This window comes from Cervus canadensis, chromosome 22 (genome assembly GCF_019320065.1).
Source record: "Cervus canadensis isolate Bull #8, Minnesota chromosome 22, ASM1932006v1, whole genome shotgun sequence".
Taxonomy (NCBI): domain Eukaryota; kingdom Metazoa; phylum Chordata; class Mammalia; order Artiodactyla; family Cervidae; genus Cervus; species Cervus canadensis.
The window spans coordinates 4,729,342-4,831,841 of record NC_057407.1 but is presented as its reverse complement, the minus strand read 5'-3'; the positions used below and the strand labels follow the sequence as shown (position 1 = coordinate 4,831,841).

Here is a 102,500-nt window from a genome sequence, read left to right as displayed (position 1 = left end):
GAAACCCCTCACCTCTTAGCTGTCACTCCCAAATCCCCTCCCTCCCCAAAGATCCTCCCTCCCCAAAGACCCACCTCCAGCCCCAGATAACTCACCAACTTCCGTCTCTATACATTTCTTTATTTTCAGTTCAGTTCAGTTGCTCAGTCGTGTCCAACTCTTTGCGACCCCATGAACTGCAGCACGCCAGGCCTCCCTGTCCATTACCAACTCCTGGAGTTTACTTAAACCCATGTCCATTGAGTCAGTGATGCCATCCAACCATCTCATCCTCTTGTCGTCCCCTTCTCCTCCTGTCCTCAATCTTTCCCAGCATCAGGATCTTTTCCAATGAGTCAACTCTTCTCATCAGGTAGCCAAAGTATTGGAGTTTCAGCTTCAACATCAGTCCTTCCAATGAACACCCAGGACTGATCTCCTCTAGGATGGACTAGCTGGATCTCCTTGCAGTCCAAGGGACTCTCAAGAGTCTTCTCCAACACCACAGTTCAAAAGCATCAATTCTTCGGCACTCAGCTTTTGTTATCTTCCAACTCTCACATCCATACATGACTACTGGAAAAACCATAGCCTTGACTAGACGGATCTTTGTTGACAAAGTAACGTCTCTGCTTTTTAATATGCTGTCTAGGTTGGTCACAACTTTCCTTCCAAGGAGTAAACATCTTTTATATAGTATATATATTATACATATAATTATTACATTATATATTTATATATATTTATAAATTATTATATATTATAAAATAATGTACTATTTTATATTTATAACATTATATTATATATTACTATATATTATATTATATTATAATTTATATTATTATATATTATCTTATATATAACATATTATATATTATAATATATAAATTATTATATATTATATGTAATTATACTATTATATATAAATATTATATAAAATTAATTTTTTTCATTTATTTTTATTAGTTGGAGGCTAATTACTTTACGCTATTGTAGTGGTTTGGTCATACTTTTTTAATTTTTATTAGTTGGAGGCTAATTTTTTATTTATTTTTATTAGTTGGAGGCTAATTACTTTACACTATGTAGTGGTTTTGTCATACATTTTTTTTTCATATATTTTTATTAGTTGGAGGCTAATACTTTACACTATTGTAGTGGTTTTGTCATACATTGACATGAATATATATTCTATATTAATATTAATAATTAATATTATTAATAAATCATTATTTATTTAAAATTTATTTCTAATTTATTATTAATTATTATTAATTATAATAATTAATAAAATTAATGATATCAAACATATATATTCTATATTAATGTAGAGATATCAATATATAATATATTGATATATTAAAATGTAACTATAATTATATGATATTATATTACATATAATTATATATATCACATATAATTATATGATATATTATACTATATGTTATATATTATATTATAAATTATATTTATATATTATATATTTATAAATTAGACTATATATTTATATTATATTTATAAATATATTTATAATATACTATATATTTATATATTTATATTTTTGTTTATATTTATACATATTATAAATATATATAATATATATAATAAATATATAGTATATTATAAATATATTTATAAATGTATAATATATAAATATCATAATATAAAATACATAAATTATATAATATATAATATGCATATTATATAAAATTATAATTATATAAATTATATATATTATATAAATTTAATTTATATATGAATTATATAAAATATATATTACATAATTTGCAAATTATATATAATATATATTACATATATTTATATAATTTATAAATTATATAAATATGTTATATATGAATACATTTATATATAAATTATATAAATTAAAATTTATAATATATATAATTTATATATTACATATTATAATGTGATATATGATATAGAATAAGCTGAACCACACAACGCGTGGTCTTTTGTGTGTGGCCTCTCACTGAGGGCAATGTGCTCAAGGCTTACCCATATCGTAGTCTGTCTCAGCCCTTCATTTTTTCTTATCGCTGAAGCAGCCTCCATGCTTAGGGATGTACCATGTTCTATGTCCCCCCTCATCATGATGGACACGGGGATGTCTGCACTTTCTTGGCTACTGTGGATCATGGTGCTGTGATTACTCATGTGCACGTTTGTGTGGGCATATGTTTTCATTTCTCCTGGGTGTGTAGTTCCAAGTGTAGTTGTGAGATGCGGTGGTAACTCTATGTTTAACCATTTGAGGAACCGCCGCCTGGTTTTGCACAGCAGCTTCACCCTTACGTTCCCACAAGCAGTGCATGAGGGTTCCGACTTCTCCACATCTTCACAGTGCTTGGTATTTTCTTTTTTGATTAAAGCCAGCTTGGTGGTGGTGGTTTAATTGCCAAGTCGTGTCTGACTCTTGCGACCCCATGGACTGCAGCCCGCCAGGCTCCTCTGTCCATGGGATTCTCCAGGCAAGAAACTAGATGGATAGCCATGCCATCCTCCAGCCTCACTTTTGCATGGAATCTGCCTGGCATTTTATTGCTCTTCAGCTAACTTTAGTTCCCCAAAGGCATGGTGATGATTTCACTCAGGACTTTTATCCCCATGTGTGGGTTACTGTTCCTCCTCTTCTGGTTAACTCATACTTGTTCTTAAAGTAACAGACTGGATATCACTTGCTCCCTCCTTCAGACGAGGTGATCACTAAGTGATGCGGAGATGGTTTGGCTAAGAGGTTAAGAGGGAGGGTTCTGGAACCTGACAAACCAGTTTTGAACCCTGGCTATGATCTGCAAGCTGTGAAATAGGGTGAGGCATCACTTCACTGGGCCTGCATGTCCACGGGCATAAAACAGGGGATAATAAGAGTCTCTATTACATAAGGCTATAATGAATAAATGCAGAGTGCTGAGAACAGCACCTGACATACTGTGAGGACTCAACCAAAACTTGCCTTTACTTTTATGTATCTTCAGAGCAGCCTATAGTGACTCCTATAACTTAGCATTTATCAGACAAATGTAATTCCCAATTTACTGACCTGACTACTTCTCTGCATTGTACGATCCTAAGAGTTGGGACAACGCCTTACTGTTCTGTCAGTTCAATTCAGTCGCTCAGTTATGTTTCACTCTTTGCCACCCCATGGACCACAGCATTCTAGGCTTCCCTGTCCATCACCAACTCCCAGAGATTGCTCAAACTCATGTCCATCGAATCAGTGATGCCATCCAACCATCTTACCCTCTGTTGTTCCCTTCCCCTCCTGTCTTCAATCTTTCCCAGCATCAGGGTCTTTTCCAATGAGTCAGCTCTTCACATCAGGTGGCCGAAGTATTGGAGCCTCAGCTTCAGCATCACTCCTTCCAGTGAATATTCAGGGTTGACTTCCTTTAGGCTTGACTGGTTTCATCTCCTTGCAGTCCAAGGGACTCTCAAGAGTCTTCTCTGACACCACAGTTCAAAAGCATCAATTCTTCGGCACTCAACTTTCTTTATAGCCCAACTCTCAAATCCATACATGACTACTGGGAAAACCATAGCCTTGACTAGATGGACCTTTGTCAGCAAAGTAATGTCTCTGCTTTTTAATAAGCTGTCTAGGTTGGTCATAGCTTTTCTTCCAAGGAGCAAGTCTTTTAATTTCATGGCTGCAGTCACCATCTGCAGTGATTTTGGAGCACCCCCAAAAAAAAATCTGTCACTGTTTCCATCTTTTCCTCATCTGTTTGCCATGAAGTGATGGGACCAGATGCCATAATCTTAGGTTTTGAATGTTGAGTTTTAAGCCAGCTTTTTCATTCTCCTTTCACTTTCATCAAGGGGCTCTTTAGTTCCTCTTCACTTTCTACCATAAGGGTAGTGTCATCTGCATATCTGAGGTTATTGATATTTCTCCCAGCCAATCTTGATTTCAGCTTGTGCTTCATCCAGCCTGGCATTTCATATGATGTACTCTGCATATAAGTTAAATAAGCAGGGTGACAATATACAGCCTTGATGTACTCCTTTCCCAATTTGGAACCAGTCTGTTGTTCCATGTCTGGTTGTTTCTTAACCTGCATACAGATTTCTCAAGAGGCAGGTCAGGAGGTCTGGTATTCCCATCTCTTGAAGAATTTTCCATAGTTTTTGTGATCCACACAGTCAAAAGCTTTGGCATAGTCAATAAAGCAGAAGTAGATGGTTTCCTGGAATTTGCTTGCCTTTTCTATGATCCAACAGATGTTGGCAATTTGATCTCTGGTTCCTCTGCCTTTTCTAAATCCAGCTTGAACATCTGAAGTTCTCGATTCACATACTGTTGAAGCCTCACTTGGAGAATTTTCAACAATACTTTGCTAGCGTGTGAAAAAAAGTACAATTGTGTGGTAGTTTGAACATTCTTTGGCATTGCCTTTCTTTGGGATTGGAATGAAAACTGACCTTCTCTAGTCCTGTGACCACCGCTGCGTTTTCCAAATTTGCTGTCATATTGAGTGCAACACTTTTAACAGCATCATCTTTTAGGATTTGAAATAGCTCAACTGGAATTCCATCACCTCCACTAGCTTTGTTTGTAGTGATGTTTCCTAAGACTTACCTCACCTCAGACTCCAGGGTGTCTGGCTCTAGGTGAGTGATCACACCATTGTGGTTATCTGGGTCATGAAGATCTTTTTTGTATAGTTTTTCTGTGTATTCTTGCCATCTCTTCTTAATATCTTCTGCTTCTGTTAGGTCCACACCATTTCTGTCTTTTATGGAGCCCATCTTTGCATGAAATGTTCCCTTGGTATCTCTCATTTTCTTGAAGAGATCTCTAGTCTTTCCCATTCTATTGTTTTTCTCTATTTCTTTGCATTGATCACCTCGGAAGGCTTTCAAATAGCAATCTCTCCTTGCTATTCTTTGGAACTCTGCATTCAGATGGGTATATCTTTCCTCTTCTCCTTTGCCTTTCACTTCTCTTCTCAGCTACTTATAAGGCCTCTTCACACAACCATTTTGCCTTTTTGCATTTCTTTTTCTTGGGAATGGTCTTCATCACCACCTCCTGTACAATGTCACGAACCTCCGACCATAGTTCTTCAGGCACTCTATCAAATCTAGTTCCTTGAATCTATTTGTCACTTCTACTGTATAATCAAAGGGATTTGATTTAGATCATTCCTGAATGGTCTAGTGGTTTGCCCCACTTTCTTCAAGTCTGAATTTTGCATTAAGCAGTTCATGATCTGAGCCACAGGCAGCCGTATTATTGTCCTGTAGTAAGCATTTATTAAATATTTAAGTACTAAATCAATGGTCCTTCCTCATCTTGTATTATGATATGGGGAAGAACTCTGTCCTCCCTACTTGCTAACCTCATGGAGGGCAGGGTCCCATCTCCCCCACAAAGCCACCTCGATAAGCAACACTGAATTCCTACCAATTGAGTTTCATTCTCCTGAGAGTCTTTAGCCTTTTCCTGCTTGTTCACATACTATAGCGCCTGAGGTACTTCCACACAACCCATGGGAACCTGGAATCTCAGGAACTTTCTTTTACCTGTAGCCTGTTGTCACAGTAGCTCAGTCATATAAGAAGGGGTTAAGGATAATGAAACTCAAGTCAAGAGTTAGAAGTTTTATTTCGGTGGGGTGTCCTGTAATTTTCATAAAGAATATGAGCCTAGAGATTTTCTTCATTGTGTAAAAGCTACTGAAATCCTAGACACTGTTACAATGAACCTACTTCCTACCCGCTGGGTGGGCAGGATAACAGGCTGGAGGATTAATAAAAGGAGGATTAAGCAGGATGTAAAAGCTTCAGTCTTTATAAACTGGGAGATTGGGATTGACATATGCATACTACTATATATGTAAGAGATAATGAAGACCTACTATATAGCACAGGGAACTCTACTCAAGACTGCAATGGCCTATATGGGCAAAGAATGAAAAAAAGGAGTACATATGTGTATATGTACAACTGATTCACTTTGCCGTACACCTGAAACTAACACAACACTGAGGATTGCGTTTACACCATTATACTTCAGTAAAAATTAAAAAAAAAAAAAAAAGCTGCAGGCTTTAGCTTAGGCTGTCAACAAATACACATTACCCTGGAAGTCACAACCTGTCTGTGATCTCCTCATCCTACCTGGAGAGTGAAGGAGGGTAAACGGTGTCTGGGCTTCCCAGAGAGTCTGACATTTCCTGAATCATCTCAGCAGAAGGAGCTCATTCTGGGAAGGAATGTTTTTATCATTCCACTTGATGTCACAAGAAACAGAAATAGCGGAGGAGAAACCACACCAGCGGACTTTAGGCCCATGACTAGTCACGGCTGATAATGACCGCAGGAGGGCTCATCTGGATGAATGTGGGATTATCCAACTCTTATAGGCAAGGATCAGAGTGGGGTGTGATTCTGGACAACGGGTGGACTGTTGAGTCACACAGACCAGAATTCAAACCCCAGGCTTGCCGTGTACTAGTTGTCAGGGGGGGGGACCTGCTATGGAGCCTCTTTAATCCTGAGTTTCCTCGGTTATCAGAAAAAAAAAACAACCCAGGGATCATATTGATGCTGCAGAAGCAGGAGGATTAAAAGGAGTGGTTTATGGATGACCTCTGGCGTTCACTGGCCTTCTGTAACTGCTGGGTCACTTCCCCGGCTCCGTTCTATCCTCCACTAGTTAAAGGACCTGAGATGCTCGCCAGTGTCTGTGACACTCGACGTGTTGGCTCCTCAGCACAGGTTGGCGGTGGGCATTTCTGTGGGTTAGAGGAGCTTGGGGGCTTTTTGGTCAGGACCAGACAGAGTGCCTGGGTGGACGAGCATCTTGCCTTAGTCGGAATACAGCACGTCTGATCAAATTCACACTCCTGCTTCTCACTGTTCGCTGGGGGTGTCTGGTAGTTGAGGGGACTGGAGGGCAAGGCTCGGGGCCGGGGCAGACACAGGGCCACGCAGACCCCCAAACGAGTAGGAACCCATGCTTCAGCGGGAGCCGAAATTCAGGACGGTGGTCATGGAGACGTCTTAGAACGACAGGACTACCTCTGACTTCCAGCAAGTTCTGCTCACGTGACAGATTACAAAAGGCCTGTCTCAGCGCCCGGCTCTTCTGCCGCTCACCTGGGGATCACGTGGACACCTGCGCCTGGGCAATATACCGCCCTCCAGCACTGCGCTGTCTTGTATTTTGTCTTCTTGCCATTTTTCTTTGGTCCCATCTCCTGAAGACTGCTTGTCCTGGAGCCACGTAAGGGAACTTGGCCAACACCTCCCTCGGGTAGGCCCAACGTCTCCCGGCTGGTCTGGGGCAGAGCTGACCTGCGATCTGCTCATCAGCCTTTAGTCACCAACACCAAAGCTTTCTCCCAGGTCGCCCAGCTGATGCAGAGAGGTGTTATGACTGGAAGCCATGACTCAACCATAGCGAATCAGGCTTTGCCTTAGACAGTTGTGAATTCTCAAACACCGGTCTAAGGAATTCTGGCCAGGAACCAGGGAGATTTCTTTACTGAGGCTTTCTTCAGTCGCCTGGTCATTTTCACAGGGCAGTGAGTCAAAGATTCTCCAAGTATCAGTCAAATGGAAGCAACATCAACAGTAACAGTTAGCGCTGACCGTGTGTGTTCCATGTCCCGAGCTGTGGATGAACACAGTGGTTACAGACGCTGAGACTTGGTTCAGACCACTCAAACCATGTGTGTGGGGGGCGGCGCGCATCTTGGCTCTACCACTAAACTAGCTATGTGACTTTGGGCAAATCACTTAACCTCTCTGAGCCTCAATTTCCTCATTTGTACGACAATTACAGTACCTACCTTATACGGCTGCTGTGAGGGTGAGATGAGTTAATACGTGACACATTCCTTAGCACAGTAAGCGCTATCAAATTCTCACTACTTGACACACAAAGCCTGGAACCGTATTCAATAGTGAAAGTTAATAAGAGACTAGATCGACCCAGTGAAGACAGGTCCACTAAGGATGCGGGTCCCAGAGAAATGAAGATCTGGGTCACCCCAGCAGGTAAGGAGCTCTGACCAGCTGAAGCGCCGGCTCAGGACAGCAGAAACGCAGAATGAGTGATGGAAGGGAGATGCCGGATGTGTCTACTGGTTCAGAAAAATGAGGTGGGTCTCCTTCCTTCCTTGCTTGATAACGTGTATGTACACACACTTGCAGACACACAGACTCACACACCCAGTCACTCAATCACTGACAGGCACGTATGTATTTTTCACCCCTTTCACTGTCCTCTACGATTTTCTGTAAGAAGTGGTAAGAAACTTCACAGGTTAGTTTCTAGGTTACATGGTAGCCAGGTGAAACTGTGATTACAAGAGGAATTATCATCACCCGGAGATGGTGTGCTGGCAGTCCATGGGGTCACACAGAGTCGGACACAACTTACCAAATGAACAACAAAACAAGAGATGGATGTAAAGCTCTTTTCTGCCAGAAAGCAAGGGCATTTTCTTCTATACCAAGGACAGTGCCTGGTGCTGCAGGGAGCTGGAGGTGCTGATGCTGGAAGGTCGTGTATGGGTTAAAGGGTACACTTGGATGCCCGGTCACCAGAGCAGACCTGGCAGATATTATCTTGTGGGCCTCAGCCACAAGATGAACGCGGCTTTACACTCCACTCTGGACTGTAACTACCTTTCGCAGGCCTTTTAACCTGGTGACTTTCTATCAGGTTTTGCCAGCTGGGGATAGTGGCGGGAGGTCAGAGGGTGAGGAAGGTTCTGGCTTTGCCTCCAAAAGCAGTGGCCGTGATGTCTGTGGCATCTGGGCAGTGGTGGCACCGTTTCAGCAGCTCCCCCAGTGGCAGGGGCATCGGGCCAATTATCTAATGCTGCAACCCCCTCCCAACCTAGTGGCCTTTAACAACGATCATCGTTTTGTGATTCCCCCTCAGAGTTCTGGGGGTCGACTGGGGTCCCACGCCTGGTTGTGGTCACTCACTCACTCGTCTGGCGGCTGGTGCTGTCTGCTGGGGCGGCTACACGTCCTCTCCATGGGGTTGGCCTGTGCTTCCTCACAACCTGGCAGCTGGCCCCTAGGAGCCAGTGTCCTGAGAGCTGGGGGACGGTGTGGCACGATTCAGGACCTCATCGCGTAAGTGAGGCTGTCTTGTTCGCTGCATCCTGTTCAAAATGCAGATAGGCCACTGAAGCTGGTCCATATTCAAGGAGGAGGAGTTAAGAGTCCGCCTTGATTGGGAAGACGCCCACAGAATTTGCAAACATATTCTGGAACCACCACAGGCAGCATCTCTGGTCACACAAAACAGGTCAGCTTGGAGATTCTATTCCAGGGATGTCAGCCACTTCCTGATTCCGGGAGTCATCCCTTCTGCCTTCTTTCTTTTATAACTAATTCCCTCGGTTAAATCCCCTCTACTTGATATACCAAAGACTGTTTCTCTTTCCCTGATGCTTTCTGGGGGCTATTCCCTAGCTATCCAAACTCACCATCTGAATAGCAAAGAGACTTACAGAAAGCATGAACTACTGTCATCTACCAAGAGCCATGCTAGGCGCTGTGCATGCGTCCTCGTTAAAATTTAATGCCGGCCCTGCCAGAGAGGTATGAGTGAGTGACTGCCCTCACAGCACACACACTGAAGCTCAGAAAGGCTAAATAGCTTGCCCAAAAACACAGCTGGGAGGAAGTCTGACTCTCAAGTACATTTATTTTTTGGGTCTTCTAGTGTATGAAAAGAGCTACTTCCTGCCAAAGAATTCCTTTTCCTCAGAGGAAGTCTCACGCTTTCATCCTAAGATACCTGTTTGATGAATCCCAACTTAGATACTTCAAAATGCATGGAGGAAAAGGAAGATAAGACTCCGTCTTGAGGAAGTGGGACACAAAGACTCAAGTATTCATCAATTACGAAAGCTATGGGGTGTGTGGGAAAAGGCACCAGACCAGTTTGCAGGCCTGGGTTGGTCTCAGTCACGATGCTCCTGTGTGTTCTGACCCTCAGCCGTCACTGCCTCTCCTAGGGAGTCAGATATCCTCACTGGAACAGAACTCTGACATTAACTACTGAGTATCTACCGTGCAAACTAGTTCAGGACATTTTGTTGCTGCTGTTTAGTCGCTAAATCATATCCAACTCTTTTGCGACCCCATGGACGGTAGCCCACCAGGCTCCTCTGTCCATGGGACTTCCCAGGCAAGAATACTGGGCTGGGTAGCCATTTCTTTCTCCAGGGGGCTTCCCCGACCCAGGGGTTGAACCTGTTTCTCTGCATTGGCAGAAGGATTCTTTTAACGCTGAGCCACCGGGAAAGCGTGGTCTAATGAAAAGCTCTATAAGATACAGGGGGCACAAATTACAGTCAAAATAAAGCCGGCTTACAGGCTCTGAACAGGCTTGTTATGGATGGAATGCTTGTGTCCCCATAACAGTCTCTCAGTCCTCCATGTGATGATGGTTCAGAGGTGGGGCCTTTGGGAGGTAATATCACGAGGGTGGAGCTCTCACGAATGGGATTAGCATCTTTATAAGAAGAGAGCTTTGCTGCCAGCTCCTGCGTGAGAAGAGACGCTGGGCAAACAGCCCTCTGTCACCAGGAAGCTCGCGCTACAAACCCGCCATACCAGCACCCTGGTCTCAGACTTCCCGGCTCCAGAACTGTGAACAGTCAACTTCTGCTGTTTATAATAAGTCAACTGTGGTATCTGACCAAGGCCGGTGAGAAATATTTTATCCGATAAACAACAGGAAATCATGTTAGCTTCTTGAGGAACCTGACCCAAAGAAACAAAGGTGTGCAGAAGAAAATCGTAACAAAGGCAGAGTGACGATGGCTGAATGCTACCAGGCAGTGTCCTAGTATGCAGGACAGGCAGCCTGCCGGATCTTCACTACGGTGACCGTATTCCCTCTTCAGACATGGCCAAACTGTTCAGAGACGCTAAGTCACTTCCCAAAGCCACAGAGCTGGTCAGCAATGGCATGGAGATTCCACCCAGCTTACTCATGTCCCAAGCCTGAGAGCTCTTTGGGGTTGGAAGGAGCAAAACCCAAAGGTAAAAAAAAAAAAAAGCAGAAAGCTATTGTTCTGATTCTCAAAGGAACCTAAGTGTCTGCGATGGGGCACTGGATGATGGAAACAGCATGAGGTGGGGACAGTGTGAGAAGAGAAAGACAAAACCAGAGTCTGGACTGAAGCGACGACGTGCCGGGTGAGGGGACAGACCCTGCCTCCCAGCACCCTCTCCTTTCCCAGTTTCCAGCGGGCTGCCCGGTCCTGCTCCTCCCGCGTAAGCGCGAGGGGAGGTGACTCTTCAGGGCTTCCGCCTGGCTCCCCCTCGGTACAAGCAGAGGGACCAGGTTACCGTTTAGGGCCCAGGAGCCCAGACAGAGGCTCGCTGGAGTTTCCCTGCTTTTGTAAGAGGGCTTCTGAAGGGAACCCCCGCCCCTCACCATCTCCCCAAACCGGGATAGGGGCACACACAGCCTTTGAGGTTGTTGTCAGGGGTCTGAGTTAAGAGGCTCAGGAGTTGGTCTTTGTGGGATGTCAGCACGGCAAAGGGCAGGGAGAGGCTGGAAGCTGGTCTGTCAACCTGCTGATTCAAACCGACACTGATGCCCACCAGCCTCTGACCTCCCAGTTCGCTGACCTAACGAGTCCTGTTGTTTCCTCCTCCCCAAACACGGCCGTTACACGGGGAAAGCTCTGAACCAGTCTGTTGCAGGCTCCTCGCTCGAGTCACCTCCACGCACCCTCGTGGAGAACCAGGAGAAATGTAAGACACCCGGCTCCAGGAAGAAGCTGATGGGGACTCTCACCGGAGAAAACCGAGTGGGCGAGATGGAGCTGAGGCAGACAGAGCCAAACCCCCCACCCTGATGAGGGGTCGCCGGCCCGCAGCGCACGCACCACCTCTCAGGCCTCCGAGCCTCGGGGAGCGAACAGACCGCGGCTGAAGCTCTCAAGACAGCAGGGCCCAGAGGCTCTTCTCATGCTGGGTCCTCAAACGTACTGGGTCCCCCTGGATAAACATGCGGCACATACATCTCCAAAATCTGGGAAATTGCATCCTACAAACCGAGGTATCTTCAAATTCAAGCAACGGGTCAAAGTAAAAGAAACTGTTCTGTCAAAAAGGACCATTTTATTCAGCTAAACATAAAATAGATAAAAGCCAGCAAAGTCAGGACGTTTTTCTCAGCCATCCTTTCCACATTTTATGCAGTTTGAGTGAGCTATAAACCACTGATTTCTTCAGACCTAAAAGAGAAAAGAAGAGAGGGTGAGAACACCGAGGCTCACTGAGCGGACGCTCACTGGAGCTGCCAGGACGCTGGGACCGGAGAGGTGTCTTCTGAGTGGAGACCAGTGGCGCTGACTGAGGGGTCTAGGAGACCCCAGCGACTGCCCTGATTTCGACATCTGCTGAAGCGGAGATGCAGAGGCAAAGGCCCCCGAGCCCGGGGCTGAGGGAGTGCTTTCAGTTGAGCGTGTGTTGCAGCCTGAGTTTAGCATCATGTTCCCATCACACTCTGCCTGGAGATGCTGGGTCCCCAGGCCTGACTCCCCAGCGGTTAAGACGCTGCTCCTCCTGGTCTCACGGTGCCTGTGCTGACGCCCAGCCCAGCACTCGTCACGCTGCGCAGTGCTCACCTGTCCTTCTGCCCAGCCCTGGAGCTCCCGGAGGACAGGGACCTGTCCTAGTCACCGGTGTCCCCATCGCCTAGTGCGGCCCCAGCACAGGGCAAGTGCTCAGCAAGGTCTTGCCGTGATGGTGCAGATGCGCCTGGATCAGCCGTCTGCCCCCAGCTACGGAGTCACAAGCGCCTGAGGAAACCGGAGGAAGGCGCTCGGAGTCACAAGCTCCTGAGGAAACCGGAGGAAGGCGCTCTGGGGTTTGCAGCCGACCATGCGGGGCGCTCTTGCCCATCAGCCCTCACAGGATCCTATCTGCAGACAGTGAGATCATGCAGTCTGTGTTTCAGGGCATGGCCCAGAGATCCCAACGGTCTTTCTCACCCTGAGATGCAGACCGTGTGTGTGCGACCGGTGTGACACGCCACGTGGGCACTGCTGACGAGGTCACAGGACTGGATCCCCAGACTCTGCGCCCTGGGGTGTGAGCGCTCTAGAAACACCCGGCCATGTTAGCTGGAGGCGGTTGAGTGCTCTCAGGATCTTTTACGAGGCGACTGCAGGCAGGGGCAGGTAAAAAGGCAGGGTACCGGTAAAATCATTACTGAACGCTTCTAGAAACCCTGGACTCACTGTGCACTGAGCAATGACTGCAGAACACCAGCCTCTTCAAGGAACTCGCAGCCCCTCTCCCGGCCTCCACCCCTTCTCCCCGCAGCAGACGCTCTGGTAAACCTCACCCACTCGAGCGCCAGGACAGGAAACACATTATGTAAGGTCGTTTCAGAATTCCAGCCAGAGCGGATCAAGACAGCCCCGCAGCTGCACAAAGGCTCGAGGCAGCACCCGAGGCAGGCCGGACAAGGAGACGTCGACACGAGGGTCCCGGCTCAGCTTCGCCAGCCTTCCGCGCAGACTCCCGGGAGCCTCACATCTAACTAAGGTGAACGCACCACCGCCCACGAGCGGCACCAGGCAGCCGCTGTCTGCTGCTAGTGGAGAGAAACCTCCCTTAATTACAGAGTCCCCCCCTTCGACGGTTCTGCCAGAGACGTTCTCAGGGAATGGCTGGAAAGAACCCTGCAATGGGAGTGGAGAGAACGGGGTGCTAGTCCCAGCTGAGCATGGTGACTCCCCCTCTCCAGGGGTCGACTTCCTGGTGGTCTGCCAAGTGACAGGGCTGGACTCCGTGGGGGTTCTCCAGCAAGGCGCCCACGGACAGGCTTCGAGGCCAGTCTGAGAACTCTCTGAAGTCACAGGGAGGTGTCTCTGTATGCCTGTCTGTGCAGACAGCCTGGAGTTTTAGTCAGATTCTCCCAGGGAGCCAGGCTGTGCAGATGGGTAAGATCCAAGAGATCAGAGTGAGGGATCTTTTTCACCTTAATATTCCAGTTGCCACCAAGGTGAGGGACTAAACTTCATGAACCTGGAGGGGCAACATTTCCTAAACAAGATGTGAAAGGCTGCCAACCTTAAAGGACAAAACTGAAAAACTGGACCGAGTAAGATTAAGGGCTGCTCATCAAAGGACACCAGTGAGACAGTGAGATGACAGGCCCCAGAGTGGGCCAGTCTAGCATTCCACGTGTCCAGGGAAGGACCTGTACCCAGACTATGCAGAGAATTCAGTGCAGAGAAGGAAAGGCAGACAACTCGACAGAAAAATGCACAAAAGCAGAACAGATACTTCACAAAAGAGGACACCCATGTAAGCATGCGAACACACACCCAGACTTACTGGTCATCAGGAAAGTGTAAGTGAAAACTCCAACGCGACCCACCCACTCACCTCCCAGAGGGCTGAGCATGAACAGGGCACACCACCAAGCCTGGCCCCCGGGGCTCTGAGGCAGGACTCCGCAGCGGGCCCCCGGGGCTCTGAGGCAGGGCTCCGCAGCGGGCCCCCGGGGCTCTGAGGCAGGGCTCCGCAGCGGGCCCCAGGGGCTCTGAGGCAGGGCTCAGCAGCGGGCCCCCGGGGCTCTGAGGCAGGGCTCCGCAGCGGGCCCCCGGGGCTCTGAGGCAGGGCTCCGCAGCGGGCCCCAGGGGCTCTGAGGCAGGACTCTGCAGCGGGAGGGGCCCGGGACACTGGTTAGTCAGTGTCTACCACCGACATGCTCACACTTTATGACCCAGTAATTCCACCTCTGGTGGCCCACACGGTGAGGAATCTGCCTGCAATGCAGGAGACCTGGGTTCGATCCCTAGGTCGGGAAGACCCTCTGGAGAAGGAAGCAGCAACCCACTGCAGTGTTCTGGCCTGGAGAATCCCGTTGCCAGAGGAGCCTGACAGGCTACAGTCCATGGGGCCACAAGAGGCAGACACGACTGAGCGACTGACACTTTCATTTTTTCAATTCCACCCCTAAGAAGAAAGCTAACAGAAAAGCACACCTTTGCTCACCCAAAGACAGGTGCCAAAACATGCCGAGCAGGACTCCTTGAAAACAGCCCCAAACTGGAAACACCCCGACTCTGCTCCCTCCCCAGGGGATAGAGATGCAGGTCTCCTCAGTCACCTCCTCTAAATCAGGCAGCTCCTTATTCACCTAAAGCTGGTCATAATAAACTTGGATTAGGATCCGAAGTCAGGATTTAGTTTTGAAAGCCAACGGAAATCTACCCCAACATATGGCTCCTAAGGTTTTCCTTCTATTGACTTCCAGCCTGCTTCATGTGACCTACAGCAAAATCACCACAGGTGTAAGACCATGAATTTCCTACACAACCTTAAACTGACGAGTCCAGTGACCAACAAAATTCTCCAGGAAACAATGTGAGGCAGAGATGAGACCAGGTTGTGAGAGGGGTCACCTTCCTATAATTCTGTATTTCAGATCTACAGGAGAGAAAATCAACAGGCCCTCAACATTCTTGCAATTAATTTCCAAACACAGTCACCTACTTCTACCAAAAAAATAAAATCTCTTCTGAGGTGGTTTTATTTTTAAAACGTTCAGGTTTAAATGATAAATACATCACCAGAACAACCTTCATTCTTATTCTTTTTATTGAAATAATAAGTTCTTCTTACTGAGATATGGAGGCACCAAAATATGGGGATAAAATGTTTAGTTATAAGACATGAGAAGGAGAGTAGAGTCAGTGATCCTTCCATCACGTTCAGGAAAGGGCTGGTGAGGACAAACGCGAGGCATGTTGGATTCCTTTTATGAACAAGACTAAACCTGTTTTGTGAAATCTGAATCTTTTGAAGCTACAGAGGTTAAGTAGGTATTTGACCCGCAAATGAGTTCTAATAGATCAGAAAATCAGACGGGGGGGAAAAATAAAGCAAGAGATTTTGAAAATTAAACTTGCCATGCTCTCCTGTGTTCCCTGACCTCCAGGAAGGGCGCCTCCATCTCCCACTTCGCCAGTCGTAAGCCCAGGAGCTGGGCCCCCTCCCGATGCCGTCTAGGCCCTGCCTGCCCCTCTGCCTCTCCCCGCAGCCCCGGGTCAGGGCCTGCCTCCTCGCCGGGCTGGCTGCGGCTGGGCTGACCGCTTTCCCAAGCCACAGCGGCACATCCCTCGGAGCTGCTCTCCAGTCTCCTGCTGCAGCAGTCTTCCGACGATCCTTCAGCGGCCTCCCTCCGCCTTCACTGAAACTCTCGATTCCCTTTCAGACTTTTAAGGGATTTCCGCTGTCTGGCTCCAGCTTGTTTCTCAGTCAAAACTACTAACCCCAGACCCATTTCTCTCCAAGCCCCCAGCTCCAGCCCAAACAGTTCCACCTCCCTCTACGCAGGTTAGAAACATGAGCGGCTGCGGCTCCTGTTAGCAGGTTGAGCTGCGATACCATCTGTTGCTGCAGTGAAGGGAGGAGCCGGCCAGGAGCGGGGGACTCAACAGTGTCCACTGCCCCGAGCTACTGCCCTGAGACCTTTAAGAGAATCGGGCCACTCCACTAACAGCACAGTCCAAGAAGTCAGCGTTACTTCCCCAGTAACCAACTCCCAGGCTAAAGGGGAAGAAAGTGTGTGGTTTTGTAAGTAGTTCTGTGCTCACCCTGGAGCATGGAGGTATCTGATGGTAGGGGAATTTCAGAGCACTAACACAGACGGAGGGCCAGACGACACGGGACACCTGCCACGTCACCCATCACAGCCCACTGGAAAGGGTGCCCTCCCTGCTGCCATGGACTCCTGGCTTTTTTCCACCTTGTCTAGGAAGAAAGTGATACTCAGATCCAGACTCACTCAAGTTTATACAGCACCTACTAACGCTTTATAAAGGACATACTGGGTGCTCCCAGAAAACCATAAGCTGCATATTAGCATCTCCTCCATTTCAAGGAAGAAGGGCTGGTTGATATCCCAAGGTTACAGAGCAAAGGCATGAACCACAACTTCAAGCCAATGTCTTCTGAGCAACCGTAGCTTAGCTCTCCTTGACTTTAACAGTACCGGAATATAGAAGTTCTTCATGAGCTAGGGAGACCCTTCCTTCTTACTTGCAGAGGGGAGGAGTGGTAATGGCTACAAAGGAAGGTGACAGGTCCACTGGCTGAAGACTGCACAGAGGCAGGACTCCAGAGGGTTCCAGAAGAGGGACCCAGAAAAGCCAGGAGGAATGACAGCCGTGATGATGACAGCAAGAAGACTTCTAAGAGCAGCGCTGGGGCTGGGGGTTCTGCAGCTTGCTGTGAAGTCAGAGGACAGGGAAAGAGCAAATCAGCCATTTGGGGCCTAAGGCTGCTAGTTTGCTCCAACTGGGGACCTGGGAAGGGACAAATGCTAGCTGAACGTGACAGTGCGATGGGGCTCGTTCTAAACAGAGCTCAGGGAACTTCTTGGTAATGAGACCAAAGGGGAAAGCCCAGCAGCCATGATAGACACTTTTATGTCCTAAGAGTTTTCACAACCCAGTGAGACAAGAATAATTGTCCCTATGAAATGAAAACTCAGAAAAATGAGCAACTTACCCAAGACACAGCAGTTAAGCTGGGATTTGAACCCGAGTCTCTGGGGCTCACAAAGCCCTGCCCTTGGCCTGGGCCGCCTTCAGCACGGCCCTCCACCATCATAAACCAGATGAGCAGGGCCCAGGGGACGCAAACCCGGAGAGTGTGAAGGAGCGCACACCACGTCTCACAGTGCCGGCGGCCTCAGTGCAGGCTGCAGACGTGCTGTCACTCTGCTTCCACAACCCAAGCAGGCGCCTTCAGAGGGAGAGGCGGGCAAGCAGCGAGCCCAGGGAGCTGTCGGGGAGCAGCACTGAGCACGCAGCCAGTGGCCATCTGGGCTCGGGAGCCGTGAGGGGATATCTACTGCCCTCTGCTGGCGACCAGGAAGAACAGGCAGAAAGAGGACCCAAGAGTCATTTCAGGCTCAAGGGTCTAGAGATGATGAGGATGGATTTTTAAAAACCTTTTATTAGAGATAAATTCAAGATAGCATAATAAGCTCGCAAGTATCTTCACCCAACTTCAACAACGTATCAACTCATAGCCAATCTCGAGTTACCAGCCCACCCATGCTCACTTCCTTCCAACGTGTTTTCTTTCCTTTTTTCACCTTTTCATTTTATAGTTGAGCACAGCCGATTAATTAACAAGGCTGTGAGAGTTTCAGGTGGACAGCAATGGGACTCAGCCCAAACATGTTTTCTTCTGAAGCGAATCTCAGACATTGTCATTTTATCTGCAAATATTTTAGTATGCATTTCTTTTCTTAAGAAAGATTTATTTATTTGGCTGCACAGGAGCCTCAGTTGTGGCATGCAGAATCTTTAGTTGCAGCATGTGGGATCTAGTTCCCTAAGAAGCGAACCTGGGCCTCTGGCATTGGGAGCACAGAGTCTCAGCCACTTGACCACCAGGGAAGTCCCTTAGTATGTATTTCTAAAGAAAATGATTGTTTAACCCCATAACACCACCATTATCATGACTAAAAAAAAAAAAAAAAAGAGTAAATCCAGTAGTTCCTTATAGCACAGGAAGCCAAAAATAAAAAGCCAAAGCACCCAGTGTCACCCAAGGAGGACCACAGTGAGGGAGCTGCAACCACGCAAAACACAGAGTGAGAGCCGGAGCCACCCACACAAAGGGAAGCACCTCAACTCCAGCCCGGCCAGGATGAATCAGCAAGAAAACAGATCAAATAAATATTCTGATTGGAAACGCAAAGCCACGCACCCCTGCGTGGCAGGAAGGTCTTCAGCTGAGTGGATCTGGCACCTGAGATACTAAACCTCTGCTGACGGGCTGAACCTTCCCGAAGATTCAGGAGGATGGAGCTTGGCTGTGTCCCCAGGCTGCTGGGGTGAGGCGTGAGGCGGCGCGAGCGTGCCCGCCTGGCAACCCCCACCCAGGGGTGAGACTCAGGCTGGACGGTCACGCCCCCTGCAGGCTCCCTGTGCACTTCTCCCCTGCACTGTGGGCCCCGACGCGTGTCTGTCTCCTCTTGGAGGGCGAAGCCCCTGAAGGCAGGACACTGTCTGTTCACCTTGTAGCATCCTGCGTGGTGAGCCCCTGAGGGACGCTAGGTGGATGGCTGCATAAAGAGTGAGAAAAGTCTGGCATCTGACAACACAAAGTGTCAGAAAGAATGGGGAAGAAGAATTTTCATTTACCGCAGTGTGAAGGTTAACTGGTAAACCACTTTGGCAATCTGACAATATCCAAAGATACGTTCAAATACTTAAGCCCATAAAGCAAAAACAGGATGTTTTAAATTTTAAAAAAAGGAATATTCAGAGAACAAAAAAAAAGTAGAGATACTAGAAATTAAAATAGCAAAAATAAAACAAGAATAGAAAAGCTGGAAACTATAGTTGAGAAAGCAAAGCAAAAGAACAAACAGATTAAAAAAAGAAAAAAACCAAAGGACTCGTCTCAGAAGTCCAATATTTGAGTAAAAGGAGTTCCAGCAAGAGAAGAGAGAAAACAGATGGGAAGAAAGAATACAATACATTTTTTCCTATATTCTTATACTCTGAGTTTCCAAAGTGGGCAAGAAGTATCCAGTATAACAGATAAAAACAGACTCACATCAAAATATACCACTGAGAAACCTCAGAGCCCTGGGGGAAAAAGAAGACCTAAAAGGCTTCAAGAAAGAGCACACACAAAGGATTAAGAATCAGAATGGCTGTGGACCTCAACAGCAATCGGAGAAGTGAGAAGATAGCCAGAGCAGTGATACCAGAATTCTAAAGGACAATCACTTCTAATCACCTGCCAGCCTAAGTCTCAGTCAGGTGGGAGGGTGACTAAAGACAGACCTGGCCACACATGGGCTCCAAATCTGCCTGCCAGGCACCCCGTCCCAGAAAGTGCCTGCGCGGTGTGCTTCACCAAAGTGAGGCTGTGCACCACGAGAATCAGGGACGTGAGACACAAGGGTCTCTCCCACGAGACAGGTGATGACAACTCCATGGGAAAAGAAAGTTGTGCAGGGAAGGAAAAGTCTATCAGGCAGCTCAGCGATGAGTCACAGTAACACAGCCAACAATGGCAACAGGAAGACTTGGTCAAAGCTACGACACGACCACTGAGCACAGAGAGAGGGATGGATGGATGGATGGACGGACGTACTGATGTACAGACGTGTACGTGTGTCTGTGTGTGTGTGTGGTGGGGTAGCTGAATTCATAGATGCTGCCTAAAATTAAAAAGGAGAAGCAGCAATACCAGCTCATTATCCAGAGAACCAGCAGTGAAAACATAAATAAACCAGCAGGAGAGTCGCAGGGGTTGTCTTTGGAGAGGAACAGCTGGGGCAGGGCAAAGTACTGCTGTTCGTGCAACAACGGCATGAGTAACTTTCAGAGACAAAACAACTCCAGGGAAACCCTGCACTGTGGAGTACCTGGGCAGCCAAGGCTTCCCGCAGCACCTCAGGCCCCTAGGTTACAGCAGCGTCTGCCTGTCTGTATGTCACTGCCGGGTCCTAGGCTAGGACCAGCAAAATTCAGCGTCTGACAAGTGCTTGAAGGATGCAGATAAAGCGTTACACTTTGGCCCGGAGCACAGGCCAGCAGGTGTGAGGTGTGCATTTAAAATCCTTACCGGCTGTGAGAACGCCTTTGGTGCTCTGTCTGATGCTGGAAGGTCTCACGATGGCTGCAAGCCCTGTGAGGAAAAACCAGCAACGATGCCAAAAAGGCCAGATGTTAGTCATCTTAACACTGTGAAAACTTGAAACTCAATATTCATTCCAGCTATCCAGTAACACCAGCAACTCGACCTCTGTCCCGGTGTCAGAGCGGCTAAGGAGAAGGGTTATCAGGACGGACAGCCAGGAGGCCCGAGCTGCCGGCTGTGTGAACCCAAGCAAATGAGCGCCCCTCTGGGTCTGGACCGCCTCATCCTACAACCCACAGGGAGGAGGGCTTAGGTGACCCTCGAAGGGCATTTTTTCACTTTAAACCTGCTTAAGCCTGCTGGCTCTCAATTCCAAGATGTGAGAAGATTGGAGGGAGAAAACAAACACCAAACACCACACGTTTCCGCGTAGCAGGCAGCTCATCCTGCAACCACGAGCACTCCCCGGTGAGGACAGCGAGGGGTCCTTCAGGCCCTCAGAAAGGCAGGAGAGTCCACTCTGTGACCAGCACCACATCAGAAAGAAAAACAACTGGAGTCGGGCCTCCACGTGTATCTTCAGGAGAGGTGCCTGGCGCCCTAAGCACATTCTGCCCGCCGGGCGGGCCTCGCCTCGCAGCACCACCATGGTGACCCGCGTCCTTCCAGGGCCGGCTGCTCCCTGAGGAAGCTCAGTGGAAAAGGGTGAGCCAATTCCCATGACCATTTCCTTACTGTCTGAACCTGTAAATACCTGTAACACCTCAAACACCTCAAAAGTCAGTGAACCTCTGAGGCTCAGGCTCAGATCTGGGGTTCACCCTCGGGAGGATTTGGGGACATACTGGGGATAACGTGTGAAAAGTTTTGGGTGCTGGATCGAGTGCATGCACACGAGACACACCAAGGGGGCATGGGCCCAGGAGAGCGGTGTTCTTGATGTCACAAGAGCATTAAAAACGTCACCAGTCTCCTCCTTCCTCAGACCACCATGGAGAACAAAGCCACGTCTTTGCAGTAACTCCTGAAAGTTATGCTTTTGGACCAAAAGAATCATTATTTTCCTCTCTGACAGTGATTTAGGACCCAGGGATCTGAAAATAGAAGGAATTTCAGCACCCTACTTCAAACGAATGAGAATTTAGGCTGGGAAAACCCCCAGACTGTCAGCGCTTTCTTTTTCCTAGAGGCAGTCTCTCTCTCCATCTCTAGGCTAGAAAGAAGAAAGAACCCATCTCAGCCACAAAGTTTGCGTCCCTCCTCCCCCTACCCCCGGTCAGCACTTCCTCCCTGTCAGATTCATGCACGTACCTAGACGCACCACATCGCCACAGTCGGGGTCATGAGCAACTTGGAATAAAGTCTCTTCCACATCTCTGTTTTTTCCAGGAGGGTCCATAATATGATTTATTTGCTGCTGTAAGGTTTTGGGCAATGTCATTAGCTGAGTGAATTGTCCTTCTGGGCTTTTATCGATCTAAGGGAAAAAAAAAAGTTGATGTCTATGGAAGTGCTTTGACTGCTATAAATATTCAAAAGACACAAGGCTTCTCCTTAAAACCACACAAGCGAATGTGAACTCACGTTCCAGACTAGCCAGTGTGCTAAGGAGACTTTCTCCTTTCTGAAACCGAATGCCTACATGTTTAGGAGTCTCAGTTCCTTCAAACAAGCCAATTCTTTTCCTATAATATTCTGTTTGTACCTAAGAATAGAAATTTCTTTCAAGAATCGATTTGTGACTCTCAGTTCAAAAAATTTTTTTATTTGCCCTAAATCCAGTAGTTAAGGAAAATGAAGATTCAGGTAAAACTGACACCCCAGCAAATCAGGCACTCATTTTAAACATAGGGACACAGAGTAACATGGCCAGGATCACACAGCCAGTCAGAGAGTGGGATCTGAACTTGTGTTTCCTGTCTGAACTGGAGGAATAAACTGATGACAGAGACCAACCTTTATTTTCTTCACCTTTAATCCCTTGGCACATAGTAGGTACTGAAAAAACAGTGGCTGAATAAGGGAATGAATAACTGTACCAATAAATCTTAGTTGTCATTATTTCTTAAACAACAGTAAGTTACACCAATGGTTTTTGTTCCTAATGTATTCTAAAATATATCAAGTTTAAAGATAAACACAGAAATAAAACATAAGTAAAACTATGCATTAGACTTTACTTGGACACCTTCAGATCAAAATTTAGCCACAAAGCTGGGTCCACACCCAGCTTCCCTAACTCCTAGTCTAACATACTTCATGGAACTAAATTTTTCCAAAATCGCATAAACATCGACTGCCTGCAAGGTGAGAAGCCGTATCAGTGCCCTCAACAGCTCATCACGTTGTTCTCCCAGTAACAATGTCCTATGTTCTTTTAACAAGTGTTTAGGTTTCAACTTGAAGAGAATGGTAAGAAACAAAATTAGACAAAAGAATGTATTCAATTTTAGATTCAGATTTTTCAGATATAACCATCCTTCTTAATAATCAGAATTCATGCATTCTACCATTTTTTTCATTAAATAAATATTTATTGAGCACATGTCTAATGTCTGGATTTTCTAGTTTTATCTATAAAGTCTTTGCAGAAAAGAACAAAATGCTATTAATTAGAGGCTCCGCTAAGGTGAAGGGTTTCTTTAACCTAAATGTTTCATCTTAATCATTGAGATGTTCCTAAATTCACAGGGTTCAATCTCCACTTATCTTTCGCTAGATAAATGACCCCAAAATGTGAATATTCTGTAAAATATGCTAGAAATGACATTTATAGACTCATATTTTGGGGCCGACTATTGAGATTAGTCAATAGGATCTTATATTTCTGTAAGTCTTTACCTATGAAACTTCCAGGAATTTTAGAGATGCCAAAATGGCTTGAGTAATATGAGGAATCAGGAAATAGTATTTGCCACTGCTTTCTCTTGAAGAAACAAATGCACTGAAGTTTCTGTTTGAAAGTATGTTTAAAAACAAAATATTAGGTGACATGTTCAAAGAAGCTGCAAAATTCTAATCACCCTTACTCTTCAGTTCGCATTAAAACACGAATGTGAAAGCATTCAGTTAAATTATGAGTCACATTGCATTTTAACAGCAGATATGGAACAGACCACCTGTTGTATCACTCCATGTACAGAAGTGTCTGGAACAGGCAAATCCATGGAGCAGAAAGTAGCTCAGTGGCTGCCTGGGGGAGGGAAGCTAGGGACTGCTAGTGGCAATGGAGTTTCTTTACGGAGTGATGAAAATATCCTAAAATCAGATAGTAGTGGTGGTTGCACACCTCTGTGAAGAAACTAAAAACCACCAAATTTTATGCCATGTAAATTATATCTCAACAAGGCTGATGTTTTTAAAAAGCAGATACCGTCATATAACAGCGACTGCTGTGTTGCACCAATCAGATCCTGCTTCAGGGCCAAGGTACTCATTCCACTACCTGCTGGTTTGGCTGACTCCCTCTCTCAGAGTCCCTCCCAGGACTGGCTTCAGGAGCTGTAGCCAGGGGAGCTGTCTGTTTCCAAAGACTGGAAAATGCAGGGATATGAAGGCCTGGCCTCCTTCCTCCGAGTAGGGACAGCTCAGAAGGGCCATCAAGTTCCACAGTGCCAGCACCTGATCAGTCAGATGATGTCTTTGTTTCAAAACTCCCCAATCCTGATCCTACACAATTGGTACCAAGAGCAGTCCTAGAAAGCATACTCTTCAGATGGCATATTGGAGCGTAGTCCTGATGGAGAAGGCCAGGTGGAAGCCTCTGAAGCTGCCATTCTCACCCTCTGGCCAAAAGAGCAATGAAGAAAGAAAACCATGCCCCAGGAGAAATGGCAGAGACTGATGTCACATGTAGACCTAAAGGATGCAGGGCGTGATGTTTCACTGTATACGTCAACTTGGCTGGGCTATAGGGCCCAGTTGCTTGGTCAAACTTTAGTCCAGATGTAACTGTAAAGGCATCTTTTTAGATGTAATTCACATTTAAGTCAGTAGACACTGAATAGCAGAAGACCCCTTTTAATGCGGACACAGCTCATCCTGTCAGTTGAAGACCTTGTGAAGAAAGACTAAAGTTTCCTGAGGCAGAAGAAGGTCTGCCTCCAGACTGCCCTTGGACTCAAGAGAACAGCAGACTCCTCCCTGGGTCTCCGGCTTGACCTGCAAATTTCAAAGCTGCCGACCCTCGCAATGGAGTGAGCTCATTATTTTGTGTGACCTCATGTTGGTCCACTGCATCAACGACATGCTGCTACTGTCAGCTGGAGAGCAGTAAGGGGCAAGGACACGGGCAGCCTTGGTAGACGTATGCACTCCAGAGGGTAAAAGATAAACTCCATGAAGTCTGAAGAGCCCAACGCAGCAGGGAAGTTTTTAGGGATCAAGAGATCTGGAGCATGCTGGGACATCCTCTCCAAAGTAAAGATCAACTGAGGAAATCTCTACCTCTCACCACGAAGAAAGAATTGTGCTGACAGGCCTCTTCAGGTTTCGAGGAAAGATAATGCAGACATACAACAAGAATAGGATGCGCGCGCACGCACGTGCGCTCTTTTTTTTTTTTTTGCGCTCTCTCTCTATATATATATATGAAAAAACATTTAGAGGGAAATAAAAATTCCACAGGTGTGTTGGAAGATCAATTCAAAAAATTATTCTGGAAAGCAGAACAAAAAAACTAAAGAAACAGGAATGAGGGGGAAAAACAACCAAACAAGGAGGTCCAACAACTAATAGGAATTCTAGAATAAAATGAAGACAATGGATATGAAGGAATGGTAGAAGAGAATTTCATTACAGAAATGAAAAAATGATTTCCTAGAACTGAACACCGTGTGTGTCCAGAACAGAGTCATGAAGTGCCAGAATAATATATAAAAACCATGGGAATTTCCTGATGGCTCAGTGGTGAGTACACTTCCACTGCAGGGGGCACAGGTTCCATCCCTGGTCAGGGAACACACCCGTAAGATGCATGGTGTGACCGGGCAAAACACAATGATAGCAATAATGATGAAAAAACATACACAAGGCAAAGGCAAATCATCATGAAATTTAAGAATACTGGGAAAAAAGGAAAAAATACTAAGTATTATCAGAGAGATAAAAAAGATTACAACAAAAGGATAGGGAATCTGAAGACTGTTGGACCTTTCTTTCTTTTTTTAATATTTTGGCTGTGCCCCACAGCATGTGGGACCCTAGTTCCCCAACCAGGGGCCAAATCCATGTAGTGTCAAATCTCTGCATTGCAAGGTGATTTTTAACCAGGGGACCACTAAGGAAGTCCCTGTTGGATTTTTTAGTGCAACAGAAGAAACCAGAAGAAATAAAGCCATAACTTAAAAAAACTTCTGAGGGAAAATTACTTCCAGCCTAGAATTTGATGTCTAACCTAAACCCAACCATCAGTTAAAGGGTAGAATTTGCAGATGTACAGAATCTCAAAAAATTTACCTCCTTCACCAAGTACACATTTTAGTACTTATAAGTATACACTGTGAAAGAGGAAAAGTTCAAGAAAACCAAAAATTAGCCAAAGGAGAGGGGAAGAAATTCCCAGGTGACAATGAAACAAAGCTCTGGAGAAGAGCTGTGCAGCTTGTCTAGAAAACAGCCCGTCACGGAAGGAACAGGGCACACAGGTCTCCAGGAAGAATGCCCCCAGGAAAAGTAAGAAACAGAGAGAGCACCCGATCTGTTTGTCTACAACGTAAGGTGTTTCATAGATTTGTAGGAGAGTTTGGGGGTGAATTAGTTACAGGTATGTACAAAATACAAGACCTTCTAGAACCAACACCAAAAGAAAATGCCCTTTCCATCACAGGGGACTGGAATGCAAAGGTAGGAAGGCAGGAGACAGCTGGAGTAACAGCAAGTGTGGCCTTGGAGCACAGAATGGAGCAGGGCAAAGGCTAACAGAGTTCTGCCAAAGAACGCACTGGTCATGGCAAACACCCTCTTCCAGCAAACAAGAGACGACTCTACACATGGACATCACCAGACCGTCAATACTGAAGTCAGATGGATTATATTCTTTGTAGCCAAAGATGAAGAAGCTCTATACAGTCAGCAAAAACAAGACCTGGAGCTGACTATGGCTCAGATTATCAGCTCGTTAATGCAAAATTCAGATTTAAATTGAAGAAAGTAGAGAAAACCACTAGGCCATTCAGGCATGACCTAAATCAAATCATTTTATGATTATACAGTGGAAGTAAGAAATGGATTTAAGGGACTACATCTGACAGACAGAGTGCCTGAAGAACCAAAACTATCCCCAAGAAAAATAAATGCAACAGAGCAAGATGGTTGTCTGAGGAGGGCTTACAAATAGCTGAGAAAAGAAGAGAAGCGAAAGGCAAAAGATAAAGGGAAAGATACACCCATCTGAACGCACAGTTCCAAAGAATAGCAAGGAGAGGTAAGAAAGCCTTTCGCAGTGATCAATGCAAAGAAACAGGAAAACAACAGAATGGGAAAGACCAGGAATCTCTCCAAGAAAATTAGAGATACCAAGGGAACATTTCATGCAAAAATGGGCACAATAAAGGAAAGAAATGGTAAGGAACTAGAAGAAGCAGAAGAGATTAAGAAGAGGTGGCCAAGATTACATGGAAGAACTGTACAAGAAAGGCTTTAATGACCAAGATAACCCAGATAACCCAGACCATGTTGTGGTCACTCACCTAGAGTCAGACATCCTGGATGTGAAGTCAAGTGGGCCTTAGGACGCATTATAACAAAGCTAGTGAAGGTGATGAAATTCCAGCTGAGCTATTTCAAATCCTAAAAGGTGATGCTCATAAAGTGCTACACTCAATATGCCAGCAAATTTGGAAAACTCAGAAGTGGCCACAGGACTGGAAAAGGTCAGTTATCATTCCAATCCCAAAGAAAGGCAATGTCAAAGAATGCTCAAACTATCACACAATTGTATTCATTTCACACAATAGCAAAGTAATGCTCAAAATTCTCCAAGTGAGGCTTCAACAGTACCTGAACCAAGAACTCCCAGATGTCCAAGCTGCATTTAGAAAAGGCAGAAGAACCAGATATCAAATTGTCAACATCTATTGGAGCACAGAAAAAGCAAGAGTTCCAGAAAAACATCTACTTCTGCTCCATTGACTACACTAAAGCCTCTGTATGGATCACAACAAACTGTGGAAAATTCTTAAACATGGAAATACCAGACCACCTTACCTGCTTCCTGAGAAATCTGTATGCAGGTCAAGAAGCAACAGTTAGAACCAGACATGGACCAATGGATTGGTTCAAAACTGGGAAAGGAGTACATCAAGGCTGTATATTGTCACCCTGCTTATTTAACTTATATGCAGAATACATCATGCGAATTGCCGGGCTGGATTAATCATAGCTGGAATCAAGATTTCGGGGAGAAATATTACTAACCTCAGATATGCAGATGACACCACCCTTATGGCAGAAAGCAAAAAGGAACTAAAGAGTCTTTTGATGAAAGTCAAAGAGGAGAGTGAAAAAAGCTGGGTTAAAATTCAACATTCAAAGCACTAACATCATGGCATCCCATCTCATCACTTTCTGGTAAATAGGGAAACAATGGAAACAGTGACAGATTTTTATTTTCTTGGGCTCCAAAATCACTGCAGATGGTGACGGTAGCCATGAGATTAAAAGACGCTTGCTCCTTGGAAGAAAAGCTATGACAAAACCTAGACAGCATATTAAAAAGCAGAGACGTTACTTTGCCAACAAAGGTTCATCTAGTCAAAGCTATGACTTTTTCAGTAGTCATGTAGAGATGTGAGAGTTTGACCATAAAGAAGGCTGAGCACCAAAGAACTGATGCTTTTGAGCTGTGGTGCTGGCAAAGACTCTTGAGAGTCCCTTGGACTACCAGGAGATCAAACTAGTCCATCCTAAAGGAAATTAGTCCTGAATATTCATTGGAAGGACTGATGCTGAAGCTAGAGCTTTAATACTTTCATCATGTGATGCGAAGAGCCGGCTCATTGGAATAGACTCTGATGCTGGGAAAGAGTGAGGGCAGGAGGAGAAAGGGGTCAGCAGAGGATGAGATGGTTGGACGGCATCACTGACTCAATGCATGTGAGTTTGAGTACACTCACGGAAACTCACAGTGAAGGGCAGGGAAGCCTGGAGTGCTGCGGTCCGTGGAGTTGCAAAGAGTCAGACATGACTTAGCGACTGAACAACAACAACGCAGAAACCAAGGAAGTCGGAAAAAATGGGCTGATTAACTCCAAGAAAAACAAAGTTGTACTGGAAACTAAATTTCACAGTAGTGTATCTCAGCAATGAAGAAAGCCAGTTGTCCTAATAAATATTGACTATTAATTTAAAATTATATAATAATTATGCATACATGCATGCTCAGTCACTTCAGTTGTGTCCAACTCTTTTCAATTCCATGGACTAGAGCTGTCTAGGATCCTCTGTCCATGGGACTCTGCAGGGAAGAGTGCTGGAGTGGGCTGCCATGCCCTCCTCCAGGGGATCTTCCTGATCCAGGGCTCGAACTTGGGTCTCCTGTATTGCAGGCGGATGGATTCATTTTCCCAGATGAACCATCTGGGAAGCCCATGTAATAACTATGTATGGAGCATAGGTGAGTGGTGGTGGGGAGAGACAGGGAGAAAAAGAGAGCATGAAAGAGTGTGTGTGTGTGGGTGGAATGCATGAGAGTAAAAAATCCTCATGTTCCATAAAACAGTAACAAAAAAAAAGTACAAAACTTTTTAAAAAATCAAGAAGCAACAGTCAAATCATGTTACTTGTAAATACGGAAGAAAACCCCAGGAGAATCAGGGAAGGGGGTGAAAGCAGTCGCTCTGGGAGTAGCGCAGACAAGCAGGGAGGCGTGCAGCACAGACGCTGCCTTTTGTTCAAAACCTTGGGGCATCAGCTGGTTTCTAAAGTGTGCAGGCATCACTTTGAGAAAAGTAAAAATTAAAAACAAAAAACCTCAATCTAAAGGAAACACGGCAAAAGCTGTTAAACTGAGTGGTGGGTTTTCTGGGCATTCATGGTATTCTCCAATGCTACATTTAAAATAATTCCTATTTTTTAAAGTCTCCTTTCACGCTGCTGGGCATACACACTGAGGAAACCAGATCTGAAAGAGACACGTGTACCCCAGTGTTCATCGCAGCACTGTTTATAACAGCCAGGACATGGAAGCAACCTAGATGTCCATCGGCAGATGAATGGATAAGAAAGCTGTGGTACATATACACAATGGAATGTTACTCAGCCATTAAAAAGAATACATTTCAATCAGTTCTAATGAGGTGGATGAAACTGGAGCCCATTATACAGACTGAAGTAAGCCAGAAAGAAAAACACCAATACAGTATACTAACGCATATATATGGAATTAAGAAAGATGGTAACGATAACCCTGAATGCGAGACAGCAAGATAGACAGATGTATTGAACAGTCTTTTGGACTCTGGGGGAGAGGGTGAGGGTGGGATGATCTGGGAGAATGGCATTGAAACATGTAAATTATCATATGTGAAACGAATCGCCAGTCCAGGTTTGATGCATGAGGCAGGGTGCTCGGGGCTGGTGCACTGGGATGACCCAGAGGGACGGGATGGGGAGGGAGGTGGGAGGGGAGTTCAGGATGGGGAACACATGTACACCCATGGTGGATTCAAGTCAATGTATGGCAAAACCAATACAATGTTGTAAAGTAAAATAAATTAATTAACAAAAAGATACACAGTTGGTCAAATGGCACATAAAAAAATAAAGTTTCCTTTCAGTTCTAGAAATACCATTAATTTATTATTCAACATGGTATTAATTGCCCATATTATCTGGAAAAGAGCATTAAAAAAGTAGAATGGGGTTATCTTAAAGATAAAAAGCCATGAATCTTATAGTTTAAAAAGTCTTAAATCCAAGTTACATTTCTCAAAGGAGGGGCTCTTTTTTATTTTCAAAAAACTTAGTATTTTTTTGAAAAGTGCCTTGAAAGAAAGTTTTGTCTGCTATGTCAAAAGTGCCAAGACACAATACATTTAACAAGTGGGGGAAAAACAAGCTTCAGAATAACATATATGAATACATTTAAGTAAAATAAAACCAAATGAAAAAGACCAAACTGCTTCATACATGTGTATACATGTACAAATACACATAGAAGTACATGCAATGAGATCTGGAAGCAAACACACCAACCTGTTAATAAGACTACCTCTAGGAGGCAGATGGGTTTGGAGGCAAAAAGAAGGTAATTTCAGAGTTTGTTTTCATTTGTGTTTGATTAATAATTAATATACATAGCAAGAAGTTCAAATGGCACAAAAGACACACATGGTGAAGACAGGTCCCCACCCCCGGCCTCATGTCAGCCCCAGTCCCCTTCTCCAGAGGCAGCCTCCTGTCACCAGTTTCTTATGTTACCTTTTAGCCTTATTTCAAATACACAGAGAACATGTTTACACACAAAACGCACTTTCTATGAATACATCACTTCACTGGTCATACTGCTCACCCTACTTTCCCCCTAAACGGGCTCCTGCCTCAGGACGGACCATCCTGTCCCTCCGACCGCTCACCTCCAGGCTGCCCTGCTGGGCCTTATACACCACCTGGGGGCTCTCCTGCAGAATGCTGCCGTACAGCTCCCGGAAGTGGGCCATGTTGGGCTTCACGATATTCAACACTTTTGCCTTATCCTCTCCAACCACCATCCGAAAGTCACCTGGTTAAAACAAATACAAAACCAGTTTTGCACTGCGACTTCAGACTCTGCCCTGTGGACTGCAGGCCTCCAAATGACCTGTGAACCAAAGCCCCCCAGCTGACACCGCACCAGCTTAACCTGGCAGGATCTCGCACTCGAAACACTGGCTTTTTCACCTTCAGGACATGAACATAGCATCCAGGAATGCAGGCACTTGCTTGGGGGAAAATAGAGCCTCTCAAATCACAAAGCCCGTCAGCCAGTTAAAATATACTGAAGTACAGAAGGAAGTCACCCTGAGAGTTAATATGCACTTGTTTTTCCAACGCAGAAGCTTCTCTATTATAAACTTTCATCTTGTTAACAAAACTCCGCCTGTGACCAATCAGAGACGGGAGTCGTGTGTATCTCGTCCTTGGTGCTGCTCACTCAGCTTGGCCCTGCCTGCTGCGTTTGTACGAGGGCTTTTGAGGTGCTCTGTGAATATAAATAACCTTATTATACTTGATAAGGCAAAGTTTACACTTAGGATAAACTGTAAAGCTGATATAACTTAAAAAAGTTGCAAGTGGTAAACTGCCGATCTAGAGAAGCTAGAGGCAGCAAGGGCTCCTCCTGGGGACAGAGGCGCTGATGGCCGCCCTCCTGAGGAGCTCACTCCGCCCACGACTACTCCGCTGCTGGCCAGGGCATCTTGGCGTCGTCTGTCCAGCCCGTCAGCACCAGCCTGCTATCCAGTGGTCCGGAACCGCCGCAGGCCCTGCAGTCAGTCATCCGTGGACAAGCCCGACCATTGGGAGGCCAGCAGCCACCGCACAGGCAGCTGCGCATGCCCAGAAGCCAGTCCCGCTTATGCGCATGCCCACAGCCAGCCACGCCTACGCGCATGCCCAGAAGCGAGCGCCACCCCAACAGAAGGGCCCACGTCGCCCATACAGGGGACCCCCCTGGAGCAGGGAGTTCTGGTGAGCGAAGGGGCGTGCCGCTGGGCCCACAGGGCAGCTCCGACATTAGGCCATAATTGTTGGAAAAATTAACAGATACCCAACAGTAAGTATGTACCTCAGTGAGGAATAAAATACACTGGATTTTTAAGCTTCAAAGCACCAACACGCACTGCAATTCAGTAGAAAGCGTGTGGGGACTACAAGCTTTGGAAAAGATTCACAGGCAGCCCCTGGAACCTGACCTCTGTGAGATGAGGTGGGGACTGGTTAGGGCAGCGAGCTCGAGTGAGTCCTGTCCTGACAAGCTGCTCAAACACAGACGACAGCGTTTTCTCACTGTTTGTTTCCACAATCACACACAAGGATGACTGCTAGTGAGAGGGTGGAGAAACTGGTTCTCTCACGTAATGCTCTTGACTTTGTACACTGCTGCAGGCCTTCTGGAAGCTGTGACTGACGAAGCCTCATCTCTGGAGAGTGAGCCCCAAGCCCCAAACCCAAACCGAGGCCAGGAGGTGAGCTCACTGAGGGTCTGGGTTATCGTCCTACCTCGTCTGTCCACACGGCCGTCCCCTCAGGTGGGCACTGCCCCCTCCCCATATGGCAGGAAGGGGACAGGGACACGGGGACGACGGAACCAGCCTGAGGTCTCCCAGGAAGCCAGTGAACACCCTCCACACACACACGACTGTTCACTGAAGCATGATTTACAACACCGATATCGTGGCAGCAACCAAATGTCCCTCAGCAGGGAAGCAGTGCACCCACACCAACCACGGACCACGGACCACCCACACCAACCACGGACCACCCACACCAACCACAAACCAGGGCGTGCCGACACTGACCATGGAGCACCCACACCAACCACGGAGCACCCACACCGAACACAGACCACCCACACCAACCACAGACCGGGGGCACACCCACACTGACCATGGATCAGGGCTCACCCACTAAGTGTTACAGGAACCACACACCAAGATGGAAAATGACCATGGAATAATGTGCAGCTGAGAAGCCAGGACACAAAAGTACCAGAAGGAAACAACTTTATAAAAAAAAATGAGACAAAAGACTGTTTTTAAATGGCTATGTTTGCTCTAATAAGAGACACATTTACTGCGGGCTCTTTAAAGGCATGTGCTCCGCACCTGCTGTCTCGTTTAAGGCTGCCAAGCCTCACGAGGAAGGTGCAGATTATCCTCAGTCTCACGGACGAGGACAAGGAGCGACAACCTGCCCAGGGCCCGGCCACCTCTCAGATCAGGGCAGTGACATTTCAGGTGCTAACTTCACTTCACTCTGCAATTCTCCCCTGTAATTTCCCCCCTCTCCCTCACTTCTGTAACGCTGGCTCACTACCTCTAGCGTTCTGAAGTAAGTTCATGGATGCACAGACATGCTGTCCCAGCAAATGTGAATGGAGAGGCAGCTGGGTTGACTTTCAATTGTGTATATACCCTCATGCTTTCATTCAGAGCCTATAAATGTTTTCTGTTTCTCCCTGAAGGGATGAACTGTCATCAAACTCTGAGTCTCACACAGCTGGCTCAGAACTGAAGGATCAGTCTGCACCACTGTCGAGTTCTAAATGTTTATGCCACCTCCTCACCTCCTGTCCGTTTAACAAACAAAAGCTCTTACATTTTAGACAGTAACTTTCTGAGAGGGAGTATATTTTACCAAAATTTAAAGGCAAATGATCCAAACCCTCCCCAAACAACAACTGCCGGCCACGATGGAAGGAGCTGGGAAACATTAAGGAATTTCTGGGGACAGGGACCAAGGCGTGTTCGTCCCTGTGACCCCAGCTCTTCGCCCGCTGCCTGGCACATGAAGGCAGATCCATAAATGTCTGCCGAACCGGATTTCTCCAACTGCTGTGCAGCAGAACCAGCTCAGCCACGGGGAACAGCAAGCAAGTGGGCTTATCGCCCGCTGCTTCAGAACAAAGTGAATAAAATTGTGGGCACAGCATGAACCAGCATCTGATCCTAAGAATCAATTTTTCTTACCTCCGCAGATGCACTTGCAACAAAACACAGAGATTGAGAAAAACCGATTGCTGACTCATATTTTATGGGAGTTTAACTCTTAAAAGCCCAAGCCAGAGAACAGCCTGTCTAATGCAATGGCTAGACAAAAGGGTAATCTCTCCTTGACCTGGAATAAAACAAACTCAGAGGCTCTGTCTGGAGCTGGCCTGCTCTATGATTCCAGCACGTCCCCAGCGGTCAGGGCCCTTATTACGAACATAGGGGTGTGAGTGGAAAGGCCCTGGCTCTCCGGTCTGGCCATATCCCTGGGTGGCTGGGGGGTGAGTTACTTAACCTTTCTAAGCTAATCAGTTTCCTTCTCTGCAAAATGATTGTAACAGTCACGCTAACCTCCCAAGACTGCCTTTAGGCTTCCGTGATTAAGGTTTTAGAGCATGCTCTGTCCACAGTGAGGGAGACATCACTGCTGTCATGATGCGTGTATGGGAGGGGCAGGGCAGAGGGTGCAGGAAGCCCTGGGTCTCTATGACACTGGCGGGCTAACTTTCCCTCCTAGACTAACTGCCATACTCCTGTCATCTCAGTTCAATAAATACCTGGGTGGCTTCTAAGTGCCAGGAGCTGTGTGGGAATCAGGGCATACAAAGATACAGACTCTGCCTCAAGCAGCAAGGGACATGAAAACAGGGCATTTCAGAGCAGGTTACTGCCCGGGACTCCTGATGTGGAAGTGGTCAGGAATAGCAGCTCAAACTGGAAGTTGATATGTGCAATGTAATATTCATTTTAAACAGGTTTTCCTTTTTTTTTGACATGTAATTCACATACCATATAATTCTTATGTAAAGCACATAATTCTATCTTTTTTAAGTGTATTTACAGGGTTATGCAACCATCTAACTTTAGACCATTTCAGCCTCCCTAAAAGAAACCCTCTACCATCAGCAGTCACTTTCCTTCCCTGTTTCCACCCTCAGCCCCACACAAAGACTAATCCACTTTCTCTCTATATATAGATTTTCCTACCCTGAACACTTATGAGTGTAACTGCACAATACAGGGTCTCTTTTGATTAGCATGTTTTCAGAGTTCATCATGTTGGAGCACCTATCAGTCTTATTCCTGTTTATGGCTAAATAATATTCCACTGGGTGGATGTACCACATTTTATATACCCATCTCTCAGTTGATGGGCATTTGGGTCGCTCTTACTTTGGGGCCTTTCTTTTTTTTTAAATGAATAACCTTGCCCTGAACATTTGCATATGAGTTTTTGTGTGGATATATATTTTCATTTCTCTTGAGTAGATACCCAGGAGTAGAACTGTTGGGTCACATAGTTGCTTTAAGTTTAATATTCTGAGGAACCGCCAGACTGTTTTTTCCAAAGTGGCTGTATTATTTACATTCCTTCAGCAACATATGCAGGTCAGTTTCTCCACAGCCTCAGCAACACCTGTTCTCGTCTGTATTCTGATCATAGGCTTTGGGTGTGAACTGGGGTCTCATGACGAATGCTGCTGAGCACCTTTTCGTGTGCTTATCTGCTATTTGTATGTAAAGTGGGCTTCCCTGGTAGCTCAGATGGTAAAGAATCTGCCTGCAATGCAGGAGACCCTAGTTCGATTCCTGGGTCAGGAAGATGCACTGGAGAAGGGATGGGCTACCCACTCCAGTATTCTTGGGCTTCCCTTGTGGCTCAGCTGGTAAAGAATCCACCTGCAATGCGGGAGACCTGGGTTCATTTGATCCCTGGGTTGGGATGATCCTCTGGAGAAGAGAAAGGCTACCCACTCCGGTATTCTGGCCTGGAGAATTCCATTGACGGAAGAGTCCATAGGGTCGCAAAGAAATGACGAATTATGTTAAGCACCTTTTCATGTGCTTATTTGTATACTTCCTCTCAAAAAACTGTCTATTCAAATCCTTTGCCCATTTCTATATTGGGTTACTTGTCTTTTTACTGTGTTCTAAAAATTCTTTAAATATTCCAGACACAAGTTCCTTATCAGATAAATGGTTTGCAAGTATTTCTTTTCATTTCATAGGCTGTCTTTTCACTTTCTTAACAGTTTTGTTTGCAGCATAGAAGTTTTACTTTTTATGTAGTCCCATCTATTTCTTCTTTTGTTGCTTTTGCTTTGTATTTAAGAAAACACTGCATAACTCAAACTGACTCTTCTAAAAGTCTTATGGTTTTAGCTCTTACATCCATGATCTGTGTGTGTGCTCAGTCACTCAGTTGTGTCTGACTCTTTGCAGCCCCACAGACTGTAGCCTGCCAGGCTCCTCTGCCCATGGGATTATCCAGGCAAGAGTACTGGAGTGTGGTGCCATCTCCTGCTCCAGGGGACCTTCCTGACCCAGGATCAAACCCGTGTCTCTTGCATCTCCTGCACTGGCAGGCAGATTCTTTACCACTAGTGACTCCTGGAAAGACCCATCCATGATCTATTTTGAGTTAATTTTGTGTAGGGTGTGTTAGGGGTCCAACTTCATTCTTCTGCATGTGGAAAAATAATTATTATTTCAACAGAGATGACTAAGGCAGTATTTCTAGGAGGGAGCCTAACAGACCATTCAAAATACATCCTCAAAAATATCTCCGTGGCTGCAGAAACTATACCATCACTGCACTAACTCACACATGGAAGAGAATGAGGTAAGAACAAATAGCTGATGCACTGGTGATATACATTTGAATCATATATAAATTATTCTCTCGCACACTTTAGAGAACACAAAATGGAGAGGTGTAGGAAGCATCAGGTTTACGATACTGATTCAGGAAGGAACCAATACCACCACCACCAACCAACCATCCATCCATCCATCCATCCATCCATCCATCCATCCGTCCGTCCCCTAAGTATTTATTGAGCACCTGGTGTGTGTCAGGCACCACCGTAATCACTGAAGGAAGGAACAAAGCAAGAAAACACTCCTGCCTTCCGCGTCCTAGCGGTGGGACAGAGACCAGAGACGAGAAACCCGACAGATACACTGTCCCTCAGAAGGTGGAGAGTGCAAAGAAGGAAACACAAGCAGAGGAAGATGGCCAGGAATGGGGAGGAGACCCACGGGGCCCTACAGTCCCTCCCCTAGTCCCCGGGTGAGCTCTGCAGGACAGGGAGGGGAGGAGCGAGCATCCTGGACCAGAGCGCCCGCGTGCATCCACACTCCGGACCTGAAGCCACAGGGACGAGCTCCCTCCTGCTCTGGGCTTCGGGAGCTTCACACATGTTACAGTATGGAGCAGCAGGACAGCGAGCCCATGAGTTCCCAGGATTAAATGAGTTAATCCACGTAAAGCACTTACAACACTCCCAGACACACGGTAAGTAACCTGGAGACATTAGACATGGTTGGTGACTGAAACCCTCTCAGGAGTGCGGCAGGCTCAGAAATCAGCTAGTGACCGAGTAAAGCAGCGTTCCGAGCGAGGCTTCAGCAGGAGCGCAAGCGGGCCAAGCCTGCGGAAATCTGTGTCCAAATGACTGCGAGAGTCAAGGCCAACACCCACGTCACCCAGGGACACTGCTGGCGCGGGCACAGAGGTGTGACTGTCATGGGAGAAATCGCAGGAGCTCTCAGCCCAGAGGAAACGTCTCTACTGGCTTTTACCAGGATCCAGAAATGGGGATGTTCACTCGCGCTGGAGAGGGCTGGCGCTCACTCCTGATTTTTTTCTCTAAGAATCACTCAGCTGGCGCTTCCTCACTGTTTGTCTTGTTCCTAGAAGTAGCTGAGCCTGCGATCAGACAATCTGGCATCAAAAAGAAACCCATTCTCTCTCTCGCACATGTCAGCGGTTGAAGGTATTTTTCCTTCCTCAAGGACTGTGAAGGGCCAAGTGACTCTACCTGACTTAAGTCCTCTGCTAACTCTGACAGGCATCATTTGTCAACATGCACCAGTTTAGTGGTTAGTATATCAGACGACATAATCCCAGTTTGGCGAACGTGTCCAAGGAAGCCAGTGCCCCCTTTGCCCTCTTCCCTACCAAACAGATTTGGCGGAAGTGAACCATAGTCACGTCGTTAGTAAAACAATGGCAGATGAAGGCGGCCTGAGCACCCGCCAATCACTGAATCACTGGGCGGATCAGGGTGTCTCAGCCTGAGGAAAACCTCTGCAGCCAGAATGATACACGGTAACAGTGATAAATAATGATAGGAGTCATTTTCTGAGCACCAACCATCAGTGAGCTGTGATACTGGGGGCTTTTATACATATTATCTCATGGAAAATCTTTTTAGGAAATAGTTATTTCCACTTTACAAAGGAGAAAACAGGCTCAGAAAGGTTCCAGCACCTCCATGAGGCTGGTGTTCAAACTCAGGTCTGACTGCGCTGTGTTGTGTGTGTATGTGTTAGTCAGTCATGTCCAACTCTTTGTGACCCCAAGGACTGTAGCCTGACAGGCTCCTCTGTCCATGGAATTCTCCAGGCAAGAATACTAGAGTAGATTGCCATTTCCTCCTCCAGGGGATCTTCCCGACCCCAGGATCAAACCCAGGTTTCCCACATTGCAGGCAGATTCTTTACTGTCTGAGCCACCAGGGAAGCCCTCTGTTAATACAAGCCAACATGGATCTAGAATAGTGCAGGCTAACATTTACTGAGCATTTATGATGTGCCAGGCACATACGATTTAATCTAAATGTATGATTTAATTTCATCTGTATAAAAACCTCCTTTAGAGAGAAAGAAACTGAGTCACAAGGAGATAAGAAACTTGCCCAAAGACAGAAAGCTAATTAAGGTTAGAGCTAAGAGGTGAACCCAGGAGTCTGACTGCAGAGCCCCAGCTTGTAAACACTTTAGTAATGCTGCCTTCCATGAAGTAATATGATTAAAAAAGCAAAGTACTAAATAGAATGGGCTTCCTGGGTGGCTCAGTGGTGAAGAATCCACCTGCCAATGCAGGAGTTGTGGGTTTGACCCCCGGGTCAGGAAGATCTCCTGGAGAAGGAAATGGAACCCACTCCAGTATTCTTGCCTGGGAAATCCCATGGACAGAGGAGCCTGGTGGGCCACAGTCCACGGGATCGCAGAAGAGCTGGACACGACTTAGCGACTAAACAGAACAAGCAGCCATTTCCACGTGAGGCTGTCCACGGTCCTGAGGCCCTGCTTGAGCCCTCATCGTGGTTCAGACTGGCTGTGCTCTGTCCATCCACCCACACGCATGCTGAGGGGCCTGCCACGCGCCACGGGGGGTTCTGGAGGCGACCCAACACAGGCCGGGTCCCAACCGTCCTCCCTGCAGGGCCTCTCTGCCTGGTCAGCTCTCCGGTTCTCTTCACGGGTGCTCAGACGCTGGTGCTCAGCTCCCACCCCGGGGGAGGCCGTCTCTGGCTGCACTAAAGTGACGCCTGCCCCCCACCCCGTTCTGTGCTGCCACGTGTCTGCTGGCTGACTTTCCAACCGCAGAGAGAGCCCCACGAGGGCCGCGGCTGTGCCCGCCTCATCCCCAGAGCTTAGATGGCGTCCAGCAGAGGAAACCCTCGTGACCATGTGCTAAGAGAAAAAACATTCTCATTCTCAGTCTTTCTCCCTCCTGCACACTGCTGGCAAAATTATCTTTCCACAACCACAAATCCTGGACCAACCTGCAATGCCTGAAAACTTCTGTGGCTCTTAGCTGTCAAATTCCCATCTGCTCACTTTGTCTTCAACACCCTGCCCAATCCAGGTCTAACCTCTTCCCTGAAACACCAGAGAGGCAGTGAATTTCAGTGGTTAAGAATGAGGGCTAACATGGAACTCCGCTCAATGTTATGGGACAGCCTGGATGTGTGGGGAGTCTGGGGGAGGATGGATACATGCATATGGCTGAGTTGCTCTGCTGTGTACCTGAAACTATTGCAACATGTTAATCAGCCGTGCACTGACACAAAACAAAAAATTTAAAAAAGAGTGTGGGCTAAGACTCCAGCTCTACCACCTACTAATCTACCAGACAACTGGCCTGAGACAGATCTGGGCCTTGGTGTTCTCATCTGTTAAATGGTGTGATAATTTAGCACCCTATCAAAGGGCTGTGTGTGAGGATGAAACGAGTTATTGGATCAAAAGTCCCGAGAGTCATTCCTGACATACGACAAAGAATGCGACCTTCTCCTGCCACCAGCATGGACCTCCATCACATCTGTCTGTTGCTCCCTCCCCGAACGGGACGTGCACTTACACACGCCTACCTTTTCCACACGGGCTGCTCTTAAGTCTGCCACTGACTCACTGTGACTGCGTGTTTATGAATGTGAAGCTCCTCAGAGCAGACACTGCATCCTTAATTCATTATAAGGTATGGGACGGTGATTCACTTGATAAATGTTAAACCAGGGATCATTACCTAAAACGAGTCATTTTATAGTCTGTACTTTCACGAGAATGTGGAAGGTGGCCCTTTAAAGTCCATTCCGTTTCCTTTCCTGTTTACTTAAATGCTGAGCTCTAAGAATAACTGAAGGATTAGAAGGCTTTCTCCTCCCCAGTTCTGTAGGCTCCCATCTTCCACCCACTCCTTTCTCACCATCACTTATGACAATAATACCATAAATACTGACCCTGGGGCAGTTAAAGTGATCCTCAAATACTACACAGAATACAGGGATTATTATTATTATTATTGCTAGTAATACTGACGGATCTTGCCTCCATCAGCAATTACTGGCAAGAACTTGTCCAATGACACGGATACCACTGTTTTCTCCACGTCCCCCAGACTCCGCCAGGGAGAAGCGGGACTTCGCAGGTTAGGGAAGACATATCAACTCTCTCAACTGAAAATAGGTGTAAAATAGATGTCCAAGTTGTAAATAAAAATGAGGTTGGTGGGTAATTTGAAATCTGGAATATTCTAAGGGCTTGGGAGGTTTGGGTGGTTTCCAGAAGGGATTAGAATCTGATCAATTCAAGGATACTGGGTTCTCAGAAGCCTATGAAAGGCAGGTAGAAAAGCTGGTCTTTCAACACATCACCTGGGGCAAGTCTCACATCTACAGAAGACACCTGCCTGCAGGGTCTAGATCCTTCCCATCCGCACCATCCCAGTCTAGTTCCATCATATCACGGGCTAGTTAACCATTAATTACACTGTGTCCTGGCTTACCAACAACCATCATATATTATGCTGTTTCAATGGGAAAATATATTCCCAATCTAAACAACTGACTTACAGAAGACTTTGGAAAAGGTCTTATTCACAAGATAGGGGTCACACAGAGTGGGAATCAGCCCCCTCTGGGGAGGATTTGTAAAGCACTGTGTCCTAAGTGTTGCAGGAAAAAGAAGCCAACCTCTTTGAAATGAGTAATGTAGGCTACTTGGCCAGAGTCACAGACCCTAGGCTGATTAAGCAATGACAGATATAACTGCAAGAAAACAGGACGAGGCGAGATGAGGTATGGGAGTGACCAGAGGCCGAGGGGCTGGGGTCAGACACAGCAAGCTGTGAGACCAGGCTCCGGGGAGCAACCCACTCGTCGGTCGTTTCTTCCCCAGCAGCCCCAGGCCGGCTTGTAGACACCGTTCCCTGCCTCAGAGGGCCTTCGTGAACCACCCCCTGAGAAACAGCCCACCCTCAACCTGAAGCATTTTCTTCTCCTCACGGCACCCACCACTGTCTGAAACCGCCCACTGCTGCTTCACTGTCTGTCTCTCCCTGAAAGAACATGACCTCCACGAGGAGTTTCATTTGTATCTCGCTTGTGAGCGGGTGCCCGGCCTAGTGCAGTGTGTGGCCAAGGGAGACACAGGACACACACACGTTTGCTGAACGGACAGGGCTGCACTAAGAGGATTCTGTGACGGAATAAAGGAGTAATGCTCCATCCACCTACCCACGCATCCACCCACCTACCTACTCACTGACCTACTGATTATGGAACAGCATCGCTATACAGCAGCTCCTAAGGAACATTCTAAAAGAAGCGGAACAGAGGATGATACTGCTGTGAGTCAGCAAGTGTTTACTGAACAACAGGAGAAACCAGGAGCATGTGACATGGTCCTTTCAGGAGGCGGAACAAAAATCAGCTCAAGATAGAGAGCAGCTTGAATGCTTACTTAAAGTCTGTAAGTAAATGTCTTCAGTCAATGTTTGGAATTTACAGACTCCTAGTGTCATGAAATTAAAAGAGTCTGCTCCTTGGAACGAAAGCTATGATGAACCTAGACAGCACATTAAAAAGCAGAGACATCATTTTGCAAACGAAGGTCTGTATAGTCAAAGCTGTGGTTTTTCCAGTAGTCATGTATGGATGTGAGAGTTGGACCATAAAGAAACCTGAGCACTTAAGAATTGATGCTTTCGAACTGTGGTGTTGGAGAAGACTCTTGAGAGTCCCTTGGACTGCAACGAGATCAAACCAGTCAATCCTAAAGGAAATCAGTCCTGAATATTCACTGGATGGACTGATGCTAAAGCTGAAATTCCAATACTTTGGCCACTTGATGAGAAGAGCTGACTTACTGGAAAAGACCCTGATGCTGGGAAAGACTGAAGGCAGAAGGGGGCAACAAAAGGATGAGATGGTTGGATGGCATCACCGACTCAATGGACATGAGTCTGAGCAAGCTCCGGGAGATGGGGAAGGACAGAGGAGCCTGGCGTGCTGCAGTCCCTGGGGCCACAGAGTCGGACACGACCGAGCAACTGAACAGCAACAGCAACCTGGCGTCCGCCTGACACTAAGCAGACGCTGACGCCGCGGTCAGAGCAGAGGACGCTCTGCATCTTCTCCCACAAAGTCAACCAGAGGTTCAGGTCCACCTTTCCTCACAGGGGAGCGGGGTGGGGGAGGTACCCAGACAGAGGCCCCGTCCCCACACGTGCCTCCTGGATGCAGCCCCACCATGCTGGCCCCTTGGCCTTTGCTGACAGGCAGGGAGGCTGCCGTGAGATGCTGGAAGCAACCAAGACCAAGGCGACTTCACCTGCCTTCTCACCCATGCTGCCATGACAGCTGGGCTCACAGCACACACATTGTGGGAACAAGACTGAAGAGCGAGATCCTTCGTGTCTCTGTGAGCGCAGCGTCTCCATGCAGTCTTATCTGTGCAGGGATTCAGAGGATGAGTCAGCTGCTTCTGCAGCATTTGAGCATAGAGTTCTCTGACTCATACTTAAAAGCTGGGAAAGAGGGATATTTAAGATAGTGGTTTTCAAACTATGGTTTAAAAGACAGACTACTTTTCTGAAAATGGAGTTATACACAAATCCTTAACACGTTAAACAGATCTCTGGGGGACTCTTGGGCTGAGGCTACGGGGAGGGGCCGGGCTCTGCCCTCTCGGCCTCCCCCTCCCCGATACCTCTGAGGAGCACAGCTGGCTTAAGGGGAAAGGAAGTTAGTATTTAGATAAATCAATAGATGAATGGAGGAGGAGGGAGAAAGGTTTCCTTAATACGAGGAAAGGTGGAGTGGCCAAGTCACCACTTTGCACCCATCACAGTAAAGACTATTCCAGCAAGAATCGCCAGTGGAAACTCACCCTTGGAGGGAAAGTTTGGTAAGAAGCAGGACACTGGCCTGATATTCAGATGTCTCCCCCCTAGTTTGTTTAGATGGGAGAAAACACTGCTTATCAGGGCACCAACATCACTGGTCTGCAGACTGCAAATATGTGAGTGTCATACGAGACAAAGAAAGGCTGAGGAAACGTTACAAATTAAAAGATAAAAGAGATGGCATCTAAATACATTATGTAATCCCTGACAGGATCATGTACTTGAGGGTAAAATATTAGAAAGGAGATTATTGGGACAACCGGCAACATTAGAAATGAAAATCACCAGTTTGATAGAAGTGATGTATCGCTGTTATTTGGTGCCTGCACTGTGGTTCTGTGAGAGGATGCCCTCTTCTCAGGAAACACGTCCTGAAGCAATGGGCCTAAACGGGACGTGACACGTGTGCCCTGCTCCCCAACAGCTCAGAAGAACATACATCATACGGTGTATTTACACGCAGAGAGGGAACAGTGGTTCTCAAAGTGGGCTCCCTGGAGGAGCATCAGCATCACCAGGAACGGGAGAGAAACACAGACGTTGGGGACCCGCCCCAGACCTCCCAAATCGGCGGTCTTGTCTGTTCTGACAGGCTCTCCAGGGGGTCTGCTGCCAACTTCTGAACATCACTGATACAGACAGAATGATAAAAGAAGTGTGGTGAGATGTTTCTGGGGACAGGGCATATATGGTAGCTTCCTGGATGATTACTGAAACTTACCTGTACTCTGAAACTGTTTCAAAATAAAAATGAACAATAACAACAACAGAGGGGTTACCCTATGTAGAGATGTGAAAAGGAAGAGACCCTGGGGAAGGAGGCAGATCGCTGGGTTCCTGCAGAGACCCTGACAGAGGTGCTGGGACCGGAACCTCAGTTGCCAGCGAGGGGCGGGGGTCGGGCCTGCCGGGTCTCCCCGCAGCGAGGGGCGGGGGTCGGGCCTGCTCCGTCTCCCAGCAGCGAATCTCCTTCCGGCAGGAAGCGCAGCATGAAGCCCACTAACCTGAGTAGGAGAGCCCGGCGATCTCTGTAAACAGGTCTTCCTCAGAAAAGCTTTCCGGGAGCATGAGGAAAGCCGCGGTCACAGCGCTCTGCAGGTTTTGATCCAGGGCTGAGCGCAGAGCCATATCCTCCTTCATCGCCACGATCTTCACCTGGAAAAGCAGGACGTTCAGGGGAAGACGTCCTGAAGTGGAGCAGGGCCCAACCTGGGTGTTACTACGCGCACCCTCAGCCCTGAAGATGCTGCAGCATTAGGCAGGTTGACATGAAATAGTTACTAATCTAATAAGCAACTCTGGAGTCTCCTGTTTTAAGCCCAAACCAGACAACTCATGACATAGGAAAGAAAACAAAATAAACATTTTTCTTAAGTGAGGAAACTCCACATGAATTTTGAGAAAGTTAGTACAAAATGGAATAAATGACCTTTGAGAAATTGAGAACTTTATTTTTTAATCTCTTTGTTCTTCACTTAATTTTATGGTGGACAAAGGCATTTTACTTCTTTATTCAGAACTCATCTCTGTTCTTATCTAACCTGGGCAGGCCATGCTCCATTTTGAACTGATTTTGAACCCGACTAAGGAAGAAGAAGGGAAACCTAGCTGGTAGGAGCTACCATCTTTGACGCCCCCTCCCATCAAGATACAAACTGCTCCGGTGTGTTTGGCTGGTTGTACAGACTGCACTGCAGTCAACAGGATGAGCCCAAGTCCCATCTCTGTCTCTTACTACCTCTGTGACGGGGTTAATAACTGAACCAGGCTTCTGAGGCTGCTGGGAAGATTAAGTGAGAGCCCACATCCGAACCCACAGCTGAAGGCAGCTTCCCCGTGTGTCTCCTGGTGCACAGTGCACGTGTTTCTCTGAGCCGGGATTCTTCCCTTCAGTGAGATCAGAGTCTCCTGCGGGCTTGTTAAAACACCCAGTATCGGGCCCATCCCCAGAGATTCTGGCTCAGCAGGCCTGGGTACATTTCTGCCAGGCTCCCAGGTAACGCTGACGCCGCTCCAGGGACCGCGCGGGAGCCCCACTGCCCTGAGGCGCGCGCTCGGAGCCCGAACGGCCAAGGTGCTCTCTGTGCGGCTGTGGCAGTGTGCGCTCCCGACACGACTGTGGACCATCGTGCTGCTTCTGACGGATTTTCTAAACAAGCGGTGAGTCTAGAACTCCCTACTGAGGACACTCATGTATCTGAAATGCAGCCACTGTCTCTAAACCACTTAGTGCTGTAACCAAACTCTTCTCCTGTTCCAGAAAGTAGGGTTTAAACTGCCTTTTATTTATCAAACAAGGATAATTTCTGGCAAAATTCAGAAGACACATAAAAGACACATACAGTATGAGAAACTCCAAATTAAAACTGTTTTAGATAGCAAGGAAAGACAGGGGTGATGTACATCCCAGAGTATAGTTTCTTCTCTGTTTTTTCATTAGTTGTGAAAAGCAGTATCAGAAAACAACCATTTTATAAATCAGGCTTAAGAACCTGAGTGAAGAAAGATTGAAGGTAGGAGGAGAAAAGGACAACAGAGGATGAGATGGTTGGATGGCATCACTGACCGACTCGATGGACGTGAGTTTGAGCAAGCTCCAGGAGTCAGTGATGGACAGGGAAGCCTGGCATGCTGCAGTCCATGGGATGCAAAGAATCGGACACAACTGAGCAACTGAACTGAAGAACCTGAATTCTACCTTTTACCTTTTGTCCCTTTTTAAAATGGAATATTTACAACATACAAAGTTTCATATGGTATGTAAGCTACTTAATTCCATACTGTCTCCTCCTTCCTCATAATTACAAGGACTTAATGGCCCTGAATTAAGCCTTGGAGCACTTGGGTGAGTTTGGAATTACTGCAAACATCTGCAGAAATCAAAGCAAGGAGCAGCCCAGGAGCATGGCCTGCCCAAGGTTGCATAATAAGCTGATGGCAAAGACCAGGGTAACACCCTTGTCCTTGGCCGAGCCAGCTCTGAATATTCAGACGTACCCTCACGCATTCTGTCCTGCTTAACTTTCAATCTTGGGAGATGATTAAGGCAAAACTGAAGGCCCTACAATAACCCCTCTGTCTGGTCCCTGAATAACTTTCCCAAGCCTTACACTCCACATGGAATCGAGGATCTAGGAGGGCAGCCTCCTCACCTCACTAATGGGGAGACTGGGACCCAGAGGGTTAAAAGAGCTCCCCTCGAGGAGCAGGCAGCACCCTAGACCAGGACCTGTCCAGAGAGCCTGTGAAGCCTCTTTATTATTTCCTATTCTTCATCCTCATTCACCACATCCTGCTCAATAATTCTTCACCCTCTTTTTTTTTTTTTTTGCAGGGGGGTGGGGAGGTGAACTTTCACAGAAACTCAATGAAAATAGAAGCTATTTTGAGATACTAACAAATAAAAGGTGCAAAAGAAAGAGTAAGTTTGGGGAAATTTTTCCTATTCAATGAAAAATACTCCTGTTCTCTAAGAAAGTTTCTACTTAGGTGTTTGCTACTTAAGGTTCAGTTCAGTCGCTCAGTCGTGTACGACTCTTTGCGACCCCAGGAATCGCAGCACGCCAGGCCTCCCTGTCCATCACCAACTCCCAGAGTCCACTCAAACCCATGTCCATCGAGTCGGTGATACCATCCAACCATCTCATTCTCTGTTGCCCCGTTCTCCTCCTGCCCCCAATCCATCCCAGCATCAGGGTCTTTTCCAATGAGTCAACTCTTCGCATGAGGTGGCCAAAGTACTGGAGTTTCAGCTTTAGCATCAGTCCTTCCAGTGAACACCCAGGACTTATCTCCTTTAGGATGGACTGGTTGGATCTCCTCGCAGTCCAAGGGACTCTCAAGAGTCTTCTCCAACACCATAGTTCAAAAGCATCAATTTTTCGACACTCAGCTTTCTTCACAGTCCAACTCTCACATCCACACAAGACCACTGGAAAAACTATAGCCTTGACCAGACAGACCTTTGTTGGCAAAGTAATGTCTCTGCTTTAAGAGAATGAAAATAAAAACATCCTAACTCAAAGGAAAAACGTGAGTTCAGGAGACTCTGCTCATCTGGTTCCCCAGAGGAAGGTGAACCAGGAACTTGTCTTGGCAGCACTGTTCCTTGCCATTCAGAGTGAAAAGCCAGGGAACTCTTGGGACACTGCCAGAGAGGCCCCGGAAGAAAAGGGAAGTCCTCAGATTTGTGAATAGCTGTCTGTATCTTACTGGGAATGCCCCGACCTGAACCACAGATCGAGCATCAGCACGACTGCCAAGGGGAATATCCTCATTGGAGAGAGAGAGGAAGGCCTAACACTCGAAGGGACTTTCAAAAGCCCAACTGGAGAGATTTGTGGGTACCTTTCAAGACAGAAAAAAGGACAAAGTCACGCATGGTCTCCTCTATAAGAGTCACATGGAGACAGAGCTTGAATTGCAAAGAGTGAAGTTATAGTCACAAAGGACACAGCCCTCCCTCCTGTTCAAACACTCGACCATTAACCCAGTGACACTTCCCATAGCAGCTTTCCAAATGAACAGAAAGGCCGATTTTTCTAAATGGACTCGCTTGAGGACCAAAAAGAAACAGTGGACATTTGAGCTGGATTCAAAAAAAACCTTATTATCTACCTACTGGACTGTAGGTGCTTGAGACTAGAAATGTGGTTGTCTTTTTTTTAAATTCTTCTGGCATACACAGAGAAAAAACTTAAGTCTTTTGAATAAGTAAATGAATGGCTCAATCTTTCATTTCAAAGGCTACAGGCCCAAAGATTTGCTCTCAGCCAGGCAGAGCCAAGACTAGTGAGCCAGGCCTTCCAAGTCTCATTCAGGGACCTTTTCTACCACTGGGGGAGGTTTTCTACTACAAAAAAGTCAGTGAGTGAAGTTACAATATGGTGACGCCTGCAAACTGTGACTATACTAAAAAACCACTGAGTCATACACTTTTTTAAAGGGTTGAAGTGTGTGTGATTATATCTCAATAAATCTATTATAAAAAAAAGCTATGACTAGCGAATAAAAGAAAAAAAATATTGAAATGAATACATTAAATTAAAATTCTCTTAACAAGGTGGCAAAATATCATTGTTTGTCCATGTGAATGCTTTAACTATTTAAGCCAAATTATCCATACACTAAAAAAAACATGAAATACAAAAATTGAACTTACATTAAATAAATTAGAGGAATAAATACTAATATAACTTTAGACTTCTTGGACCTGAAGACTGGCCACAATGAGATTCTATTAAATACTTTACATGGAAAATGGCTTGGTTGACAACGCAAACTTACAGTTGCACTAGAAGTAAAACCGGGTTGTCTCCTCAATGATGAGGTAAGGTAACCGTAAAGTATAATAGAAATCCAAGTTGTACTCAATTTTTTCCAGAAATGTCCATCTTTTTAAGGAATGTACTCCTCTATATTCTTTCCTATTTTCTTAATAATAAACTTTATTTTTTTTTAAACTTTATCTTTTAAGGTAGGTTTAGGTTCACAGCAAAGCCAAATGAGAAGCACAGAGAGTTCCCATATGCCCTCTGCGTATTCCTTTTAAAGACTCAAACTGCTAGTGATTGAGAAATCCTATTCCATTTGTAACATGGAGAATAATTTTAGAGCTTCAGACAACATAATTTAATGTAATTCCTTTTAAGACACATAAAAACAAAAAGTCCACACTCATTCTCACAATTCTTTCTTAAGATATTCACTCATTATTTTCATCCAAAGGCTTCCAACTCTATCAGGTTTGTTCCTTTGGTTAATATTTGCTGCCACCTAGAGGTACTCTTGTCTGGAAAATCCCAGGCTGTGGTCCATGGGGTTGCTAAGAGTCAGACATGACTGAGCAACTTCACTTTCACGCATTGGAGAAGGAAATGGCAACCCACTCCAGTGTTCTTGCCTGGAGAATCCCAGGGACGGGGGAGCCTAATGGGCTGCCGTTTATGGGGTCGCATAGAGTCGGACACGACTGAAATGACTTAGCAGCAGCAGCAGAGGTAAAAAACAAACAAACAAACTGTATTTGGCTCAGATGGCAACAAAGCCACCTGCAAGAGTCCCAGGTTTGATCCCTGGGCTGGGAAGATCTCCTGGAGATGGGAATGACTATCCACTCCAGTATTCTTGCCAGGATAATTCCATGAACAGAGGAGTCCGGCGGGCTACTGATCATGGGGTTGCAAAGAGTTGGACACGACTGAGCAACTAACACTTTCAGGGGTAAAAATAGTTTAAAGATAGTTATCCTAAGAATTCTCCAGTTAACAGTGATCTACTTCTGCAGAAAAGAGAAATTGGAGACAGGTGTAGGTAGAAGAGTTGAATTATCCATTTACGATTTTTAATTTCATGTGATACGTTCAAAACCTCAACTGGTTCTTAAGATAGCTTAATTTTCTTGTGCTAGAAGCTTCTTTCCTGATGCTGGGAAGATTGAAGGCAGGAGGAGAAGGGGACAACAGAGGATGAGATGGTTGGATGGCATCATCAACTCAATGGACATGAGTTTGAGCAAACTCCGGGAGTTGGTAATGGACAGGGAAGTCTGGCGTGCTGCAGTCCATGGGGTTGCAAAGAATCGGACACGGCTGAGCAACTGAACTCAACTGAGAAGCTTCTTAATAAGCCTGTGCACATGTGCTAAGTCACTTCAGTCACATCCGACTCTTTGCAACCCAGGCTCCTCTGCCCATGGTATTCTCCAGGCAAGAATACTGGAGTGAGTCACCATGCCCTCCTCCAGGGGATGTTCCCAACACGGGGTTCAAATCCGAGTCTCTTATGTCTCCTGCATTGGCAGGCGGGCTCTTTACCACTAGCGCCACCTGGAAAGCCCACTAAGCCTGAGGGACTGTCATTGTTATCAATAACATTGTCTTCTCCAAGTAAGCTGAGAAATGCAGTTTTAAATGAACTAAGTGTATCTGAGTGTTGCTTGGAACTGATGTTTTTGTCAGGATACTTGACATTTAGATGAAATCTGAGGTCATTTCCAGTGTTTACATTCTGAGATTTCATGGCACATATATTTTCTGCAGTCTATTTGTACAAGCTGGATTTAGAAAAGGCAGAGGAACCAGAGATCAAGTTGCCAACATCTGTTGGATCATACAAAAAGCAAGGGAATTCCAAAAAAATATCCACTTCTGCTTCACTGACTATGCTAAAGCCTTCAACTGTGTGGATCACAACAAATTGTGGAAAGTTCTTAAAGTGATGGGAATACCAGACCACCTTACCATCTCCTGAGAAACCTGTATGCAGGACAAGAAGCAACAGTTAGAACTGGACATGGAACAACGGACTGGTTCCAAATAGGGAAAGAAGTACTTCAACGCTATATATTGTCACCCTGCTCATTTAACTTATATGCAGAGTACATCATGTGAAATGCTGGGCTGGATGAATCATAGCTGGAATTAAGATTTTGGGGAGAAATATCACTAACCTCAGATATGCAGATGATACCACTTTAATGGCAGAAAGTGAAGAGTAACTAAAGAGTCTCTTGATTGGGGTGAAAGAGGAGAGTGATAAAAACTGGCTTAAAATTCAACATTCAAAAAACTAAGATCACAGCATCCAGTCCCATCACTTCATGGCAAATAGATGAGGAAAAAGTAGAAACAGTAACAGATTTTATTTTCTTGGGCTCCAAAATCACTGCAGATGGTGACTGCAGCCATGAAATTGAGATGCTCCTTGGAAGAAAAGCTAAGACAAACCTAGACAGCATATTAAAAAGCAGAGATGTTACCTTGCTGACAAAGGTCCGTCCAGTCAAAGCTATGGGTTTTCCCAGTAGTCATGTGTGGATGTGAGAGTTGAATCATAAAGCAGGCTGAGCACTGAAGAATTGATGCTTTTGAACTGTGGTGTTGTAGAAGACTCTTGAGAGACACTTGGGCTGCAAGGAGATCAAACCAGTCACTCCTAAAGGAAATCAACCCTGAATATTCACTGGAAGGACTGAGGCTGAAGCTGCAGCTCCAATACTTTGGCCACCTGATATGAAGAGCCAACTCATTGGAAAAGACCCTGATGATGGGAAAGATTGAGGGCAGGAAGAGAAGGGGATGACAGAGGACAAGATGGTCACATGGCATCATCGACTCAATAGACACGAGTTTGAGCAAACTCTGAAAGATAGTGAAGGACAGGGAAGCCTGGCATGCCACAGTTCATGAGGTTGCAAAGAGTTGGACATGACTTAGTGACTGAACAATAACAACAAAACCAAGCTGTGCTGGGTAGACTGTTTTTAAAAAAAAACAAACAAAACTTGAAACATTGCAAGAACAAAACATAGTACAGAGAATACATTTTCACATTCAACGCCTCATTTTACCTCAAAATGACTGAGACAGGTAAAGACACAAAGAAGGGAAAGATGGCTTCCTGAACGTCTGCTAGGTGCCAGGCACCTTAGATCCAGGCATTTCTCAAATGCCTTTTGAGGACAGCGTCATCACTCTCAGCTACAGGTGAGTGAGTCCCAAGGCCCAGGCAGATTCAGTCCCTGGTGCCAGTTTACACGGCTGGGGGTGTCAGAGCTGAACTCAAACCCTAGAACTGCCTGACTTGAAAACACCTGTGTTCTTTCCAGTATTAGCATCCTGCTTCCACTTTTCACCACTTTTGTGAAGAGGGCAGGGCAAGGATTGCTATTCCCATTCTACATGGCACTAGTGGTCATCAGCCTGCCAATGCAGGAGACGCAAGAGACTGGGGTTCAATCTCTGGGTCGGGAAGATACCCTGGAGAAGCAAATGGCGACCCGCTTCTGTATTCTTGCCTGGGAAAATCCATGGACAGAAGAGCCCGGTGGGGTATGGTCTCTGGGGTTGGACACAACTGAGCACAGAGAAGTATACAACAAGCTGCCTAACATCACATAGACAGTTAATAAGTAGCAGGAATGAGTAAGACCCAAGGATTCTAATTCGACATTCATTAATCTTCCTATCAAGCTACATATTTTATGTATTTAAAAAGAAATTTGGAAAGAAAAGGAATATTTACAAATATACAATTACATTTATTTCCTCAATTATGAGGAGGGCATGGTAACCCATTCCAGTATTCTTGCCTGGAGAATCCCACGGAGAGAGAAGCCTGGTAGGCTACAGTCCACAGGGTCACACAGAGTTGGACATGACTGAAGCAACTTAGCAGGAACACAAGCATTGTTTCTGGACTTAAAAGTTTTTACTTAAGTAAAACCATATACAGTAAAGCAGAGTAATCTATCCAGCACAGCTTGGCAGATTGTTACATATGGATGTACCCACGCTTTTTGGCTAAGATCAGGTATAGTATGGGGGATTCCCAGATGGCACAGTGGTAAAGAATCCACCTCCTGATGGACACAGGTTCAATCCCTGGGCTGGAAAGATCCCCAGGAGCAGGAAATGGCAACCCACTCCAGTATTCTTGCCTGAAAAATTCCATGGACAGGGGAGCCTGCTAGGCTACAGTCCACGGGGTCGCACAGAGTTGGACGTGACCGAGCAACTGAGTGCAGAACCCTGTATCCATGTAACTGTCGCCCTGATCAAATGTTTCTGCATGTTTTAATGAGCTACACTGTTAAATTTTAAGCCTAAATGCAAGGAAAGAGAATCTGGTCCTCCCACACATATCAGTAGAGATTTTATCACACAACCAAGTGAGCTCAGACTGTATAAAACTCTCTAAACTCTTGCCAAAGCTGACAAAGAATGAGCAGCACAGTCACCCATGAGAGGTGTCTGAGAACACTCTGTGAGCCCTCTTTGGGGCTGAAGACCCTCTGACAGTTCGAGAAAAATTAATCCTTGTTGGGAGATTAGCAATTGTGACAACTTCGTCTAGATCTTAAACTATGAAGATGTCCTTCTCAGATACAGACTCCACGTCTGCAAAAAGAAGCAAGCTGGTATTTGTGAACGCGTGCCAGAGGTTGAGGCCCTCTGCACTCTTTTGTTTGCTTCCACTTCTAGTGAAGTCCGGGGAGAAGCCTGCCCCGGTGGCTTCCTCCAACAACCTTCCAAACAAGGAGGGCGCTGAGACAGGATCCCAGGCACTGTCGGGACAGACTGCTGGACCAGCAGTCCCTGTGGCACTGGCACTCTAGAAGAAGCGGTGATCTGGGGGGCGGGGGAGGATGTGGTTTGCTGACAGAGGCTCTAGGCGGCCTGGGCACCTCCCCTGTCATCCTCCCGACTCAAACGGACTGACTCTGAGTCTGATCCATTCAGACACCTGGAGAATCTTGAGAGAGGGAAGCAGCAGTGTGAGTAATACCTGGATACTTCTGTACACAGGAAAAGGAGTGTGAAGCTCATTTCTATGCCAATGCAATCACAAAGGTCAAAGTAAGGTCAAGTTTGGAGAGAAGAGACATCCCTAACAGAACACTCACTCACTGGTTTTTGGAGTCGACCAGCAATGTATAGGTTATTCCAGTTGACGAGATCTTCAATCAAAACACTGGTGCTAATAACTCCGTATTTGATAAGCTGGAAAAGAAAAGAAATGTGCATGAAAAAGAGCAAAATACCATCCTGACCCTTGTGCAAGTGCAAAATATAAAGAACTAAATTTCTGACCAGGGCAGAAGCTTGATTTCCAAAGCCACTCAAAAAACCACCAGCTTGTAAAAACACACATCTCCACGAAATCTTTTGCAAAGGGTTAGTTTCCAAGACTGTCTGTTGCCTAAGGTATTCATGGTGCGATGACCACAGTTTTAACTCTGGCACTTGTAATGTCAGAGGCAGAATGGCTCTTAAAGGCTGTCTGGTCTCGGTCCTCAATGGACTGGAAATATCAATAAAAACACTGGTCCTGACAGACCCGTGGTACAGTTCATTCTCCTCACGTGAGAAATAGAAACCTGACACTCAGAGAGAATAAACGATGTGCCCGAGGTGGCACCCGGAGGAGCAGAGCTAAACCAGGTCCCTGAATTTCAGGCTGGGCTTCCAGTGTTTGTTTCATCGCAGAGAATGAGAAATTTTCCTCAAAGTTTTCACTGACATCCTTGACATGGTGAATTTCTCTTTCACGGTTGACTATTTGAAACACTTCTGTAATTACAATGCAACATGCAAACATAAAACCTCTTTATCAGCCCTAAACACATGGAATTATGGTCAAGTTCATTTCAGTAACAATTTGCACAAAACCCTGAATGCCGTTGTTTCCGGTTACAAAATCCCATTTGCTTCAACAGCTATCTTCAGACTCATTTCACTGAACAGTATCCAAGCAGTCTTCTCAGGCTGCAAATATCTAAAAAGTAGCTAAAGAATTTAAATTAAAAAGTACAGTCCCTTTGGCACACAATTATGCCCAAACATTTGGTTACTGGAGCCTGCAATGGTGTTTGAAACTACTAATTAGAGGTCGGCTCAGCATAACATTAACCCTGGAGAAAGCACAGAGCTCCGAGCTCCATGACTAGTGCGGATGTGCGGGGCTGGGCTGAGTGACCGCCTTCCCCCCACTCCGGCCACCACAGCGCAGAGCCCTTCTTGCTGCAGGCGCCTAACAGACAGGAGGCAGGATGGACAGCAACCAGAAAAGTAAATGCCCGGCCCAAAGGCAATGCAGACATCACCCTCAGTGCTCATCCCTGCCTCGCTCAGATAGGCCTGCAAAATCCTTCTCAGGTCAGTACTCCAGCCTCCTGCCTTTCAAAGTGTGGTCCACCGCCCAGCAGCATCAGCGTCACAGACCAAGTGAATCAGAATCTGCGTGCCAACAAGATCCTCAGGCGACTCGTCTGCCCGCAGAAGGGTGACAGCCCTGAACCGTCGGGAGCCTGGCGCAGCGCAGGCGCGGCCGACACCCTCCGCCCGGCCGACTCTAGGAGGCCCCTGACTCAGCTCCCACTGGTCCTCTCACACTGGGGTCACGCTGGGTTCCTGGCCGTCCTCTTAGAGCCTGGACCCCTCATCGGAATGACCACTGGGCAGGGTCCCCGCAGTCAGACAGCCCTCCACCGGGATCCGGGGTGCTCACCTGCCCTCCAACGCCAGTCATCAAATTCCGCCCAACCGAGGGAAGGTACCGAGGGGTTCCTCCCACCGGGCACCACACGCTCCCAATGACCTACGACCCCTCTTCACTTCCAACTTCTCCCTGGGCGTGTGCGCCTCTCCGTACAGACAAGATAAACTTCCACCCTGATCCAAAATGGTCTGCCCGTTCCTCCCACTGACTAAACCAGTGGTTCTCAAGGTGTGTTCCAGACGGGCAGCATCAGCATCGTTTGAAAGCTCGTTAGAAATGCAAATCCAGGGGGCAGGAGAAGGCGGGACAAACAGAGAGAGAAGCACTGAAATATACACCACCATGTGTGCAAGAGACAAATAACGGGTCTGTACAACACAGGGAGCTCACCTGATGCTCGGCGACAGCTTAGGGGGTGGGATGGGGTGGGAGGTATGTTCAAGATGGAGGGGACGTATGTCCACCTCTGGCTAATTCATGCTGATGCATGGCAGAATCCAATACACTGGTGTAAAGCAATTATCCTCCAATTAAAAATAAATAAATTTTTAAAAAAGAAATGTAAATCCTTGTGGCTGAGAGAGTAAACCTTAAAAGTTCTCATCACCAGAAAAAGAAAACCAACTATGTATGGTGATGGATGTTAATTAGACTTACTGTGCTAATCAACCCGCGGTAAGATCAATCGTTACACTACACACCTAAAACTAGCACAGTGTTATAGGATAATTACCTCTCAATGTGTAAAAAGTGCAAACCCTCAAACCCTATCCCTGACTTTCTGATTCTGGAACTCTGGGGGTGGGACACACCATTCATGCTCCCGAAAGGCACTCCGGGTGCCGCTAAGTTGACACCAAGAAACATTTGTTGTTGTTCAGTCTCTAAGTTATGTCCAACTCTTTGCCACCCCACGGACCACAGCACATCAGGCTTCCCTGTCCTTCACCATCTTCTGGAGTCAAACTCATCTCCCGGAGTCAAACTCATGTCCATCAAATCGGAGATGCTATCTAACCATCTCATCCTTTGCCACCCCCTGCTCCTCTTGCCCTCAATCTTTCCCAGCCAAAAAACATTTGGCCAGAGGCAAAAAAAAAAGTCGTATTCACCACCTTCATCCAGCAAAGGTGTGAACATTTCCTGACCGTAAGAACACATGTATTTAGCTGGGATTCTAAGAACAAAGGTTAATATCCACCCAAGTTAAGACAGAGGCCCGAAGTCACTCACCCTCCCGTCACATGTGATCAGCGGGTTGTAGTAAACCCCAGCACCGTAGTTATCCTGGACAGCAGTGATAATCCTGGGCCCCAGCACTCTTAGGAAAGAGTAGTGGTTCCGGTTTTTCTTCAGGTTCTTTGAATGCCATGCGACGGGGTCATCAACTGTGAACACAAAGTCCAGCATTGCATTCTGGGAGGTGAAGAAAAGAGATGGATTTTAGTTTTAACTCCTAGAAAGACACCGAGACAGAGTGGAAAGCTCTAAGATTCCATGTAGCTTTGATTGACAGCAGACCCGGGGTCAGAAACTTAAGCAAACCTCTGGAACCAGGCTGAGCTTTGTTTTTTGTCCACTCACATAACAGTAATGTTTACTGAAGTAATGTTTTAGCCCTCTTTTAAACACTTTCTGTATTATACAGAACTTCTTATCCTCAAAACAATCCTACAAGGTAGACACCATTATTATCATATTTCTGTAGGAAAGGAAACCACGGCACAGAGTAAGCTCCGACAGACACAGTCTGGTTCCAGATTCTGGGCAAGACCACTTTGCTACACTGTCTTCCACCTAAATCTAGTTAAATGTGTTTCACTTTTCTTCCAGATCAGATAACACCATGTGGACAAGCTCTATAAAGCATTATGCAAAGGGAAATAAGTTATTTTAATTTCACCATTCACCAACCTCCTCTGACCATCTATGAGGCGTTCTGATGGGTCCTGAGATAAAGAGCTCAAAGTCACCTGGGGAGAATAGACAGATTATTACAAAAGGACTTGCTAGGGGAATTTCACTCAGAATGGGGTCACAGAAAAAGGAGGAATTTTCCTATAAGATGACACTCTTCAAGACTCTGGTAAGTCTGAGTGTTCCAGAATGCACAAGAGTTAAGCAGATTTGGTGAAGTGTTAGGAGAAGCCTGAGGAAGTGGGTCGGGGGAGTCCTGTTGGATGAAAACGCTCTTGAGGAGGAGATGAGACTGGGCAAGTTCTGGGTGCTGTGCCTAGGTTAGTAGGGCTGGGATGGGATGCAGGTATAGAGTGGTGGGAGATGGGACCAAAGAGAGACGCTGGCTGCCATGGTAAGAGATGTTCCTGCAGCAGAAAGGGAGGGCGGACTAAAGGAGGCACCACCACACACGAGGCTGCCTGCCAGTAACCAGGGCACCGAGGCAGGGGCTCATCCGGGACAGACTCAGGTGCTGGAATCAATTTTTGAACTTGTAGGGAACGAGGGTGAGGGAAAAAACCTTTTCTTGGAGGGAATTCCAGGTCTGTTCAAAGGAAAATCTTCACAGGAAAATGAAGAGATGACTACAGGATCAGGACGCTCTGAGTTTCCTACAAACTAGTGGTGATAGTTAAGATTTTGAGTGGACATGTCTTTAACAATTTTATGTTAACATATGTTGGGGAAAAAATAGCCTATTATAATCTATAATTTCCTGTATGCCCCAAATTTATCATTTCTCATATCCTGCCAAATTAAAGTACTATTTAAATTAGGGGGCTTTGCAGGTGGCTCAGTGGTAAAGAATCCACCTGCCAAGGCAGGAGACGCGGGAACAAGGCTTCAATCCCTACATCAGGAAGATCACCTGGAGGAAGAAATGGCAACCCACTCTAGTACCCTTGCATGGAGAATCCAATGGATAGAGGAGCCTGGTGGGCTACAGTCCATGGAGGTGCAGAGTTGGAAAAGACTGAGTGACTGAGCACAATAAAATACAAAATAAGCACATTACTTAAGTACTAGTACAGGTGGGAACCAGGAAATTCAAGCCACAGTATAGATGGCCTAACCAGGAAGTGAACAGGCAAAGATTAACTGAAAGATTACAGCCAGATAATCTAGTGAGGCCCTAGTGCAGACTGCAACAGACCATTTAAAGAAACCCAGTCCAGAACACAAGCTGCACATAGAGAAAACATCTCTATCTAGACTCCTGCTCCTTCAACCTTAATTCAGCAAGGGCACAAAAGCCCCTGTCAGTCAAAGCCAATTAAAAGCCTCATTAAATGGAAAATAACTGCCTGCCCCTCTTGGATGTCTTGAGCCTTGTCGCCAACTTGGAAGCAAACTTGCCGCCCCCCCCCCGTCCCCCCCCTCCCACCGCCATCTACAGAAGAAAAAAAAAAAAACTACAATCATAAGGAAACCTATACCCTCACTGCTGTGGTGCTCCGCCAACTTTGAAGAGTAACAATGCTTAGCCCTAAACAGACACTTGGTAAATGTCCTGGGCAGGAGCAAATATACTGCTCACCCGCTAACTCCCTTCCTGCAAATGCGGAACCCTACCACCCGTCCGTCCGTCAGCTTCCCAGTCAGAAGAATCACTTTGTTTTTTCTCCTACAGCCAGAGACGTAATTCTCAAGCTTGGCTGCGTAGTAGAATCACCTGGGAAGTTTTTTAAATTCCTAATGCCCAGACCAATTAAACCTGAATCTCTGCAATTGGGACCCAGATTATCAGTATTTTTTTAAAGCTTTCCAGAAACCTCCCATGTTCAGACAAGGCTGAGAAGACTGAACGAGGACCTGGCAAGTTTTTTAGTTTTTGTTTTTTTTTTTTCCCCCGTCTTGTCCCGGCACCAGCTCTTCCCTCCACATAATTGCATCTCCCGCTCTTAGATCCAAGCGGACTCCTACGTGTCCTGGAAGCGCAGCTCACGCTGACGCTCTGCTAAGAGCCCTTTCACAGAGTTTATCATCAGGTCTTCGCGAGTTGATACGGGGATGCGCAGAGCGGCCCGGCAGCTCCAGGGCTCGGGAGGGACCGAGGGCAAAGCGACCTCGGAAGCACGTTCCCGGCGCGGGGCTGGCCCGGGCTCACCTTCTGGTCTGAGCTGGGCCCCGCCTGGCGGTACACCCCCGAGCCGTAGGCGAAAGCCAGACTCAGCTCCTCGGGGAAGTGAGACAGGATCTTGCGGAAGGCCACCCCCGAGCTCTGCAACGCCTGCAGCGCCATGGGGCCGGGGCTCACCCAGGGCCCCCCGGAGGACGGCGGGCGGGGAACGCGAACCCGCCGGTGGGAGATGGAAGCCGGGGACCCGCCCAGACGGAAGAGGGCTGGGGCCGGGGGGCGAGGAGAGGGGGGCCCGCAAGGACTCGGGGCGGCAGGTCAGTCAGACACGAAGTCTGTCAGACATGAAGTCAGTCACGCGGGAGGTACCCGGGACACAACCGAGTGGGCGACGTCTGCCGCTCAGGCGGCCACGCGGGCCACGCCCCCCGCGCGCACACGTGCTCCGAAGGCGCAAGAGCAAGAGCAGGCGTCCTCCCGCGAGTGGGGACGCCAGGCCTCCGCAGAGCCCCCTGGTGGTCGGAGGAGCGCGCTGCAGGCTGGCCGCCTGGGATTAAGACTTGGACATGGGAGGGGGAGTGTGACTGCTGATTGAACTGCCTTTGAGCCGTAAAAGTCCTTGCTGGTTCTCGCCTCAAAGCTCATTTTCATAAATGACTGTGAAATCACGTGTGTAGCATTGCAGGAGATCTTTTGGATGAGGTGAAATTGTACACTAATTGTACACTTTACAATTTAGTGCATTTATTGCATTCACAATATTATGCAACCATTGTTTCTATTCAGCTCCAAAACTATGGAAGATTTTGAAGGTTTAGGAAAACACAAGTAAGGTTAAAATCACCCCAAATCCCACCATCCAGAGACTATCACTGTTAAGATTTGGCTGTGCTTTCTTGTCATTAAAATCCTCTCCAAATTCTATGATGGGCAGGAAAGCGCTTCATAAATGGTGAAAAAAAAAAGGAAGAAGAATGCACCAAGGTTATCTGATAATTGTATTTAATTTTAAGGATGGGAAAGAGTCTTTTCCCTTTTCCCTTATGGATTGGGCTCACAAAGGAGCACATGAAATGCAGTTTCTGATGGAAATGGGACCCCAGGTAAGAGCTCACCTCTTCGTGAATAACTAGATAAACTTGTGGGGCTTCCCTAATGGCTCAGTGGTAAAGAATCCACCTGCCAACGCAAGAGACGCAAGAGAGGCAGATTCGACCTCTGGGTCAGGAAGATCCCCTAGAGAAGGAAATGGCAACCTGCTCCAGTATTCTTGCCTGGAAAATTCCATGGACAGAGGAGCCTGGTGAGCTACAGTCCACAGGGTCTCAAAGAGTCGGACACGACTGAGCAACTGAATAACACACACACACAGAAACTTGCTCCGGGTCACCGGGCCCTTCAGGATGTAGTCTGAATTCCTGGACAGGGACTTTTCAGCTATGCTTCCCTTCTTCCCCAATGAGCCTGGCCTCTCAAGGATAACAGAAGTAGCAATAGCTAAATTTGTGTTTGGCTAAATGCCGTTGATGCATTTCACATGCATTTTTCATTGCATTCCTTCTACAGGCTTGTGGGAGGAGGTGATGCCTTCATTTCCCAGATGAAGCCGCCAAGCGTTGGAGAGAGCAATGTGCTGGGCATCACGTCAGCCTTAGCAAACCGGAATAAAAATCCGACTCCGTGTCCTCCAGTCCTACTCTGCCCTTGAAGGGCTTTGGGCGGGGACCGTCAGGCTCAAACGTCAGCCTGGACCAGAATGGAGGGAGAAGAGGCAGGGAGGCCCCTTAGGAAGCTGTTACCAGAGCTCCGCTGTGCATTAAGTTGCCTGGCCTGGGGTGAGAGAGGCAGGAATAGGGTGAATTCAATTAGGAAAAAGGTGACTGGGATTCAAACACAGCCTCAGGCCCTGGGGTGAGTGCTGGGGCTGTGAGGTGACCGAACAGGGCTGCCGCCTTGCAGGGACTCAGGGGGGTGGAGGAGACGGAGGAGCAAACCCGGGCTAGACCTAGACCGTGCAGGGGCGAGGCTGGGTGCCCAGGGCCCGCCGGACCGTCAGTTCTGCCTGCGCCACAGAGACCAGGGAGACCGTCGGCGATGGCCGGTGAGCCGGGTCCAGAAGGATGGGAAGGAGTTCATCCTGAAGACGACGGGAGGGAGACTCTACCAAGGAAGGACCCACAGGACAGTAATAATTGGTGACCTCGTTTCTGGTCTGTTCTTAGGCTCTCTCTGATTTTCTCTTCCTTACAAAGACCCCTGGGGCAGGTTCTCTTAGACCATCGTTGCTCACAAGAGGAGCCAGGCCACCTGAGAGGAGAAGCAAAGCTCCCCAAGCCCACGGCGAGGCGTGCGGCCACGCCAGGATCTGAACCCAGGGCTCCCGAACGCCAAAGGCTGAGCTCTTTACCACCGTGAGCCAGTGGCTTCTGGAGGGGGCAGTCTGGGAGGCAATGGACACGGGAAGCCAGAGGTTTTCCTCCATCAACCAAGGCTGAGGCGCAGCGGCCGTGGCACCCAGAGGCCAGAGAGAGGGCACTGAGGAAGCCCCCGCGCCTCAGTCCCGCTGTCGGCACATGGGCGCTGGGCTTCCTTCTGCCGACACTGCCCCTGCCCTCACGGCCAGGCTGGGAGACCACTCACCGCGGGATCACCCCGAAACGCAAAGTGGGAGTCGCTCAGGCGTGTCCCTCTCTTTGCGACCCCACAGACTGTAGCCCGCCAGCTGCTCTGTCAGTGGGATTCTCCAAGCAAGAACATTGGAGTGGGTTGCGGCTCCCTTCTCCAGGGGATCTTCCCGACCCAGGGATGGAACCTGGGTCTCCTGCATTGGCAGGTGGATTCTTTACCATCTGAGCCACCTTTCACCAAAGCACAGTGAATAAATCTCTGCCAGCAAATTTCCTTTTTTCTCCTTTCTTCCCTTGAAGGAACAATTCAGCTATTTTCCCCTTCTCTTTGCCAAAGCAATCTATACTCTATAATAATATATAATCTGTACATAATCTATATATGAAAATGTCAACATTACAAAAATATTATACCAACCCCCAGAGATCGCCACTGGCAATCTTTGGTACATACTCCTCCACATATTTTTCTATGAATATATTAACATGAAAAGGTGGCACAGTGGTAAAGAATCTGCCTGCCAATGAAGAAGACGCAGGAGATGAGGGTTCGATCCCAGGGTCAGGAAGATCCCCTGGAGTAAGAAATGGTAACCCACTCCAGTATTCTTGCCTGGAGAATCCCACGGACAGAAGAGCCTGGTGGGCTACAGTCCACGGGGTCGCACAGAGTTGGAAAAGACAGCACACACACATTCCATTATTAACATTAAAAACACTTTAAAATGAAAGCATACAATAGATACTCTTTTGCAATTTGCTTTGTTTTTCACTGAAAACATCAGGGACAACTTTCCATGTCGAAATATCTAGATCTCTCTCATTCCATTTATTAGGAAAATTTTCTAAAATATGGATATGCCACCATTTGTTTAAACATTTTCATGTTGATGACAATAGATTATTTCTATTTTTTGTACGTGCAAACTACACTACAGTGAATATCCTTGTACACAGACCTTTGGTATGTGTTAAGTCTTGCTAAAAAGTAGATTTTCAGACGGGACCTTGCCAGGTCAAAGTGTCAGGACATTAACAAGTCCCTTCCAAAAAATTGGACCAATTCACACTCCCACCAAACAGGCTTCAGCTCTGGATGTAAATAAAGATTCTGAAATGTTTTTGCATTTTTCTCCCTTGCGGGCTTTCACACATAATTATCAGTAATTTTCATTTTCATAAACGCTTTCCTTCCTGATAATGCAAAATCACCAGCTGGAAAGGTCCATCACATTCCTGTGTGCATTTCGCCTCTCTCCAGAAAGAGGCAGAAGCAGTGGGCCCAGAACACCTTCGTTTTCTTCAGCAGAAATCTCCCTCCTCCTAGCAGCTCCTCCACTTCTCTTTAAATGACCATGGCTTGCTAAGTTAAAAGCTATTAAAAAGCCCCAATTGCTTTAGGGTTCTATTGGAACTCTTATACCAAGGAAATAAAAGCATTAGAGAGCCATTTTAAAATACAGATAAATACCACTTGATTTGGCTGAATGTTGGGCCTCATTTTTTCTGATTCACCCAGGCTGTTGGCTTTGGGCTCCTTAACGGTGACCTTGTCAGGCTGGGTTTCACCAGGAGGATGTTCGCCTATTTCATTTTCTAAAAAGCCCTGTGAAATCTCTATAACTTTTATGCCTTGGTTTTTCTTGTAATCAGCGTTTAAGTAAAGGACATAAAATGTTTGGGAAAAGAAAAAACGAGTTATGTGATCCTTATAATTAATCCTACTTTCAGCTGATCTACTGATGGAACTGGAGGAGAGGGGTCTTGATGACTGTGTCCTCAGAGGTGGTCACCCTGCCACATCCATCCCTCTCAGCTGGCTGATGTGTCCTAAGTGGGCCAGACTAACGTCATCTTTAACGCATCTTTAGTCTCTGATCAGGGGTGCTGAGGTGCTATCTGGGGCCCCAGTAGTTAAGAGCTGTGTGACCTGAGCAAGGCAGCTGAAGCTCTCTATGCCTTCTTTTCCTCATCTGGAGAATGGGCATATGGATACGACCCACCTTATAGGATTGTTGGGACGGCCAATGAAACAGTATCCAGGAAGTACAGAGAATGGTGTCTGCCTCTGAACAAGCACTCAGTAATGTTCTGCATTGTATTGAGTTCTTAAGAGACGAAGTACAAGAGAAATTAAGAAGCATAATTATACCTAATATCTTTATGGCACTTAGCATTTCAAGCAAAGAACTTTTCCAGACATAGCTTTATTTAAGTCTTAAAAGAAATCCTGGGAAATCAGTGGTTACTAGTCCAATTTTACAGATGGATAAACTGCTGTGCAGAAAAATGATTTGCTTGAAGTTGCAGGACTAAGGCCAGGCCCTGTGAATACAGCGCCAAGTCTAATTCTTTTCATTTTTGTACCATAAAAATAACACAAACCATTTCTTTTCCTAAGGAATTCACTCATTCATTCTCCTATTGAAATCTTCCTTTACCCTCAGCTCAAATATCACCCTCTTCTGATCAGAAGTAATTGTTCTGTCCTCTGTGCTCACATATAACCCTTTGCTCTTAGAGCTTTAAGCTTGTAGCTCTCAAGCCCTGGTATTAAATTTCAAATGTGTCTATCAGAAAGAGTTACAGAAGCCTCGGGGACTCTCCGAGCTCTGGGACCATATCTCATTCACATGCCGGTCATTTAATGCGCAGCACAGTGCCTGAAACAAAGTTTCTGCAATTGAGAATGTCATAGATGCGTATGCAAAGCGATTACAGCAAAACGCGAGGTGGTCTGGACCATACCTGTGTTAAGACAGCTCTTCACGATTTCTGGGAAAGCTTCTTGGCCCTGAGTTTTTCCAATGAAGTTCTGGAAGAGCACAGTCTCCTATAATACTGAAGAAATGAATGAATAATAGAATTTCAGGGAACCAAAGCAACTGTCTCATCTGAGAGGGAGTATAATATGGTGGTCAAGAGTCTGGACCCTGGATCCAGATCGCCTGGTTTGAATCCTAGCTCAGCCACTATCTGTGTGACCTCGAACAAGTGGCTCTGTGCCTCAGTTTCCATGTTTATAAAATGGGCATAATAGCAGTGCTTACCTCACAGGGTAGTCATGATGACTAAACTGGTTAATGTACAAAAACTTCTTAGAAAAATACTTGACATGTAGTGATGACTGTGTATGCATTTGTCGATATCATCATCTACTGTTCCTGAATTTCAAGCGAATCAGCAACTGTCTACTTTAACTCCTGTAAAACCAGCCCTGAATTTTGGGAGAAATTAAATGGGCAATGAAGATCACATCTGGTCCTATCACTTCATGGCAAATAAATGGGGAAACAATGGAAACAGTGAGAGGCTTTATTTTGGGGGGCTCCAAAATCACTGCAGGTGGTGACTGCAGTCATGAAATTAAAAGACGTTTGCTCCTTGGAAAAAAAGCTATGACCAACATAGACAGCATGTTAAAAAGCAGAGACATTACTTTAACAACAAAGGTCTATCTAGTCAAAGCTATGGTTTTTCCAGTAGTCACATATGGATGTGAGAGTTGGACCGTAAAGAAAGCTGAGTGCCGAAGAATTGTTGCTTTTGAACTGTGGTGTTGGAGAAGACTCTTTTATTGCAAGGAGATCAAATCAGTCCATCCTAAAGGAAATCCATTCTGAATATTCATTGGAAAGACTGATGCTGAAGCTGAAACTCCAATACTTTGGCCACCTGATACGAAGAACCGACTCATTGGAAAAGATCCTAATGCTGGGAAAGATTGAAGGCAGGAGGAGAAGGGGATGACAGAGGATGAGATGGTTGGATGGCATCACCAACTCAATGGACATGAGTTTGAGTAAGCTCTGGGAGTTGGTGATGAACAGGGAAGCCTGGCATGCTGCAGTCCATGGGGATACAAAGAGTCAGACATGACTGAGTGACTGAACTGAACTGAACTGAAATGGGCAAAGAACTCAGTAGGAGAAGAAAGCATTAATTAGAGCATTCCTAGACTATTTTCAGGCACCAGAATCTGCAGTCTAGACTTGGTGTAGAGCAGGATGTCTCAAAGTGGGTTTCATTGAATTATCATTTGGAGTGATATGAAAAAAAATTCCATGGGCACCCACGTTTGGGAAATCAGATTAAGCAGATGCAAACAGATTGCTTTGCTGTGGGATTTCTCAGAGCATTAGTATATTAATATGCCTTGTGCAGCCAAGACGGGGAAGCAACCTAAATGGTCATTGACAGATGAATGGATAAAGGTGTGCTACAGATATACAATGGAATATTACTCAGCCATAAAAAGGATGAAATAATGCCATGTGCAGCAACACGGATGGACCTAGAGATGATTATACCAAGTGTAGTCAGTCAGAGACGGACAGACAGCCTGCGATACCGCTTACGAGTGGAGTCGAAGTATCCATACACATGCACCCATTTACAAAACAGACTCACAGACTTAGAAAACAAACTCCTGGTTCCCAAAGGGGAAAGGCAGGGGAGGGGGCAGGAATAAACTAGGAGGTTGGGATTAATGTAAACATAGTAATATGCATGAAATCGATAATCAACAAGCACCTACTGCATAGCAAAGGGAACTCTACTCAGCACTCCATAATAACCTATATGGGAGAAGAATCTGAAAAGATAGCTATGTGTGTATGTATAAGTGAGTCAGGTTCTTGTACACTCAAAAGAAATACAGCATGATAAAGTACTATATTCCAACTTAAAAAGACAAATTAAATCTAAAAAGAAAAGAAATGAACATATATTACAAGGACTCCTCAATGACCAGGCTTTTGTGACATTCCTGGGGCCTGAGCAGCCTGGGGCTCCCCAGCCTGGACTCTGGGCCAGCTGAGAGAGCTGGGGAGGACGGGTCAGTAAATGAGCCCCCCTGAGTCCTGGAGTGTCTGGTCTCCTGTGACCGTGACCACTACCTCCTGATCCAGGCGCACCTCCTGAAGGCTCCATGAAACCTCCTGCATCCAAAGACCAGCGCACGCTCTGGGCTGAAAGAGATTGGGGAAGTCACCTGGTGTGCAACTCTCACGCTGGTGGAATCCCGGCTGCAGCCTCCTTGCACGGAGCCGTCGCCCCACCTAGGAGCCACAGTGTCCTCAGCGGAGCCGTCTGCCAGGGCTTGGCATGGGTCGGGGGTGGGAAACGTCCCGGGAAACAGCAAGGAGCACAAGCCCTCGGCTGTGTCTTCTCGCCCTGCCCACCCTCCTCTCCCGCCCAGGAAGGCCTCTCTTAAGGCTCGGCTTGCCGCCCACCCAGCCTGGAAACGGAAACGTGCTGCCGCCTTGTGGACACGGCCTGTAACAACACCTTGAAAACTACCGCTTTTGGGCACTGGATACTCATAGAGGCTGGAGCCCTGGAAATGACCCCCTGCCTCCAGAAATGTCCAGAGCTGGTCATCAGAAACAGTTCAGTAAAGAACCCCCGTTCACGAAGCAAATTTAAAGAGGTGTAAGGTTGAAAGAAGTGTTGCTGAGATGGTGATTTTGCTTAAGCACAAGAAAAGCAGTCATTAGGGAGAGGCAGATGGAAATCTCAACCAGATACCATTTCATGGCCATTAGAGAGAAGATCAGGAAAAACGGGGACAGAGAATCAAAGCAGGATAGGACCCGGGGGAAAGGGACCTATCCAAGGGTCGTTTGGGGAAGGTAAGTGCAGGAGCCACGATGGAGAAAGGCCTGAAGGTCGCTTCCGCGAGAGAAAGTAAAATACAAATACAAATCGATCTCTACCAATGGGCCTGGCAATGACACTCCTGAAACTATACGCAAAGAAAAACCTGGATTGCCAAACCAAAGGCTCAACCAACGGTCGCTGCAGAATCATTTGCAATCACCAAGACTGGCAGGCAACAAAAATGCCCAGGGACAGATGAATGCGTCAAAAAGACATGGCACCTGGATGCAATGGACTCTCAGTCAGCCAAAAAGAGAAATAAAACACTGCCTTCTGCAACAAGACGGATGAACCTGACTTTGATCATACTCAGTGAAGGACCTCAGTCACAGAACAACAAATAACCTGTGATGTCGCTTAGACAGGCCGTGGAAAATGGATACAAATGGATCAGTTGACTGAGGAGAAACCAAAGTCCAGGCCCAGGAAAAAAACCCACCAACAACAAAAACTAACAGTTACAGAAGGAAACAGCTGGTAGGAGAGATGAATTAGGAGTTTGGGGCTGACAAATCTCCACCAGCATATATAAAGTAGTCAGGAGGACCAACTGTCCAGCATCAGGGACTCCGATCAACCGTCTCTAACGACCTGTATGGAAAAAGAAACCTGAAATGCAATGCATCTAGGTACATGGGTAACAGAATGAGGGTGCCTGACATCCCAAAGAAGCACAATATTGGAAACGAACTCTATTCCCACCGGAAAATATGTAAACTTCAAATGAAGAGGGGAAATTACAAAGAAAAGAGATGTCACAGCTCTTCCCCTGAGTCCTCGGTGACCTGGGCTTCTGTCACAGCCCTGGAGCCTGACCAGACTTGAGCCCCGAGGCCTGGGGAACAGTACAAGTCCCCAGAGACCCAGTTGCAGTTAAATCTGGGTATACAGATTTTAACTATATCCGGGGATGTAGTTAAAAACAATTCAGGACTTCCCTTGTGGTCTAGTGGCTGAGACTCTGAACTCCCAATGTAGGGGACCCTGGTTCGGTCCCCGGTCAGGGAACTAGATCCCTAAGACCCAGCGCAATCAAATAAATAACTAAAATTAAAAAAAAAAAAAAAAAAAACAATTCAAAACACAGCCGCTTTGCATAAAGCAAAGGTGAAGAGGCGATTGGACGCCCACTGTGTGTTTTCAATTTTTGCATGAAAACCACTGGCTTGCCCTTATCAACTACTGTGAAAGGGAAATCAAATCACCACCAGGTATCAACTCACACCAGTCAGGAAGCAGATCAACCAAGGTCGACAAAGAATACATTCCAGGGAGGGCACGGAGGAGAGGGAACCCCCCTTCACCATTTTCTCCAACGTCAATTGCTAAGAGCCACGATGGAGAACGGGAGGAAGGGCCCCTTCAAAATTAAAAAGGCACCTACCAGTGAAGCCCGCGATCACACTCCTGGGCCTCTACACGAAAAAATAACAATTAAAAAGAAACCTTCATTCAAAAAGACACACTCACCCAACCAGTATGCAGCATCATTTACAAGGTAAGACCTGGAAGCAACAAAAAAGTCTGTCAGCATATAGATGCTTCAAGAAAATCTGGTTCATCCACACACTGGGATATTACTCTGCCAAAATCAGGAAAGAAACATGCCTTCTGCAGAAAACACAGAAAAATGCATGGACCTGGAGGGGGTCACATAAAGTGAAGGGCCGCTGGCATAGAACCACAAACACCTTCTGATGTCACTTAGAGACAGAATCCAAAGACTGACACAAATGAACTCATTTAGGAAAGAAAAACCGACTCCAGGGCCCAGAACCCAAAGGGATGTCTACGGAAGCACAAAGGGCGGGGAGAAGCATACAAGAGGTGTCTGAGGGTAAGAGGTGTGCACTAAGAGACCCATAGACGATCAGAAAGGACCCCCTCCACTGCAGAGGCTGCTCTAGCCCACACACTCCAGTAACCCGAAGGGAGAAAGAAATCAACAAGGAATACACCCATGTTTAGGTGTCACGGAATCGGGTGGCTGGAAGCCCCAAAGAAACGCATTGTTGTAAAAGAACTCCATTCCAATCTAACATAAACCCTTCAGACTAGAAAGAAGTGGGGTTAAAAAGAAAACAAAACAACCCAAAACAAAACCAACAGAAATGTCGTTATCTCCCTGAAGCCCCTTTGAGCAGGCTTGTGTCACCTCTCTGGGGCCTGAGCAGCCTGGGGCCCCCCAGCCTGGACTCTGGGCCAGCTGAGAGAGCTGGGGAGGACCGGCCAGCAAACGAGCCCCCCTGAGTCCTGGAGTGTCTGGTCCCCTGTGACCGTGACCACCATCTCCGGATCCAGGCGCACCTCCTGAAAGCTCCATGAAACCTCCTGCATCCAAAGACCAGCGCACGCTCTGGGCTGGAAGAGATTGGGGAAGTCACCTGGTGTGCAACTCTCACACCGGTGGAATCCCGGCTGCAGCCTCCTTGCTCGGAGCCGTCGCCCCACCTAGGAGCCACAGCGTCCTCAGCGGAGCCGTCTGCCAGGGCTTGGCATGGATCGGGGGTGGGACACGTCCGGGGAAACAGCAAGGAGCACAAGCCCTCGGCTGTGTCTTCTCGCCCTGTCCACCCTCCTCTCCCGCCCAGTAAAGTCTTCTTTTAAGGCTCTGCTTGCCGCCCACCCAGACCTGGAAACAGAAACGTGCTGCCGCCTTGTGGACACGTCCTGTAACAACACCTTGAAAACCACCGCTTCTGGGCACTGGGTACTCATAGACGCTGGGGCCCTGGAAATGACCCCCTGCCTCCAGAAATGTCCAGAGCTGGTCATCAGAAACAGTTCAGTAAAGAACCCCCATTCACGAAGCAAATTTCACGAGCTGAGCGTAGGCAGAATGTGTTGCTGCGTTGATGATTTTGCTGAAACATAAGAAAAGCAATCATTAGTGAGAGGCAATTCAAAATAATTTGCGATAGGGGAATGAGATATGGAAAGATAGACCCATCTGAACACAGAGTTCCAAGGAATAACAAGGAGAAATAACAATGCCTTCTTAAATAAACAATCCGTAGAAATAGAGGAAAACAAAGGTGTGGAAAGACTAGAGTTCTCTTTAAGAAAATTAGGCTTCCGGTGGCAGGGTCTGGGGAAGGGGCGGCAGGCGCCATGTCAGGCCATGAAGGTGGCAAGAAGAAGCCCCTGAAGCAGCCGAAGAAGCAAGCCAAGGAGATGGACGAGATAAGGCATTCAAGCAGAAGCAGAAGGAGGAGCAGAAGAAACTCCAGGAGCTAAAAGCAAAGGCTGCGGGGAAAGGCCCCCTGGCCACTGGTGGAATTAAGAAATCTGGCAAAAAGTAAGCTGTTCCCTTGCACCTGAGGCAGTGATGACCCTTAGTTCCATTCCTGTTTAAACACCTGGATTCCCTGCCATGATATCTGTTGCTGCCTATAGCTAGAATGATGTGTTGTCTTGGAACCTATTGTACATTTAAGAATAAACTTTTGTAAAAAAAAAAAAAAAGAAGAAGAAGAAAGAAAGAAAATTAGATACCATGGGCACATTTCGGGCAAAGAGGGGCACAGTATAGTTGTTTTCATTCCCATCTCAAAGAAGGGCATTGCCAAAGAATGTTCAAACTACCTCACAATTGTGTTCATTTCACATGGTAGCAAAGTCATGCTCAAAATCCTTTAAGCTCGGCTTTAACAGTACATAAACCAAGAACTTCCAGATGTAGAAGCTAGATTTAGCAAAAGCAGAGGAACCAGAGATCAAATTGCTAACATCTGTTCAATCATAGAAAAAGGAAGGGAATTCCAATAAAACATCTACTTCTGCTTCATTGACTACACTAAAGCCATTGACTGGGTGGATCACAGCAAACTGTTGAAATTTCTTAAAGAGATGGGAATACCAGACCACCTGACCTGCCTCCTGAGAAATCCATATGCAGACAAAGAAGTAACAGTTAGAACCGGAGATGGAACAACAGACTGGTTCAAAATTGGGAAAGGAGTACGTCAAGGCTGTATATTGTCACCCTGTTTATTTAACTTAGATGCAGAGTACCTCACGTGAAATGCCAAACTGGATAAATCACCAGCTGGAAACAAGATTGCCGGGAGAGATATCAACAACCTCAGATATGCAGATAATACCACGCTAATAGCAGAAAACAAAGAGGAACTAAAGAGCCTCTTGAAGGTAAAAAGAGGAAAGTGAAAAAGCTGGCTTAAAACTTAGCATTCAAAAAAATAAGATCATGGTATCTGGTCCTATAACTTCATGGCAAATAGATGTGGAAACAGTTTCAGACTTTATTTTCTTGAGCTCCAAAATCACTGCAGATGGTGACTGCAGCCATGAAATTAAAAGACATTTGCTCCCTGGAAGAAAAGTTATGACGAACCTAAACAGTGTATTCTGAAGCAGAGACATCACTTTACTGACAAAGGTCCATGTGGTCAAAACCATGGTTTTCCCAGTGGTCATGTATGGATGTGAGAGTTGCCCCAAAAAGAAGGCTGCAGGGCTCAGCCGCTCAGTCGTGTCCGACTCTTTGCGACCCCAGAGACTGTAGCTCGCCAGGCTCCTCTGCCATGGGGATTCTCCAGGCAAGAACACTATGGGTTGGCATTCCCTTCTCCAGGGGATCTTCCCAAATCAGGGTTCAAACCCAGGTCTCAGACATTGCAGGCGGATTCTTTACCATCTGAGCCACCAGGGAAGGCCGAATGCGGAAGAACTGATGCTTTCAAACTGTGGTGCTAGAGAAGACTCTTCAGAGTCTGTTGAAGAGCAAGGAGATCAAACCAGTCCATCCTAAATGAATTCAACCCTGAAGATTCGTTAGAAGGACTGATGCTGAAGCTGAAGCTGCAATATTTTGGCTACATGATGAGAAGAGCCGACTCACTGGAAAAGACCCTGATGCTGGGAAAGACTGAGGGCAGGAGGAGAAGGGGATGACAGAGGATGACATGGTTGGATGGCATCACTGACTCAAAGGATATGAGTCTGAGCAAACTCAGTGAGATAGTGAAGGACAGATGAAGCCTGGCGTGCGGCAATCCATGGGGTCGCAAAGTGTCGACATGACTTAGCGACTGAATACCACCACCCAGTGAAAGCGCAGTAAGCTAGGTGTCTAGAGACCTGGGAACTAGCCCTGACTGCATGTTACTCTGTGACTTGGAGCGAGTTCCATCCCCTTTCTTGGTCTCGGTTTTCCCATCTGTACAGATAAAAAGGGTTCCAAACCTCTTTTATGTTTTCAACCTGAAGGCCACGTTTTTTTTTTTGCACGAGGCATGGACAGGGACTGCCCCTCCTGTACCCACACAGACTGGGAAGAGACTTGCCAGGGGATCAGAAGCAGAGCAAGAGACCCAGATCTGCCCGTGTCACTGGCCTCTCCCTTAGATCCTGGCAGCCAGCACTGGGGAAGGAAAATACCTCCTTTCATGTCCAGCGGTCACGGGAGTCCCAGCACAAGCTATGCCCCCAGGCAGGATTGTGTCTGGGGTCAGGCGATGAACCTGTTTTTCAACCATCGTGATTTTTGCAGGCCATTCTATCTTTTAGACAGGGTGATACTCACAAGAGCGGCGGGGTCCCTACTGTCAAGCGCCTCCCCGGGAGCAGAGGCTGACTTGGCGTCACAGTGAAGCCGCTGAGCGGGGCACGGAGCTCACGAGGCGGGCATCGGACGTCAGGGGCGGGTGTGGGCACGTCACGCAGCTCCCCACAGGCCTGGCTTCCCTCCAGGCTGGCCCCGGCCCCGGCTCCGGGCCTCTGCCACCTGCCGCTTCGAGGCGGAGCGGGCGGGAGGCGGGGTGGAGGCTGGCACTCCCTGTCCGGGGGCACCGGGAACCAGCCGTGATGACGGAGGAACTGGCAGAGACTGTGCCAGGCTGGGTGGTGTCCAGGGGAGGCAGATGGCAGCTGCTCGGGGTCAGGAAGGAAGGAAACAGAGGCAAGAAAGGGGCAGAAAGGGAGGGAAGCAAATAAAAGAAAGACAGGAAAAAACTGGCACTTCCGGGGTGGCCTGTGGCTAAGACTCTGCACTCCCAACGCCGGGGGCCGGGTTCACTTCCCGGTCAGGGAACTAGACCCCACGTGCTGCCACTGAGATCCGCGCAGCCAAATAAATAAGTTTAATTAAATTAAAAAAAAATTTTTTTAAGTAAAGGCAGAGTGAAGCATTGTGGTTACCCACTGCCAGAACCAGGGGACCCAGGTTTGAATCCCAGTCCAGGAGCTGTTTGATCTCAGGTGGGTCGCGTAGATTCTCCGGACTTTTAAGTTTTTCTCATCATTAAAATGGGACCATGGTCGTACCTCCCTTCTAGGTTGGAGGATTAAAGAGGTCAGCATTTGGAAAGTGCTGGAAGAGTGCCCAGCGCTTAGGAAGGACTGAGTAAATGTTTGTTCAATAAAGAGGAAGGGAAGCTGCCATTCAAATGCCTTGGCAGTTGGCGTCAGGCTGAGTCAGATCCTGCCACGGGCGGTATGAGTCCAAGCTGGTTCATGGAAATATTGTTGGGTGTCGCGGCCCTGCCAGGCGGGAGCTCAGGACTGAATCAGATAGGAACCACACTTCGGTGAATGTGATGGGGGTGCAGGTGGGGTGGGGGGTGGGGGTGGGGAGCAGCAGCCTCTGCGGTCCTGAAGAATAGAAAATAAGGAATTGACCTGAGGGCAGGTGAGCTGCAAGGCTGCCCGATTTGCAGGTCACGGACTGGCATCGCCTTTGACCAGGCAAGGCTACCACCCGCCCAGAGGCCAGAGGGACCTTCAGTGAATGAGAAAGACCCCCCGCAACCCCCGCTCACTCAGCAGATGGAACCCTGTGCCAGCACTCAAGCCCTGGATTTGGCCAAAGGGGCTGGCCGCCCACTCAACCCCTGTTCCCACTCGACCCCTCGACGGTGATATACACAGCCCGAGCTGTGTTCCCAGGGACAGAGGAGAGAATCAAAGTCAACACACTGCTCGGGTTCGGAGAAAAATTCACACCGGTCATCTGCAGATTCAGAGCTCACTCCTCTGACCTGCTTCTCCAGAGATACGTGTGCTCGGCCAGTTGAGAAGTTAATCCTCATTTCAGCCCAGAATTGAAGCAATCCGTATAACATGTGGTACCTGAAGTATGTGAGGCATTTAAGAGAGTTTGGAGTGCAAAGAATCTAACAAGACTTGTGTCTCCAGTTTAAAATGTGTAACTCAGAATTGACTTCGGGTTGCAATTTTAAGTTCATTCAATAAACTGTGTATGCGTGTATTGCCCGAGATACACCAAACTGACCCTGATTCTCGCCCTCCTGGAGCTGGAGAGACATAGACTCTAGACAATACGTATATACTAAGTAAGTATATTATGTGATATGTTGGAAAGTGGTGAATGCTATAGAAAAAAGCTAAAGGAGATGGGGAGGGCCAGGTCACAGGATTTAGTAGGGGGCTGGGAGTAGGCTGACTATAGGCACAGTTTGAAGAAAGACCTGAAGGCAGTGAGGAATGAGCTATGTGGATCCCCTGGGGTAAAACAGTCCAGGCAAAGGGAACAGTCCGTGCCAAGTCCTTAAGGCTGGGGATGCCTGGCAGGTGGGAAAAAGTGTGATGAGGCCAACACCTGTGTTCATAGCAGCACTGCGCCCAGAAACCAGAAAAGTGGGAAGTACCCAAGTGTCCATCAGTGGTTGTCTGGACAAAGTGTGTTCTAGGCATGTGGTGGAATATTATTCGGTCATGAAAAGGAACGGAATTTTGACATATGCCGTAACATGGGTGGACCATTTTCATCATGCTAAATGAAGTAAGCCGGACACGAAAGGACAAATACTCTATGATTGCACTTTCAAGCAAATTTACAGAGAGAAAGTTGAATAGACGTTACCAGAGAAGGAGGGGGGAGTTTCATGAAGGCAGATTTGTGGAGGGATGGTGAAAAAGTTTGGGCATAGGTAGTGGTGCTAGTTACCCTAAATTGTGATTGTATTTAATGCCACCGAATTGTACACTTAAAAAGGGTCAAAACAATAAATATAATGTATATGCTTACCATAGTTTAAAAAATCTAAAGAGGCTGGTCCCTGGAGAAGGAAATAGTAACCCACTCCAATTTTCTTGCCGGGGAAATCCCATGGACAGAGGAGCCTGGAGGGCTACGGTCCATGGAGTCGCAGAGTCAGACACGACTTAGCAACTAAACACCACACAACAAGGAGGCCAGTGGGGCTGAAACGGGGAGCGAGGGAGTTATAGGAATTAGATCCTCGGGCCCAAGGGAAGAGGGCACATCATGGCTGTTACGGCGGCTTCTGCCTTTACTCTGAGTGAGGTGGGGGGAAGGGGGAAGGATTGCAGTACGAGAGGAACAGGATTTGACTTTCGGCTTCTGTGTTGGGAAGAGAGGCAGAGGACAAAGACACCGCGTGTGCTTGGCACAGAGGGAACCCTTGGTAAGGGTCGCTGTAAGGGATGCAGGCCGAGTCTCTGGAAGGAAACAAATTCCAGCTGCAGTTGCCTCTGGGGAGGGGGAGCTGGGTTGAAGGGAGGTCTTTTCACAGTGTATACTCTTTTTGTTGCGAGAACTGGACCATAATGAAGGCTGAGCACCAAAGAATGGATGCTTTTGAACTGTGGTGTTGGAGAAGACTCTTGAGAGTCCCTTGGACTGCAAGGAGATCCAACCAGTCCATCCTAAAGGAAATCACTCCTGAATATTCATTGGAAGGACTGATGCTGAAGCTGAAACTCCAATACTTTGGCCACCTGATGCGAAGAACTTGACTCATTGGAAAAGACCCTGAGGATGGGAAAGATCAAGGATAGCGGGAGAAGGGGACGACAGAGGATGAGATGGTTGGATGGCATCACCGATTCAATGGACATGAATCTGAGCAAACTCTGGGACACAGTAAAGGACAGACGAGCCCGGCGTGCTGCAGTCTGTGGGGTCGCAAAAAGTAGGACAGGACTTTTGAGACTGAACAACTCTTTTTGTGGGCTGTGCGCGCAGGGTGAGGAGAGGGGTGCGAGGAGCCTATCCAGTCACCAGGAGGCGCCATACGACCATATAAGAGCCTTGCAGCCCTCCTGCCTTGCCAGTGAGGCTCCGCGGGTCCCCATCCTTTGCTTTCCGAGGCCGCCCCTTGCTGTCCATCAGAGGCGGGTGAGCACCCCAGCGACCTGGGGCGGGAGAGTCAGCCCCCTTCGCGCTCCCCGGACCAAGCCCCTGCACTGCTGAACGTGAGCCCCGTTTCTCTCGCGGGGGCTCAGCTGAGCAGCTGATGAGCGCAGACGGCAGGACGCACAGCGCCTTCTGGACCAGCCCTGCGCCTTCAGCAGAGCTCGCGGGTTCTGTTCTCTCGGAGACCCTCACCCCCAAACCGGCTCTGACCGCAGCCTGTCCGTGGCGGTCCATGGTACTTCCATTCACCAGGTGTTCCAGCCCAAAGCCTTGAGGTCGTGATCCCTCTCTCTGACACCTCACTCCCAAACCACCAGTAAGTCCAGCTGGCTTTTGCCGCCCAGTGGATCTCGAATGTGCCCGCTTCTCCCCTCCGCTGCCGGAAGGGGTTGGGGGGGCGGGGGTGCCGCAGCTCCTGCCCTCACAGGGGGAGGGTGCTCCCCCGCCCCCCCGCCCCAGGAAGCTGCCCTTGCTGGTCCCAGTTGGGAAACACTCCTCTCCCGGATTCCTAAACGCCTGGCCCTCACCTCCTTCACACCCGGCACTAACATCGCCTCACCCTGACCACCCCATCACAGCAGCACTTCCCAGACCTTGGCCAGGAGCCGGCTTGGCGGGGGAGGGAGGGGGGTGGGAGCACCCACACGGTGCAGAGTTGAAGGGGGTGCTCACCCCAGACCGGGCCCCGCTGGCCTCCTCTCTGCACTCAGGGAGCCTCGTCGGTCTCCCCTGTTGCTGGCTGTTCACGCGCACCCTGACCCCCTGGCCGCTGCCTGTGCCCGGCGCTCACTTCCTTCATCTCCTCTGAATATGCGCGTGTTTACTGCCGGCCTCCCTCCCTCTCGGATGCCAGCCACGCGCGGTAGCAACTCGGCCTTGTTTGCTGCCGCATCCCAGCCCCCAACCATGCTCAAAGCGGGCCTCAGTAAGTGTTTGTTGCAGGACTCAGCGATTGAATGCGTGGCCTGAAGTGGCCCTTCCCTTTTCTCCCACCCGCCGTCAACCTAGCTGACTCCTACTCAGACCTCCCAGGTGGCGCAGTGGGAAAGAACCCACCTGCCAATGCAGGAGATGCAAGAGACGCAGGTTCAATCCCTGCGTGGGGAAGATCCCCTGCAGTAGGAAACTGCAGTTCACTCCAGTATTCTTGCCTGGAGAATCCCATGGACAGGGCAGCCTGGCGGGCTACAGGTCACAGAGAGTCAGAGACAACTGAACAACTAGCACTTTCACGTAGGATTGATTGTACGAGGATCAAATGAGTTAACATGTGCAAAGCGCATAGAACAGCTCCTGACACAAAGTAAGCGCTCAATATGTGTGGCTATTATTATATTTGCAAAGGGCCTGGCCCAGGAGACATTTGTAGAATGGATGAATCGCTGAATTATGCGTGACCTTCAACTTCATAAGCAGAAATGCCAGAGCACAGGAATGGGTAAGCTTTTTAGCCGGGAGAAAAATTAACTATCATCAAGTATATTAAGCACTTTAATTAGAGCCTCCTCCACGCCCCCGTGCTGTCTGGCCTCTGCCTTCCGCTCCTATTTTTGTTTGGCCTTTGTGGCACTTTGAGGATCAGAATTTGGGGCATGTCTTTTGCCTGCGTCCTGAGCCCATGCACCAGACCTAGTGGCCTCCCACGTGCCTCCCAGCCTCCTGCTTTAAATAGCATCCTCTAGCTAACTGTGAAAAGGCAGCCCGGAGCACAGCTTACATAAACGGGACCAATCTCTCCCCCACGTAGCTGAGACCCCAGTCTCCCAGCAAATCCCACCGGGGTGGGAGAATGCAGCTCCTCCCGCCAGCAGGGGGCGCCCAACACCCTCTTCTCCTGAGAGGCTCAGGGAAGCTCTAGGAACCGCACACCTGTCCCTGGTGCGGCTTAAAGAATTCTAACGCTGGGTCTGCACCCTCAGGTTGATCTGGAACGCAGCCTGGACACTGGGGTTTTTAACGCTTCCCATGCGATTCCGATGTTCAACCAAGATTGAGACTCGTAGCTCAGGAACCCAGCCTTCCTCTACCAGCCTCTGGGTGGGCTCATTCTAGGCTCAAACACGGGTCTCACTGTCTTGATCCGCCTATTAATCAGTTCAGTTCAGTTCAGTTGCTCAGTCTTGTCCAACTCTTTGGGACCCCATGGCCTGCAGCTCGCCAGGCCTCGCTGTCCACCAACTCCCGGAGCTTGCTCAAACTCACGTCCATCGAGTCAGTGATGCCATCCAACCATCTCGTCTTCTGTCATCCCCTTCTCCTCCTGCCTTCAGTCTTCCCCAGCATCAGGGTCTTTTCAAATGATTCAGTTCTTCGCATCAGGTGGTCAAGGTATTGGAGTTTCAGCTTCAGCATCAGTCCTTCCACTAAATATTCATGACTGATCTCCTTTAGGATGGACTGGTTGGATCTCCTTGCAGTCTAAGGAACTCTCAAGAGTCTTCTAACACCACAGTTCAAAAGCATCAATTCTTTGACATTCAGCTTTCTTTATAGTTCAAGTCTCACATCCATACATGACTACTGGAAAAATCATAGCTTTGGCTAGACGGCCCTTTGTTGGCAAAGTAATGTCTCTGCTTTTTAATATGCTGTCTAGGTTGGTCGTGTTAACAGCCACAAGTATTTCCAAGCTTCCAAGCTGTCCCTCCGCCTCCTGTACAGTTTCACCCTTTTTACAGATTGCCCATTATTTACCTTGAACACAGCACACTTTAAAATTTTAATCTCATTTTAGGCAGATGGGAAATTCTATGTGGGATGTACTGGTCTGTTTTTTTTAGGACACATTTAAATAGAAGATGAACTATTAAAACTTCAAGCCATGCTCCACTCCAGATTGTTTTGTGCAGACCCCTGCACTCACCACACCTGGGAGGGAGAAGACACTCGCTACACCTGGGAGGTCACGTGGGATCTGGGGTTAGAGGCTGCCTTTCAGGGTTGCAGAGAATAGGAATGGAAGGGGTTAATTCTAAGTCAAGAACAGCACATGAATGCTGAAAATGCTTAAAATATCTCTAGAGGGACTCACAAGAACCTAGTAAAAGTAGCTACCTCTAGGTCTTCTGGACTTTTTTTTTTCCCTTTCACTTTTAAAAATAAATCTCCTTCTTTGTCTTTTTTTTCTATTTTGGCTGCACTGCCAGGCAGTTGGGATGTTAGTTCCCCGACTAGGGATCGAACTTGTGTCCCCTTGCACTGGCAGCCTGGAGTTTTAACCCCTGGACCTGACAGGGAAGGCCCCAAAATAAATCAATTTTGAAAAGAGACAGAACAGGTTAACAGAAGGAAGGGTCCGAGATGGAGGCGCCAGTGCCAGAGCCCCAGCTGTGGCTGAGAATGCCCAGCCTGGTCCAGGCAGGAGAGGCAGAGAATCAGGGCGGGGGCTCCTGGTGTCGTGGTCCCCAGACACCCTCTGCCCTCTGTGTGGGCAGTTAGCCTTCCTCACACCTCAGCCAGGGCACGACTGTACCCACGAAGGGACGGGGGACAGTACTAGTCACCAGACTGAAGCAACAAAAAGTACGGGACACTGAGTCGAATTTGAATGTCAGAATGTCAGATGAACAATGAATCATTTTATAGTATAAGTTCTATGTGCTAGGTCCCATGCATTTGTCTATTTAAAAATGGTTCAGTGTACCCGACATTTAACAGAGCACCCTCTACTTCATCTGGAGGCACCTGGGAGAGGCATCCAACCACGGCTCCCACGGGCAGGAGAGGAAAAGAGGGAAGGTGGGCAGTCCGCTAGGCTGATAATGGCCCCCCAAGATGCACAGAACCTGTTACTGTTACCGTGCCTGTCAGAAGGACTTTGCCGATGGGATTCAGTTAAGGATCTCGAGATGGGGAGATGATGCTTGATTATCCAGATGGGCCCTAAGTGTAATCAAAAGTGTCCTTGTAGAAGGGAGGCCAGAGAGTCAGAGAAGGAAGTCAAAGGTGTGACTTCCAGGCCCAGGGGGTATCCTGTCCCTGGGGAAGGGCTGGTGCTCTTGGTCACCACTGGGAGCAGCCCACGGGAGCCTGGTCTCCACGGGAATGTCATGTGTTCTTCTGTACAGACGGCTGAGGCAGTCAGTGACGCTGCCCATCCTTGGAGACCTCAGAGGGGCATCTTTATGGCTGCCGTATGCCACAGCCTTCTTTGTCTCGTCCCATGGCAAAGAAACCAACGCTCAGAGAAGCTAAGAAACTTGCCAAGGTCACACAGCCTTGGAATTTGAACCAAATTGGTCTGACTCTAGAGTCTACACCACTTACATACAATTCTAGAATCCTTCCTTCACATATCTTTGAGTAATAGCTATCTCGAACCACATGGGGGAATCAAGTAGAATATATATTATAAATATTAATAGGTTAATTTCAGGACTCCCCTGGCAGTACAGTGACTAAGACTGTGAGCTTCCACTGCGGGGGGGTCGGGGAGGGGGCGGGGTGCAGGTTCAATTCCTGGTCAGGGAACTAAGATTCTGCAGGCTGCAAGGTGTGTCCAAAAAAAAAAAGAAATAGGTTAATTTCAAAAATATTACAAACTGATAATATCCAGTGTTGGGAATGGCATGGGGAAATGAGCACGCACAAATCTCATTCACTCTGGTGGGAGTATAAATTGCATACAGACTTTTGTAGAACAACTGGCAAGATTTACAAAAATTGTGTCTCTCCATTTTTTGTCCTAGCAGTTTCACTTCTGGGGCTTCCCTTATGGCTCAGCTAGTGAAGAATCCACCAGCAAGGCAGGATACCTGGGTTCGATCCCTGGGTTGGGAAGATCCCCTGGAGAAGGGAAAGGCTACCCACTCCAGTATTCTGGCCTGGAGAATTCCATGGACTGTATAGTCCATGGGGTCACAAAGAGTCGGACATGACTGAACGACTTTCACTTTCATTTCACTTTCAATTTCACTTCTGGGGCTTTCCTTGTGGCTCAGTCGGTAAAGAATCTGCCTGCAATGCAGGAGATTTGGGTTCAATTCCCGGGGCGGGACGATCCCCTGGAGAAGGAAATGGTAACCCACTCGTTTTCTTGCCTGGAGAATCCCCATGGACAGAGGAGCCTGGCAGGCTAGAGTCTGTGGGGTCACAAGAGTCGGACATGACTTAGCGACTAAATCACCACCACCAATTTCACCTCTAGGGGTTCTATCCCACAGAATGTCTCATGTCTGCACAAGGCCACTCATCACGGCACGGTTTGTAATGGAGAAGCACTGAAAATAACCTAGATATCCAGCACCAGGGAACCTAGGTGTGAAAGTGAATGATGGCGCTCTAACGGCACAGTCTTGTGACGCTAAAGCGGCTTAGGACAAGGAGTAGAGGGATAATGGCATTTATGTCAAATAACAGGAGACAAGGCGTCAGCATGTGTGTGCGCCCCCACGACGCATGAAGATATGCAGAAGCAGAGACCACCCTTGCTAGCATGTATGCTTCCTTCTGGAGACTCAGCCTGCATCCTCTCAGCTGACACCAAGGCTTCACCATGCGCCCAGCACATCGGGCATTTTTGCCCTCGGCCGTCTCTCCTCAACACGCAGCCAGAGGTCAGGTCCTGTCCCTTCCCCCCCTCTCATGAGATCACAGACAGCAGATCCTGGTGTGGGACCCTCCCCCTTGGCCTGCCAGCCCCAGACCCAGATTTTCTGGCTCCTCCTTGTTTTAACTGAATCTTTTACCTTTTTTTTTTTTTTAAACAATGCCGGGTGGCACGTGGGAATCTTAGCTCCCCAACCAGGGATCAAACCCATGCCCTCTGCATTGGAAGCACGGATTCCTAACCACTGGACCATCAGGAAAGTCCCCTACCTTCCTTTATTTCTGATGCCACCAACTGTGAGGGCTTGCAGACTCCGGAGAGGCTGTCCTTCCAGGGTAGGCAGTTCCTAGGGACAGAAAGGATTTCCTGGGAGAGTGTCTCTTAGACGCAAACTAAGCCATCCAGAGGAGCTCTTACACCCTGGACCACCCCCCCACCCCCCACCCCCCAGGGCCAGGCCCCAGCCGGCTAGGGACAGCCCCTGCTCCCCAGAGCCCACTGGAATTATTCAGCTCCGCTTACCTTCTTCCCTCGCCCGTTCCTTCCTACAGACCCCACAGTAAAGGCTCCAGCCCATGTTTTCTACCTCCCTGCCTCCCAGCAACCCTGGTGCTTCCCCCCTACCACGCCCGCCCGCTCTCCTCTGGAGTGTGGGACCCTCTCCTCACAGAAACTGAGACACAAAGTGTCTTTTCTTTCTCTCTCTCTCTCTCTCTATCTCCGTCTCTCTCTCTATCTCGGAACCTTAGCTTCACACCCTCGGCAGTGAAAAGCTCAGAGTCCTAGCCACTGGACCGCCCAGGAATTCCTAAGCTGCCTTTTCAATGGCAGTCATCTCCAGGCAGAATAACAAACTCTACACTGAAAATGTAGGATACTGGAGTGGGTTGCCATTTCCTTCTCCAGGGGGCCTTCCGGATCCAGGGATCGAACTCAGGTCTCCCAAATCGCAGGCAGTCTCTTTACCATCTGAGCCACCAGGAAATCCACACTGAAAAACCCTCCCACACCTCCCTGCCTGAACGGCCACCCCTCAGGGGCGTGTGCGCTTTGCTGACCCCCAGACTCCTCCGGACCCTTCCGGTTCCTAGTCTGTCTGGAGATGTTCCACGTGAAATGGACGCACCTGTGAGCCGTGTGCAAGGATTACCACGAGGCCACACGGTAACATGCCCTCCTCCTTACCTCCCTGGGCTCCACCCCTTCCTGGGAGCAAGGCCCCTGGGGCCAGCTACCTCCAAACCCTGGGGAAGCAGGAGGTGGCGAGTTACAAAAGGAGGCTCTGAGTTTTGCTCTGCAGATCCGTGTATACACACATTTTTAAACAATAATGTATTACTTCATGCCCGCTGAAGAATGGCGCTTGCCCTCCGGGTCTGCAAGGGTTAGGTCACAAGGCACTGCAGTTCCTGACCTTCAGGACAGCCTGCGGGGGTTCAGGGTGGAGATCAGGAATTGAGGCACTATGTGCTCCGGGAGAACTGGCAGAACAGGCCTTCAGACAGTTAGATACTGGCAGGAGAGACTTTCATGAAGCCAAACTCTTGCATCTTCCCATATTCTGAAAAAGCATGGGGACTTACCTTGGTGGTCCAGTGGCTAAGACTCTGATCTCCCAATGCAGGGACCCTGGGTTTGATCCCTGGTCAGGGAACTAGATCCCACATGCCACAACTAAGATCCTGCGCGGCGAAATAAATATTTCATTAAAAAAAAAAAAAGGAAAGAAAGCAGTAAAACCATTTTCTAAGCTGTCTGTTCCTCGTACCAAGGCGGGGGCTTGGTGGCCGGTACCCACTTCCCCAAAATCACACACACACTGACCTCCCCTCTTACCTCTCTGGAACAGTTCCTCAGCCTGAGAGACTGCTCCCTGGGCTGTGGTCCTCGGTGAAATAGTGAATAAACTCGACTCAGCAGCTTTCACGTTGCGCGGTGTTTCTTTACAACGACATCTGTTACTTGAGTGAATGAGGGTGGGTTTGGGGGCAAATAAAGGAGGCACTTTACGTCAACAGCTGTGTTCCTCGGCAGGGTGTGTGTGGGGGAGTGTTAGGGGAGGCTTGCTCTGTCTTTGCTGCTTGTCACTGGTCCTGAAGGTTTGCTCTATTAGAAGCCCCAGCCGGGTGTGAGGAAAGGGGTGTCTTACTCAGATCTGTTGGCACTTGCTGTCTCTGTGGCAGCCTCTCCACCACACCCGGCTCCTGACAGCATCTTCCACCGCCTCCTCCTGCCAGCTTCAGAAGCCCTTCATCGGAGGACATGAACGGGCCTCATTTATTTCTGCCTCGGGCCTTGCTTCCACACATCTGATATCTCCAGGGGCTGTGTGCTTCTCAAGACAGCTGCCCCCTACACCCCAGCAACACTCCTGGGACCATCCAGGAAGTGATCCCCCAATGTTCTCCTGGGTTCACATACCAGATCGGTCGCAAAATTGCCGTGTGACCTCACACACATTGCTTCATCTCTCCAAGCCTCAGTTTCCTCACATGTAAAAGATACTATCTACCTTGTAAAGTTGTTGGCTCTTTGAATGGATCTGAGACATTTAATGTCATGCTCAGAGTAAATGTTCATTTTCGATTGTCAAAGTTTATTCTTAATCCCCCCATTTCCTAGCCTCCCCGCACCCCCCCCCCCCACTATTTCTAAGTGAATAAACCATTTCCTGAGTGCCTGCTGTGTGCCTGGCCCTTTTTTTGGCTAGTTTTCAGAGAAAAAGTGGAAGTGGTGATAGATTTTGTTTCCTTGGGCTCCAAAATCACTGAGGACAGTGACAGCAACCGTGAATTCAAAAAGGTGCTCGCTTCTTGGAAGGAAAGCTGTGACAAACATAGACAGTGTATCAAAAAGCAGAGACATCACTTTGCCGACAAAGGTCTGTATAGTCAAAGCTATGGTTTTTCCACTACTCATGTACAGATATGAGAGTTGGACCATAAAGAAGGCTGAGGACTGAAGAATTGATGCCTTAGAACTGTGGTGATGGAGAAGACCCTTGAGAGTTCTTTGGACGGCAAGGAGATCAAACCAGGCAATGCTAAAGGAAATCAGACCTGAATATTCTTTGGAAGGACTGATGCTGAAGCTCCAATACTTCGACCGCCTGATGCGAAGCGCCAACTCATTGGAAAAAGACTCTGATGCTAGGAAAGATGGAAGGCAAAAGAAGGGGACAACAGAGGATGAGATGGTTGGATGGCATCACTGACTCAATGGACATGAGTTTGAGCAAACTCCAGAAAATAGTGAGGGACAGAGAGGTCTGGCGTGTTGTAGTCCATGGAGTTACAGAGTCAGACACGAATTAGCTACTGAACAACAACAAAAAACAGAGATAAAACCACTTGTTTCTTATAAATCACAGACTGGTTTGCAGCCAGTGACAGCAAGAAAGAGTGCAGTTAGACACCAAGAAGAACTTCCTGGTACAAGAGGTTCGCAGATTCCAGGAGTGCAGGGAGGGGATTAGACTGGGGGAAGTGACTCTTCTGAAAACATTTGAGACCTTCCCAGCTTTCTGAGCCACATTGGCGAGGTGCTGGGCAAGAGAAGAGGAGAAAAGAAGTATTTTTCCAGACAACATTTGGTGTGTCTGAGGGGAGCCACACGAAATTGACAACGTTTTCCTGAAGAGGCAGCTGACTGGCGTTTTGATTCTCAAACTCAGCAGGTCCCAGCCTGGCAGGATTGGGATGGAAGAGAGGCTGATGAGAAATAAATGAGACTGTTGCTGAAATTTCTTCTTTGCCAATAAAGGAAAGTTACAATTCAGAATTGGTTGAGTGTCTCCAGGAAGTGGGAGAAGGGGACGTGCTGGAGACAGTTCTCGTCTGTAACAACTCTGTTAGCGGTTGGCACCCAGGGGAGGCAACCCCCCACGGCCGGATCCCTCCCTCTTGCAGCAGCTGCTGAAGTGGGACCAGGTTATTAGGCAGTTCAAATGCAGAAAATGCATCTGCTTGCAGAGGCCTGCATTAGACTGGCGATTCTCAAACTTGAACTTCAGAATCCCATGGGGGGCTTTTTACAACACGGATTGCTAGGCCGTGCTCCCAGTTTTTAATTCAGAAGGTCCGGGGTGGAGGCTGAGAAGTCACGTTTCTCACAAGTTTCTGGATGATGCTGGACCATGCTTTGAGATGGGCCGTTCTAGACGGATCCCCTGGATCCTGGGCCCAGACCTGTCTAGCTCCAGCAGGTGGGATCCCTGAGGAGTTGCCTGATGCAACGCTAGGAGGAGGTCACGGAAGGCTTCCTGGAGGAGGAGGTGCCTGAGTTGCGCCTGAAGTCGGGATTTTCCAACTTCCAAAAGAGAGGCTGGAAGAATTCCAGGCCAAGTGGTAGTATTGCGTGGGTGAAGGAGAGAAATCGTCTCGTCTGTTCAGAGTGATCGGGTAAGGTGGGTGACTGGGTGCTTGCTGACCCAGGAGCAGTGGGCAGGGTCTGGCTCACGAAGGACCTTGAACCCGCCTGTGTCTGAGGACGGGGGTCAGCGCGTCCTGAGGAGGGCAGGACAGAAATGCAAGCAGAGCTGACTTGTGAAACGAGATCTCTGCAGGGTAGCGGTTCAGGTACCATTCTTCTTCCCCTCCTTACAGGTGAGGACACTGGGGTGCAGACAGCAGAAATGGCTTGCCTATCACCAAGGCTGGAGAGTGGCACAGCAGAGGACCCCCCAACTGCCGTCTGTCCCCACTCGACCCCCCAACTCTCCGCTGCAAGGGTTTGGAGCAGGGACAAGGCATCTGAACCCTGGCTCTGTCTCCCTCACTGAGCCCTCGCGTTCTGATTCAGCCTCTCTTGGCCAAACCAGGAGGACCAAGGAGTAAATACCTAGTTTATCCCATCAGTAAATGCCAGCTCCAGTGCTGGGCCCTGGGGCTGGAGAATCGTGGGAGTGGGCGTGAGGCTCAGTGCCACGGCTCCGTGCCGCTTTCCCTGAGTCATCGGGCCCAGACACAAAGGGGCCGCTGGCCCTGGCCGCCCCGCTGTCAGATGAGGCGCTTCCTTCTGCTCTAATGAGGGGCATGCTCCACGGAGGCCAGAGGCAGCCCCACTTGCTGGCTCTGCTCTCTCCAGGCACTAATGAGGCGTTTTGAGAGCTTTGAGGTCCCAGGGACTCGGGGCCAGGGGGAGGGATGAGAAGCCGGGGTGGTGGGGGGCTCATCCTGGCTAGGGCGAGCGTCCTGACCCCCACAGAGGCAATCACAGGGCGCCATCCTGGCAGACTTTGCAAAGGCAAGACGTGATCATTTACCGTAATATCCGACCTACGCTCCTCGGATTCCCAAACCAACGGTTCTTGACCTTCCGGGATCGTAGACCCCTTTGAGAATTGCATGACAGCTCAAAACTCTTCCCCCAACAAAAATTAAAAGCAAACGAATAAAGTGATCGTCTCAAGAGCCGGCGTTTGTAGATAATTTACAATGAGTCAGTTCCCAAATTAAATGATTCACATGCCGCATCTCATTCAATATTCACAACACCCAAGACTGAGTTCGATCCCTGGTCAGGGAATTAGATCCCACATGCCGCAACTAAGAGTTCACATGCTGCAACTATGAGCTGGCACAGCTAAAGAAATAAATAAGAGGGTGACATGTACAGAGATGTTAAACTTGTGTTTTATTTAAAGAAACACACAAGACTTGAGAGAGAACGGAATTCATTGGCTCATGTCACTGAAAAGGCCAAGGGTATAAGGCAGCGCTAGATCTGGATCTCAGAGGCGCTGGACATCTGTCTGTCTCTCCATCGCTTGTCTGTCTTCTGATCGGTGAGCATTCTCAGCCAGGTTCTTGCTTTGCACTGGCCAAGTGGCCCCCAGCAGCTCCAGGGTAACCTTCTACCAGTTCAGCAACCTGTGAGAGGAAAAAGAGCCTCCGGACAAATGTCCCCACTGAAGCTCTGAAGCCGGCTCTCATCAGCTGGGCATGGCCCATCCCTGAGTCAGTCGGTCACTGTTGAGGGCGGTGAGAAGGTGGTCCCTGGGGTCTGGCTCAGAACTGAGTAGAAAGGAGACCTCTCCTGGCTGTGTGATCCAGCAAAAGCGCTGTATCTGTGCAGAAGTGTACTGGGAAACTTACACTGTTGCCATTAAACCCGGTAAGCCCTAAGCCCTGTGCAGCCCGACCCCACCTCCCCTCCTCTGCCCCGCACCAGGGTGCATGCGGCTTGGAAGCAGAGCGCAGAGGCCTGGCCAAGAGCTCAGAGCCGGAGCCTGGAGGCCTGGGTTGGCAGTGGGGCTCCGCCCTGTTCTAAATGTGTGGCCTTGGGTAAGAGACTGAGCCGCTCTGTGCCTCAGTTTCCCCGGGTGGATAATTGTAATAGTTACCTCCTGGGTATGAAGACTAACGAGTTCAAAACACACAAAGTCCTTACAATAGAATGGAACACACGGGACTGCTAAGTCCAGCTCTTTTTACGATAGTGTGTGTATTTGTCTCAATCAAGTTTCTCTCAGCACCCCTTTATGCACTTAAAAATTATTGAGACCCCCTCAGAACTTTGGGTTATATCTATTGATGTTTCCGGTATGAGAAATCCAAGTCAGAATATTTTGAAACAACTAATGCATGGTGAGTTAACCAAAATATTTTTAAGGAAATAATAGAGCTTCCAAAACAAAATAAAAATTCATGAGAGAAGTGGCATTGGTGTACAATTTTACAAATTTTTTAATTGTCCGACTTAATGGAAGGCAACTGGATTCTCTTGTCTGCTTTTGTGTTACTCACCAGATTACATTTTGATGGAAACACATGAAGACAACCTGGCCTCACACAGATGCACAGTTAGGAAAATGAAAACTCTGTGGACCCCCTTAAAGGGTTTTAGGACCTGAGGGGTCGTCTGAGCCCCATCGCTAAGAGCCAGCACTCCACCCACGGCTGTTCAACTGGGAAACAGACTGGCTGGTTGGAAAAAGATGTGAGGCAAATCGCTTCACCTCTCTGAGCGTCAGTTTTCTCTTTGAGAGGGTTGAATGTCCTGCTTCCTGTGAGGTGGTTAGAGCAGGGCCAGGCACACAGGTCAGCTCAGGTCAGTCGCTCAGTTGTGTCCGACTCTTTGTGACCCCATGGACTGCAGCACGCCATGCCTCCGTGTCCATCACCAGCTCCTGGAGCCTACTCGAACTCACGTCCGTTGCGTCGGTGATGCCATCCAACCATCTTATCCTCTGTTGTCCTCTTCTCCTTCCGCCTTCAATCTTTCCCAGCTTCAGGGTCTTTTTCAATGAGTTGGTTCTTTGCATCAGATAACTTAAGTACTGGAGTTTCAGCTTCAGCATCAGTCTTTCCGATGAATATTCAGGACTGATTCCCTTTAGGATTGGTTGGATCTCCTTGCAGTCCAAGGGACTCTCAAGAGTCTTCTTCAACACCACAGTTCAAAAGCATCAATTTTTCGGCACTCAATTAAAGAGTTCAGTTAACACTGACTATTATGATTATTAAACTGTGGTGATGGGAAGACTCTTGAGAGTCCCTTGGACAGCAAGGAGATCAAACCAGTCAATCCTCAAGGAAATCAATGCTGAATATTCATCGGAAGGACTGATGCTGAAGCTGAAGCTCCAATACTTTGGCCACCTGATGCCAAGAGCTGACTCAGGAAAGGATCCTGATGCTGGGAAAGATTTAGGGCAGGAGAAGAGGGTGCTAGAAAAAGAGCTGGTTGGATGGCATCACCGACTTAATGGACTTGAGTTTGAGCAAACTCAGAGAGATGGTGAAGGACAGGGAAACCTGGCATGCTGCAGTCCGTGGGGTCCCAAAGAGTCGGACATGATTTAGCGACTGAACATCAATAACAGTTATGATTATCAGCTCAGAGCCTGGCATTAGCAGGGGCTCTCTTTTTTCTTTAGGTTGGGTGTCTCCTTGGAGACAATGTTTATCCTCCCAAGGATGGCCTGGGCCTCCGTGTTCTCCAGGGTCACCCCGAGACCCCACACTCCTCCCAGGGGAGACCAGGCTGAGCCCGGCATGAGTTCTGTGTCGTCTCTCTGGCCACTGGCGTAATGTGGCCGCCCCCTGACGTGCGCCTGCCTGCCTCTGTCTGGCGCGTTGGACGGGGTGTACCTGCGTCTGTGCCGGGAAGCTCGCCTCCTCAGCAGCTGGCAATTAGGAATTCACTCTCCTCCATGGACAGGGTCTAATCAGCCTGCCGATAATCAACAGCCCCAGAACATGGCCGCAATTCAGGAAAGATGATCCCCGAAGACTAGAGCCACTTAAATCCTGGCATTGAGCACAGGTCCCCTTGGAAACCCGTAACTCTCAGCGCAGTTTAGCCACTGAGCTAATTGATGTTCTCCAAGGCAGTCAGCTCATACCCGGGTGATCGAAATGGGCTCTAATTGCCAACATCCTTCAGGTTAGAAGCCCCACGTGTTCCCCCACCTCACCCCACCCCCCGAGAGGCCCGAGCAGGAACTGAGTCTCATGGCAAAGCGGTCCTCTGATTGCATCTAATTAATCGAAATAAGGTTCGCAGAAGGAATTAATTCAAGAACATATATCAGAGGAAGTCGTGACATGGGGATGGCTCACAGCAAAGCAGGTCAGGCGGCCTTGCTGGATTCTGTGAGAGGCAGCTCCTTGAAGGGATGCTCCCCAGCTTTGTAAAAAATATATATATATTATTTATTTATTTTTGGCTGTGCTGGTTCTTCGCTGCCGTGTGGGCTTTTCTCTAGTTGTGGAGAGCAGGGGCTACTCCTGTGGGCAGGCTTCTCACTGCAGTGGCATCTCTTGCTGCGGAGCACAGGTGGGCTCTGGGGCATACAGGCTTCAATAGTTGCGGACTTTAGAGCTCCCGGACTTTAGAGCTCCCGGACTTTAGAGCACAGACTCAGGAGTGCAGCGTATGGACTTAGCTACGTGTGGGATCTTCCCGGATCAGGGATCGAACCCGCGTCTCCTGAATTGGCAGGTGGATATTTTACCACTGAGCCACCAAGGAAGTCCCGTTCCTCTCCTTTTAAAAGCTGCGTGCATGAGGATGGCAGGGGTAGAAAGGAAAAACCACGGGCCTTGAAGTCTTTAGAACTGGAGTGAGCCTGGTGGTACCACCCATAGGAGACGTATGGCCTTGGGCAAGTTGCTTCACCTCTCTAAACCAGGCATTTCTCACCCATAAAGTGGGGTGTAAATTGTAAGTGGAAAGTCCCTGCACAGAGGAGGTTCTTGGTGTCCCAGTGTGGAGGTAAAAACTACCCCCCGCAGAGGGCTGTTTGATGCCCTTCAAGGCTCTTTAAAAGGCAGAGTCACTGGGCAAGTGTGACAGTGGGCCATAACACAAGCTCTCAGCTCCGGGGCCACCCTTGAGGCCAGGTCACAGGTCTGTAGTGACTGTAGCGCCCTGCAACATCTGGGTTTGCCCCATCGGCTCTCTCTCAGGCATCATGCGTGCCAAGTCCCTTCAGTCGTGTCTGACTCTCTGCAACCCCATGGACTGCAGCCCACCAGGCTCCCTGTCCATGGGATTTTCCAGGCAAGAATACTGGAGTGGGTTGCCATGCTCTCCTCCCTCCCCGAGTTCTTCCCCACCCAGGGATCAAATCTGCCTCTTTTATGTCTCCTGCATTGGCAGTTGAGTTCTTTACCACTGCGCACCTAGTAAGTGAGTCAAAGTCCCTCAGTCGTGTCCAACTCTTTGCAATACAGTCCATGGAATTCTCCAGGTCAGAATACTGGAGTGGGTAGCCTTTCCCTTCTTTCAGGGGATCTTCCCAACCCAGGGATAGAACCCCGATGTCCCACATTGCTGGGGAATTCTTTACCAGCTGGGCTATAAAGGGAAGCCTAAGAATACTGGAGTGGGTAGTCTATCCCTTCTCCAGGGGATCTTTCCGACCCAGGAATCGAACTGGGGTCTCCTGCATTGCAGGCGGATTCTTTACCAACTGAGCTATGAGGGAAGAAGGAAGCCCTTGGCTCCCATCTCCACCTTTGTTTTCATGTTTAACAAATGTTTGCTGAGCACTTGCCCTGCGCTGGCACTGTCCTTGGTGCTGGGGGTACCAGAGTGACCCCTGCCTCATGGAGCACAGAGTTTGGTGACAAAGGAGGCATTTATGAAAAAATCACCCCAGAAGACTGGCAGATTCTGCGGGTCCCTCATTCCATCCCCTCAGCACTCACCTTTGCAGTGATACACAATAGCATCCTAAGATTCTCCACCTCAGGGCCCCCAGTGGTCAGCGCTTGTGGCAAGCTTAAAATGCCAGGGTGTTAACATCCCTAGGAGCCACCTTCGACTCCTGATCGATGAGAGTCAGGAGAAAATCTCCAGCTACCTCACTCTGTCGGGTGGGACCCTCTGAGTCCTGTCCTCCAGTTTCTCAAGGGTAATCTGTTCACTACTGCATCTGCATTCATTGCCTTCTCTTCCCCAGATCCCTCCCCCACTCTGAGACCATCTCTTCCTGGGATCACCCTCCAAGTAAGCTGTTTGCACTCTAATCCTGTCTTAGGCAAAAGATATAAAAACAAACTGTGACAGCTGCAGGCAAACCCGATGAAGGGTTGTCTGAAATGACAGCCAAGGAGGAGGAGGAATTGCCTAGTGTGAATCAGGAGTGAACACAGCAAACACTTTGCTCTAGGGATGTTAAGAGGAAAAGTTGATCTAACACAGCAGGGCTGGCATTCAGCAAGTTGTATCAGTACTGCTGTGGCCTCACAGGTGTGTCAGAATCTGTTCACTCTGATTGGACATGTGCCCTGATTGATTGATGCCTGTCTGGTACCAGAATATCTGGAATATCATCCTCGGAATAAAGTGCTTATGAAATTGTCAAAGGGCTGGGGGAGCCGTCCTGCAGAAAACTACCACAGAAGCACCTTGCCAGGAAAGCTGTTTTCTCTGTTTCTAATCAGGAAAATGAGGAGACCACCGAAGGAATCACTCAGCTTAAGAACCTGCTACCAGTCAGTCCTAAAGGAAATCAACCCTAAATATTCATTGGAAGGACTGATGCTGACGCTGAAGCTCCATTACTTTGGCCACCTGATGCAAAGAACTGACTCATAGGAAGAGACCCTGATGTTGGGAAAGATGGAAAGTAAGAGGAAAGGGGGGTGAGAGAGGAGGAGATGTTTAGATAGCATCTCCAACTCAATGGACATGAATATGAGCAAACTCCAGAAGATAATGGAGGACAGAGAAGCCTGGTATTCTGCAGTCCATCGGGTCACAGAGAGCTGGACATGACTTAGCAACTGAACAACAACAACTTGGAATATTATTCAGCAATCAAAAAAAGCAAAGTAACAAGACATGCTATATCATGGATGGACTTCAAAAGCATTGTGCCAACTGGCAAAAACCAGGCACAAGAGACCACATGTTATAGATTCTATTTGTATAAAATATCCAGAAAACACAAATGTATGGAGAAGAAGTATATGAGTGGTTGCCTGGGGCTAAGAGTAGGGAAAGAGATTAATTGTAAATGGGCACGGGGATTTTATTGCGGGTCTGAAAATGTTCTAAAACTGATTCATAATGGTAGTTGTACCACTAGGTAGATTCACTAAAAATCATTGAAGTATTTCATGCAATAAATAAATCTCAGGATATGCAAAATATACCACCAATAAAGTTGCCTATAAGGGAAAGGAACATACGATGATAGCTGTGAAGCTGGCCAGAAAGGTGCTATCAGCAACCGACCCTAGATGCGCTCAGAGCTGGAGCTCGGAGAGCAGGAGGGTGCTGCAGAAACAGATCCCTATCGCCTTGCTCTCCAGCAGGAATCATCAGAGCCACCTTCCCAGTCTCACTTCTTCCCCATGGACAACTTAATGTGCTTCCAAAACTACAGCTCCAAGGGAGTCTGGGAAACGCAGTTTCTGCTTTCTAACCTCCACAGTTGAGGAAGTACCCTCAGTTCAGTTCAGTTCAGTTCAGTCGCTCAGTCGTGTCCGACTCTTTGTGACCCCATGAATCGCAGCACGCCAGGCCTCCCTGCCCATCACCAACTCCCGGAGTTTACTCAAACTCATGTCCATCGAATCGGTGGTGCCATCCAGCCATCTCATCCTCTATCGTCCCCTTCTCCTCCTGCCCCCAATCCCTCCCAGCATCAGGGTCTTTTCCAATGAGTCAACTCTTCGCACGAGATGGCCAGAGTACTGGAGTTTCAGCTTCAGCATCAGTCCTTCCAATGAACACCCAGGACTGATCTCCTTTAGGATGGACTGGTTGGTCTTCTTGCAGTCCAAGGGACTCTCAAGAGTCTTCCCCAACACCATAGTTCAAAAGCATCAATTTTTCGGCGCTCAGCTTTCTTCTCAGTCCAACTCTCACGTCCATACATGACCACTGGAAAAACCATAGCCTTGACCAGACGGACCTTTGTTGGCAAAGTAATGTCTCTGCTTTTTAATATGCTATCTAGGTTGGTCATAACTTTCCTTCCAAGGAGTAAGCATCTTTTAATTTCATGGAAGTACCCTAGGATACTTCAAAAGTATCCTCGGATACCCCAGGATACTGATCTGGAGAGTGTGAGGAATAGGAGAAAAGGGGACTCCAGATGGAGGGAAAAACATAGACAAAGGTCCTGAAGTGTGTTTAGGAAACATAAAAGAGGCCAACTGGACGGTCCGTGGCAAGGATTTTATTCTAAGCAAGTTGGAAGCTACTAAGAGGTCTTAAGCAGTATGGTTTCCATAGTCCTATCTGCCTTTCTCTGGATGCTGTGTGGACAATGGCCTTTTGGGGACAAGTGTGGAAGCCAGAGACCAGCAAATGATGGTGGCCAGGACCTGGGGGGCGGCAGAGGAACTGGGAGAAAATGGGTGGACTTGAGACACATCTAGGAGGTAAAATTTATAGAACATGGTAAACACTGGATGCTAGAGGAGGGGTTGGGTAGAGATGAACCCCAAGTTTCAGATTAGCCCTAATCTTACTTCTCTCTTGGTATCCTTTTCTTTGAACTGGAGATGAATATGATGGGTAATTAATTCATTCAGCAGGTATTTACAAATCACCTACTATGTGCTGGGCAGTGGGATACAAGTGCTTTGCCTGATGTCTGGGCCCAGAGTAAAGAGGAAGATTAGAAAGAGCTTTCTTTTTCTTTCATCTTTCAGAGCTCACCTTAAGTGCCCCTCCCCCAGAAAGGTTTCCTTGATTCCATTCCCAAACCACACGGCTCTCTCACGCTTCTGAGGGACCGTGATCAGCGCTAGACAACAGGTAGAGAAATGGGCCACATTTCTCCTCAAAGAAAGGAATGGGCCAACAGACCTCAGATTTCCAGTGTTAGCAACTCTAGGAACATTGATCTTTTCCCCACTGGGCCTTTGTTTATGCTCTTTATTTCTGCCTGAAGTGTCTTCCCTCTTATTTATCCTTTGACTCAGCTTGGGTGTTTCCTCCTCCAGGAAGCCTGCTTTGCTCAGCCAGACGGATTTGCTCTGCCGTCTGTGTCTACCCGGCATGCTTTACTAACTACAACGTGGTCTGATCGCTCTCAGGGGTAGAGGGGAATCATTAAATGACTGGGGAGGTGGGTGCCTCACTCTTCAAATGGCCCCATCTCTGGAGAGGTAACAACAACCCATGCCAAGCACGTTTGGAAGGAGCAGAGGGTAGGGTGCGTTCCTGGGCGAGCCCTTCACTTCTCCACACTCAACTGCCGTTCAGCTTCAGAAGGACACAGCGGGGCTTCCCTGGTGGCTTGGTGGTGAAGAAGCCACCTGCCAACGCAGAAGACACGGGTTCGATCCCCGATCCGGGAAGATCCCACAGGCGGCAGAGCAACTGAGCCCATGCACCACAATCACCGAGCTTGTGCTCTAGAGCCGGGGAACTGCAGCTACTGAAGTCTGCGCCCTACAGCCCGTGCTCCGTAACAAGAGAAGCCACCGTCATGAGAAGCCTGTACAACTCGAGAGTAGTCCCCACTCGCCGCGACTAGGGAAAGGCCCTTGGAGCAACAAAGACCTAGAGCAGTCAAAAATAATAAATAATTGTTTTAATCAGCAAAAAAAAAAAAAACACAGCAAAACAGCCCTGTGTATTTTTTTTTTCAAAAAAGGACATGACTGCCCACCTCTTGGGGCTGCCGTGGGATTGGCTGAGTAAGTGCCTGCAGGCCCTGAGCCCCCAGGAAGAGCTCTGTAAATGGCCCACGTTACCTGTATTAGGGTGTCTGCCTTCCAGGGGGGGCTCCGAGCAGAGGGTTTCCTGCTAGGGCCCCGCTTGCCCTGATGGTCCAGCGAAGAAGAGCCAGAGGGTCTAGAGGGGAGGCCAGCCCTACCTTCAGGCACCTCAGGCGCCTAATCTCTGTGCTGGTTCCCTCATCAAAAAATAGAAAAATCCATCAAAGGCTCAATTGTTCAGCAGACTTCTGCAAATATTAATGGAGATGACAAGTGTGAATGTATAAGCCCTGAGTTCCTCCAACCCCAGCCCACCCAAACTGTGGTTCCTTACTAAGGAGGGGAACTGAGTCTCAGACACCCTTCCAACCCTTCTTTCCCTCTCCAGGAAGCTGACCAAATACTGTCTGCAGAAGAGCTAAATAGCCCACCCACCCACCAAAAAAGAAGGTGTGTAACGTACAGTTGAAGACCCAGGGAAATTTCAGAGTTTGAGTCAGAAGTGGGAAGGTGGCCACGAGTAGGCCAAATTCAGCCCCAGTCACGTCACTTGAGCTTTCTGTATGTTGGTTTCCTCGTTAGGAAATTTGGCCTAATCATAGTAACACCTAGGATCCTTGTGAAGATCAAAATTAATATACGTAATGTGCTTAAGAACTGCCTGACACGTAGTACAGGTAGGGTGTATGTCACTATTATTATCATTATTTGATTCACATGACATCAAAGTTTTTGGATTGAAGTGCTGTCAGACGGCCTCTTCCATTTTTGCCCAAGTCCCCACCACTCCTTCTTGTCCTACACCCAGCCTGCCTCCCTGCTCAGCCCCAGAAGGCCCCTGATTTGAATTCGCAAACACAGCCTGGTCCTTTGTCCTCATCATTGCCTGCCAGATGACACACGAACTCTTGGCTCCTGCCAAGAACGATGATGATTATAAAACTGGGCCAGACCAGCCCCGTCACCAATCAGGCAAACTCAAGTCAGGGTCCCGAGCTGCCTCCCACACCCGTGGCTCTGCCCCAGCTGGCTGTGTGTCTTCTGGCAAGTCCTTCCTCTTCTCCAGACCTCAGTCTCCCCAGGTGTCAAACGGGCTCCAGAGCTCCCGTCCACCTCCCAAGCTTGTTCAGAGCTGGGGATGGCGGAGAGGACTTTTCACCCCTGCAAGATCCCTGATTCCCTTCTCAGCAGAGCTGGGGCACTCTTAGCCTGTCCCCTCTCAATGCTGTAAAGAGAAATCCCACACCAGTTGAGATATAACTGCAACCGCCGACGTTATCCAGATGCAGGTTTTATTAACACAGATAGGAGAGAGGTGCCTAGAAGGATACATATGAGCTGTGACTTCCAGGGTGACGTTTACAAGCTCCTACACCTGTTTATTCCCGCGGCCACCACACAGCACAGCACCACCTATAATGTTTCTCCCAAGCGGAACTCAGCTGTGGGGAGAGGCTCTTCCCACCCACAAAAGGATGCCCAAGAAGAGAACGAGATCCTGGTGCCGGGGGCGAAGTTTATACATGGCAAATCCTGGCACATGGCAAGGGCTGGAAGCAGGATCTGAACATGCTAGCTTCAACCCCACCCATCCTCACTGGTTGCTCACATCAATGGCACCCCGTTTCACTCTGGGGATCCCTTAGAAGACACACGCTCATCTTAGGGCTAGGGAGGGGAGCAGGCCTGCAGGGGTGGGGGGAGAGGGACTCTGGGGCCTGTCGCCTCGCCAGAGATGCCAAGTGGGGTGACACAGGGTTTGAACTCATCGGCTGGCTTTCTCACATCCCTGATGTAGGCAGGCAAGGCCAAGGGTTTGAGTGTGTGTAAACTGGGGGGCTCGGGAGTATGGTCAGGCATCTAAGGAGGAGGGGAAAAGGGGGGTCACAGGGGGTAGGGTGCACAGGGCTCAAGACGCTCCTAGACCACAAACTGAGTTTACAGGCAACGGGGCTCACTCCTCCAGGGGCTCACCAGCCCAGGCTGCTCGCCGCCCAGGGTGCTGCCGCTTCTCTTCAGCCCCCTGCCCCTGGCTCAGGTCATCGAGGAGGCCCAGCAGAAGGCTGGCTTGGCCGCAGGGTCCCCGGGGTCCGCACGGGCTCCCCAGGGCCCTCTTTCCGGGATGCTGGCGTTTCTCGGGCAACAGCTGTCCATCCTCGTCCTCATCTCCGTCCTCCCCTGCCTCCTCCCAGCTCCTTTGGGCCTTGGAGTCCACCAGTCGTCTGCCTGGGTGCTGCCTCTTGGCGACAGCGTACCCAAGCCAGGAGGCGCGCCGGCCGGGATGCTGCCGCTTCTGCTGACCCGCGTCCACCGCCCAAGCCGCCACGTCGTCCCTCCGGCCGGGGTGCTGCCGTTTGCGGAGTCCCGCGGCCCCTCCTTCTTCCCCTTCTCCTTCCACTCCCTCGTCTGCCTCCTCCTCCCTTTTGCCAGGATGCTGACGCTTGGAGAACCAATCGGGTTGAAAGATCTGGGACTCTGGGGAAGGAAAGAGGCCAGTGAGGGACCCCGTGACCCCTGGATGCCCCCTCCAGCCTTCCTTCAGGCAAGACAGATTCCCACAGCATTCACCCAGATTCATGGCCTCTCACCCGCCTCTCAGGCCTCACAGACCCAGGCACACTCACACGGGTGGTCAAAGGCATGGCCTTTGGTTCCACTCCCTAGCTGTGTGACCATAAGCTACTCAACTTCTTTGAGCCTCAGTTTCCTTCTGAGTAAAATGGGGTGTGGAAGGGTAATAACAGTACCTATCTGAGGCTTGGTGGTTTAGTCGCTAAGTTGTGTCCGACTCTTTGAGACCCCATGGACTACCGTAGCCCTCTCTCCACAGAATTCTCCAGGCAAGAATACTGGAGTGGGTTGCTATTTCCTTCTCCAGGCGATCTTCCTGACCCAGGGATTGAGCCTGGGTCTTCTGCATTGCACACAGATTTAGGATCTGACGCTTAGGAAGATCAAATCCTGCTACGAGGTGTTTGAAGTACTTAGAAGGGTGCCTGGCATTCCGGTGCCTAGTATGAACAGGTGCCTAGTAATTCACACTGTAACACACAAAGAAACTCTCTCTCCCTGGCACAGACTCTTTCCCACCGAAGGTCTGCTCTCTGAAATATTCCCAGAACTGAGATGGAAAAGGAATCTGATCCCAGGAAGCAGTCAACTCACCACCTGCCAAAGGTGTGGCCAGGGGGAGCTTCTGAAAGGCAAGAGGCTGAATGACTAAGAAGCTCCCTCCTCTGTGGCCGGGTTTCCCCTAACCCTCTCTAGCCAGCGTCCTTCTCTCAACCCGCAGCCCCACACAGTCCCAGCCCTCACCGGATACGCTGTCATCCTGGTCTCGTAGTTGCTGGAGGTCTTCCCGGAGGAGGAGGAGGCGCTCCGCCTGCCGCAGGAGGTCTTCCAGGCCCTGTTGCTCGGACAGGTCCGCCTCCTGCTGGGCCACATCCGGCTGTGCACGGCCTCCGGGGACACCCGTCAGGGTCAAGGTCAAAGCCATGGCTAACAGAAACCAAGGGCCAGGCATCTTGGTGTCTAGGGTAGGGAGACAGGACGAGAACATAGGTACACCGCTGCGCTCCCCTCCTAGCCTGCTCTATGGCTCCCTTTTCTATCCACCCCCATACCTGAGGCAGGGCGGGGGTAGGGGGGGAGTTACAGGGGTATCAACTGTTCAAATACCCTCCCGGGAGCAGGACCATCTGCCACGTTAGGGCGAGGTCAGCTGGAGGATCTGCCTTGAGTCCTGGGCGTCCTCAGCCCTAAGGATGCTTGGACAGCCTGCCCCCCGCCCCAGGTCTACCTGTGAGAGTCAGGAAGCCACAGGACCCCATCTCCACCACCGCTTCTGAATGCCACTCCTGGAAATGACTTTCCAGGAGTGTAACCACCGAGATTGCAGCGTGGGCCCAATGGCCAGGATGCTAACCTGCAGCGTCGCAGGCTAAAATTCTCCCCCAAGGTTCCCAAAGCAACGGTTTTATTCCAACACGCCTTCTACTGCGTTCTGATTGCAACCCTGACTCTATTTCTAACGCTAAGATTCTAGGGCCAGGCTAGGAATCAAACTCTAACACTAAGAGGCTAATTTCAATAGGCTAAAATCCTATTTCTAGCTCCGAGACTGAGATTCTCAGACTGAGGTCGGTTGCCACCGTGAACATTCTGTCTGTAAGGTCCGGATTCGAATTCTAACTTCCAGCCTCTCCCGCCGGTGCCCTGACTGCCCAGCGCGGCCCTCGGCATCCTGGCGCGGACCTGCAGCTTGGGGAAGCCCGGCAGCGGTGGGATGCGAACCTCTCCGCGATGCGCGGCTCCAGAAGCCCGGACGTGCACGCCGGAGGGACCGCCAGCCCTGTGCCCACGCCGTGGAAGACCCGGGGGTGCAAGCGCAGCACCCCTCCCGGGCGCGCTCCGAGCTCCAAAGCCGCCGCTCTCCGCGGGGCGCATTGGAGGGAGGGCAAAGCGCCCCCCTTTCCCGGGCCCCGGACGCCGCCCGCGGAGAGAAGGGACCGAGAGTGGTTACCTGCCTGGCACGAGCTCCGCGGACCGGTCCGGGATCCTGGGCTCCGATCCGGAGATTCGGGGTCTGGGGTCGGCGGGTCAGGAGTCGAGGAGCGCTGGTAGGACCCGGGGCGCCGGTTGCCCTCCTCGCCGCGGGGCCGCTGCTTATATCTGCGCGAGGCGGCGGCGCGGGTGAGGTCAGCGCGGAGGGGTCGCGGCCGCCGGGAAGGGACGCTGACGGCAGCGGGCCCCGTGGGTACCCCGCCCGCCGGCCCGCCTGCCCGCCTGCCCGCCTGCTCCGCCGGAAATCTGGGGCGGGGGCGGCGGGGGCGGCGGGGGCGGCGGGCGGAGGAGTCGGGGGAGGAGGCGCGAGCCACAGAATGGGATGCTGGAGCGGGGTGGTTTCTGCATCCAGCTTCGAAGGTCTGATGTCTAAGAGAACACCCGGGTAGGGGACAAAGGCAGAGATGCTGAGAGAATCGCAGAGATGCGCACAGTACAGAATCGGAGGTGGAGATGGAGACAGAGACACAGGGCACAGACACACGCCAGAGAGACTGAAAGACTCAGAGACAGTCAAGATGGGGGGAGGAGTTGGGGGCTGCGGGGGAGAGGGAGGGGGAGTAAGGGAGAGACCGAGAGAGGAGGAAAGTGGGCGAGTGGACCTGGGCTCTGATCTTGACTGTGTTGCCTCTAGAAAATGTCTCCCCCTCTCTGGGCCCAATTTTCTCATCCCTACAGTGAGGGAGGGCCACAGTTTCTAAAATTTCAAAACTGTGATGGACATGAGTTTGAGTAAACTCTGAGAGTTGGTGATGGACAGGGAAGTCTGGCGTCCTGCAGCCCATGGGGTCGCAAAGAGTCGGACACGACTGAGCGACTGAATTGAACTGAACTGGCCTGTTGGGCTTCCCAGGCACTAGTGATCAAAGAACCCACCTGCCGATGTAAGAGACACTGGTTCGATCCCAGGGGCAGGAAGATCCCCTGGAGTAGGAAATGGCTACCCACTCCAGTGTCCTTGCCTGGGAAATCCCATGGCCATGTGGTCTGGGGGGCTACG

General features: G+C 48.3%; 2 protein-coding genes and 1 pseudogene across 5 annotated transcripts; 1 reads left to right on the top strand and 2 right to left on the bottom strand.

Moving 5' to 3' along the window:
- Window positions 1-12,094: 12,094 nt before the first annotated feature.
- LOC122424765 (phosphatidate cytidylyltransferase, mitochondrial) lies at window positions 12,095-65,224 on the bottom strand. Of its 4 annotated transcripts, none has more exons than XM_043442936.1 (9): window positions 65,206-65,224; window positions 57,028-57,210; window positions 54,204-54,296; window positions 44,799-44,949; window positions 31,203-31,348; window positions 21,940-22,105; window positions 20,614-20,676; window positions 12,624-12,797; window positions 12,095-12,230 (listed from the first exon to the last, which is right to left on the bottom strand). In XM_043442936.1, exons 2-8 carry the CDS (start codon window positions 57,202-57,204, stop codon window positions 12,694-12,696), a joined length of 900 nt encoding a protein of 299 aa, XP_043298871.1. In that variant the 5' UTR covers window positions 57,205-57,210; window positions 65,206-65,224; the 3' UTR covers window positions 12,095-12,230; window positions 12,624-12,693. The 4 variants fall into 4 exon arrangements, with proteins under 4 accessions (XP_043298871.1, XP_043298869.1, XP_043298872.1 ...); XM_043442934.1 differs by lacking the exon at window positions 65,206-65,224 and adding an exon at window positions 59,861-60,258; XM_043442937.1 differs by lacking the exons at window positions 44,799-44,949; window positions 65,206-65,224 and adding an exon at window positions 59,861-60,258 and having other exon boundaries at window positions 54,200-54,296.
- Window positions 65,225-71,229: 6,005 nt separating this feature from the next.
- Window positions 71,230-71,583, top strand: LOC122424767 (annotated as a pseudogene).
- A 26,625-nt stretch (window positions 71,584-98,208) lies between these two features.
- TRH (thyrotropin releasing hormone) lies at window positions 98,209-101,574 on the bottom strand. Its single transcript, XM_043442974.1, has 3 exons — window positions 101,464-101,574; window positions 100,253-100,468; window positions 98,209-99,412 (listed from the first exon to the last, which is right to left on the bottom strand). The coding sequence occupies exons 2-3, from the start codon at window positions 100,458-100,460 to the stop codon at window positions 98,892-98,894; spliced, it is 729 nt and encodes a 242-aa protein (XP_043298909.1). The 5' UTR covers window positions 100,461-100,468; window positions 101,464-101,574; the 3' UTR covers window positions 98,209-98,891.
- Between the last annotated feature and the right edge of the window lie 926 nt (window positions 101,575-102,500).

Bases quoted from the DNA above. Each gene is read 5' to 3' on its own strand.
- TRH (XM_043442974.1), bottom strand. From the start codon at position 100,460: ATGCCTGGCCCTTGGTTTCTGTTAGCCATGGCTTTGACCTTGACCCTG. The intron at 99,413-100,252 runs GTGAGGGCTGGG...TTCCTTCCCCAG, and splicing joins CCAGGATGACAGCGTATCCG to AGTCCCAGATCTTTCAACCC.
- LOC122424765 (XM_043442934.1), bottom strand. From the start codon at position 59,995: ATGGCGCTGCAGGCGTTGCAGAGCTCGGGGGTGGCCTTCCGCAAGATC. The intron at 44,950-54,203 runs GTGAGTGAGTGT...CTGCTTTTCCAG, and splicing joins CTGGTCGACTCCAAAAACCA to GTGAAGATCGTGGCGATGAA. The intron at 31,349-44,798 runs GTTAGTGGGCTT...TGTTTTAACCAG, and splicing joins CGCCGGGCTCTCCTACTCAG to GTGACTTTCGGATGGTGGTT.